The 114,142-nt window shown below is 39.4% G+C and overlaps 2 protein-coding genes across 4 annotated transcripts; both read right to left on the reverse strand.

Annotated features, from left to right (window-relative positions):
• Window positions 1-2,789: 2,789 nt before the first annotated feature.
• Window positions 2,790-37,984, reverse strand: GXYLT1 (glucoside xylosyltransferase 1). 2 transcript variants are annotated; one of them, XM_087767150.1, is made up of 8 exons: window positions 37,691-37,984; window positions 29,007-29,099; window positions 18,366-18,540; window positions 17,246-17,371; window positions 16,143-16,394; window positions 6,727-6,850; window positions 6,245-6,417; window positions 2,790-4,686 (listed from the first exon to the last, which is right to left on the reverse strand). In XM_087767150.1, the coding sequence occupies exons 1-8, from the start codon at window positions 37,906-37,908 to the stop codon at window positions 4,525-4,527; spliced, it is 1,323 nt and encodes a 440-aa protein (XP_087623276.1). In that variant the 5' UTR covers window positions 37,909-37,984; the 3' UTR covers window positions 2,790-4,524. The 2 variants fall into 2 exon arrangements, with proteins under 2 accessions (XP_087623276.1, XP_087623277.1); XM_087767151.1 differs by lacking the exon at window positions 29,007-29,099.
• A 13,585-nt stretch (window positions 37,985-51,569) lies between these two features.
• Window positions 51,570-81,326, reverse strand: YAF2 (YY1 associated factor 2). Of its 2 annotated transcripts, none has more exons than XM_087764713.1 (4): window positions 81,040-81,326; window positions 80,747-80,872; window positions 57,167-57,319; window positions 51,570-54,545 (listed from the first exon to the last, which is right to left on the reverse strand). In XM_087764713.1, exons 1-4 carry the CDS (start codon window positions 81,063-81,065, stop codon window positions 54,308-54,310), a joined length of 543 nt encoding a protein of 180 aa, XP_087620839.1. In that variant the 5' UTR covers window positions 81,066-81,326; the 3' UTR covers window positions 51,570-54,307. The 2 variants fall into 2 exon arrangements, with proteins under 2 accessions (XP_087620839.1, XP_087620840.1); XM_087764714.1 differs by lacking the exon at window positions 81,040-81,326 and adding an exon at window positions 62,787-62,869.
• Between the last annotated feature and the right edge of the window lie 32,816 nt (window positions 81,327-114,142).

The following is a 114,142-nucleotide window of genomic DNA, read 5'->3' on the forward strand; positions in this document are numbered from 1 at the left end:
CTATGTATTAAAATTACCAACTCCTTAACTACACTGAAATCCTGTATATCGTTCTGGTGCCCATATTTTAAGGAAGACTCTGAAAAATTGATGAAGGTAGAAGAAAAAAAGAGCCACAAAACTTGAATGACACATATGTTTTAGTGAGAGAGAGTTCATGAGCTCGATTTGTTTGGCTCACCAGGAAACTGAGAAGTGATTTGATTACAACATCTAAGTACCTCCACGAGGAGAAACTGCAGGATATTAAGGAGCTCTTTACCCTAGTGGTGAGAGGCATGAAAAGAATCAATGGCTGGCAGCTAATGCCAGAGAAATTCAAATGAGACACGAGGCACACACTCATCACCGTGAGAACGATGAGCCATTGCAACAAACTGGCAAAGTGAAGTATTTTCCCTCTTCATGCCTTCAAACCAGGACTGGACATTTCTCTGAAAGGTATGATTTAGCTGGACACAAGTTATGCTTTAGTCAAACAAATTACTGGGTTCAGTACAGAGGTAACAGGGAGAAATTTAATGGCTTGTGATATATGACAGATGAGACTAGATGAACTAACACACACCCCAAGGCTAAACTCTATTAATCGATTTATCGGTGCTTTATGCTGCCATCCATTGCTACAGTATCTGAGCACTTTCATATTAAATCAATAGCAATAGCAAAATACCTCATGGACTTCAAGGAGCTTCTGGAACTTTTGGTTTTAGGAGTAAAACTAATTAGGGAAGGATTTTTGAGATTTTTCTAGAGGTGGTCAGAATAATAATTATATAGTCAGTAAGTGGATATTTTTAAACCTGCTTGATAGTTGAAAATCTTTTAATTTGAAACAGAAACTAGACAACGAAAAAGAACTTAAAACTTTAAAAAATGGAAATTCCAGATATGTCCGCATGTTTGGAGACACCATTATAAACCAGGCAGAAGAAACCAGAAGTCTAGTGTTTTCCTACAGATAAGCTAAAAAAGTAGATGGCTGATTTTACCCCTCAGTTTCACCCCATTTAATCCACCACAAATACCATCACATCCATAAATGTGAGTAAATAAACAGCGGTACTTCATTCCTATTTTCACTCAGAGCACCCAATTAATGCACATATTACATGTTCTGCTTCTAAACACTCCAAGCAGACCCAGATCCTTCCCTCCTCCCACCACTACACTGCAGTTTCTTCCTTTTCCATGCTGTCCAGATGGGAAGTACAATCTGGGAGGAGGGAAAGAAAGACGACTGGCTTCTCAGTCATCCTGTTATGGAAAGTGCCCAGATAGAAGTGTGGAAAGCCTGCATGGTTGGAGTATGTCTAGTATGGCCAGAAACCTGGTACAAATTAACAAAAACGTTGACAGTTCAGTTTTCCAAACAACGTTTTGCCAGGAGTTTATGGCTTGACCAAATTTAGGTCAAAACTAGCAAAGGGCAACTCCATATTGCTTTAAAATCTGTTTAAAATCAGAATAAGGAAAAAGAAAATATTTTTTTCTTCTAAACCTCTTTTCTTAATCTTTCTAAATTTAAATCAAAAGCTTACCAAAACCAATTCAACTGGCATTCAGGTCACCTTCAGTCTAAATTTTGACAAAACTACAAATAACTGGAAAGACATTTTCATAAGGCTTACACAGCCTTATTAACAGGCAGAGGTACAAGTATCATACATAAGGATGTTTTGGTCTCATTAATGGATAGTTGGCCTTTCATACTACCTACAAAGAGAGATAGAATTTCATACAAATGAGATAACACATCTTCAAATAGATCTCTCCTACCATGAAACTGTGATCCCTTTAAACAGAGATAGAATAATGGTACCGTGATGTAGAGACAAATCAAGCATGATAAAAACATATTTATCTTAATTTAACCTGAATGTGCATTTTCTGATGTTTACATTTTTCTATGAAACATTACACTTCCGTTAGCCTTAAACAATTTTGTAATAAATAAATCAGTAAAAATGGTATTTCTTAAGTTCTATAATTTGTCAGGTCCTATTTTGTTGGTTACTTACTATGTCTGCAGAAAAAGCAATGTTTCTAAAACTAGACAGCAATAAAGATTCACAGGCTAGGTGTAAGTTTCTACACTTACATGCATACAACCTCACAAATCAGGTATTGAAATGTTTGCGAGTATAACTGGTTTCTATCACAGTACTTGGTTTTCCAGTCTTCTTACTGTCTCCAAATGTTTTCTAAGTCAGATTTCTTTTTAAAGGTAGGTCATCTTTCTAAATTTAAGACATAGGGATTACAGAACTAAAAATTTATCCAAAACAGACAAATACTCTAGAGAGTTACTTAATGGAAGCTACTAAGCACTTGCTGTTTTTTAAGTTTTCTAAAGTGTTCATGAGTGTTACTTGAAACTGGATAGTTGAGGTGAGCAGTTTAAGTTTATATTAATACAGATTAAACAGAAACTATGGCATAAGGCAGTATATTCTGCTCTTTGTGATATGCTAAGTAAACATCTCTTGAAATAAGCACAAAGTAAGAACTTTCATCCTACAATAAGCTTCAATATTAACCCTTTTTGTCCTAAATCCCCACAAAACCTGAAATTTAAGTGGAAAGGTTGCTGCTAATGTTCATACTCCACTTTTTTTCTAAAATAGCTCATTGGGTTTTAAGCAGTATCTTCACATGCATACAACATACTAAAAATCAATTCAAACCTGAAAGTTCCCGCAAAGACAAACACAAAAAAACAGGCCGAAAGAAAGAATTTTTAAATACAAACACACAGTACAAGTTAAAAAAAAAAAGATGAAGACAAATTGATATAAAAATCAGTATTTATGTAAAAAAATAATGCATTGCATATTGTAAAATCAGTCAATAACAGTATTCACCTTCACACAGATTTCTAGATTTTAAGACTTCAAAAGGTTACATAGCAAGGAAAAGAGACCTTAACTACATACGAGGCAGATTGCTTCCTCGTTTCCATTCCAGAAATTTACACCCTGATCCAGCAGGGATATTAGAAGCAGGATATAAACTCTGCTTACAGTGGAGTGTGTTTTTGTACTGCGAAAGCGTTCGTCCAGTTCACATGGATCTGGGAGTCAGAGCCAGCCTGCCTTTGACAAAGAAACAGCCACAAAAATTAAGCTTCTAAAATAGGGTTGGGATGAAGGTGCAAGTCAGTGAGTGGATCCTCCGTGTTCAACACACAGGAACTTTTCTGGAATCCAAAAACTCACTTTATGAAGACTTCATCTCAGTTAAACAGGTTATCCAAGTTCAAATACACTTTAAAAATACATTTCATACCATGCAAGTTTAAATAATATTTTACTGTAACACTAGAACTCAGCCTTTTTCTTCATGTTTTTCTCTGAAAAAAAGTTTGTATTACATAAACAGAACTTTTTTTCCACTAACTAAAGCAAGCCTAATCCTTACCTGTTGTAAATCACTATCACCCTATTGACAGTAATGCATTCATGTAGTTGAGGATGTGCCCCAGAACTATTTTAAAGCCATGTTATTAAAAAAATATAGTAACAGGATATATTTTCTAAGAAACCCATCTAATATACAGTCTGATGAAGCATCAGAACTCTTATTACAGCTCTTCACTTTCAGGTACTAAATACTCTATAATAATCATCAGGTAATAATTCTTAGTAAGGAAATACAACAGCAAGAGCTTTCCACTGTTGTTTTTTTTTGTTTCCTACTTCCCAAATGCCCTATATAACTGCAAAACCATGTAACTTTTAAAAAGTATTGCAAGACAGATAACTTCAAACTGGCTTTTTTGCTAAAAAAATCCTCAGTTTGCTCTATCTTTTGGCCATGATGGCTCAACGATGTTGAAACAAATGCAGTATATTAAAAAGTCTCCGTATCTACTGACAGAAAACTAGTGTCACATACTAGCTATTAATTTCTCAGAAAATTGTATTTAGAGTGTATAGTATAGTTTACATCTAAGATAAGCAAAACAAGATTGTCAAAACAGTACTTCAACATGTAAGAGATGAACATATAAAGGCACATACAGATTGTCAATGATTATATCACTTTTCTTTGAAAAGAGTATTTTCTGCACTTGTAAACAACTTTGTTCACATAAAGGCTCACACCTTTAAAGTGAGGTTAGTGCTGCTGACTCAATTATTGCTACATTCACAGTTTAAACAGAATTTTAGACAATATATGAGGTACGCTCCCAAATAGAGCCATCTTCATTTCTTCCTTGTTCATTTGATCATTAGATAACTGAATTATGCAGACTAAAACTACTGACCATAGAAGCCAGTAACACCCAAATCATCGGATCCAAGAGAAGCATTAGCAGTGATTAAACTTCAAAAGAGCAAAAGGTCACCTTTGCAGAAAAAAGTTCCTGTTCTTCATTACATGAATATTTTCTTCATTTTTATGTATACTAGTAAACTTTTATCTGGGCACAGTAAGAGCTGATTAGCTCCATATTAGAATTTTTGCATCTTTTGACCAATATGTTGATTCAGTCTCTTGATTTAACAGCTTGGAGAAAAATCACCTTCCCTTTGATCTTCTGGCATACAAGTCTCTTATGCTTTTTGTTAGCTGCTTTATGAACACTTTGTATACTTTTCCACAGTATGTATGCATGGTTTTCCTCAATTCCAGTTCTAGGGGCTGCAACAGGGAATGAACCAGATCATCTCCAAATGAATACTGTAAAGAGGTTAAGAAAAGAAGATTTAAGGTCAATACAGAGTTACTAAAGAGTTCAAAGTTACTAAAGAGTTGTATATAAAAATGCTTTTCAACATTGTATTTGCTCTCTATAGGTTTATTAAATGTTTTCAAGAACTTGGAGAGCTTCTGAATACAATATTTGAAAATCACCTCTAAATTACAGATCTATTCTCTAATGCTTTCAGTAAGGCTAACAAGCAAGATTTAAAAACAAACAAACAAAAAACCCAAACAAAAACCACACATAATCAAACGAACATATCCAGACAGGCAAGGAAGAAATTTAAAATTACCTTATTAAATTAAAAATTTACAGACCTAAAATGATTTCTGGCTATTTGTTTGTTGAACAGTAACTTTCTTAAATGACATGTAACTTTTAAGGAATACAATTCTTATCAAACTATAATGAAACAACGATATGAAAAGTGGTACTACTGAAGTTTCATTAAACTGAATGATGGTCAAGCACATGCTATGTTTAACATGGACATGAAATAAAGAAGTCATTAATTCAACAGTGCAATATTTTTATAAACAAATTATAAGCTAAAACAGCATTTCAAAGTAACATAATTTTGTTCATCTTATTACCACTGAATCAACAGTGTTTTACATACTTTTTCTGACATATTCACAAACCAAATGGGATCATAAATAAAAAGAAATAATTTTTTCTTCTGTTTTTGACAATGCTCAAAGGAAACAAAGAAATAGTATTTTTATGGAAACACATTCACTTTCCCTGCAATGTATTCTCAGACCCCCAAAAGTACTTTTCTTCATTTTTATATCCATATGACAACATGTAATAAAGCACCATTAAAATATACTATTGATTTTTGAAGGTTATACACACACAATAGCCTGCTACATTAAAATGTGCATCAGTGCTAAATTTTACAGCTCTTCAGTGAGTATACTGATGTAGTGATAAATAGTTTATTAGATGACTTATTTGCAGAATGAAAAGAAGTCACTGTGCTTAGTATTTAAAGGAACAGCAACATATTAATACACTGAATCTGTAGAAAAGGTCAAAACAGAGTATAAAAAAAATATTTTCTACAATCCAAATCTAGCTACAATTAGATGTTAAAATGTTGCACTAAATACACACAAACTTTGGGAAGAAGGGGTTTTTTTCATTTTAAAATCTCCAGAAAAATGAAGCTTCTGTTGATCTCCAAATGCGCATGCAAACCATTTACTAGATGTATTTATTAAAGGAATGGGAATAAAGCCTTTTAAATAGGTATTGACAACTACAGGCAATGTTTTAAAATCCTAACCTAGACATAGTCTACATTGTGTTTCAAGAGATGCTCATCACAAAAGGAATACACTGGAATTCTATCCAAGCAGTAAACAGAAAATTGGTGAAACACTTAACATCACTTAAAAGAGAAAAAAATTACTTTGTTGCAATCAAGGTAAGTATAAACAAAACCTACAAAATACATGCAGCACTGTAGATAAAAATACATTAAAAAAACCCCAAACTTTGCACAAGTACAATGCTGAAAACACTTACATTTTTTATTGCTTCATAGACAGCCCTAAAAGTCGGTTGTTTATCATCATGGTAAACACCTCTGTTTCCATGAAGAATAAATATACCTTCTTCTTCAGCTTCCTTACAATTGCTTCCATAGATGCAGTGGTCAGGCCGATAATTCCATTGGCAAGGAAAGACATAAAGACTTTCTGTGCAGAAAAATGAGAACTCTGGATTAAGTAACCAAATTGTTTCAGGAAATACATTAATCTTCTTTTTTTTTCCTTAAGGCTGCTTCATAAATTTCTGTACAGTTGTTTTGAACCCTAATAGCTAATTACACTCTAGCAAGCTCCAATGCTGTTTGTCAAAGTAAACACTTTCAGAAAACAGAAGTAGTGAAAAGTCCCTTGAATACTTCCACTGAAAACTCTGCTAAAAATATTTTCCTGGATTTTTGAACATCATAGAAAAAAATCAACTTTGTCGTGTTAGACTTAGAATCAATGTGGATTTACCTGGATTGTGAAAAAACATAATGTTCAATAGATCCTGATCACCCCATGTTATGTTCAACTTGTACTTCTTCAGCAATGGCATAAGAATTTCTCCCCACTGTAGCCGGACTGGTGTCATATCATTCTATTAAACAAAACAAAGCAAAACAACACACATTCAGGACAATTATACCTATAAAAAAAGGAAATGCCGTATAGAATCGCAGTAATTTGCTTTTCAAAGTTACAAAACTCAAATGTATAGATGATTTCTTCCTTTTAAGCAATTGAGCACATCTAAGGAAAATCGTTATGGACATTTCCAATATGCTTTATTTCTCAATTATTATCTTATAAGGAAAATCATCATATGCATCTCCTACTTCTATTTAACTGCCACGTTAAATTTTCGTCTTCAAGATTTCCCTCAAACATCTTAAAGAGTTCTAAGAAATAGCAAAGTTTTTAATACAGCAGTAGTATCTAACACAAAAACTGCATTTAAGTGATGCGTGCAAGTAGATGGGCACTATTTCAGCCAGCATAGCTTCACCAAGGGCAAGTCCTGCCTGACCAACCTAGTGGCCTTCTATGACGGAGTGACTACATCAGTGGATGAGGGAAGAGCTACAGATGTCATCTATCTGGACTTCTGTAAGGTCTTTGACACGGTCCCCCACAATATCCTCCTCATGGATTTGATGGGTGGACTGTTCAGTGGATAAGGAATTGGCTGGATGGTCACATCCAGAGGGTAGTGGTCAACGGCTCAATGTCCAGATGGAGAACAGTGACGAGTGGTGTCCCTCAGGGATCTGTACTGGTGCCAGTGCTGTTTAATATCTTCATCAATGACATAGCGGGATTGAGTGCACCCTCAGCAAGTTTGCAGATGACACCAAGCTGAGTGGTGCAGTTGACACGCCTGAGGGACGGGATGCCATCCAAAGGGACCTGGACAAGCTGGAGAAATGGGCCTGTGTGAAACTCATGAGGTTCAACAAGGACAAGTGCAAGGTCCTGCACCTCAGTCGGGGCAATTCCCAGTATCAATACAGGCTGGGGGATGAAGGGATTGAGAGCAGCCCTGCCAAGAAGGACTTGGGAGTACTGACAGATGAAAAGCTGGACATGAGCCGGCAATGTGCTCTCACAGCCCAGAAAGCCAACCGTATCCTGGGCTGCATAGAAAGAAGAGTGACCAGCAGGTCGAGGGAGGTGACTCTGCCCCTCTACTCCGCTCTGGTGAGACCCCACCTGCAGTACTGCGTCCAGCTCTGGAGTCCTCAGCACAGGAAGGACATGGACCTGTTGGAGCGGGTCCAGAGGAGGGCCACAAAAATGATCAGAGGGAGGATCAATGGTAACACCTCTGCTACAAGGAAAGGCTGAGAGTTGGGGTTGTTCAGCCTGGGGAAAGCTCCAGGGAGACCTTATTGCAGCCTTTCAGTACTTAAAGGGGGCTTATAAGAAAGATGGGGACAGACTTTTTAGTAGGGCCAATAGCGATAGGACAAGGGGTAATGGTTTTAAACTAAAAGAGGGTAGATTAAGACTAGAGATAAGGAAGGAATTTTTTACAATGAGGGTAGTGAAACACTGGAACAGGTTGCCCAGAGAGGTAGCAAATGCCCCATCCCTGGAAGGACACACTGGATGGGGCTCTGAGCAACCTGATCTAGTTGTAGATGTCCCTGCCAATTGCAGGGGGTATGGACTAGATGACCTTTAAAGGTCCCTTCCATCCCAAAGCATTCTATGATTCTATAAACATCCATACTTCATGCAATTTCTCTGTCTTTATAATATACACAGGTTTTAAAGTTAACTTCAAAAATTCAAAATGGATCAATATAAAATTAATTATTAAATAGTTCCAAATACATATAGCTAAAAAATATTGGCTACAAAGCAGTATACAAAAATACAGAAATCCTTCAAAGGTTTTCAAAGGAATTTTCATTAGTTGAACTATGTTTTTTAGTTACTGAACTTGAACTTCCACAGCAAAGGCACAACTTTTCACTAGCAAAAGGCAGTAAGACTCTAAACCAACAGCTGTTACTTAACTCCCAAATTCTTGACATAGCAAAATCACTTCAAAGGAAAAGGAGAAGTTCTAAAGGTTTGGCTGAGGAGGTGCTACTTGGAATAAGCTGGCCTACGTTGAACTCCACATTACCAAATGGGTTACCATCTGCAGTGTAACAGGTTACATATTCTAAAGCTAATTTCTTATCTTTACACCATATTTAAGCTCAATTAGAACAGAAAAGGAACCAGGCTGCTCACTCTGTACCTTCTACTTCAGTTGGGAGAGTGAGGACAGAATAACAGTAAGTCCCAAAGAGAAAATTCCTGAGCAAGTACAAGATTATAACCTTGGTTCTTTTTAACTAAGTTGTTAAAAAAAAAAAAAAAATTAAATTAGAACTCCAGTATGGTTTGGGATCTGTATACAGAAACAGCATATTAAGAAACAGAAAAGATTACCAGGAGCAAAATATTCAGTTTTAGAATTATAGTATCAAAGACTTTCTTCTCTGAGCTTTCCACTGACAAGCTAGAAAGTGCAAAAATTAGCAGTTCAGTTTTTAGTCTTTCCTCAAATTATTTCAGCCATCAAATATGAAGGGCTCTCAGAATTGAAGACTAAAAAAAGAAATACTATCAGATTTCAGACAAGAATTAATACAAAAAAGATCTATAGCTTATATTATGTAAGAAGCCAAACGGAATATTACAGTCCCTTCTGTCCTAAAAAATTTATGACTATGATTGCTTGCAAGTATTCGATGAGAGCAGGCATAAGAAATGCACAAGAGAATTCTTCTCTAGCAAAAATTATCATTAGGCTCAATGCAATGTGATTAAACAAAAGAAAACACAGGCTTAACACCAAGCTAAAACCTTCCAAAAAGCAGATCAATTGGACTAAATCATGGTGGGTAAAGATTACTCCCTCACCTGAACTTTGCCATCCATAGAATATTGACCTAAATTTTAAATTTAGACTCAGTGCTAAGAATTAAAAACAGAATTGAATTAGCTCACAGATATCAGGATAATCATAACAAGAGAATATACAGTGGGAAATAAAGTTTTAGAGCAGCCCACAGAAGTATTACTTGAAATTCTTAAAGTCATTATTTCTTATAATTTTCATTTAACTTCTATAGTTTTAATAGCAGTGAAATCCAGAGTATATCCCAAGTAGATGCAAAGCAGGTAACAGCATACATCACATTGTCAGATGTCTAGAAGCAATACTACTTGACAAATAGTGCTATCAGATTTAAGAATTGGAAATCGTAATATTTCAATAACCTTTGCATAAATAGAAAAGAGTTATATATTAATTTATTATCACTGATGTATAATGAAACCAATGTAGGAATCAGAGCAAGAGAAACTATTTGAATAGTTATACAACCTCCTTTAAAATTCTACTGTAACTTGTAGTGAGGTCAAACAGCATGAGAAGTAGAATGCTCAAGTTCCATCAAAATTGATGACAGAATTGCTTTTCAAAAGTTACTCAAGTAATTATGAGAAAAATAACTCTATGGTAACTTAAGGATTTCCAGAACATAAACCTCCTCTCCAATATTCAACAAGGTTAAAGAGGTTTAAGAAAAAAAGCCACAATGGCAGTGGGCATTTCTGTGATGCCATCAAACTGATACAGACAGGCTCTTATGAACCCTCAAAATCCCGGGGTTTTTTGAGCAGAAGAAAATGTGTAAGAACAAAATATACATAAGGACATTAAGATATTCTCCTAGATGTTTTTGTTTGTTTGTTTCGATGCTGTGTTTTAATTACTGTGGTCATTACTGATTTCTGGGACAGAAGACTTCTGCCTGGCCAAGGCTGAAGTCAGACTTAAAAGAGCTGCCACATTTAGCCTGTACCAACCTAGTGTTACCTCTCTCTTAATTCTAGTAGGAAAATATAAAGTTGAGGAAAAATACTCAAATCATACAGCAATATCTAAAGAAACTGCAGCTGTATCCCACAAACAGTTGACCAATTTAAATTTCCTTAAATGCCAAATGAGAGCAAGCCCTCTTCCTTCTGGTTACATGACTCTCTCCTGTCCTTGCATTAACAGTGTAGTGCTAAGATGTTTTTGTCAGCTGATTTACTTCACTAACTCAGTAGAAGGATTTCTTTTTTCTACTGTTACCAAATTTAATTGAATCATAGAAGGGACCAACAAACACCAGAGGCTAGGACAAAGTAAACAAGAAAAGCAGGGAAAAGCAGATGGCAAGACATGGGAACCTTCCTTTTAGAAGCAATTAGCTTTTGCACAGGCTCACCGTATTTCTTGGAACTATAGCCTTAAGCAATACTGAATGGTAAAAAGAAAAGTGTACAATGGCTTAGGTCATAGAAACTCTCTGAACTTTGATTTTTTTTTTTTGTCTAAAGCATACCCATGAACCTCTCCTTTGCACATGCTATCTGGAGTCATTTTGTTTGGGGCTTGTTTGATTTTCTAAGCGCTCATTCCTTTCCATGACTGTCCACGTCTCAGGCATCACAGCAACTAAGTTTCTTAATAAATTTGATAAAAGTCATTGTTCTCTATTCACAAAGCCTCACTGGTCTAAGACTTCTTGTTCAAACACCCTATCTGGGGTATTTGCTACATCTCTTCAAGTTTAAAAGTATCTATATCTATATGTATATGAATATAAAAAGCAGTCACCTACCATTACTTCTTCCATGTTTTGCATTCCTATTTTCTAATTGCTGCTTAGGAAAGACAACAGGCAGACATTACCAATTCTAGTCTTATGTACAGTTATGCACTGTTTAATGACCACACTATATTCAATAACATATACGTGCATACATATGTATCTTTATATATGTATACACATGTGTGCATATGTACGTATGTATACATACAGTGCATATATCTGTATCGTATATATACACAAAGTCTCAAAACACACAGGACTATCTTATTTAGATAGGTAGGATCAGGAGTGACAGCTTCCATTAGGCACCATAGATAGCCAAGTAGCTAGGATGCTTGTCCGAAATTAATAGACCTGACAGTCCTGAGAAGATTGAGACTTGAATAAATAAGTGGATAAAAGCAGACTTAATCCTGGAGCAATACATGGAACTACAGGTTTTCTGCTACCCAGATGAGCGCTATAAGCATTTGCTAAAGTCTCCGGTTCTCCTTTTTATTTATTCATCTTCTGGTTCCTCCTGACTCTTACAAATCAATGTGACAACAGAAGAAAGATGCTTAAAGGCCTCAAGCAGCTCACTCTGTAATTTCAGGCTGAAGAAGCTACAACAGACAAAGAACCCGCAGTTTTAAATCCATTGCATTAGAGGAATATCCTGATTCAAAACTTCCACTGTTTACACAAGTGCTCTAGCCACTAAATAGTCATACAAAAAGGTCTACAGGCAGCTTTTTAAAGATATAAAAATTCCCAGAATTTATATATTCCTTGATAAATTTGTTGAGTCTCCTGAAGGAATATAAACAAATTCAGACCTTCCTATAAGACAACGAAGCATTTTCTAGTTCTACTGTATTTGACTGGAATAGTTAATGGGACACGACATGGGACAGTACCTGTAAGGTTCAAAAGCATCTGCAGTGCTGCTGGCAAGGGGTATTAGGACAGTCTCTACCCTTGAATTTGGTTTACCTCTCTTCTGAAGGCTTCAGACTAGTAGCTCCTTTGCCATCAGTAACAAGGGAAGCTATACAATCTCTCAGGCCTACTGTGTATAGTCTCAACTACACTAAACCCTTTTCAAAGCTTTGCTGCAAGACTTGCCATTTTTCATACTGACCAATCATCCTTTTAAGACATTCAAGGAACCTGAAGAAGAAAACAGTCTCTGCAAGTCTCTACGAACAGCAGAGTTTCTGTAACGGAGCTTGTGCATCTTAGGGCCCTGGGATGCTCCGCAAGCTTGTGGGACCACACTCTAGGTACTGAGGGAGCATAAACTAAATGGTTCCCTTGCTGAGTGCTCTCTAAGCCAAGATCTCAATAATCAATATTGTGTAAGAGAAACTAATTTCCTGCTTAGTCATTACCCAGGCTGCACTATCTAGCTATGATATGAGAGGAGAACGATCAAGCACTATCATTCCTAAGTTTCAGGTAACCTAGTAGCTCTCTGATTAGACGTCCTCAAACTGTTCTGACTGGGCTGAGCATGCTACCACAAGCCTGATACTGTAGGACACTTCTCCAGTGTGTCCAATAGGTGAAAGGACTAAGTCAGCAGCATGGGTTAGAAATCATGAGGTAGTCTCCCGTCAGAAACAATTCTGAGCCTTCCAATACCAAAAAGTCTGCAGTGATAAATATGTTGGGCACTGGCAATAAGGTCTAATGCAAAGTCTTAGCAAGCCAGTCACACTGGAGAAAGTATCTGTCCCTCCAAATTCAAAGCTTCAACAAACAACAAATATTACACTTGCCAGAAACAAAGAGAGAGGCAAAACACCTGGATGCTCAGCTAGATACTCAGCATTTTTTATACAAGGGCCTGAAAGATACTGGGGCAAGGTTTTAAATCAAGACGGGTATCCAAAGAGGGCATTTCAAAATGCTTCAGCTGAACCAGAAAATCCATATGTCAAAACACCATGCACTTAAACATTTTATCTGTGTTTCTTGCTCAAGGTAATCAGACTAAGACTCCAGGAAAGATGTATAGGATGATGAAAGTAGGGGGGAAAAAGGTGTAGGAACAGAAGGAAAAAGATTAACTTCATGCAAGAAATAAGTTCTCAGCAACCATGTTAAAAGCTGCACACACACAAACCCCACCACAACAACAAAAAAACTATAAACCCCAGGTATACAGAACACACCATCTTTTTTACTTCGTACTATCAAGCAAGAGTGAAAGAATATTTCTTTATGTGCACCAGTAGTCTCAAATGTTTAAGGAATACCCACGGTGCGCGCACAAGCATTCCTGGACAAGTATGGTGTTCAGAAGACATGCGAAAGCAAGGGCCAGAAGTACATATGCATCAGACATGGAAAGGGAAGTCTAAGTTTGACGTGACAGTAAAGCCCTGGGAAGGATGCCAAAGAATGACGACTAATGATTACAGGCAGCAAATGCTGTATTTCTAACATTTAAAACAACTGAAGTGGAGCAGGGGAATGGGTTAATTGCTTTTATTTTTGTTAACTAAAGCCATCAAAAAGGGTTTTGAATCATGTGCTTTGCTATTGGGAAGCTTTGCTCTGTTTCTGCTTCCCTTTCTCAAATGCCCTTTCATAATTCTAAATATTTAGTATACTTGCACAGGACTGTGTAGCTCACTCCAATCTCAGTTCCTTTCCCTTATTGTATAATGCTAAGCCTGCAACTCATCAAGCAGACTTGCTTAGTACAGTACATAACGCTTTTTCTCAAATTGTTTAGTAAGACAAATGTTTTCAGGACAAGTCAAGATATTTTTTTTTGTTCTGATTCTGATGTTCCTCAGTACAGAAAGAAGTTCAGTGGCCCACTTAGCTACAAACTGTACATCGTGTTAGGTATACTGAACTTTGCCAGCAGGATCATGACAAAAGCATATGGATTTGTGCCTCGCCTTACAGCTGAGGTCTTATAAATCACAGATATTTACCCCCATAATAAAGAGCACTTCCTCCAAGGCTGGTTTTGGTTTAGCAATCTGACATGTTTCATTGCTTAATAAATATACAACATGGCAACAACAGGAATATGTAGCAGATATTTTCAGGACCTTGAAAATATTCCAGCCCTCTAGTACCAAGGGAAAGCAATGATATTCCATTTTGAATTTCAAAATATTCATGAATGATTTCACCTACTTAAATCTGTATAGACAGACTTAAATTTTAAGAAACCACCGGTTTTAGGTGTTAAGGAGAAAGAACTTTATATACTACATAAAACTCTAGAAAACTGTGATTAATTTGAAAGACAATTTTAGTATCCTACATAATTTGTATACATCTGAAAATTTTAATTCCAATTTTAGTAAAAATGCAAAAAGTTTCAAATAGATTGATAACTTAAGTTGTACTGAGAAGCCCAACCAGAATTCTGGCACAGTATGAATAGAAGACCAACCTTATCCCAGAGTTTACTATGCTAAAAATAATTCACTACGCAGAAATGCGCTGTCAGAGGTTAACATACACTCAGGTTTCAGTCCCATATTTTTCTTGTTATACTTTTCAATATTTTCATTTCTCCAGATGCTATAAATCAGGAAAACAAACAAATAACAAAGTAGACAATGCCAGATTCCACTGATATATACAGAGAAGGTTTTTTCTTGGGGAAACTACAGCTATATACTATAGCTACTATAACTTCCTACTTTAGGCATTGGAACAGCCTGTCCAGGGAAGTGGTACAATCACAGTCCCCAGAAGTATTCAAAAAACGTGTGGATGCGGTGCTTAGGGATATGGTTTAGAGGTGGACCAGGTAGGTTAACAGGTTGGGCTCAATGATCTCAGAGGTCCTTTCCAACCTTAGCGATTCTATGATTCTACTTTAACTACAACCGAGATAATCCATTTTCCTTTTTTCTTAAATTCTCTGTATTTCCATAACAAAAATATATAGCAAGAATGTTAAGATGAAAGCTAAATCTTTCTTAAATTGGAAATGGGGGAGAAGTAACATCTACTGCAAGTTTATGTTGCCCCTTTTATGGGCGCACCTTCCAATAGTTTTTGACTGCGTGATTATTTTTCTCTAATCAAACTTCTCTTACACAGAGAAGTACTTTTTCCCCAGCATAATCACATAGCACTGCTGCTGTACTCGTGTTTCAAGTACATAAGAGAAAACTTCCCATCTGTGAAGCAATGACCGTTCCTGCTGCTGCATGCACTGCTTTAGTAAGTACTTTCATGATGAACTTATTTCTCTACAAAAACTGTGACTTCCAAGTAAATCAAAAGATACTTAAGGTGATAATCACCTGGTTACAATGTAAAAGACCAAAATTTGGAAACTGTACAGCTAAAATAACTTACTAAATGTTTTAGCACCACCTCCTGGTCATACTACTACACATTCTTAAAGTTAGTTTACAGTATACATTAACTATTTTCTGGGATCTCTACAGTGAAGAAAAAATATCAGAATATCTACTAACAAATGTAATTTACAGCAGACCATATCAAATCACAGGATCTCTCAGAACTAAGAAAAATTAAAACAATCAAGCACACTTGAAATTCAGGAATTCCAAGTCTTACGGTGAACGGCATTTAAAAAACACAAATTAGATACCATTTTAAACACAGCCTATTTTCAGAGCATTGTTCCAATTACAAGAAAAATATTTTGAAAAATACTGTCCACATGAATTTGAAACAGGATTAGAATTAAAAGATGTAAAATCATAGAAAATGCAATAAAGGCAACACACATACCTTGAAATACTTTCTTCTGATACGTGTCATATTCATTAACATGACTCCAGAATTTATTCCAGTTACTCCATAATAGGGATGTCTAGCAAAGCGATTATACCACCCGATACGAGGCTCTTCGTGTTCCGGTGCCATTGCAGCAATTTGTGTGGAGTTGAACTTTCCCAGAAAGGACCAAATATCATCAACAGGTCTCAAAAACAGAATGTCAGTATCAACATATAGTAGTGAATCCACATTTTTGAGGATTAACTGTGGGGGAAAGAAATCGAAAACCAGACTTCTAAGTTTTATGGAGTTTCTCTTCATAAAACAGAAGTTGCTGCGATTACACAATGAAGTTTAATACATTTTTGTCATATGCAAATAAATTCACTTCAGACTGACAATTTGCAGGCCATAAATTTGTCATCATTCCCTCTTCTCTTATTTTGGAGAAGTTTTGCAGAGTGAAACGGAGGTTTTATATAGAATAGTAATGCAAAGGCACTCAGTCTACATTTTATATCCCAGGGCTCCTCAGGAGTAGGTTGCAGGCCAGGTGAAACGTTACCATAACAGGAGCTCCTACCTTCCTCCTCTTCCCTTGCTTTCCTATGCATCTAATCAAACAAGGGAGAGGGGTAAGGGAGCCCCAGAAGAGACAGTATTTGGGAGATAGCTGCCACTGCTATAATTCACCTAGCCTGAAGTATGATTTCTGAAGTGTCTCAGATGAGCAAAGAAAAGGTTGCACTCTGGCAACTATAGCCCATTTCTTGCTTTATTTTCTCTAGCACTTCTCAGACCCACGCATGCAGGAAACTTTCCAACTAAATGAGGAGATGAGGTGTGATAAATCCTTCTTACCTCTGAGAGGATGACATGACCTGTACCACTCACTGAGGATATTGTGCCATAATGCAGCAAGTGAGAAAAGGACTTTTATTCTATTAGTGCCACAGAAGAAAGTTAAATTCAGAACGTTTTTTAGGATGTCATAAAAGTAACTTTTAGGAGTAGTAGTAGTTCTTAATGTAAAACCGAGCAGAAATTAGATTAACAAGGACAGCTTGATGCTTCATAAACAGACTTCCATATTGTCCTATTAAAGAATAACTTACTGGCAAGAACAGCCTTTGTGAAGCACATGGTTTAAACAATTTCTTCCATTCTGCTGCACTTTCAGTTGGAAATGTTATTGGATATAATGTGTAATTAACTTTTCCTTCATAGGGGAAGTCATCAAGCTATGTGAAAAGAAGAGATCACAAAAATTGGTTCAGTTCGATTCTATTACAAAAAGGAATCAATCCCCCATTCAAATTGATACTTGAACACAACTGCAACACCTCTCTTCCATAACAGAAATGCTTCCTGAACTACAATAATCTGTCAACTATTCAAAATACTTGAACAGAAAGTGGCACCTGCAGGCCACTATGAAGAAAACACATCATATCAGATCATATACAAAAGTAAGGGCAAGTAAAATAAATTAGTGTTTACAAAACATAAATAAAAAACTTTTTCCCCTCTTAACTAGTTTCTACAGGAGAAATACCAATGAAGTCTTTCTCAATTTAAAATAACCTTACCCAATTTTTGCCACAGTTACTGTTCGCATGACATTAGTATATGTATATTAGTATCTGTAACATATTAATGTCATAGTTAGTATGACATTTTAAGCACAAAAATAGTAAAACCCTCCACGGCTATATACTAGTTAGCTTCTAATACTGCTACTCCAGTCATAATGTTATATTTATTAACTGGAATTTACTAAAATTAGACATAACCATATCTACCATTTTCAAAAACTGACACTTCACTTTGTTTAGACAATGTAAGACTGACTCATACCATAAGCACAGGAACAAAAAAGGACAGATCTCTGTTTTCTCTTACAAAACCAACTTTAAATAAGCTCACACACAAGACAACTGGTTTGTGTTCAGAACATCAGGTTTGTCTTTAACAGATTCAAGGTGACAAATCGGGAAGTTTTGGTCTGTCTCTATGAAAAGCTTTGATATCAGCAACCGGCATTTTTCGCAGGGGAAAAAAAAAAAATTCAAAAATCCCCATCCAATATTACAAAAGGCTTGCATATTACCTTATTTTTAGACCCCCGCATTTCTGCCACTACAGCCAACGACTACTACCCAAGAAGCAGAGAAATCGCTATATATTACTCAAATTGTACTACAAATTGATTAAATAAATTATTTGGGTACTTACTATGTCTTTGAAACTCTCATGCAATTGGTCCTCAGCAAAAATATGAAACTGAAGGGGTTTGATGCTGAAAATAATGGCTGATCTCAACATAGTAACAGTCTCCTCCAGTCTTTCACCACAGGCAACCACTGCTAGATGCATTTTCTCAGAAGGATGTGTTTTCATATAATCGTATCTGATACAAAAATATTTTTTCATTTGATGTTATTTCTAGCACAGGCTTAAAGAAAAGCTCTACTATTTACTGCAGCGTGTAATTTAACAAAATATCCTTTATCATATTTAAACCAGCAAAGGATAACTCAAACAGAACATACAAACTACAGCATTACACCTCATATGTAGGCTTACATTTAACCTGAACTATTCTCATATTCACTCCCACCATCCCAGCCTATGAGGGAAAAACAAGGTATGGAAGAGCTATACAGAAACTAAACGAACAAATATTCATTTTCTTAGTAATCTTACTATCCATTACTAGCAAGGAATTCCATCAAAATAGCTATGTTAAGAGAAAGATCACATGAAGTTACATCGAAATGTGAAAGGCTGACAGCACATTAAGTCTATGCATGAGTTCATTTTCTCCTCTTTCCCTGGACTCAGAACAGAGATAGGGAAACATAATAAATATTGAAGAGTTAAACTCTGCAACAAAAGTGATATAACCCCCTACTTTTAAGAAGTTCTCCTAAGAACATTTTTGAGTGATCTAGACGTTTTGTCCATTTTCTGCTCCAGTAAGTCCTTTTGTCAGATGCATGCTTCAGGGCTTCTCCTAAGCACTGGCAAAATGCAAAAAGCTTTCTCCCATCCTTCCATCCTGCAGGAGTACAACTTGGGTTGGAAGCAGGGGAAACTAACAGCTCAAATGGCCTTGTGGGATGTCCTGGTGCTCCCAGTGGTTCTGGAAAATCCCTCAGGTACACTGACCACATGCACTACTCATGTCCTTGGGGCTAAACCACTGCAAGGTGCGGGGGCTGGGAAGTCCTTTCTTCCTGAAGACAGCTGCCCAACAGTTATGGTGTGAAGTGCCTGGTATGTATTATACAGGGTACATTTAAAAGTTGTTTCTTTATTTCAACACAATAGGCTAAAATTATCATCAGGTAAATACCCTTAGTTTGGTGGCAAACACAGTGGGTATACTAAACCTAAGACCACATTCTCCTGGATTTCATATATTAGTCAGAAAAGCTTTCCAAGGTTTTAAACATGTCAACTCAAAGCCAATCTTCAAAACAATATTCTGCACTTGAGCTATATGCATGGACTATGGGAGGAGGGGGGCTAACAGAACTAAGAGGATCTGAAGGTTTAAATTACAAGTTTAATTCCAAGTTACACAGACAAAAAAAAAAAATCTGAAGCTGGAAAAAACATTCCCAAACTAATAACGGTGGATAAATGCTTGGCAAACATACCATCCATTCTTAGTAACTTGCCAAAGAGAGAGACACTTCAAAACAGAAATTAACAGATGTGATTCTTAGCACATAACCTCCACCCAATTTATGTAACTAAAACTTTAGATGCATAAAAGTTTTCCTTTAAATTGACAAAAGATACTATGCAAATATGCCTTTTTTTCTTTAAGGCATGGAAGAGCAACACACATTATTTTGAATTCCATGAGGCAAAATATAAGCAAAGATATCGATGTAAAGCTGCTGAAGTTTAATGCCACAAATAATGGCTGCATCTAAAAAACATTCCGAGTTTTGGAAGACTTTAATGCCCGGGAACTAAAAAACTCCAGCATCCCAGGGATTTAAGAGTAACAAAATTTTAATTAGAACATGCAGTAAGTCTTAAGTCAAGGTCTGAAGCATAATAATGCCCCAAAAATCACATGGGCGAATGACCTCACAGGTAGGATTCAGATCCAAAACAGGATACCTAAATGAAGATGCTGACATACAAGATTGTGTCCAAGTCTCATTAAAGCCAATGGAGATCTGGCTCACCAGATATGGAGTGCAGACAGCAATTCATCTTTCTTACTTTGAAATACCTAGGGCTTGATTCAATTTTTTAACATAGGTATAGTGCCATTTAATAAGCTCTAGAATATCCCACCTGACCTCCAGGTGCCAGTCCAAAAGAACTGGGTGTCTCAAAGATCACGTTGTATCTACTAGTCCTAAGGAGACATCTAGGATACCCAAGTGCTTCTCAATTAACACCAGCTATTTACTTCTCAGCAACTTAATGGCTAGTCACCTGGATCATTCACTACACTTGCAATTTTAATTACTGCTTAAGACCTACTTGACATAGACACCTATATGCAGATGTCTATATTCAGGTGATTTAATTCACAGACTGAAACCTTTTATAAGTCTTGCAGCAAAACCTGAAAAATTAGTTCAGGTTAACAGGAAAAAATATAATAAAATATAATCTTTAAATGTAACTGAGCCATGCCCATTCAGACATTTATACATAAAGCTAATTTAAACATTACACCACATAGTAAGTAGCTAATGTAAAAAACACAAAGCAAGCTGAATGTGATGAAGGTAGCTGAAACCCACAAATAAGTACCTTGCTGCAGTCCGAACAAGCTGCAAGCAGCAGATTAGCCTCATCCCTAATCCAGTGAAAAGGGAATTACAATAATTAAGCCCTGAAGTCACGAGAGCCTACAGTGATATTGCAAGGTCATGTGATAAATAAGGGCACAACCTACACAAAATGCATAGCTGAAAGCCAAGTTCCTGGACTACATGTAACACATGGCTTTCCATGAATAAGGTATGATGAAAATTATGCCCAAGCAACTCTAAAATGCATTGAGATTTAAAGACTGCATTTTTACTATTTCTACATCTAGTGACATCTGCGAATAAAAGAACATCTCAAGCCACACGACAAAAAACAGACTGATCACATTATAATGCTTTTACAGTCGCTTTGTTCGCACAATCTCTGTTCTATGAGTTTCTGACTTCATGAGTTCAATTTTTTAAATCTGTGCCTAAAAATAATTTTTTGAAAAGGCAAAAAAAAATTTAGAAAAAAAACTAGTAACAACTGAATTTCAGCTTGCACAATATGGGGAACAGCTGGACTCAGATCCGTAAATCCACAACACAAAGCTTTATCCCTGAAGCAGATGGAGCAAGAAGCCCTTGGAAAGAACAGGCCACCATTCCCTCTGGGGACTATGGGGATGAGACCTATTAGGTCTCAGAGACATATTACAGCAGCAGAAGTCATGAGTCACAGCCTCCTTTTTAATAATCAGGCCTCAGTGCTGCTCCTCTCCCTACATATACATCTCTCTCCACTCCCAGAGGGCAATCATTGCCTCATCTTCATCCAGGGACACTAACTACTTGCCTCTTGTGCTAATCCTCTGCTGCCAGCATCTTTCATCACTTTTTCCTTCTCCTCCCACTAGCAGCAGCATAAAGTTTAAGTTGTCCAGCAGAGTTTACCAGTGTGAGCTCTGCAGTCTTGCCTTCAATATTAAATGCCCCACTCACAGAGCCAGTTATCTATGCCATGACTTGTCTCACTCCCTTCTTCAATATTATCTTTACATGACTGTGGTCCTTCCCCTAATTCCTTTCAAAATTATCTGCCCTCAACTGCTCTCTATTTCTTCCTGAATTTTCCAGCCTCTGTAACCCTTTTCCCCATCTTTCCTCCACTGCTCTCCACTGCAGTTAGTCATGCAACTACCTCACCAGAAGACTCAGAAAGGAAAACCTTGTTCATTTAGACAGGCCTGGCTCCGGTATGACCTAATGACACAAGATTTTTCAGCAATACAGTTGTTTTTTTTTTATTAGCAGTTCAGTAGCCTTGTTGACCATGAGCAAAATAAAATGTATTTTACAAGAACCGTAACTTGTCTGAACCTGAGCAAGCTCTGGTATCAGAGCAATACCCTTATTGAACCTCAAATCCAGGTTCTGAAAGTGTTAAGACACTTTCAAAAGTGAGGAGATGCTTTCAAAAAAAAAGTTCAGAGGCAACGTGGAAAAAAAAACAAAAATACAAACACAGATTTTTATAGGCACATTTTAATGTGCCTATAAAAATTTAAAGCCTGATGTTTTGGTGTGGGAGAACTTAGTGGAGAAGCTGGAAAAAGCAACAATAGAGTGAAATACAAACTGTATTTTAGTAAGGTTTTTGGATAGACTAACAAGTAAAACTTGACAGTGCTAATTTCTAAACTAAAAAAAAATCTCCAATAATGTGGGGGTCCTATCTCCTGTTGGGAAATAAAAACCACTGGTAAGTAAAATGGAAGAGCAAAGAATGTACCTGCAATCCAATAGAAGATACTGAGCAGGAAGCCATGACAGGATTTGAGTGTTTAGGGACAAATAAGAGAACTTCATGTATCTAAGGATACTAATTACATGAGTGGTAGGGACAGTAAAAATAAATTAAATAAAACACTTGAGAGAGCGCACCACACATACTCCCATGAGTTTAGAAAACACATTTAACACTTTGACACTGTGAGAGCAAAAACATATACTTTAAAACATGCTGCTCAGGTACAAGCCTTGCCCTGAAGTATTTCTGTGTAGACCTTCATTCTGTAATGATTAATTCTGCTGTGGGGTTAATAACCTCTGACAGAGGAACATAGCTGGATACGCTCAATGAATCTGCTACAACAAGATTTTCCAGAGCCTGTCTGTCAAGACACTGCCTTATGTTTAAAGATGTATACGATGGCACACTGTATATTAAATTAGCATTTCTAGGTCAATTAAAATTATGAAGTAATAATTTGGTAGTAAACTACAGAGGTATGTTTTGACGGGTTGTACTCTTTTAGAACCTTCACTGCATCCCAGTTGAACTTCTTGGAAAAAACCAAAACCCAAATTATATCACCACTAAAATAGTAATCAGCTCCACGAAAATCTTAGCTCTGCCCTCTAGACTTGGCACAAGGTACTGCAGCGGGGGGGGGGGGGGGTGTCTCCTGCATACCTTTAAGATAAGGTTCTCCTATTCTTATTCTTATGTACCACATTAAGAGCATAGGTGAGAGGGTACCAAACCCTCAGGAACGCCCAGACAGACATAAGGAATCCTGTATCCAACTCCATCTAATTTGTGATCATTAAGCCTGTCCCAATCCTAGCCTGCTTTACTGAGGTCACCGTGCAACAGCTTCTTCTGCTGCACGCATACGCTGCCGCCTTCCCAGCTCCAAGCCTTCCAGAGCAGCTGCAGCATTACAGCACCTAGTGCGACCTGGGTACCATTCAAAGAACTGCTCTCGGTCAGTGTGACCGAGAGCAATTTTATTTTTCTCCTCTTTTTAAGCCACATTCAAGTATAGTGGCACTGTTATTACGGAAAGCCACGAAGGAACCATGGTCAGCCTTAATTCTGTCTTACAAACTTTGTGCGGTAGAGTTCCTTTTCCCCATCCATTGACGTACTACTAAGAACATGCCTAGGGATCAACAGGAAGCTCCCTGCCCAGCTTCACTTGCGATCAAGCTGTCCTCTCCTATAACTGAAGCAATAAATTGACCTCAGTTGTCCTTTCAAATTTTACTCTGGCCCGTTGAGGAGTTCCCATTTTTAATATAATTGCATGAGTTTTGAACAATGTAAAACTATTTGTCAGTTTCTGAGAAAACTGCCATCATCCTAACTTGCACCACTAGTTTTTATGTACAACCACCACCGTATTACATAATGGCAATATAAGGATGTAAGAATTATTTTGTAGGTTACAAAAACAATTTCAAAAATTATTCTACATCAAAACAAGTTTTCTTACACTGGTTCTGACAGAGCTACAGCCTTGCTTTTCTTTGATCTTTTCTCCATATGGTCTATAACACACGAGGCATGCAATATTCAGCTTCCTAAACAAGGTTGCTTAATAAAGTCTCTCAGTCTTTCCACAACATCATTAAACTAACTTTCCTTGATATTATAACCAAATGGACAAGGTTGCCAGGCTCAGCTGTGCTAAAGTTGTTTACACTTACAAAAAGAACAAACAGAAGCCTACTGCAAATGTATCTTCCTCTTCAGTACAAAAAGCTAACCACATTATCAGTGCAAATATTTTACCCATACAAGTTTTTTGACAATTAGCATGGAAAATGCAAATTATATTTGTTACAATATCCAGGGAAAATATTCTCATATAATCAACCTGTATTATTTCAAACCTGGCACCACAACGTGCCTCAGAAAAACAAATGGTAGATATATAAATAAAATACAGATGGCTTACTTATCACATCCTTTTTTCTTTTAATGCTTTGTGTTTGATCTAAATCAATTGATCATTAAGGAGCCTAACCCCGTAGCCTTTAGTCACCAGAAAAAGAAAAGCAAATAGGCAGAGCGAGAAGGGAACAAAGCCTACACTGATTAAAATGCAACTGTTAAATCATTCCCACACTTATTAGAAGTAGGATCAAGCTAACTACAGAAATTATCTGGATTTGAAAGTGATGAAAATTTGAGTTTTTACTCAGCTTATTAACTTTCTACTACTGCGCTGAATTAAAAATAGGTCATAATCAGAGCTTATTTTGCAAAAGTATGCTAATGATACCAGTGCATATGATGTCCAAATGTCATCTATTCAATTACAAACTCAATTAGTAGATTAGGTTTGAAGTTACAATATATTAGTCATTTAAAAATTGACTGTAAAAGTCCAAAGCCCCATCCTCCAATAAGCTAGCTACTTCGGAGAAGAAGTCCTGTTTTTCAGGTCTCTCACCATTCACCTCAATATATCCACACCACCTCAATATACTCAAAAAGAGGTGAAAGTTGCTTTTTTAATAGGCAACACAAGTTAAAACCCACCTAGAAGCAACATCCAACAACTGAAATCAGGCAGGTTAGGTAGCCATAGTAATGACCCCTAAGAATTTCTTCTTCATCAGTCTCAGTAGGAAATAAGCAGCCATACCAGCTAGATGACACTGAGCACCTTGAAAGGTGTAGTAGAAAATATACACATCATCTAGATCATGCGAAACCTGAGCCTCATGTTATCTTGATCAGCATTTTTTAAATTTTTGATAAAATCTATACCACTGTATGCAAAAGTGATCTCATGCTTCCTCTATCAATGTGAAAGCTAACAAATGTTCTGTACCAAAAGCACAACACAAGATATTTTGTCTCAATAATGTTGATAATCAGAATGGTGATAAAATAACGTGGGGGCAGAATAGCTCCAAAATCCTTCCCACATACAGCATAGGCAATAGATCTTACGCTGATTAACTTAAAGAGATAAGAGCCTTATCCATTATTAGAATCAGAAACTGCTCAGAGCTCATCGATTTCAAATGATGTTGAATTAGCTATAGTATGAGTCTATATATACACACCTCTCTCCAAAAAAAATTTCCAGATTCCTCTACAGGTCTCCAACACTTCTATTGTACTAACTTGAGTCTTACAAGTCCACAGAACATTAGTTGTCACTTCACGCATTATACACTTACAGCTACTCAGAGGAAATGACGTGGCAAGCTGCATTTCAAAAATATCTATGCCAAGTTCTTTCTCTCATGGATAAACAAATCCCTGTGGTTCTGATATCAAGGAAAAAAAGCCAACTGGAATTTCAAGTTAGAAACAGAGAGAAAACAAGCTAAGCTTTTTCAAAGAAAAGACTTAAAAATCCAAAAGCTAAAGGACTACCTTCTGATGTTTGAAAAACTTCACTGGTAAAGGGAAAGGAGACATTCTAACATTGAGATAAATTTTATGAATCTACTATTGGCAAAGAAATTCTGGTTATATGATCTGCTCCTCAGAACAAACTCATTTGGTTTGTTTATTGAAACAGCAAGAACAGAACACCAGAATCTCCATTCACAAACTGATTTATGATCTGGATAAATAGTGTTGTTCTCTTTTTACAGATTAAATCAGGCCAAATAGAAGATTCACGACAAGTCTTATTGCAGTTCAATGACCAGACTCTGCCATTTCTATTAAAAGCAATCTCATTGGAATTCCCATTATTTTGTTGGCCCGTCTATAGGCAGTGGAGCTAGCTATCCTAAGATTTTGATCAGATATGTAACTCTTAGGTTTTTCTCATATCCCTCTCCCTATCCCAGTCTCTTCAGAGTCCAGCTTTATTCTGCACCTCACTACAACAACTACACTTAACAAGAATGCAAAGGCTTAGTCAACCCAGGATCAAATTATTTGGAATAAGATACTATTGTAGAACTCTCACTCCTTTCTATTTCAAAAAATACCCAATTTAGAACCACAACGTTGCCTCTTTACAGAAAAAGTCTTCAGCAGGCTTTATCTTCATGAAGAATATTGAAGTGGCCCTACACATACAATCTCAGAAAACAAGAATGCTAGACTTCATTTGCTGTGGTTAATAAACTTGCATGGAATTAAGTTCATTGCTCTTCCTCCAAAAACCTGACTGCAAACTTAAGAACAACTACCAAGTATCACGTTCGAAGCATAAAATGATAACAAAGTCTAAACCCTTCAGCTTCTCAGTGCACCTAGTACAATGCACATATTTTGGTTAAGAGTTAAACAAAATTATAATTCATATCCAAAGCTGAAACCGAACTGCAACTATCTTCTGTGTCATTCCAGCACATACAAAGAAACGGGGCTTAGGCAGCAGGTTCAGGTGCTGAGCCACTGTAATTGCTTGCTGCTATCCAAAGAGGAAGCACTTTCTCCTCCTCCTCCTCTGCTATCTTCCCCACCTCTTCTCTTACACAAACTCTCTGCACCTCTCTGAAACCAACTGAATGTATTAAACAGAGCAAGAAATAAATAAAGTTTGGGGGAGGCAAGGGGCCCCCCCTCTGAAGTGAGAGCATCTCATTGAGGAATTCAACAAGCACCAAAGTCAGCACAACATATGGGGATTAATTTAATAATAATATATTGATAAAACATTCAAACTCAATCTGAAACAGTTAATCTGAACACCACATCCCCTTCACACATTTAAACAGCTTTTTATCTTTCAGTTTCAAAATGTAGATATTATATTAGGGGGTCACCATGACAATTGTTTCACCAGGAAAGAAACTGCACTCGCCCAGTAATGTCATAATCAATGCATACTTCAACAGCCTTGTCTTCACAGCCACATACGGCATTCTTAATAGAATAATACAAGTTACAGCTTAAGGTATATGCAAAGTAACCGCGTGGGGTTTTTCCGCTTCTAGTTCCGAGGTCCTACGTGCCTTAAGCCTGGCAGAAAATCCAGAAAGGAAGTTTTGTGCTATTTTAGTGCATTACATTGTATTGTGGAGAGTTCATGGCTATCATCACGGTCAATGGGATCAGAAGACAGTGAGACCCTCTCCTCTCTCAGCACTACGCAACCGTTAGACTGGCTCAGATGTTCACGGATGAATGAAGCTTACAATCACATCCTGTCCCTCCACTAAGCGTAGGTTAAGCCCCTACGCCCTCCACCACAACAGCACTGACATTTGGTTTACCCCCCTGTGCTAAACTTCATAAAGCTAAACTCCCAAAAGCTAACCTCTAAGGAGGAAAAAAAAAAAAAAAGTTAATTGAGTCCATTCAGACAGCTAAATCTGCCAAAGGGAAAGTCAGATGAATCCCTGTGGACTGACACACTGGCTACCAAGGGCAGCGAGAAAGACTCAGCAGTCCCAAATTACAGGTGCAGTTCACTAACAGACTAAAAATCAATCTAAGCCATCTCTTTAAGTAACTTCTTGGCAACTGATGAGCTTAAAAAGCACTGACAGCACACAAGGAGAGAGAAAGAGGGGACAGATATAACATCGTACCCACAATCATAATTTTCAAAAGTACATTAAGTCTTGTGAAGCAAAACTTTTTTTTTCCTTTGCTTCCCTAGAAATATTCAAGCTTCAGACTAAGAGGAAGAGATAACCATATTAAAGGATGGTCAGTAAAATTTTAAATATAAGAAAAATTGACTTACAACATTAGTTATATACTGAAGAGAACTATGCAGGTTAGAGAACACCTGTCAAGTAGCTTAAGGCTTCTTCCATTTCTTTTCAAGCTACTTCTGTAATCTGATAGCCTAAAGCATCTGAACAACCACAGCAAAACATTTAAACTTATTGTTAAAGATGCAACTTTAAGGACACAGTCTGTGCTTTAACATACTGTATCTTAAAGCACATTCTAAAATGGTTGTTTCAGTGCTTTTGGATGCAGTACCCTCCTCAAATTCTATAAAACATGTAACTTGAATAAAAAAACTCCAAACTTAACTACTAAGCATATCTGCCAGTTTTTATTGCAAGTTACATCATGGGTATTACTGTGCAGCAAGTTTTATTTATCAAAAATAATTAATTCATCAGTAACTTTTCCGACTATATTCAAATAGACTTTTTACCAATGTTAGCAATTCTGTATTTAATGAAGCAACATAACTGAAAAAATCTACTCTTTGTAATAACACTTGAGTCTACGATTTTAAAAACATAACAGAACAGGAGAAAGCCCAGCTAAAGACAACCATAATATAAGCAGGTGAAATGCATGTGAAGCAATCAGAGTATTTTGCTTTGTCACCTTGCTAAATAGCCAAAAATACTTATCAGCTACACCTATCTGCAATCAAATAATAAAGTACTATTTAATAATAGATCCTACCTAAAAGCAGCTTCCCAAAAGCAGTTCATTCCACAAACATCAGAGGGCAGCATCCAATAGGAATTCCAGAAAGATACAGACAAATCCTTACACCTAACAGGATAAGACAAAAATAACCTATATAAATATTACTGATTTTATGGGAAAGTTAAATGGATAATTTTCTAGCTCAAACATAACTTGAATAGTTAATTACCTGGCAGAAGACTGGCTATGTAATGGAACTTGCATAATACAAAAGAAGAGGTATTAGGTGCCAACCAGGAGGATTCTTTTAAGGAAGAATGGTCCCCATCCCTTAGCCTTTCCTCTCCATATATTTTCAGAGGGAAAAAAACAGAGGGATTTTTGAGGGTCATTCTATGTTCCTGGCTTACTGTAAGTCCATAGGTAATAGAGTGAATGGCAACGCTTACTGCTGGAAAGAACTCCTTCACCTTTGCCATACCTTTGTCTACTTCAAGCAGAGGAGCAAGTAGAATATTCCATTTTCAAAGTTACATTGTCCATTTAAACACAATCCCTATTCATCCATGACTCTATTCTGTACAAACCTGCAAAGCTGATTTTTAACAAAAAACAGGGCTTTGCAGCACCAACGAATTCCATTGTTTCATAACAAAAGGTTCATGCAATACAGAAATAATCACCACATCTGGCAAGTTTTCCTTCTCCATACTAACGACAAGACTAATAATTTATTGACTTGTGCTACACCAACAACTAAAAAAGCAGGTTTTACTAGTCCACCACTACATTTTATGCAACAGTAATATAGGAAATATTTAAAAAGAGTAATAGAAGCGTATTTTCAAAGGTTCTGGTGAGGAAATCAACATCAAGATTTAAAATCTTCAATGAGCAAGTAGAATAGTGCAAAGCAAGGGGTATGCTCTTGAGTGGCCTCCTCTGCTCCCTCTTCCTGCCCTGGCGACACAACGGCAACAGCGTTTTTCCTCCTTTGAAAGTTGGTATCTGTGAATGAAAGACGTGCAAGAAAACCCACACAAAAGCTTGATGATGAAAAGGTATTTAAGGACTACAGCTCAGAACTCTACTGCAAGTTGGCTTTGCAAGTTTGAAATTAATCAGCATCATCTTAGTAGGGTTACCTGGCATCTGTAAAGGCCAATGTTTTGTGAATACCAGATTTAAGAGATTAATGTAGTATCCAAAATGGCAAGCTGTATAATTTCTTCTTTATTCAACACTCGAGAAAAATGACCTGATAAACACACTGTTTCACAAAGCCTCATTAAGCGTTGGGGGGGTGGAGCAGTTCTTTGGTAGAGATCACAGGAAATCCTTGTATCCTGTAGATACATGTGTTTGCAAGAATTAGTCAAGTAATTCTATCTCATGACTTAAGAATGGTCTCCACAAATAAATATCCAGGTACAAGAAAGGATAATGTAGATTGTGACTGGGATATCTGCACTCCTCTGGAGAAGGCAAATGGTATAAAACCACATGTTTTCTCTGCCAGATTCTTTCTTACATTAATCTTTGTGGCTTTTGAAGTTCCTTAAAAACTTCAAGGCATATTAAGACCTTGTGCTTATCTGAAGAACAATCTTTACGGTCTCCACTGTGTACCTTTTTGAAGTAACTGTCTTTCATTACTTTTAGGATAAATTAATAGACTGTCTTTCAAAAACAGTTTTCTGGTTTGGAAGATTATTATTATTACAGGAGATTCCTCTTCCAGCTGTCAAGAGCTGCATTTTCTTAGCTGCCTTGAGCTACTACCTATCCAGACTACCAAGGCAAGAGGCAAACTTGAATTAATGCCTAAGCCATTTCTCTGACACATTAGGCCTTTCCAATATCCCACTTAGCATGATGACAAGGTTGTCAGCCTTGGATTTGATTCATAAACTTAATGTTTGAAGCAAAAATGTTACTAGGATACATATGTTTATAATTTACCTAATGTTAGACTAAGACTTTTTTCCTGCCAACAGAAGTCTCTCTCAACTGACCATATGCTACCATATTCCATAAAGCTTTTGCATACAAAGCATTAATAGACTGGAATCACTGGACAGCATTTTCTTCTTGTTATTCACAATAAGATCATTCAAAATGCCACTCATGAATATTTTTTTTTTACTTGAAATAAAACTTGAGGAAAGCTTAGACTACAAATAAGTGCCACAAGTGCTTTACAAAGCTAGGGAGATGCATTATATCTGTTCATCAAACAGGCACAGTCATTATTACCTGAGTGAGGTTACTAGTCAGACAGGAATAGTCACCTTCAGCATTAGGGAGGGATATTTTGCTCACATCTATTATAGGTTACATGATTAAAGGCCAGTCTCCGCAAACAGAAAGCAGAAAATAATGTCAGGTGAAGGAAACCCAGCAATCTAACCCAGGCACATGGAGCACTCTGACCCAGCCCCACTGCAGGAGAGCAGTCAGCCCATGGGCCAGGCAGAAGATCCACCAGATGAGACAACAGGAGAGGCTCTCCAGACCACCTTACCAACTGCCTACAGGGGTTACTGCCTGCAGCGGTGTGGGGCTCACTGTGGGATCAAGGTGGACTGGGGAGGAATGAGAATGCAAAACCAGAGAGAAAAGGGTCCAGTCACATGTAAAGAGATTGACAGTCAGTATGATTGGCCATGTCGCGTGCCTGATCACCAGACTCATTAAACTCAATTTCTGTTTTCCTGGGTGATGGGGGGCTCCATTCTGTGTGCATGTGTGTGCACTGAAGTCAAAGTACCAGCAAATGAAAAGGTGGCCACAGATCACAGGGGTCCATGAGCCTGCAATGTCAGAAGCTGGAGAGACGTGTGTGCACACAGCATGTGGGTGTGCATGCTGGTGCACATAATCACTAACAAGTATCAAGCCAGGCTAGCCCACAAGTAGAGCAAGAGGCTTGGGAGCCAGGTATCAGACAGGCTGTAAGGCTGGGCGAGACTCTGCAGAGATCAGAGGGTCTGAGCTACTGAAAGAACCTCTCTCTCAACCTAGCCACAAGAGACTAGGGTCTGAGGGATGGCTACTGGAAGGACCAGAAGGTCTAAGCCAGCCATCAGAGAGGCCCTGGGGTTTGAGGGTTGGCTAATGTTAAGGCCATAGGTCTGTACCAGCTATTCGAAAGATCCATTTGCATGAGGCAATCCCCTGGTCAGCTGCCACAAGGCTAAGGCCAATAACTGGAAGGATCCACAGTGTATCATCTGTGCACGTGTGTGCATGTCCAAGAGGGTCCGAGTACCAGCAACTGAAGTGGGGCTGCAAGCCTTGTGGGTTTGCATGCCCAGGCCGGCAACAGGGGAAACCAGAGGATCAGGAGCCAGTTCCTGGATAGACTGAGTGTCTAAGGCCAGTTACTGGAGGGATCCACACTGTATACATTAATATATTTTTCACTAAAAGCCTTTCACCCTGATCAGCCAGAGAAGGGAACAGAATCGGGCCACTTGTGTTGTTTGTGATTGTGCAAGCGCTGTTTTCTCTGCATTGATCTCTGCAGCCAGCCATGTATGTAGGCACTGTGGGCATGTGCGCCCGCTGGGAATAAATGCTCAGCTTTGCTACTGGCTGGACCCAGGGACATGGAGCTGCAGCAGCCTTGCCTCCATCACACTACTGGGTTGCACAACTCCTAACAGCAACCACTGTCAAAAATATAAAAACAATGAAGTAATAAAGTTTTAAAAATCATTGGTATCACAGACAAACATTCTCAAAGATGTTTGTCAGTTCAAGGTATCTCTCCCTTAGGCAACCAGCCTTTTCATAATTACCTTTATCAGGTAATTTAGCTTCAACACCACTGGATAGTAAAAATTTTAGTCTTGCAAACATAGCAGAAGTGTCTACATTGTGACCTGAAAAGAATACTTTTCAGAAATAAAGGACAATTTTAAATTTGCATGCAAAATACACACCAATGCACAAGTCACATTAATGAAGACTGAGGCCCTGTGCTCAGGCAAGTCAAGTTTTAACTATAAGGAATCCCCCAAAAATTAGTGATAAAAAAAAAAGTCCTTTTGTTAAGTGCACTGGTGGGCTTACTACGAATGCAGTTCACAGTTTTCAAGTGTACTTTTCAGACCATGTGGCATCTTTTATACTACTGTAACTTCACAGCAAATTTAATGTCCAAATGGCGAGGGTTGCAGTCATGACTGTTGCCTTCCTGTCAGTATTGCATTGACAACCCAAGTCTGCAAGAATCAACTACCAGAGACAGAGCGGTGTCTCTCCTGCAGCATAACCCACAACGTGCAGCAAAACAGGAAGGCCGCATTTTTTAGTTCCTTCCTGCTCATAATCACAGGAATAAAAATTTGGGAAGATGAGAGATGCTCAATTCAATTCCCAAATGCACTGAGAATTTCTGATTCTTCTGAATAGCTTTTCCTGAACATTGGCAGCATTGTCATAAATTTATTATGACGTATTTTGTCAGAGAAGCAATGGCTGTATTAGGTAAGAGACAGCAGATGTAATGTTAAATGTTTGACACAGGACCAACTTTTTAACTGGAAAAATCTTGATACTGTTTCATTAATTTACAACATTCCTATGTAAAATAACATTTGCTAGTCAACTTACTGCTTGACAAATTCAGCAGATTTTTTTTAAATGAAGTTTCAACTTCAAATTGTTCAATGTTTCATCCTTTCAAATGTTGTACTCAGATTTTGAAATGCTTAGACAATTTCTAGACCAATTTCTTAAGGCACAAGAGTAGCTGAGAGGCATACTGGTGAAACTGCTGGTTAAGTTCTGACACAGATGAAAACAGCTGCGCACAGTGCAAGGAAAGAACAAACTACCTATCTCCTCTCCTGTCTGAGTTTGTGGGTATCCTTCCTACACTTTTCCATGCACTATAATCCACTTAACTCTCCCTTTGCCAGGATAGTTAGAGAGTAAGAGACAGTCGGGTATCAGCGTTACACATAACAGAACAGTATGGCCGGCTGCATGAAAATGCTAAACTCCGGCACAATGGAAAAATGTTTCATTTTAATAGGGTCAAATTCATTGACCTGACTGAATTCACGGAACTGACGACAGACTGATTCCTGCTGTACTCCTCAAACTTGCCATTAGGATAGCACTTTTTTTGGAACGGAATAGAAAGATGACCATTATCTGCCTATTGAAGTAGCAATACTGATAACATTAACTGAAGATTCACTTCTCATAAGCACAGTCTGCTAATTAACTGATCTGAAAGCATGTGGAGAAAGACTGACTTGAAAAGATACTCCATAGACAGCAGATTATCGCACTATTAAATGGCACACGTAGCAAATGTGTGTTTATTCACTCTACTTTTTTTTCATTTTTTTCACAGCCTTCTTCATCCATAAATCATACTAGCAAAGGAAAAAAGGCTGACTACATATACTGGCTTTTGACTGACTTTGTATCTTCTGGAAGTAGACACTTCAATATTTTCTTTTTTCAAGTTCAGATCTATTGTTCTTTAGCTTTTATATATGACAGTACTGAGTATTCATTACCACCTCTCTCACTGGAATGAACAACCAGGAGGACAACTTACTTTCAACGTTAATCTTCCTTCACAGCTAAAACCCAACCTTAAGATTTAGCTAATAAATTCTTGAAATGTTTTTCAGCTATTTATATCAAGTTTCAAGATACAAGCCTTTAGTTTCTAGTCATCTTGTTCCTCAGGCTACTGTAGCCTTTGAAACAAACAACTCCTTACCAAAGTGATTACCCAACAAGCTCCCCTGAATTATTATGTTTATTGGAGGATCTTGCCTCAACCTGTAATTCTAGTTTCAGTATGGTACTTCCTTTTTAATTAAAGATTTTCTACTTAAAAGCATCATCACTATTGCAAAATTCTTCCAGGTGTGGCATGCCTAAGCTTTATTCACAGCTCGCAGTTTTCATGTTTGCATGCTTCTGAAGACTACCAGAAATGTCGACTTCCCCCCTCCATCATAAAGTATGACTGAGCTCTTTCTGCCCTTATGTCATATACTAAACTAGATTATTCAGGCAAAGAAAGCCCGTCTTGGCTAAAGAGAAGAGGAAATCACTGCTGAGTGCGTAAACGCCTTCAGGCAGCAGTAACACTTGCTTTGCCAAACTGTATTTTAAAGCTATCAGTAAAAACAGCTGAAGCAACTCATTCCTGAAAGTTACTATTAACACATATGAAATGTTAAACTTCAGGAAGGATTAGAAGGTTATCTAATTTAGGCTAGGAATAATAAAGGAACACAATTTATAAGGTCATGAACCCTTTAGGATATGACACAATCACAAGATAGTCAGAAGTGGACATAAAAGCCATGTGGCTGTCATGCTCAGTCTCCATTAAAGAAACAGCGGCAGTATAAAAACTGAAAAACACCAATACATTCACCAAGATGTGTGTATCAGTTACACAGGTGAATGTAACACTATTTAATACTTGAGAATAATTGCAACATGCATCTAAAGGAACATTCAGTGGAGCTTTTCTTGACTGCCACAGGACAGATTTTTTCCTTACACAGAAGCCTTTTAGGGACTGTTCTAAGGGACTGACTCGCACCTGGTTTTGCACACAGAGCATATAAAACTTCAATAATTTACAACGGGACAATGTTCATCCTGAGCCTTCAGTTTGACAGCAGTTTATAGGTAAAGAATTCCCACACAGGTGTCAAACAGACACTGATTTTTCAAGGACATATGCCCCCATGAAACTGTATGCACAAGGAATTATTTAAGCACTTAAGACCTTTGGAAAATAACTTTCTCAGTGTGTAAAGCTTTCCCACATTGCAACACAGGGCAGATTTATATCTCATTCCACCTCACTCCAGCAAGCAAGAAGCTTCTTGCACTTCGTTGGGGTTCTCCCCCACCAGTAAAACTACACTTTAGTACAAATACTAAAAAAGAAAAGAGTACAGCTTTTAAAATAAGCTTGGTTCTTCTCTTGTTAACCAGGAGCATGATGCACCTGAAAGTAATTTCAACGTGTTACTACTAATACAAATTATTTAGATATCATCTGTTACAAAAAAAAAAGTTTTCATGTAAATTGCATATTTTCTTCAGTAAAAGAAATATCATGATTTTTCCCCCTCACATTTTATTTAAAACCGATTTATTAAACCAATGAAATCTTACATAAAACTGTTAAAGTTAACTCTTTCATTCCAGTTACCATGTTCTTTAGAACTAGTAGATTTCAACTTCTCACAATGAGTTTTTAATCATGAACTAGAAGTGAAGAACAAGCATCCCCATATTTTTTCAAGTCATAATCTGTATTAATATGAACTAAAGCAAAAGCATGGGGAAAGAGAAAAAAAACATTCTCTGAAGTAGTTACACCAGTCAAAAGCTGGGTTTCACATTTCAGCTGACTCCACCCCTAGCAACTCAGAATGCTGTTTCATGATATTTTAAGATGATTAAGTCAGAGCTTCTGTCATCTTGCCATCCTCCATAACTCCTTTGCACCGACACCAACACTTTCGCAATTACAGGACGAGCCAATTCAGAGCGCTGAGCTGGCCAAACGCTAGATAGTTTTCGGGCAGGTGAGCATGCCAGATCAACCCATTTGCCTGACCAGAGGAGCACAAGCAGTGTAAGGAGCTGGGGGTGCCGGAGTGCGTGCAGCATTGGGAAAGAGGAACAGTCACCAAACCATCAAACTTACGTTGCTTTAAACTGCTGTGGAATCTAAGCAGAGCGAGAGGTAGGCTGGCCGAGAAAGGCCTGATCCTCATTTCTCCTCCAACTTTAGTAACAGATTTCTTGTCACCCCTCTTTTCCTGGCATTCTGGTAGCCACAGGTGAACAGGATCATGAAACTAATCTAAAGGAAAACTAATATTTTTTTCATTCTGTAATCTCACTCACCACTTGACCACACAAAAATTTCTGCTGACAGGAGGCAGGCAACAGAAATATGCAGCTATGCAGAGCACGAGCTGCTCGGATTTACACTACTTTAACTGCGGAACCGAACTTACAGTTCACTGCGAGAAGACAGGCTTTATTAAAGTATCCCATAATAAATATTTTTGCTTAAATAAAGTTATAATTGGTAACCATAAGGCTATCGAGTTTCAGAACTGAGTAACACCCTGAAAGTATCCTAGCTTGGAAGAAGAAAACGCACCCTCCTCGCTTCACCTACCCTACTGAAGAAGGAAGCAGCCTGGTTTTACGGCGGGACGACTGCGGAGCCGCCGGCCGGCTCCCCCGGCAGCCGGCGCGCCCCTTCCCCCGCTTTGAGGCGGCCCCGCCTTGCAGCGCGCAGGCGGAGCGCGGCCAGCACCGCCGCTCCCGCGGCGGCTCCCGCCGGCTGGCCCGCCACGCCACTTCTTAAAGTTTTCTGTCCGTGTTTTTAAGGCTTTTTCAACCCCTGTTCCCCGGTAACCGGCCCGCGGGACGGCGGAGCCGCTCGGGAGGGAGCACGCAGCGACGCCACCCCCCCGGCTCCCTCCCGAGGCGCTTTCCCGGCCCCGCGCCACGGCGGCAGCCTCGCCCCCGCCCCGCCGGCCGGCACCGAGCGGCCGGGGGCGCCCGCGGGGGGCGAGGGCGGGCGCCGAGCCCCGCTCCGCCCGCGGGACTGCGGCCAGCGCGCTCCCGCGCCTCCCCGGCCCTCCCCGCAGGAATGCGGGGGGAACTACCGCCCGCCCGGCCCCCGCGCCCCGTACCTGCCGGCCCCCGCCTCGCCGCGGCCCGCGCTCCCCGCCGCCGCCCGGCCGCCGCCTGCCTGCCGCCGGGCGCCGGGCGCGGCGGGGTCTCGGGCCTGCCGCTGCCGGCCGCCGCCGGGCTCCTGCTCCAGGGAGAGGGCCAGCTGGCTGAAGCCGTAGAGCAGCGAGCAGAGGCCGCAGCCCAGGCAGAGCAGCGCCACCCGCGCCAACCGCCGCATCCTCCCGCGCCGGCCCCGGCAGCGGCGCCAGGCGGCGGCCGGGGCCCAGCCGGCAGCGCGAGCCCAACGGACGCGGCGGCGGCGCCAGCCCCCGCGTGCGAGGGGCGGGGCCGTGCGGGGGCGGGGCCGGGGCGAGCCTGAGGCGCCCGGGGGGAGCCAGGTGCCGCCGGCGGGGCGGGGCGGGGCGGGGCGGGCGGGAGGCCGGGCTGTGCCTCCGGGGGCGGGGCGGTATCGCCCTGGCGGCTACAAATCGCCATTTAATTGCCCCAAACGTGGAAAAAAAAGCTGAAAATTCCTTTTCACTGCTGTAAACAGCCCGGGGGCGAGCAGGGAGCCAGGGGGGGCTCCGCCCGGGCCCGGTCCGCTGGGGAGGGCCCAGGCGAAGCTGCCAGCCTCCACCGGGGCCCCTGTGGTCAGCCGGGTCTTGCCGCCCGCTCAGGCCTCCGGGAAACGCGTCCCTGGGAAGAAAAAGTCGAGAGAAGAAATGTCCCAAGCAGATGCAGCGACCAGTCTTGACAAAGCAGAAGTCCGCAGGCTCAGCGCGCAGGCCCGTGTCGCGCCTTGCCTTCCTTCGTTAAGGGCAAAAGAGGGGCTGAAGCCCCCTGAAAACGACACTTTTTCCCCACACTCAGGGTTTCTGTTGTGGTACCTTCAGCTTCCCTGTGTGAAAGCCTCACACCTGCCTCTTCACCAGGATGTTCCCTCACGTTCGTTAGGCAGCTGGGTTACACAGGCCTCCTTTCTCCTTGTACAGATGCAATCTGAGCGTGCAAATCATTTTGGACTCCAGCCCCCTTCCCTCCTCCGGCCTTGGCATGCAGGCGATGGCCCAGCACCCTGGCCCGGGCAGCAGGTGCCAGCTGGGCGTTGGGCTGGAGAAGCTTGGTGAACCAGGCCTGGAGGATTGGTTTGTGGTCACTAGCAAGCAAGGAGAGGGTTATTTTGGCTCACCAAGCCATGCTTCTGGAGAACAAGAAGTAGGTCTGGGAAGCAGCGCACTGGGGAGATGAAATAAGAGGTGTGCGTCCTGCTAGACAGGGGGAATGCTGGTTGGGCTTCAGCTGAATCAGGTACGGTATCGCATCCCCTCTCTGGCCCAGTCTGCTGAGCAAAGGCAGCCTAACCCACCGTTGCCGGGATAAGTGTTTTAAGTCAGCACTTCTCCCTCAGCTCCTGACACTGGTTTAAAAAAAAAAGACAAATTTGAAATAATTCTGCTTGCTTTTTCGTCCTTACGGTGCATTTGGTTCACATTTTCTCTATAGACTGGACTTCTTTTCTCTATGGACTTTTTTTTTCTCTACAGACTTTTTTAAAACAAGCGATGACATCCCCACTTAATTGCATGAATTCAGGACCCTGTATTTTAAAGAAAAATGCCAATATGATTTACAATAAAGCTTAAAAAAAGGGTTCTATTGTAGATTCTGGGGCCGGAGGGTATATGTCATATGTGAATGCCCACAAAACCTGAGCTGTAGCTTACTGCTGCTCTTGGCTGTGTTTAAAAGAAGGGGGAAAGCAGAATGCCAGCTGGCAACGCTAATAGCTGGAAGAGAAATAATGACAAAATCGTCCTGCCAAAATTGTTCATCACCTCTTCCTCAAAACAAAACTAGAAGTGAGGAAAAAAGGTGGCTCTCGGAAATACTGGATACTCAGCTATGTTTGCAGTGCAGATACCAGGATGATTACTAAGCGGTACAAGCAGGGAAATTGGGACTGCAAAAAGAAGTAGAATCCAAGAGAAGCAAGGAACGAGGGAGGACGAGGAGCAATGATGAGAATTCAGAGCCAATGGTGGCAGGGTGGTGATGGGAGAGTCATAGATGCAAAGGGGGAGGATTTGTAAAGAGGACTCTCTAGAAAGAATTTGCTTAATGAAGTAAGGGAAATTTATGTTTGTGAGATCCATGTGCTGGCATGCACCACAGAAAGAACCAGCTCTGAAAGTGCCACTCAAAGTCTTAGCTGGGCTTTCTGCCCTTCTGATTTCTGTTCCTCCGTGCTTTCTGCCGCAACGGATGAACCCACCGTTCTGCCAGCTTTCCTAAATTTGTGTTTGCGTTCCAAACCTGGCTTATTGCTCTCATTGCAGATCTGCCTGTAGACCTGTGTCATGAATTCACTCACTGTCCCACTTCACAAGCCCTTACATACACTATCAAGTCCAGGTGGCAGGGAATAAGTAACACAGCAATATGAGAGAGTGGAGAGGTACAATGGGGTATTTACTGACAGTGAGCATTAAAGCAAAGACCAGTTAGGCCCTACTGAGGTGCGACACTTGCCTTTTGTATTGAAGAGTGTTCCAGTCAGGGAAAATGGTGTCTGAAGGGTGTTATAGCGGGACCAAGAATGAAAGTGGCAGCTGGGCAGCAGTAATACTTTTATGCTTCAGAAGAAGGAAGTATATTCTTAGATGACAAAAGAAGAAATCAGGAGTGCTAAAAAGAGATGACATAGGGAGAAAAAAATTTTTTTGTATTATCAATCATCCCATTTCCCAAATAGGAATTTACAGGAGTCTATTCATTCAGTGATGTCCAATAATGCCTGAATAATTAATGAGTCAGAAAGCACCTGCAGTGCTCTAAAAATATAACTGTGGCAAGGCCAGAGAGAAAGTAGTATCTTTTGTTAAAGTATCTGATGCGATTGGGGAGAAAAAACCAGGTAAACGTACACACACGCAAGCCTTTTTTCACACTGCAAAATCTGTCAATTTAATCTAATTATCAGTTGGTCTAATAAAAGATAAAATGCTTCTCACTAGAAACCTGGCCTTGTGAATAACAAAGATAAGCAAAAGTGACTGAAATGTCATACCTGTTGTAGCACTGAGAAAAAACACTATTGGACAGTGTCCAATTAGCTAATTCAGATTTTAAAATTCTTTAAAGAGAAATAATTATGTATCTTTATTACTCACCATAAACAGTTAATGAACAATAGATAACATTTTATGCCATAACATTTGCTAGTCTTTAATAAACTTAAAACATGAAGAGGTACAATTCTCTCCATTTATTACCAATTTTAAATCTTGAAATCCTTTTCTTAACTGGAATTTAGTTGCTCTAGCCATGGTAACTTTTGTATCTTTAGGATTCAGTTCTATTTACTATGTCCAGAAAATAGCTGAAATCCAGAAAACTGTAATCTTAGTGAACTATGGACATTAAATAAGCAGGTAGGACAACTGATTTTTTAAAATAATCAGCATCTTATACTTCTGCAAGTGTGTTCAAGAGCCATAAGAGCAGTTACTGTATGCCAGAAAACGAAACCAAAATTCTAACAACTGATTAGATCAAGAGAAAAATCAGATCAACTGGAAAAAAAAAAAGAATTATTCACAATTACGGAAGGGGATTATCTGATGCAACAGAGAGAACAAAGAGAGAAATCAATTTCCACTCCAACTTTCTGCTAATTAAAAAACCCAGTCCTAATCTGATGCATTTGTATCATTCCTTCTGGTTTTGTTCTTTCAGGAAGTTAAACCATTAGTTAAGCTGGCAAAGCAATAAGATTTTGCGCTGACAGATTTGTGTCAATGCTGCCTCGTGTGCAGACCAGTTAAGGGCTTTTCAAAGGCAAAGACACTTGCTTTGATGTTCACCTGCCCTTTCGTACAACCTGCAGTGTCAACACTTTGCTGTGATAGATTGCAAGGTTGGGTAAGCAAGGGGAAACTGCTTTACTACCATGTGTTGTGCATATGGTATCATCAGACTTCTCGGTGCAATGTCCCTTTGCTGCTGGTACCAGACATCATTTTTCTTTCCTTCCCACTCATTTTTAAGACAAAGATTTAGTTTGTTACAACTGTCTTCTGCTCTTATTGTATCTACTCATTAAATCAGCCCTACATCAGCCCCCAATGTTAAAAATGTTAATAAAAATACTCAAAATAAATTTTTATTGATGATCAACGTATTACTGCCTGCCCCCATTTCTTCCCTTTTTAGCTCTCATTCTTTTGCATTGTAGGGTGCATTTAACCTACTTAGACTATAAGCGTGAGCTTACGATATTTTGCAATTACTCTTGGTATCAGCAATATACACACTCGAGGACAATAGTACACAAAATTAAATAAGCTGCATTGTAAGCAGTCTGGGAAGTGGTATGATACTTTGTGGAATTCCTAGTTTCTTCTAATTTGAATCAATTATTTCTTCATCAATAGTACAATTTACTTCAAAATTTATTTAATGTATCCTCTGGGAACAATTATAAGTTGTTAAATAGTAGAGAGTCAAAATATTTGTATTGTTCCTCTTAAGAAAGTTCAACTTCCATGTCCTAAGTGAATAAATATGCATTTATATATGTAGACTTGCACAATTTTTAGTGCTTTACTACATTAAAAAAGCAGACAGAATACTTTCTAGGAGCATAAAGAGAACTGTGTCAAAACCTTTTTTTTTTTCCTGTAGAGATTTCTAAATATGGAGCTCCACAACATCAGTCCAAAGGAGATTCTCAGTGTTGGGCTTTTGTTTCTTTGACTCATCTAAAATTCTCCAAGGACCATGCCTGGCACACGTATTTGTGTTTAAAGTACCCCTGGAAGGAATGAAAGCAAACTTATCTTCTTATGCAAAAATGTACCATGTACAAAACCATAGAAATAAGACAAGCAGGCCTGGCTTTCTGTTTGTTTGTTTATATATAACTATACTCAAGTTTAAAAGTCCTTATCTTGTCCTGCTGTTGTTTGCTACAGCATCAAGTGCTCTGAGTCCTCTGACACCCAGATCAGGGTCTTTAAGTTTCTACAATACAATATCATTTTTTCTTGTAATAGAATAAATATTTACTAACAGTTATCATACACAATAGCAACTTTGTATTGTGGCTTGAAAGTTCGATATTTAAGATTAAGGACATCAACTAATCTGAAATTAATCCTGGAAGGTATTTTCTACCTTTTCCACTTTACAGTAACAGTGCAGACCCTACACAGTGAATTTAATGCTACTTTTAATAAGTATGCTCATCCTAGTTACTTTTCTGAAGACTCTTAGAAGGAATGCATTAGCTCGTGAGATCCTCAGACCACAGACTGAAAACTACTGCTTTTTTTAGTTTATTTTCTTCATGTTTGATGTAAAAATTTTGTACATTTTATGTATTGTTATATATATGTTATTATTTCCAAGTGCAATATTTATGTATTGTTATGTATATGTTATTATGTATTGTTATGTATATGTTATTATTTCCAAGCGCAAAAAGCCTGCACGGCTAGGAGAGTGAAACTGCATCTAGCAAACAGCTAAAATGAAAAAAAAAAAAAAAAAAAAAAAAGGTTAGATGACAACCGCCACCTGCCCTTACAAGAGGAAAGAGGAAACAGAGGTTTAGGAGAGTTGTGGAGAGTTGTCAGGGTCTCTGAGAGCCATTCAGCAATGCAAGCCAGAAGATACACTGCAGGCAGTGAGCCAGGCAGCCGCTTGCCCCTATTTCGAAGCAGCAGCATAACCTGGAATGGAAAAGATGAGAGACGGTCATTCCGTAAGGAGAGGTTTTGGAAAGCAGTCGGTCAGTCAAACCAGGTGAAGAGTTGATTTACTTTGCCAATTTCTAGCAAGCCCACTTGCTATTTTACCTTTTTATTTTGTTTATCTGTACACTGCTTTTGCTCCCTGGTCCTCTTCAAGTAGGGTTTAACAGTGTAAACCGATGTAGAGACATGTCAAGGATAGAGAAAGAAGTCCTAAGGTTCATCTCTCCACATCCTTTTCCCTAGGGGTCGCTTTATTTCCATAATTACTAATTAAAAAAACAGATTAGAGCAGTCAAAAGTGCAAGCTGTTTAAACAATTTGGTGCTTGAATTATCAGGAAGAAGAGGTAAGACATTAATACTTTCTTTTGTACTGACAGCCCCTTTAAAACTGAATAGAACAGCCACATAACAAACGCCCAAGGTACATAACAGGCTTAGGTACCAAGTGTCCTTATACTTGGTCAATAGTCTTAGTCATGTCTGAAGTTCACAGAAGTAATTATGGTGAGCAATCAGCTTAGTGCCGCACCCTGGAGTGTCCAGACATTACACTGATTTATCTGATTTGTCATTAGAATTGTGTCCTCAAACCATTTCACTGCCCAAGTGGCAGCAGAGTCGGTGAGTAGCTGGGATATTGTGTTGCACAGAACTTAGAGCCTGAAACATCTAAGATACCTTCAAGCGCTCCTGGCTCATGATTGCATTAATACATTACTCAGCCTTCCTTCACCCATCCTTTATCTGTAACTTCAGAAAGATATATTTTTTTACTCTTTTATTTTCTTTCAGGTCAAGAAAGGGTAAAATAAAATTGGACACTGTCCTAAGCTATCTCCAGGCACCAGGCACAGAGTGGAATGCTGTGATCTCCCATGGCTGCCAAAACATTTGTATGGAATTTAAGAAATTTGTTTTGATCTTCGGACCCATAATTGTGTAGCAGACTTACCAAACAGTCAACAGAGGAAAGAAAGAAATAGAAGGGTGACAGAAGGGCTTTACAGCTTGCTCTCCTCTTTTGAATTCCTTCTATTCTTCTAAAATAGATGAGTAAGTAGACTAAACTAGACTCCCTTGATTAGTGACAATAGCCCCATTCTGGTATCTGATGCCAATTTAGTCTTGTACAAGTCAGTGTTTCTGCTAGTACCAAGCTTGGTAGTTATGTCAACAGTTTGCTGTCACTTGCTGGCTGCACTTCGGGATCTACACCCAGCACTTACAGGGTGGCATTAAGAGCATTCTGAACCTGAGAATGCATCACATAGTGTCTCCTTGGAGCGAGGATGAGTTTGGGTACTCATGGCCAACGCTTCAGTCACGTGCTACACAACTGGGAAACTCTGTCTGTCTTTACCAAGGAACCAGCTTCTTTCAAGAATGCCTTGTAGGATTTCAGCCTTACACTGCAAAGCAACATAAACAACAATTCAGAGAGAACTGAACATTGGACCTGTACGTAACTTGCAGATAACTTGAGACAACCCACACAGACCATTTTTTTAGAACTTGCTTTAGTAACAAAAAGAGTAGTTGCACATACAATGAGATGAAGCCTTAGACTAAGTTGTCTTCTCAAGATTCTTACCTCGGTTGTTACTTTAATTTGCAAGCGTGGAAACTTGCATGCATGCAAGTTTCTCGCCTGGGAAGCAGTACTCTCAGGAGTATGTCAGCTTCCATCATATGCCAGTAAATTAGCAGAGGCCTCTTGACTTTTTGAGATCAAATTCCCTAAGTCTGCTGTTTTATCCCCAAATTGCCCACTTGTATTTCCTGCACTTTTTCCTAACCAGTACAAATAACACATTCAGAGAACAGTTCTGAGCAATTTAATCATTTTATTTACCATTTTATCATAACGCACCCTAAGCATCACCACTGCCAGTCAAGACAGAACATAGTGCACCAACAACAGTTTTCACCAAAAATACTTTCTTGTCAGATTCTTCACAGGCAAGAACTGTTAATTTATTCCTGGAGAAGGCATTTCAGTACCTGTCACTATTCTGGGCTTCAAACACATCTATTTACACTCATCTAAAATCAACTGTATGTTTACTAAACAATGTGAAATAACTATAGAGTTGTTAATTTTAAAACAACTCCATTATCATTAATGGTGTGGAATTTATTCTGGGAAAAAAAACCCAAACTTTGCACTCTGATTCCTACAGTTTCTTTCTTTCCAGCCCCTTCCCCTCAGCTTTTCCGCCAAGCTTTCAGAATTTGAAATTGTTTAATAACGTCTTTGAATTGAGGTCAGGAAGAGGTCAGTTTAAGGCAGTGTCCTAATGGGTAGTAACCCATACGCTTGGCTCAATGCAATGCATGGACATCTTTATTTAAAGGAGTGCTTCACTGGAATTAAACATAGTTTATCAGACAGAAACTTTGTAGCATCTCATGATGCAAACTGTATTTTCTGACTGCTACAAAGAGACCTCATAAATGTAGGCCAATATATTGGTTATGTTTTTCTTAGTGTACCTTTAGAACTTTTACAACAAAATTGTATGTTAAAAAATTACAACCACACACAATCTTTTGTTCACGGAGATGTTTATTTTTGTCTGCAATGTTTGTAGGGAATACGATTTCACTACAAAAGTGTCTCAGAGAAACTCCATTCAAAGTCTAGGCTTAAGAATGAAGGGAAAATATACTTTCAGCTGTACCAGTCCTGAGCAAAGTTTAAAAAAAAAAAAAAAAAAAAATCCTCTACAGATAGGAAGCAGCACCAATAAAACCAGAGGGCCTCTTACTGATATCTGCTCATGCTTTCTTTTCTGCTTGAGAATTGGTAAAAACTTAGGTAGGAAGAATTCGTTTATTAGAACGTGGACCTAAGATTCACAGTCCCAACCTCTCACCGAATACCATGCATTCTTTTACAGCCAGAGTTCAGGGCCTCAGTTTTACTTTCCATTAAATAGTCAGGACTGCTAACAGCAAGACTGTTGCCCCCACGGCGTAACATTTTCTCTTACTTAAATTGGTAAATAAATATTTATTTAATATACTTCTTTTAATAAATATTTATTTCCTATCAATATCAAGTTCCTGAAAAGTTACATTGTTCTTAGAAGTATAGTACTCATAGCAGTTATAAAACTTCTGATAACATCAGACCTTAAAATAATTCAAGTGGCTTACATTATGTCTCTTGTTCTTTCAGTGAAAGGATTTCAAGCCATTGGTAATACTCAGTACTTAATAGTTGGTTTATCCAGGACATTCATATTCAATCTGACAAAGTAATACTTCTAAGAGTCAGAACAGAAAAGGCACTTACTCATTTTGGGGAAGACACCTGGCAGGTAAGATTTTTATTTTCAAAATAACAAGCCCTTTTTCTGACAATAAAATCCTTAAAAACTACTGTTGGATAAACATAAACCCTATGAATAAAACCAACTTAGGTACCCCTTCCCAAGAAAGGTAATACTGTCCTTGATTTGAGAAACTGAGAAGTGTGAAAGCATCCAGAAATACTCAGAAGTTTTATTCACTTCTGTGATATTCCAGTACGCTATCACAGCTGACTAGAAGAAAAGGTCTCCAAAGAATGTATGTTTTACAAACAGAAAGCCTCAGAAATTTCTGGACTGTTTCTTATTAGGTACTTGTATCAGCAACAAAAATTAAGATTCTAGTGTGTTATAACCAGGAACATCACCTTGGTCACAACTGATAACCTGTGACTCCATCCAGAGGAGTAAATCTTTTATCAAACTTCCTTTCAATTGAACCATTGCCTCAGTGATGCTCTGTATAAGGCACTTAGTAAATTTTAAGAGCATCTGACAGTGTTGGTAGTTTCGAATTGTCTGTGAGGATGCTCTACCAACGCTTCAAGATTCACGGGCTAAGGTGTGGAATAATCACTGAAAACAGCCATACGAACTACTGGCCACAAAACTCTTTTCAGAAGCCACATCTGTTCTAGTCTGGGTTCTTATTACCCTTTCCACATAAAATTATCCTTTTTCTAGTAGTCCAGGAATCAGACCCCTTAAAACTGGGTAGTGTCTACATGTACAAGAGGAATCTATTTTGTTCCTGACTAGCTCTTTAATCAAAACTACTGCCCTTTCAATAAATGACCTGTACCCAAGAGAGAAACATTCATGGTATTTACTATGAAATTCGCATATCTTTAGGCCAAAAGTCACTGAACCAACAGGTATCAAGAATTATAAAGCAAAACGCACCTATAAGAAGTGTGAGGTGCTGCCTACTTCCAATACAGCACACAGAGAAAGGAATACTAAACACACGAAGAAGCCATTATATAGTGGCTTTTCTAGGTATTATTCTGAAAATACGTTTTCTTTGTTCTTTTCCCCCTTTATCCTCTGTCTTTTTGTAGGACTGAGGGTTTTTGAACGTGTTTGACATTTTAGAAACAGAAGCTACTCAGAATTTCTGTAGGTAAGCTGAGAAAGCTCTCAGTATCTGTGCGTGCTCCTCAGATCTCTTTCTCCAGCTGGCACCAAGAGCTCTTTCTTGCACCTTTCAAAAAGCCTCCAGGTACTGCAAGTTACTTGGCAACATTACACCTCCATCAGTTGGAAAGCATTTTGCTTATTTTTTCATGTTTGGAAGCCTCCCAGCAATAGAATCAGACCATTTGCAGAAATGCAGATATGAAGATCAGTAATTGGCATCCCAGAATGCCAGCTAGCTCAGCCAGAATGCTTGAATGGTACAGGATTGGTCTAAGTTTGCTAAGCAAGAATCTGTTCAGTAAGTCAATTATATAGAAACAAAGACAACGGTGACAAAATTGATAGATGACCTCTAAGCTCCACATGCCACTGTTGGTCTTACCGAAACCAAGATACAGTTGAAGAACTGGGAACAGCAATCAAATTCCCCACTTACAAAAGCAGGCGTAATAAATTATTTCAAACTCACTGCATCCACTTACACTACAGATGTACTTTAAACAAAAGAGACAAGAGAGAAGAAGGAATCAGAATGTGTTTCCTTCACAGGTAGCAGTAGTGATATTCAACAAATACATGTAATCTTAAGCAACTTCCCTTGCTGAGATTAATTCATAGCTGAAGGCTGTTAGAGTAAAAGAGGATCAGTCAGATGGCAGATTTTCTTGCTCAGAGATCTGTGCCATCAGGAGCTGGGCTTGGCATCGAAGCATTTTGATTTATTCTGTGCAAAGAAGGATCAGCTGGAAATAGATTATTCATGGATGGTAGTTATATATTAGATGCATATAAATAGCAAATTAGATCTCTGTATTCCCAAACTGGGTATTTAGAAAGTAGAATCGGGCTGACCACTCACTTGTAACTAACAGATGCTAAGCGACCGAATAACTCCATCCTTTTCTAGTGACAAAGTACCTGTGACTGCCTTTGAACCAAACAGAATTTGTAGTTTGTAAAATCTAGTGAGCTTGGGAAGGGGGTAAAGAGCCGGCTTTCATTAGCCATGGTTACATATATATCCTTCTTCTGTATACTTCTGCTTCTTCATACAGAAGAGGAAAATTATGAGCACATGGTGAGCCGGTTATCAAAAAACAGATTAGTACTCTCTTTTCCTCAGTTGTCTTCTCAATAACTCCATTGTAAGTGAGAGCTCCATTGGTCTATGGCCACATTGCTTAAAATCTTAAAGTTTAAGGGAGCTTGTTCACTTTGCAAGCACTTTGATTAAGATCAATATTTATACACAGAGAACAGTGTAATTGAAGATTACACTTTCCCAGGCGGCCTAGATCCTGAAAATGTAGTCGTGAAGGACTTCTTGCTCAGATATTCCTACCTCTGTCACGATATGCCATACTTTCCACAAAATAATTAACATTTTGGAACCATTCTTTAAATTACTGTTACTGGAACAGTATTTTTTCTGGTGGCAGTTTTCTTTTTAAACATATGGGACAAGGAGTGATTAGATAGTGTTACCATTTTGTCTTTTACAAACCCCAGGTGGTACAGCAGTCTCTTGTGATCATGCTTAGTAATACTCATCTGAGCTATTGAATATGCTTTTGCCCTTCATCTTCCATGTTTAACTCTTTAAAAGTATAGCTAAAACTTCCTGTGCACATTACACTGTCTCCTCTTAAAATCCCGTGAGTCAATGGACAGAGCAAGTTCTTTCAGATGTCTTTTATCCATTTCCTATAATAAAAGGGGCAAGACTAGGATCGAAAACATCTCCTGAGGGATTAAGTATTACACAGTGGTGGTTCATTTTAATTAATTTTCACAGATACAGTTAAACAGAAGCTGTAAACAGCCCCTGCATTACTAAGACTCTAGGATCTGAAACTAATTTATTTGTTCACTGCATTTTCTTTCACTGTTTGAATCCAATGGTATAGTTTAGGCGGGGGGGACGACACCTGGACTCCTAGGCCTTGTTCATACACATATCACAACCTTCTTGTGTAATGTCTTAAGAAAGTCACTTAAACATCACTTGCTGTTGGATAATACCATTTACTAGCAAGCGTGCAGCCCATTTACTAGCAAGTGTGCAGCTGTCCATTGCTGTTGCGCCACTTACTCCGTTCGTATCCATCTAGGCAGGAAGGTAAAATAATTTCTGTAAAGCATTGATTTGTAATTAACTTGTGAAGTACTTTTCCGATTTTAATTTAGTAGTTAAATCTTGTTAATTCTTATTAAAACATGGGTTCTTCTTTAGATGTCAAACTAAGCTCAATATCTGATCGTTATCTCAGACAAATCTCTTTAAGTCTCTTTTTAACAAGAGGAGAAAGTTTCTCCTCTTTTTAAAACTTCGACAGTACAAAAGAAAACCAACTGAGCTTCCTCAGTCTGACTGATTTTACTGTATAGCTTTTGCTAGTTTGTGAAGTTACACCCTTTCAACTTGAGACTGCTTTGATGTAAGTCAGGGCATAATTTCAGGTAAGAAAAACCTACGAAACCTCAAACAGCATTTCCAGCACACCCAAATCTTAACATTGACAGAAGTACGCATTTGCAAATTATCATAGCCAAAACCAGCATTGACTTTTTATCTTACCTATCTTATTCCTGAGTAAGCACAGGTCAAATTTACTACAAGTATAGCACTTGCTGCTGCCTTTGGAGAAATTAAATTAAATTGCATTTCTATTTCCGTATAGTTTCTGATATTTGAAAGGAAGCATACCTAGACTCCCCAGTAGGGAGCAGAGGCAAATAAAGGCATGTGACAGAAAAAACCAAGCAGATACAGTTAAAGAACCCTGGATGTCCATAAGAAGTACACAATAGACAGTTCCATGCCAAATCCATCCTGTATAACAAAGTATAATCAATTAGAATAATGTGGGAAACTGTCAGGTTTTTGAGACAGGAAAGAGAAAAATGAAAGAATCTGAGCCATACACTTGTGTCAAGTTCAGAAGACCTGCCTGAACACTACAGTGAACTGGTGGAAACAAATTATAAAAAGTATTCTATCTTACATGGTTACCTAAAAATGTGCTATCTATAACATTAGAAAAAGTGCATAAATTATAAAATTAAAAAAAAAAAATTGAGATTTTACAGTCTATCCCACAGAACATCAACTATCTAGAGAAACATGTAATAGGTTAAAACTTTAGTCATAGTCTTAATTTCAAGACTTTTGATATCAAGAAATTTTAAGTTTTTTAATGTTTCTTTTGTTTGGGTTTTTTTACTATCACTTCTGTTAGAATCGAGATTTTATACGGCATAATTTAACCTGCTACTAAGTAGAACAACTTTTTTTTATCTCCAATATACATACTTAATTTCAGGGAAAAAAAGGATCATAATCTACAACTGGGTATTTGTTCTTTTCCTTATACCACCTATAATTAGTGGCAAATTTAGGAAGATAAGAGACTGAATTATTGTACACTTTATCAATGAACTAATTATACTTTGTTTTTCCCCATTTCTCCCCCCTTTTCCTTTCTGAAACCAGACAATCAATCAGCACATAAAGGAACTCATTTACATGGAACACTATCACAATTGTCTTTGTTGGGTCACCATTTCATGAACAACTCAGGATGTATGGCTGTTAAAGACTGGTGCATATATAGAATTTAACAAATAACAGTTCTTATGCAGAGAGCAGTCACAGAGAAAAATAGCTAATCAAAACACATTACAACATTAAATTTTCACTTTTTATAAATGGAGTAAAGATGCTTTTAAATATATTTACAGTTAGAAAAATGACTTAGGATTACTACAGGTCAAAATTATTTAGAAATCATGAAAGTGAAGTTCATTTAAATTATAACATTATGAACAGAGTCAAATGCCATATTTACTTAGAATTTGTCTACTCTGCTGTCAGTATTATCACATCCCTTTAATCACAAACAGGCAAAAAATTATCTTAACTTTGTTTAATGCCAAAACAGGCATCACTGCAATGTAAACACTGGCAACGTAATAGTTCAGTTAAAACCACCACAGCTCAGTTTTTAGATCCTAGCTGACTTGTGTTGCACCTGTGGTTAGAAATTGCTTTTCTATGTCTTATTCCATAAAGAACAGCGAGACTTTTCTGCATTCTTTTTGATTATAGCCATACTTGTACCACATTTTTGAGATTATTCTCTAGAGACAGTTGAATCATAGCAAGATCCACTCCATCCTCCCTTCCTTCCAAACCAAATGGCTACTTATTTCTGAAGATACAAAGAGACCTCTTGTTGGCAGTGCCAGGTGGTTTATTCACATAAAGTTAAATGAAAATACGTTTCCCATTTAGTGAACTACTGGTAATAGATTATTATTTGTTTGCAAGGAATTCTGAAATGTGTTAGCATTCATTACATTTTAAATTAGAAACACATTTCAGAAAACATCTTGCGATAAGATTTGCTATCATTAAACTGCTTACTTTAAACAGTTTCATCTCTTGTAATCCATTACATCATTATATTCTGCAAATAGTCCCACCTAAAAATAAAATATAAAAAAATAAAGTTGAGAAGCATGTATTTTTCTTTTAAAAACTAGTGTATGTTATTCTGAACACCAGCCCAGCCCCAAAAACATTTAAGAACCTTAAAATGCATTGTTTTACAGATACTAAGATTTGGCCAGGTAACGGCAATGAACAGACATCCTATTTAGTAAGATAAAGCAGAATACATAATAAACAGGTCAGTAGTTATCCATCTGAAATAGCCTATAATTAACATTTGATGTCTAAAAAGTTTAAACAGCAACACCAAGGAATGAGGTATGTATGTTCTCAGATATCACATCAGACTTTCATTTTATGCAACTAACTGTATTTCACAACTAGCATCTTACAAAATAGACCAGTACCATTGTGCCTGTAGAAGTACTGCGTTAAAACCAGAAAAATACATTACTACAAGAAACCACCAAACATCACAATTGTCAGGGGCTACAAAAATCCATTGTTTTAGCTGTTAAGATGACTTATCATATGTTGGTAATAATTTGGGGCTGGATTCACTACCAAGAAGGTCCATCCAACTTTTACATGGGCTTAAAAATATATTTACTTTGAATGAAAAAGAAAAGAATCACAGGAGTGTAAGTGGACTACCTCACTAAAAGTAGCTAAATGGACTTTTGTACTGAACCTGAATCTATAATTTGAAATTTATACATGGATTGTATGTGTGTATCAAAACACTTATTGGTTGTAAACAAAAATGCAAAATCTGTATTCACAAAAATATTTTATTGGTAATTTTACATAATACCAGATGGGATTGTAAATAGTTCTGGTCTGTATCAGTATATTGCTAAGTGCGTAAATGTTGACAGTTTATGCCATAAAGTAGGGTACTGAGTTTTTTAATATGATTTATGACATAATATATTCTAATAGGCCAAATCAAAATTAAAGAAACTGATTCAGGAACAAAAAATTAATAGTACTGTTATTTCCTTATTCTTGTGCAACATCTGATATTCCTGTAATGAAATAAGAAGTGACTATATGACACTAGATAAATTTGGGGCAAGGAAACAGCACTAAGCAAAAATGAGAACTGCACTTCTGTTATTTTTAAAGCTTTTCCAAATTTTCCTATTTCCAAATGTTAGTTTTTGCCAAATGCATAGTCATCTGAGGTTCCATATTTGTTACACAACATAGAATACCAGTGTACAGTGACAATGTAGTACTTTACCTGAATTGTAAGGTTAACCAATCAATGCTTAGAACGTGTTTTCTATTTTGCTTGTAAACATTACAATAAGTGTTTTAAGTGTGAAAAAATATTGGTAAAACCATCAACATAATTCAGTAACAGTAATCTAGTAAAATGTGTCAAACATTGGCAAAAATTCATACAAATGTTTTATTTAATAACATTTTTCCTATTTAACCACACCAAGTACCAGCAGGTGTTTTTAAGAAGATAATTATTATGAAAATTCTGTTGCAGCAATAGTTGATTAAGTTGATCTCTGACTTGCATACATATAACTATGTTTCACAATTCTCAAATAATACATATTTAGGCAGCTTGAACTATGTTATAAAAATTTAAATTCAGTACATGCCAATAGTAGAGACTCCAAGAGTTGTGTTAGAATTCACTAAACTAAAAGTGAAAATGGACTTACCAATAACACTGCATAATGAACATTCAAACCACATTTTCATGGCACCTTTACACATGAAGATTAAAAAGTTCATCTGAAAATGCTTTGTAAGCATTTGTAGATTGCATTTAAATTATTGTTTCTACCACTGCACTTTTTTCTCTTTTTAAAACTGCATAAATTATGTTCCAGTCAACATACCAATTGTGCATGGATAATCTGTCATGAAAATGTGGTAACAGGTGACAGAAGTTATGTATTTGCATGTTTTGAAGAGAAGAGACTAAAGAAACTGGAGGAAAGAAACTTTAATGAGATTCCCCATTCAGTGATGACGCTTCTCCTCTGGGTGAAGATGACCTGGACATTCCCCTCTCTGTGTTGTCAGAGCTGGAACCACTCTGACTGTGTTGATCTGCAGAAGCAGCACTGGAAGCAGGCGGTGACTTAGTTTTCTCCTTAAAGTCTGTAATTATGACTGTCAGATCTCCAACGGTAACTTCCAAGTGCTGAGCGCTACTTCGATCCACATTTTTCAATCTTGGCCTAAATAAAGCAAAGAATCATATTAAAAGCACACACACCATCTTATTATCTTGTCTTCCTCCTACTTTTTAGGAGCTTTGGAGAACATACATGTGTACATAAGACTGCTATGTGCAACATGTAATACACAGGAAAACAACGTACCACAAGTATTTATAGTAGAGTGTTTCCTAGTATGTTTTGCATTAAAATAGCTGAACATAACACATTACCTGCTCCTAAGATTATTTAAAAGTTGACCTTATGAATAATGTAACTGTGCAGCAATATGGATGTGTTGCACATGTGAAGGTTTTTACTTTTAAAAATTAAGTCTTTCTTTATTGTGGCCATAGAAAGTTACAAATTTGATCCAGAGAAGCATCCGTCTCTGCAGCAGCCTTAAGCAGCAATTCTAAGTAGAGAATGATGTTCAATACTGAAGATGTTGGTGTCTGTCTTTTGAATTCAACAGTACAGATAGTGTTAACTTGCAGCAGGTTATTACTTCATTTCAAAACCTCACTAGGACTGCTAGTATACTATTTGAACTGGACTTTGTGTTCACAGTATAACTCTGGTATTCCTGGCATATGCTGTGATTTAAATTATGCACAGAGCTGAGTATTACACAGTGTTGATAGGGTAAGTCTCTTCATCTAATCTTTCAATTGCTTGATTTTGACAACATAGGGACCAGAGAAGAAAACTTTGACTTATATTCTGCCATCATATTTTTGCTAGTGACAAGCATAAATTACTTTCAATTTACTATTATCCTTTGACTACCATGAAAAACTGTCACCAGACAGCTGAATTTATACAATCGGTTATGAACTTAACTGACTCCACAGCTTTCACCAGCTCAAGCTGCAATACAATTAATATGACATCACATGTTAGCAGGTGTGCTAACAGCAAAGCCCTAACCTTTACCCTATCATCTGACTTTCTTTGAAGCAGAATTGGTTCCCAGTCACTTCAGCTGAAACACCTCATGCCTTTCCTCCACTAGAAAAGAGGCTTTGACATCTTGTTCCCCTGAGGCTGAAGTAGCATGACTGAAGAATTTAAAAGAAAACTGAAAATCCGCTGCTCTGTAACATGGGAATGGAGAGAAAAATTCAGCATTATCAACCCGCATACGTGACATGCCTGGAGCTTTTTAATCATATTGAGTGTGTACGCAGATTTTTATGATCGTTTCCAGCAATAACATACAGGTTTTCAGGCAAAGAGAAAAGGATATCCTTTTCCCAAAGGATACTGAAGAAATCTGCTTAAACTAATAAAGCATTCTTAACTTCCTATCCTACCTAGTGACTGAATTCTGTGAAAAATTGAAATGTTTGAAGCATTTAAAAAAAAAAAAAGTAGCCTAGTTATTTCAAATAGCAATTCGTAATGCAAATCTCAATACTGGTATTTCAGTCCAAGATTTTTATTTTAGTTATTTTTTAAATGTTCTCCCTTTTTCCCTACCTCACTTTTGCATTTTTTAATGTACTATTGCAATTCAACCATCACTATTTCAATTTATAATATTTAATTAGCTTAACTGAAACTCACTGTGTTAACTTCAAATACTTCATAACTGAAGTACTTCAGCTGCATAAGGTAAGCTAGTAAATTTGAGTATTAAAAAAAAAGAAAAAAAGAAAAAAAGAAGAAGGAACATCTCATCTTAATCCTGACCATGACTTTCTTAACAACTGTTCTCTCTTGACTCTCAAGTCTCGCCCTGGTTCTGATCCTGATGATCCTATTTCAGGCACAAGAGAAGCATCTGCTACTTCTCTGCATAACTAATCCCAAAGAATCTTCTTTAGCTGGACTACTTTGGAGCACTTCCAAAATAAAAATAAAAAAATAAGTAAATCAATAGTTCCTCCCACGTTTGATTAGACTACATGTCTTGTATACTTCTGAGCTTTTTCGCTTAGCATTCTTGCCACAATAACTTTATGCTTCGACTGTGATGATTTAGGGGTTAAACTTGCTACTTTTGTTTTGCAGTTTGCACCTTCCTTCTACCTGGTCTTACAGCAAGATCAAGGTTTTTACAACTGCTTGTCCATACTGTAATATTTTATGTTCTCAGTTCTAAGAGTCCAAGGTTTCCTTTAGCATGCCAGATGTAGCATGGAGATTTTTATCACTAGGTAATATACATGCCTTATCCTGTCACATTAATTTATACCCTAGTTCAGCCCTTCAGAATTTATTCCAGTTCTGCAAGGACAGCAATAACCACGCTACTTTCCCACTCTTCTGCAGTCTGGTACTGGTTCTCTCTCCCATTATTTTGCATGAAAACTAGTCATGCTGGTCCCCTCTCTTTTCCAGAGATGAGAATCATCCGTTTGCCTATCTACAGTTTTGTATGGTGTGAGAAATACATCTGTAACCCTTTCTCTCTATATTCAGCTGGTCTCCATCTTCTGGTCAAAACTACAAACTGCAGGTGTTCTTCACATTTAACAGGCATCCTAAACCAGTGAAACTTCACACACAAATATTTAGCCTTATTGTTGAAAGAGTTTTCCACAGCACTTACAAAGCAGTAAAATCACAGAGCATTTTCTTATTTTCTTTTTTAAATTATGTTTTACCAATGCCACAAGAGTTTCTAAAATTTTTACCTGGTTTTCTTATGACTGTTCTTTTTGCTTGTTGCTTCCTTTTCACTTTTTTCCTTTTCTACTTTGTCTTTTTTCTCTTTCTTTGATTGTGTAGGGGGCACGAATTGCTGAGGAACCTGCTGTGCAACCAGCTGAGAGACAGGTCGAGGTTTCCTGTGTGCACATATATATAGACACACATAATGCTTAGACTTTACAAGTCTCAAACTCTCTACACTTCAGTTATTAACATTAACAATCACTGTAAAAAGAAATACTGCTGAAACTTATCTTGCTGCTTCATTAAAATAGCATAACAAATTTAAACCCATTACAGTCTTTTGTTTCACTTACTTGCATTATCAACAAATGAGATTTTTTTTTTTTTTTAAAGGATTTAGGGACAAGACTTTGCAATGTCGCCTCTTCTCCCAGTTGTCATATCCAGACAGAGACTTACACAGAGTGAACTCCAAAAGATGAAGCTTCCAGAGGGAATACTTTACCACCCAGCCCCAGCCCCCTCAAATGATGAAGGTGTCTGTTTTGAGTCTACTGCAATACTGAAGTATACAATCCATATCACAAAAAGGAAAAAGCTGACCTTTCAGGTATCAGAGCTAAAGCCACTGTTGGCCTTATAGAGTAAAACTTAAGTGTTTTCAGCTCAAACAAATTCATTGAAAGCAATGACAAATCCTGTTATGTATCATTTTTATCAAGTTGTTCACTGGAAAAAATATACTGCACTAATAATAGTAGGATATAGCTGTCAGAACATATATATCTTAAAAGCTGGCAACAGAAACTTCTGACCACATTCCATCAGTACACGCAGCACAGGTTTCACTTCCAAGTTTCAATCCAAACTAGAAACCAGGGTGAGAAGAGGAACAGCAGGCAAAAGAATTTCAACAGTTTATTATTTTTACATTTTCTGAAATATCATTTTGAAATTGCTTCATTTTTATTTTACTTGGTATTAGGATACCAGGATTCTAAAGTGAAATGAAACATTTCACTCTTTCCAATGCAAGGGTATTTCTTTATTTTGAGATTTTGGAATTAAGAAATTTCAAGTCATGACATATAAAAAGGAAGGTTCTGTGATTCTATTAAGACTTTGAAGATGCAATTTCTTCTCCAAAAGAATGTTTACCCTGCCAAGCTCTTTGGTTTTTTTAGGTGGGTTGTGCTGTTGTTTCTTTTTTTTTTTAAATAGAAAAAGCATAAATTATATGCACTGTGATACTCTGAAAATACAAAGCAGTTATTAAAGCAACAGAACCTATCAGCTCTTACGCGTATTTATTTATCACAACCCACAGGATCACGCTACCAGCACTTCTTCCTTAGGTGAAGTGACAAGTAAAATAACAAAAGCAGAAAATCAAGGCAGCTCCCATTAGCAAGTTATAGTTTCAGTAATGATTGCAATAGTTCACATTACAGAGTGAAAGCCGAGTTACAAGAATCCATAAAGTGTGGGAAAGGCAGTTAATATAGAACAGCTGATATTTCATGAGTCTTCACAGCAAGTTCTTAATGAATTAAAGTAAAAATAAAGACTATTAAAAATGTCAACACAATAGAACTTTGGGGTAAAAACTAGACTACCGCATACCCACTCATGAACTAAGCCCACGCTAACTCATGGAGAGATGAAGATCAGCAACAGATCACTTAGTGAAAACTACCCAGCCTGTATCAACTGGCAAATAAATGACTACGTGCTTTTCAGGAGAGCATTGCAACTAGGACCTTGGAAAAGTAGAGTCCAAAATCACTGAAATGACTCAATGGACTACAATTGTTTACATTAACAGGCTACATAGGACATTTTTAAGAAAACTTGCCTCAGAACTGTTTCAACCATTTGTCACAGTAGTTCATAACAAAGCAAGAAGAGCCAAGGTGTAACTGATGCACAAGCTTATCATTTCAGGTGAAAAACACTTGTGATATATGAACAAAACTGATCATCTGCCTTGAATTGAAGATTGCTCCAGGAGGCAGGGATACAGGGAGTTAATATTCCTAGTGATGGCCAAGTGACATTCCCATCATTACTACATAGTGACCTGAGAGAATAAACTGACATGTTATGAAGTAAGACAGTAGTGAACTTCTTGACACAGAATTAATTATTGCCCAGGGCTGTGGACAACACCATGATCATGGAAACTTGTTAAAAAGGGGTAGAGAAGGAAAAAAAATTCTGAGCCAACTATTTTAGGAATTGTCAATTTGCAATAATTTTAATTCCTGAGGGCAAACTAGATAATTTCTAGTAGAGTACAGCTGGGAAATTAAGCTTAGTTCTAAGTCCTAGGTTTAGAACTTCTTTTTCTAGTAACATAAAACAAACGAGACTGACAAAAGAGATCTTTGCCACAAGGAACAGAAGTCAGTTAAGACAAAAAAAACACCAAGAAATCATGTTTGGGAAGATGCACTAAAAATGAATCAAGAGGTTCTATGTGGTTTTGCTGTGACAAGGAATTCCACTCAGTTATTTTATTCCTCCCAATTAAACACCGATCTTTTTGTTGTCAATTATTTCTATAGCTGTCTATCAGTTATATCTATGTTCCAAAATTTATTATCTGCTTTGTCACTTCTGGATTTCTTAAATGATGCATTCAGTGTTTTCATATTAAAAAATTGAGGAAAAAACCCATAAACTGACATCTCTCAACACTGAGAGTGTCTTTCAAGCATTCAATTTTTTTTTTTCCAGGTACTCAAAAGGGGCTACAGAACTGCAATCAAGTACTTTGCAAGCCATGCAGGCTTCAGGAGATAACTTTACCACTCATGAAGCTTTAACCTGATAGAATCGTTCATGATTTAATAGTAGCTGAACCATGTCATTCAAGCATGAAGGAATTCATACAGAGAAGGCTTTCTCACAGAGAAGATAAACGTTAAGAAAAACTATTCCTGTAACAGGAAATTGATTTTGATGATTTGCCAAAATATGACATTTTAAATTACTGGTTTTCAAAACCAGTTAGCTAAAGATGCCTTGTAATAGGCTGCTACAGATTAAGTAGATACAGAAAATGTTAACACCGCTTTTTATTTCATCAATATATTTATGGTAATTTGCTTTTTGAGCATATTCAAAAGCACCTGAGCTAACTGGTGTTTAGAAAGAAGCTCTACAAACTTCTGCATTATGATTACAAGCATTTTTGCCTCTACCACTGGAAGTGACTTTACAACTGAACAATCCAGAACTACAGAGATGCTAATAAATACAATACATATTGCTTAGTCAGCCCCTCAAAACTTTGCATTTTTGTCTAATAATTTCACGTCAATCATTTTAAGTGGAACACTAGCCAAGAGAGGCATACACTATTAGAAAAGATAAGAATTATAAATTCTTTCCAACAGAGGTGAACTTTATGGTTTAGGCCCTAAGCACTGCAGCTACCAGATTTACTGAGCTTCTGAGAGATCACTAAACATCACAGCTCCGAATATTATGCCCCTCCTTCTCTGTCACTTAGTTTTCCTTTTCAGCCAGTGTTATCTTTCTTCTAAGTTAATATCAGCCACACTTCTACCTACATTTCTATTCCAACCTCATCCATTATGGTTTTATCAGTTATCTAATTCCAATGTTGCTTTCAAGGTCCTGTGTACAAATACTCACACACTGTGTAATCTCCTTTAAAAAATAAGGAAAACTAACATTTTTGGTTTTTTAAAAAGCCAACAGACAGTAATACAAACATTCAAAGATATACCTTTTGTCTTCCCTAAAATTCCCATTAACACTAAACAACAAGGATGTCATCATTTTAACTCTATTCTTCTCGTGGCAGGATGCAACTACATTTTATCTTACACGATTTGATCTAGCTGCTGGTTTAGAGGGTATATTTACAGAGGCTGTAGAGAATCGTCTATTTAGGTTTTGTGTGCATAAACTCATTCAACACTGATGTTCTCAAAAGGAACAAATACTTAATACTGAGAAGGGTGGACTAGTTTTCATTGTTGGCATTCTTTAAAAAAAAAAAAAAAAAAGCTTTATAGCATAGCAATTTACATGCCTAGTAATGAAAATACTTATTCAAGAATACACGCAGTGCACTAGACCAAATGATATCTGGAACTTTTGCCCCGAGTCGTTTCCCTCTCCTAGAGCTCAACACAATACCTTCCTGCTCATAAGTCATTTTGGACGCCTCACAGCAGTACGTGCTTCCTTAATTTCCCTCACCTGGTATTCACCAATAATCTATGCAAAAAGAATTTTGACCAATTGGTGATGTGGTGAATAACTTGGTCTCATTATAACAAAGCTGGTCCATTTTGAAAACAGAAATAAACAAAAATAAAATCTATGTACAATATTAATAATCAACACATGCCGCAGAAGTACAGTAAACTCTCAGTTGCCCGAGTTGTGCATCAAACATGCAGACAACCAAACTGACTTAATGCTGAAGCATCTTGGGGTCTGGCTGAATTTATTTAATTTATACAGAGCACAACTACATTTGTACAGTGCTGCTTCGACAGCCATCACGAGTCCATAACGCAGTCTAATGTCTCCTGCACTACTTGGAATATAAGCTCAAATTCTGACACATCTGAGTTACTTATCTGTCAAACCAGCTCTAGGGTCCATCCGCTACATTCTGGGGACAAAGAGCATGGTGTGGACAACCGTGACAGTTTTCTCATGAGCCAACCCCAAATCTACCTACATCTCAAGTGAGTCCTGTGTCAGCATGATGCACCCCTGCGTGCAAGGTTTGGAGGAGATTTATCCGTTTGGTGCTGCATATCCTAACACGCAGGGCCAGCCAAGTAAGACTGCCAAGCAGCACAGTGCAGCCAAGCAAATAAGATTGCTGAGAAGCACAGTGCAGAGACATCAACAGTCTAACAGAGCAACCAACACCTTAGATTTGATTCAGTGTGAGCCACGCTGGACTTGGACTGGTCCACACAGAACCAGTATCCATATCCTCCCAGTATCCACAGATCTCAGAACATATCCTATGCTTTTCTATATGGAAAGCTAGATGCTGTAATTAAATCTCAGTGCTGAATATATACACCTTTTCAACCTGTTGTCGGAAAAGTGTATTGTCATCTATAATGTGCAGTTTACACAGTTCAGATATTCTGAAGAATAGGAGACATACTCAAAGGCATGCTCTTTCTTGAAGCTAAGTCTCCTCTGCTTTATATATTTTACTACTGCAAAAGCATTAAAATTATGATTTCCCAATCTTAACAGAACAGGTCTAAATTAAGAAAATGCTGTCACCTCAATCAAGCTGAAAGATGCTCTTCAACAGGTGACCTGGATCCAGAATAATACCTGCCAAGCAGAGCTTCCATTCTAATATGATCCTTTCCTTCCCTTTCCTCTTCTCAAGTCCATCCACCCCCGGCTTCAATTCAGACAAAAAGCCCTTGCTGGATGCTTATCCTGTCTGGAGTGGCAAATTACTGATTTTGTAAAGCAAGTGCCACATGCAACATACCTAAAAACTTTTAGAATACCACATGTTAAGCCAGATATTTAAGTCTGCTATTGAGCTCTGGTCACTTTACTTGCCACACTTTTCCTCCAATAACTAGAGCAATATTCTAGTCCAGTTTTACTTACCCATCAATGAGCTGATACAATACTGTTTTCAAATTCATCTTGCTCCCTGGTTTCCTATGAAATTATACACATCTTGCCCAATCCTAGAAATCAGGAAGAAATTACCTGTGAAACACTATTCCTACAGAAGGTTGTTATGTTGTAGCTGCCCAATATGGTATTGATCGATTTTCGGTTCACGGACTCAAGTTTCTCTTCCAGATACTAAGAAGCTACCTTTTGAATGACAGAAGGATTCAATGAAACAGGCAAGATGTTCATGCTATCAAACAGAAGAGGTAACTGTTATATACCAGGAATCATTTATTCATCAGAACAGTTCGAGCTTTCAGGCTGATCAGCAATATGTTATCTCCTGTCATATTTTCATTCCCAAAAAAGACCAGCTCCTGAGCAAAACAAAGTCTGTGGTATTTCTTCAAAATTCTTCACCTGATTTTATGTAGAATCTCTACACGATATCCCATACATTCCACAATTGCAACTTTGCACACAAATTTTTTCCTTTACTCCATTGTAAGAGATCAGCACCTCTTAAAAAAAAAAAAAAAGGTTTCAAGAGACTTAAAGAGGTTTTATTCAAAGGCACCCCTAATCCTTAAGCAGTACCATTTATCTAAACTTCTCTTCCCTACAGGGAGACATTGACCTTTTGTTCAAGACAGCAGCTTCATCCCTCAAGAAAGAAAGGTTAGAAGTATCTGGAACAGAAACCTCACTGATTTTGTCTTGCCCTTGGTTACAGAATGCTTTCCTCAAAAATGAAAAATCCACGTTATTCTCTAAATACAAAGTATTGTTTGCTTTCATGTGATTCAGGAGGACTGAATAAATGCTTCCGAGTTAGTGGAAGTTCCCAAATCTTCTACTCTACTTCATGTTGCTTTAAGGCCCTCACCATACAGGACTCAAGTAATGAGTCCAGCATGGTTTTTTTGAACATCAGCTTCATTCACACTTCTGCAATCTGTTCTGTCCCACCAGCAAGGCATGACAGAATCCATTCTTTGGAAACCAGCAATCTAGTCAATCAGTGACCTGAATTTCACTCTCCAGGGTTTTTCAAGAATTATCAAAATCGCTATTGCCAAAAGGCATTAGAAGCAGTAACTAATCCATTCATACAAGTCGTCTTTGGTCAAACTTGCGAAGCTGATTGCTAAAGAATAAGGTCAGTACAAAATAAAGAAATGCTTTGGCCTTTACAAACTCCACACACAGGGTTTTTTTATGATGTCTCCTTGGGAAAATCTTGGGAGTTTATTCCAAAAGCTGCATTACAAACACAGTGTATGCTGATGCACTATGGATTAAACCCAGAACACTTGTCACAGTTCTGACTAAGGTAGTAGAAACTCTAAAATCAAAGTCAGGCATTCCCAATTAACTATCTTCAGGCAAGGCATAAGAGAACAAGATCAGTCAGCTTCTAGGAAGAAGTACCTAGAAGTAATCACTAGGCATCAGAGAAAGTCAGCTGCTCAAATCACTGCAAGTTTTCCTATATCCTACCTTCTTCTTTGTTTACTACTTATGAAGGACAACTGCTTAAAAAGCAACCCTCCCAAAATCGTGCATTTCTGACAGTCACAAAGAAATATGACTACTACAATATCGTCATGACAATGCCTCCACTTTCTATCTGATTAATACCCCTTTGATTTTTCCTTCTATCTTATTCTACCTTATCTTATATACAAACTTATGCAACTTCTACTTTAAGTTTCACTTTAAGTTATGCTGAAATTCAGCTGGTTTCTATTTGGATAGCTAGAAATTTTTGTTCAAGCACTCATCTGAACTTTAATTACAAAAGCTTTTCTTTCATTTACCTAAAATTACACTGCTTGCTTCTTCCTTTGACTTCCATATAAAATGTGTCCCATGGATCTATAGAAATATAAATAAAGTACCACGGATAAGCTGATATGCAGTAACCAACTGTGCACTCTTAAGCCACTGTAAATGCTCAGTAACTTCGGACAGAAAACGACTTTACTGCAGGCAGTTCTGACAACGAGGTGATGCGCAGGAACGTATTATAGTACTGTAACAATTGAAACAGCATTAAAGTCTTCAGACACTTTTCAGAATTACTGCCAAATGCAAGGAAAGCATTTAACGCATTCTTCTCAAATTCAAAACCGGCACCTTCCCCACAGGTTGACCTTCCAGTCAAGTAATCATATGATACTTCAGAGATTAAACACTCTTCCAATGTTTTTCACAAACCCACCATGTCCACTAGTATTCATACTTAAAATCTTCTTGATTTTGTCCAAAATGATACACTTTTCTATACTATATAGTATATATGTATAGGGATAGTACTTTAAACATCTGGGTTTTTTATGGTATTCAACCATGCTAGAAGATTCAGACACATCAAATATAGGTTTACACTGCCTAGACTGATAAAACTCTTGGCTACCTGAAAACAGCATACAACTTACAGTAATATATACCATGCCATAAAAACACTGTTACCATGACACAACTAATTTCTACTTTAATTGTACCTTGTCATCTTCCCTCCAACCCACCTCTTCTCGGGGTGTGTAGGGCGGTCTATCTCCTTTTTGAAATGCAAGCTTTTAGAAGCCACTATCAAAGTCTTTGGTAACTTCGGTTACTCTGCACCAAATGTAAAGTTACTCACTTCATAGCAAACCTACAATAGTTGTGTGTATTTTGTTCATCTAGAAGTTACCATAGATTTACATCGTTATGAAAAAAAAAAAAAAGGTATTCCTCTCTCTCTCTAGTGCCTCTCTAGGGGCAGGCCACTCAGGAGGACTACAAGGATGTTGTGAGGTTATGCTGCAGGGAGAAGATTAGAAGGGCCGAAGCCCAGCTGCAACTTAATCTGGCCACTGCTATAAAAGATAACAAAAAACGTTTTTACAAATACATGAGCAACAAAAGGAGGGCTAAGGAGAATCTCCATCCTTTACTGGATGTGGGGGGAAACATAGTGACAGAGGACAACGAAAACACTGAAGTACTTAATTCCTTCTTTGCCTCAGTCTTTCATAGTCAGATTGTTCTTTCTCAGGGTACCCAGCCCCCTGAGCTGGAAGACAGGGATGGGGAGCAGAATGAAGCCCCCATAATCCAAGGGGAAATGGTTAACAACCTGCTACACCACATAGACACACAGAAGGCTATAGGGCCGGATGGGATCCACCCAAGGGTACTGAGGGAGCTGGAAGAAGTGCTCACCAAGCTACTTTCCACCATTTATCAGCAGTCCTGGCTAACCAGGGAGGTCCCAGTTGACTGGAGGTTAGCAAATGTGACGCCCATCTACAAGAAGGGCCAGAAGGAGGATCTAGGGAACTACAGGCCTGTCAGCCTGACCTTGGTGCCAGGGCAGGTTATGGAGCAGATCATCCTGAGTGCCATCATGAAACACATACGGGACAACCAGGGGATCAGGCCCAGTCAGCATGGGTTTATGAAAGGCAGGTCCTGCTTGACTAACCTGATCTCCTTCTATGACAAGGTGACCCACTTAGTGGCTTAGTGGCTGTGGCTATTGTCTACCTGGACTTTAGTAAAGCCTTTGACACTGTTTCCCACAGCATTCTCCTGGAGAAACTGGCTGCTCATAGCTTGGATGGGCGTACTCTTCGCTAGGTAAAAAACTGGCTGGATGGCCAGGCCCAAAGAGCAGTGGTGAATGGAGTTAAATCCAGTTGGAGACTGGTCACAAGTGGTGTTCACCAGGGCTCAGTACTGGGGCCAGTTCTGTTTAATATCTTTACCAATGACCTGGATGAGGGGATCGAGTGCACCCTCAGTAAGTTTGCAGACACCAAGTCGGGTGGGAGTGTTGATCTCCTGGAGGGTAGGAAGGCCCTGCAGAGGGACCTGGACAAGCTGGATTGTTGGGCCAGGTCCAACTGTATGAGATTCAACAAGGCTCAGTGCTGGGGTCCTGCACTTGGGTCACAACAACCCCATGCAACGCTACAGGCATGGGGAAAAGTGGCTGGAGAGCTGCCCGGTGGAAAAGAACCTGGGGGTGTTGGTTGACAGCTACCTGAACATGAGCCAGCAGTGTGTCCAGGTGGCCAGGAAGGCCAATAGCATCCTGGCTTGTATCAGGAATAGTGTGGCCAGCAGGACTAAGGAAGCGATCGTCCCACCTGTACTCAGCACTGGTGAGGCCACACCTTGAGTACTGTGTTCAGTTTTGGGCCCCTCATACAAGAAGGACATGGAGGTGCTGGAGCGTGTCCAAAGAAGGGCAACGAAGTTGGTGAAGGGTCTAGAGCACAAGTCTTATGAGGAGAGGCTGAGGGAGCTGGGGTTGTTTAGCCTGGAGAAAAGGAGGCTGAGGGAAGACCTTATTGCTCTCTACAACTACCTGAAAGGAGGTTGTAGTGAGGTGGGGGTCAGTCTCTTCTCCCAAGTACCAAGCAATAGGACGAGAGGAAATGGCCTCAAGTCGAGCAAGGGGAGGTTTAGGTTGGATATTAGGAAAAACTTCTTCACTGAAAGGGTTGTGAGGCACTGGAACAGGCTGCCCAGGGAAGTGGTTGAGTCACCACCCCTGGAGATATTTAAAAGAAGGGTAGATGTGGTGCTCGAGGACATGGTTTAGTGGTGGACTTGGCAGTGCTAGGTTAAAGGTTGGACTTGATGATCTTAAAGGTCTTTTCCAACCTAAATGATTCTATGATTCTATAAATACCACTTGACTGCATAATTTCACAAAGCTCTTAAAAGTAAAGACTCTCATACATTGGCTAGTCTAAAATGCTGCAAAACTACATTAAAAACAATTGAAACAGTTTATAAAACACTTCCACGAGTGTTTTCAGAATGCATTTGCAAGACAGCATGAGACTTGATGTATCAGCCCACTGAGAAAAACCAGGCATGCGCATTGCAAAGAGCGTGCACCTAATAAGCCTGAAGACCACCCTGCTCAACATTTCTCAGAACTGCCAGCAAAACCAAAAAGACAATCTCCTGTAAAGCTAATATTAGAGTAAGTACTTGTTTGTTTTTTCTTAAATAATTCATCTCCTTGAGCAAGCAAGAAAACTCTAACATTGTATTGTTTATTCCACTTTAAGTAACTCAATTAACAATATACCATTGTGAACTAAACAAAACTATTGGAAGAAATACCTTTAGGTTTAACCAAACCCTAATAAAAATCTTGTTTTGCTGATGTTTGTATCACACATGTCTTTTAAAAGTCTAAACAGAATAGAGTTAAGTGCATTAAAATCTTGTTGAGAACAAATTCAAATCATTAAAATCCTACTCTGTTCTTTCATTACTAGACTGGGTCATTTCCCAATACAAATGTACAGGCTTTAAATATCTTATAATTTATTTGAAGATCATTTTCCACTCACGTCTATCCTAAATATTAATGTCTCAAGAAGCTAATAGAAATCTGATATCCACAGTAATACTCTAATCTCCATTTTTCTAGTTCACAGTCATTACTGAAATCTCAAGAAAAGCTTATCTTTGCATACTTTCTACTTAATCATCATATTCTTGCTAGTCCCTACTCAAATCTCCTTCACCACATGTCCTCATTTCTCTAACTACTAAGGTCCACATTCTCAAATATATCTTAACACAGTAATTAAAGCAATTAATTTAAAAATAAGAAGTTTTTCCTAATCTCCAAAGCAAGTAGAGGCATACAGGGAGTCAGCTGGAAAGAGCCATGATTTTACAGTAAACAGCTTTTTAAACAAACAGACAAAAAAAAATAGGAAAAAGTAGTTTTAGATAGAAGATTTTCTAAGTGAAAGACTACTCCTGTAACACATATTATTAGGAAAATATCTTCACTTAGGTATGAATATTTTGGGCAATTCTTATGGCAGTTATTTCAGTAACTTTTACAGGGTGCAGCTATAGTTAAATACTGTAGCAATATTATAGTATGATATGCTTCCTTTGCATTTTCAAAAAGACATTAATTATGCAAAGTCCTAACTGTAACTTTGTAATAAAGCTTAGACAGCTTTTTACTCTGAAGATCACAGGATAGGTTACAACCAGCAGCTTTGGAATGTGACTTTTTCATGATTGACTGATGATGTAGATTTAGACGCCAGAAGGTCTAAACAGCTCCAGAATGAAATACATATCTATATATATATTTCAGAATTCAGTTTCTGTAACAATCCAGTACTTTGAAGTCGAAGCTACTAGGAAGTAAATAAACTTTCCTCCCATCAATTCTTTTTAATACAATTACATCCCTCATACACTGATAACAAGTTACTTTACAAATACCAAGTAATTAACATTTCCACTTCCTTGGGCACACTTTCTCTCTTTTTCAGAAGTCTTTCTGCAAAACAGGTTACAGTAACGCCAGTGATTCTTGCACCTATGCCCCTTCCAGAGTCTCTTTACCCTCCCACTCTAACTGGCTTTAATAACAGCAAATGTAAGCAACTTCACCTAAACAGAGGGAAAAATTAGACATATACACAACTACCCCAGTCTTCCTTGTTTTGAGCTGATCTCTGCCTGCAAAGAGCTTAACTTCAGAGATTTTTTTTTTTTTTTTAAGGACTAGAAATCCATGAAAAATGTTGGAAGGCCAAGGCCCGTATTTATACAGACATTGCAATAGTGTTGACAGCTTTAAATAAAATAAAAAGAACCAAATTTAATTTAGCATCATAATCTTGTTATTATGGCTTACAAATGCACAGGTGAAGAACTTCCTAACAGTCAAGAAATTACTTAAGTTACTTAAGTTCCTTATAATATAGAAAGAAATCAATAGAACAGAGATACACATACATGCATTAAGTCATTGCAGTAACTGTCCTCATGTAATAATGCAGACAGTCAACAGTCAATTTGACACATAGTGAATGGTAGAATCTTATTAAACTTCAAGTGAGAAGGCAAAAGTTTAAGTCTTACATTTTAGGCCATTCATTCCAGTTTATGCACAAATCCGTATTGTTAGGGTGTAAGTACGTGCAATCTGGCTGTACAGAAGCAACGAAAAAAATTCCCTATCTTTCCCCTATCAATTTCCCTATCTTTTTTACTGATCTTTCTTCATGCCTCAAGAAGACAATGAATTTTTCAAGTGCTAGTTTGACAGTAAACATTTAAAGCATGAAATATTTTTCAAACTTTGACAGTGGAGGACTATTTTTGTTAAAATCCAAACAGTCATTCCCAAATAATTAGAGAGAATTGTCATGCATTTCTACACACAAAACACACACCAGCTTTTAATATATCCTTCCACATACTTGCAGATTAGTAGCTACAATATTTTGAGACTTTATTTCCTTCCATCAGGAAATTTTTCAACTAACTTAACATTCTATTTTTTCTAGGTTTGATACATAAGCAAAATTTACTTTTTTAATCACATTTACTTTTTAATGGACTATCACATCTACTCCACAAGCTCTTTGTGCAGCACCTTGTGCAACAAGAGCTTCTAGGTTCCGCCAAAATACCAAGGAAACAACATTCCAGAACAAAGGAAACTGCTTTTTCAACTTCACTGAAAACCCAGCATAAACATTTATTCTATTGCCATTGCTGATTTTTGTGATCAAGTGCAAACAGACCACAACTCACCTCCTAATACGAAAAAGGGGGAAAAAAGGGGGGGGCGAAAGGGGAAAAAGGATTTGTTTCTGCATAGGCAGATCAGTGATATTATCTAAAGCAAGCAGGAAATCATCAGGAACACTGTGTATACTATGTAGTATTGCAAACACTGTGTTCAATTAGATCTTGCAAACTGTGGTCTACACTGAAGCTATCAGTTCACGTAATGACACTACTCCTGATTTTTAGCAGTTGAAGTCACATTATGAAAAGCAAAAAAAAATTTCCTATTACCAGTTTTTGTAATGCAAGTACAATAGTTGCTAGCAATTAAATTAAATCACTAGCAGGAGAAGCAGTCTTTGGATTCTGACACAGATCAGCTCACCCTCCCTCAGTCATCAGTACTCTATTAAGCTATTCATAGAATAAAAACTATAAGATTAACCTACGTTTAGCTTGCCGTGTCACATGAATATGCTCATGCTAATCACCACACAAAGCCATCTTGTGAGTAACTAGTCTTTATTTCTACATTGAAGCAGTTCATGATTAAATGCATCTTCAACATCGATAATTTATGTTGTTATCCAAAATTATTTTTTCTCATTACCATCACTTCCGTCATATCCTAGAGTGTTAACAGTACATTACACTGCCTCTGCAAATAATACAACTGAATAATTATGCCAGTGCAAACAATGGAGCTAGTGGTCTGTATGGGAAAACATAATATAGATCCATATGCATATTGCAGAGTAACAAGGCAATTTCTACACATCCTATCTGTATTTGAATTCTAACTTTCAGCCAGCTCTGATTTCCAGTGCTTTCATATTCCTAGCTGTTTTACAGCATGAATCATTTACTTGGAATTCATCCATTCAGTGCATTTCTAGCAATTCTGTCTTTCAATAAAAGCTGATTCAATTAGAATAGACTTACAAGACCCATATGGTTTTATCAGTCACTGTATAAATGTGCAGAAAACTACCCCTTGAGGCAGTGTCCCTATTTAATCATTCCCTTAAAGGGAATGCCCTATTTTCCAGATGACATTTAACAGATGAGGCCAGCAAGTCTCCTGAAGACAACTGGTACACTGCACAACAGCCTGCCCTCAGAAGAAATATCCATATCGGAGCCTTTAGAAAGCCCAAATTCATCTTCACGGACAGTTTTTAAAGCAGCCATCAAATACTACTTTTCCAACAACCAGTTTTACGGCTTCAACCTCTCGCACACTGTTGTTAGAAATTCTTCCCCATATGCCACAAACTGTGGTTCACCGAAGCTCGGCATAAGTGACAGCTATATTGAAAATATCCTGTTTGAGAAACATAGGGGTATCAACCAATTTGTGTTTCCTAGATGTCAATGTGCTACCCATGAGCAGGGGTCAGGAAGCTCTATTTCCTTAACAACATCCCCTGGGGAGGCAGTATTTGGGAGTCTGCAGAGAAGGCAGCAGTTACAGTCTTTTAGACCCCTAGATCCTTGGGATTCATGGGGAAGTGACCTCTCCCAACTTCCAATCCCACAAAGGATTGGATCCTCCAGGCTGCTCCTCTGTCCCCTTCCTGCAGAAACTGTGATGCTTCTTGCACCTATGCAAAAAAAACACACGCAAAACATGAGGTTCATACTGATGCAGCAGCACAGTTATTGTTGCACAAAACAAGGTGAGTACTTGGCACAGCCAGTTTTGTGACCAAACAGGAAGAAGCTTGCTTCTGCATTGCGAGTGTGATCTTCCCAGAAGGTTGCAGCATTCTAGAAATTTCATCCATTCAGAGCCAGCCCCACAAAGGTGTCCACCTTAAGTAGGGGAAAAGACTACACACTTGCCCTGAAAAAATCAAGTCTCCATAATGCTCTTCAGGAAAGATGTATATTCATAGAATAAGATGCCACATAATCATCAGCCCTCATCTTTTCTTTTTCCCTTCTTATTCAATTACAGAACTTCTAGTTCATGACCCTAATCACAGAATTCAACGATATCTGTAAGAAACAACTTTCCTTTCCCTGAATGTGTCAAACCAACATTTTTCAGCTTTTAGAGTTAGGAACTCTATTTTTAAAATAAATTTTAACCCCCCACTCATTCACACATTTTTTTCTACTAAGCACTGTCATTTGAACTGTGCAGTTCAGATAAAGTATTATGGAAAGCATTATGGAAAAGTTTAAAGATAAGTCCCAAACTTCCAGTAAGTTAGAATGGGAAAATTCTCAGTTTTCATTTCCTCTCCCCCCTCAACTCCTAAGAAAACAAGAAAAAACTTGTAGCAGACCTCAAGGTTATATCTTGTAGTCTTCAATCTGACTTCTGATGGAAAGTTTGCCAGCCGAAAGCCTACCAACAACATTCTGCAGCTGAACTCTCCAAGTTCAAGCCTGCTCTACATCAACGTACCACATACCAGTGGAATGCACTTCAGAGAGAACAGACAATCCTCAGGATCTCTCTGTCCTACTTAAACCAGGATAAGCTACTGCATGAAAGCGTAGCAAATGAACACTTAATATTTTGTTCCACTAGCCTACTTTGAAAGTATTTTGTAGCTGACTGTATCAGGCAACAAGACAAGACATCATTTGATACTGTGAGAAAATTTTCTGCAAAGCATACTGTCCTAACCTGACTTTCAAGATGAAAAGTACAGACACTTGTATCAAGTTTTAAACAGGAAGAGGCATAGCGGGCTGTCACAACAGTGAAGGAAAAAACGTTATAAAAAGTCATGGGCCAGAAAATGCAACTTCTCATGACTCTACAGGCGATACAAGAGCTTTCTTCTTACCAGCTAGACTTCTCCTTTAACATACTCAATCTTACTGTAGGTGTTTATTCAAATCCCAGTAGCTTTTAGACTAGGACAGCCAATTCTTTTCCCTACAAAAGACACAGTGAGCAAGAATACCACTGGTGGCACTAAAAACAAAGATGCCATTTCCACTTAAAAAAAAAAAAAAAAAAAAAGGCTACACACATTGAAACACACACTACTTATGCCCCAAAGGAAAGTACTTAATCATGGAAATAGAAAGAAAGAAGTATATCCATTATCAAACATGGAAAGAAAGTAAATACCAGATGGCATAAAGGCTTTTTTGCTTCAGTCTCCACACAGAAGTTTAATTCTATGTAACCAAATTAAACAAGGGGATACGAGTACAAGTTAGAATAAGAAACAGACCAGGCTACTGAATGTTACATATGGCAGTCAACAGCATCTAATGACATTCACCCTTGGAAACATATTGTTTAGAGAACTACAGGAAGATGGAAGAAGTCATCAAGTACTGCAGAAAAGAAAAAGAAAAAAAAGAAAAGAAAAGAGAAATCACAAGATGGGTAAATAAAAACGCAGGAAGTAGTAGATGACTCAGCCTAACTCAAATTTCAGAAAGGTACTAGAACGGAATTATTTAACAATTGGGAGCATTAAAGGATAATGCCAATAGGCTTGACACAGTCTAGTTTCTCTCTTTAATGGACTAATTGTCCTAGTGACTAGGAGAAAAGCAATACACATCCCAAGTCTTGGGACACAATCAAAAATAGATTCTCCCACTCAAGCTAGACTATGATTGGGACAAAGTTGTACAGAATGAAGTTCAAAATTAGGGTCTGTTTGTTTGTTTTTAATAGTTCTCAACCACCAGCTGTAGATGTAGGATAGCATTTACAGTGAGGTTCTACAGGTATAATATTTAATATTCTTAATCATGCTTTGGACAAAGTAATAAGGAATAGAACAAGCAAACAGCACCAAGCTGAAAGGTGGTGAGAACTACCTGCCAAGTCCATGCTGAGTTAAGATGACTCAAAAATCAAAACGATGAAATTCAAGAAAGACAGAATAAAGCACCACAGCCACCACAACTGCATAAAAAAAGACCTACTTAAGTAACAATGGGACACAAAAGGACACCAGACTGTACTGGATCAAGTAGATCGCAAGGCACAGAGAAGCCTATATCACAACACTATTGCACAAAAGGTCTTAGCCTGGTACCAAATGAAACAGTTTTTGTTTTGTTCTGAGCAGATTGCATTAAAAAAGGTAAGGGGGGGGAAAAAAAAAAAGCAAGCCCAAGCTATAACAGACATCAAGAAAGAGTTACAGAAAAAAAAACCAAACAAACATCAAACCAAAAATACCAATCTCATGCTTAAAAAAAAAAAAAAAGCACATTTTTTCAGGAGCTGCTTAGCGTAATGGATTAAAATATCTGTCAGGTTCAAAACTACAAAGATTTAGCAACAGAATTAACCTTAAAACAAAACAAAACAAAAAAAACAAACAGGAAACCCCCCAAACCAACTACTTATATAGTCTTTCTAAAAATATAAGCTTTATCTTCCTTTAATTGGCTGCCCATTGCATTCGCTATTGCCCATACAAGCTACACCTATCAACAGCATCCAACGGAGCCATCCCAATCAATAAAAATGACTTCATTGTTTTATATGGAAAACCAAAACCTCATTCAAGTTGATGTGTACAAAATCCTTAAGTTTCACTATATTTTTTAGGGAAAATAATTCCTAAATAAATTCATAAATAATTCCAAAGGTTACTTTTAAAAATTCTTTTTAAAAATAAGACTGGAAGTCCAGAATGACTAGATTATCTGATGGCTATGTACAGAGCAAAAGAGAGCTATTTATTCATGCTCCTCTTCATAATTTAATATTTAAACTAAAACATAAAATTTGTAATACAGAGCTTGGTAAAGTACGGATTATATATGACTTTTCCACTCACTTCATTCCTGCAAATATTTCCTTCCCCAAACTACCACAAGTAATGAACAGCTCTTCAGTCTGTTAAGCTTGATTGTGTCATGTATTTGTAAAGTCAGCATGACAGGCGGTTCTTCCTCTTTTTCTCCCTCACAACCTTCTCCCTGACACACACGCATGCGCATGTGTGCACACAGAGGCTGCACACTGCAAGGCAGAAGAGAGAGTCCTTAACAAGCTGTTGTAAACCAGACATGTTAAACCAGATATACAAGAGAAGTACCAACACTCTGTCCTGAGCAGTACTGCATTTCAACAGAAATACAAATACCAGATTTGGTTAAATGTAACTGATTTGTGCTTATAAACATCCAGATGGTACATGACTAAACAAATTGCACATATTTCCTGAAGAAAAATGACCTTGATATCCAAGTTAAAAAATGAAACATTTTATTTATGCTTCTCAAAGCATAAAACAAACTCATGACAGCTTCAAGTAGAGACCTGTATCTCGTATTTAGGAGATTGTCAGACATGCTTATAAAATACATGCACATATTGAATGGCCACACTCTCAGGCACAATCAAGGAGCACAGACCAAATACCAAGCAAATATACAAAGACGGCATCCCAGTTCCTTATACCTCAGACTCTTCTGTCTGGTATGATTTAAAGTTGGCTTTTCATACCTTAGGCTGGGAGAAAAGGAACGATTCAGTAATGGAGATCAATAGAGCACAGGACACGGAAGCCATGCCCCTGTTCAGCTGGTTATGTATGTCTCTACTTCAGCAGTACAGGATGTTAAGAGGCATACATCCCAAATCTACAGAAATTCATCCTGACTTGAGATAACTTTCTCATTCTGGCTACAAAATTCGGGGGATATTTTATGTAAATTATACTGAATATAGCAGCTTGCCTAACATGTATATCAGAGAGAAATAAAAAAAACACAAAAACAAAAACCTAACACCCACCCCCCCCCAAACTTCACACTTGTACTTATCTCCTTATTCTCTCTCCTTCTTTCCCTCTGCCAAAAGAAAAATACTTTGGGCTTGAATAGTGTGCACTAAGGCTCACAGATTCATAGGTAAGATTAAGTTTTTACTGAATTCAAAGCAAGCAATAAAAGTGGTTCTAAAAAATAAAATGAAATACAACCATAAGAAGCATAAAGTAGTTAAATCTTTGTACAACAATCCTTCTCCTATTATTAGCTAAGAGAATACTGTTAGTGAAAACACCTTTGGAATGCTGCCCTTTTTCCTAATTTAAAAATCACAGAATGCTATCGGCTCTGGAAAGGGTAAACTGATCACATACCCCTGCCCCCCTTTTTTCCTTTATTTACACAGCAGAGTATCACACCAAGCATTTCGAAGTTTAAAAAGCCAGATTTGCAATTCCTCCTGTAGCTCTCACTACACTCCCCTGGATGCTCATCCTTCATACTGAATGGGGAAACGGTTTGTCATAGCACGGAAAAAAGAATGGGACCCTGCAACTACAGACCAGACCGCAATACTCATGCATAAAAACCACATTAAGAAAAGCAAAGTGACAGGTAATTTTAAATCTGGATGCTGTCACTAACTGAATAACACGAGCGTTAATATGATCTGAGGAAGATGGAGCAGAGAGGTGATGGAGCAGTAACACAGGCTCCTAGAAGTAGCAAACCTACATCTGTTTAGAGAGAATGCTAGTCCTCTTGTGTATTTCTTCCCAGCAACACTGGAACTCTGACTCTTCAGCTTTACAAAGTGTCTACATTACGATGACTAACCATGTTAGCTAGCAAGAAAAAAAACCAAAAAAACAACAAAACAAACACCTACTGAAGGACATACAAACTAGGAGCAAATACTTGCTGCAGCAAGGTTTGTCCAAGGATCCAGCCCAGTTCTTGAAGGTTAACCAGTATTGGTGTACACCTGATTCAGATAGTGCCATGTGGGCAAAAGGAAAGAAAAAAAAAGAAATGGTAGTGTGCCCATGGAGGCAACTTCCTTTTGGCAAAGCAGTGAGAGTCAGACCAAGCTCAGCAACCCCACTATAACCGCCCCAGGAGCTAAATAATTCCCTTCCAAGTTTTCAGCATAATATCATTGCCACTGTTGCTTTTACAGTGATGCTGGGCTGGGCTCTTTCAGTGTTCTAGCCATTACTTTACTTTTCTGTACAACACAAGTGACAAGAGGGGGAATGATGGTTTTCAAGTGTTTACGTCTCAGCAAAACTTAAACAATTTAATGGGGCAAGGAAATCAAACCACTTATTTAGCCTAAGGACTCTTCCTCTTGCCAAACTTCAATGGGTTTTGCAAACAATAGAGCTTCTCAAAGAGATTATACAAATTCTTTATAATGGAAACTATTAGGCAACCTAAATATAGAATTTGTTACCAGTTCCCTCTATAACACAGTATGTTAGGGTTCTATTCAGTATTCCTTACTCATGCTTCTAATGAACTTCAGCAGGAGATTTGTCCAAGTAAGGAATGATTATTACAGCCCTAGGTTCCTTAGATTTATACAACATCTTCCATCTAGAAAGATTTCAAAATGTTTTAAAGGTCACATATAGAAAATTACTATATTCAGTACAGCCTCCTATCAAGAGGAACATAGTAATTTCTCAGTACCCAAGCAACAATACAGAATAATTTAGGTTAGAAAGTAAATAAGAAAGCCATGTCTACAGGGACAATTTAGATCCTCAGTGAGGTTACCAAATTAAAGTCTGGCAACGGTTCTGCAGTAAAAGGTACAGGGATTTCCAACTGGCAGATAAGATCTTAGTTTTACATCTGACTCATGGCACATCTAACTGGCACCACGCTGGGGCACTCCTTTAGTACTAACCCAAAGAAACAACTGCCACCTTGGGAATCAGCGACACCACTTCCTGCAGCATCCAGGATTTCTGTTGGACATCTCCCATCCAAGAACAGCCCAGTTTAACCGTTCAGGGTGATACTGCCATGGGCAAAGTTAACTTAACTCCATGATCCAATCTGCTTTGAAAATTCACTCCAGAAGTATATTAAAATATAATCAAGAAGACATAAGAATTATTTCCACTAATCGTAACATCCACCAGTTGTTAAAGATCACAATCCATGTCTAGCCTCTGGCATAAAAGATAATTCTTTCAGGGAGAGAAGAAATTCAACAGTGAAAACACCCACAAACCTTACCCCACACCTGAAAATATTTCTGTAAAGTTAATCGTACATGATTAGTATAAAGAATACAAATGTTTTAGTCAACTTTGCACCTAATTTCCAGTGGTCTTCAAAACCACTAAACTTGACTATGATTGCCTGTTTTTCCATCTGCAAATCTGGTCACATTTAGTGAATTTTAACATGCTGGAGCAGACATTAAACCGTCCACCACAAAGAAACAGATTTCTCTGAACTGAAAAAACAGTGCTTTACAGTATCTTATAGACAAAGCTCTCATCAGTAAAAAAAACACAGTAGAAATTTTGAAGTAAGAACCACTGCACACTAAGAACCATGCTGAGGCATCAACTTAACCTAACATTAAGCTTCAAAATGGAAGACATTTAAAAAAAAAAAAAAGCATTCACAGTGTCATCAAAACGCCATAGTATTGTTATTCTGACCAACATTGATGAGAAACATTTTGTTGCAATTTTTGTATAGGCAGTACCAGCAAATGTTTTAACAAGCCCTCTTGGACTCCAGCTCCCACAAAAAAAAAAAGAAAAAAATCCACCCAAATGGCCTTTTGAGTCTCTCTGGCATCCTAATGATTCTCTCCATAGACACAAAGGTCTACTTACTAGCTCAACTCTAATTTCAGAATTGGGGCCTAAAACTGGCTGGCCTAAAACCTCAACCTGTATTTATCTCATGCCATGTGTAAATCCTGGACTTTGCAAACATGTGAAAATGCAACCCATTTAAACCTTATGGGAAAAAGAAACCCATAAACCTACTCAGCTACACATTGTTTCAGAGTCTAAGTAGAGAAACAAAAATCAATGTATCAACTAAAGCTCTGCATACCAGATCACTGTGGGGAGGGGAAACAAAAAAAAAACCAACCCAAAAGAAGACATTTCGTTGCTAAAGTATTAAAAAACTATGAAATATTCAAGTGGGGAAAAAAAAAGGCAATGATAATATTGGTTTCTCAGGACTGTTTATTTTTTTCCACACTCTTTTTTTGTTGTGGGTTTTGTTTTTTGGGTTTGTTTTTTTTTTTTTTTAAGTTTTAGTGCTTATATGAAACTGAATTTCCAATGCAACAAAACATAATTTTAAACTGACTTTGCCTGTCAAACTGACTGGAGGTTAAAGAGGCTTTATTAATGCTGTTTTAAAGATTTTTGCATTATTTCAGCAGTATTATTTTGCTGAATATTACCAATCTGTACGCATCTATCTGTGATATAAACACAATGCCATTGTTATAACTGGAAAGCACACGATATGTGACAGATGCAGTTCCTCTCGGCGCATTTACCTCACTGATTTCCTAAGTTAAAAAAAAAAAAAAAAGAAATTGAAGAAATCAACTAGCATTCAAAACTGAAGTTATGAGGAGTCCTTTCAACATTCACTCTGGTTTTCAGAAGTCTAGGAAATCAACTCCAGAAATAAAGGTGAATCTTTTTTGTCAAGTAATTGGAGCCAACCTTGCACTCAATTTCAAACGTGTAACATTTGTTGCAAGTCATATTCAGCACTGCTTTGAACGACATCTAGAATGTAATTGCTGCTTTTGATAACATTGCAACTTTTATTGCCACTTAAACTTCTCTCGCTGACGGGATTAAACCATAGGTATGATAACCATAACAAAGGATTCTTTAGCAATATTCTCTTCGGTTAGCATGCAATGGCTACAAGTGCACTCCTGTTGGTTTTATAAAAAACTTCCATTCCCTAAGCACGCAGGTTTAGGCCACGATACTGGAAAACACTAGCAGACACAGGAACCAGGTAATCCACTGCACGCTTTGATGGGTTCACAGAGACAAGGTCCTCCTGGGAAGTCAGGGATACACAGGGCGGCACTTCCATACGGCGCAATTCAGCTAATCAACAATTCCTCCCTAAACAGCGAAGGGTTATTATCCACCCCTACAGCCCTGGAAACCTGCATGGCAATGCTCTGTGGTGAAAAGCGAATTAAAAAAATAATAATTAAAAAAAAAGGGGGGGTTATTTAGGAGGCAAAGTTAAACTCGTACAGAAAAAAGAGTTTAAAAAAAAATAAAATTAAATTAAAGGGTGAGTGTCTTAGCAGGCACACCCCAGGGGATGGCTCTTCGTCCTGCGAGGGGCACGGCCTCTCCGGGGTTTAGGCTGTGCAGGCAATTATGCCCTTCCTGGTATTTATTATTTCTGTTTCCACACACGCCGCTCCTCGGCTTGGGTCACGTTCACCAGGGAGCCCCCGGCCGGGGGGGGGGGGGGGGGGGGGGGGCGCGGATCTCCCCGGGCCGGGGCTCCCCGGTGAACGTGACCTGGTTCCTGTCACAGCCGCCCTCCCTCACACCCCGGGGTGGCGGGAGGCCGCCCAACGGCTCCCCCGCCGCCGCCTCCCGCCCCCGCTTCCCCCTCAGCCGCCGCCGCCGACCCACCGTGTGGAGGTGCCCTTCCTCACGTCGCACATCATGCACTTGAAGGCCTCAGCGCTGTTGCGGAAGGTGCAGACGCTGCAGTCCCAGTAGCCCTCGTCCGAGGAGGGTTTCGGCTGCCGCTTCGGCCTGCGGAGACACACGCGCGCCAGGGGCAACACCGGGCGCGACGCCCTCACGCCGCCGCCTCCCCCCCGGGGGCGCCCCGCCGGCCGCCATCGCCGCCGGCTCCGCGCACCCGGCCGCCGCGGAGAGGGCCCGGGGAAAGGAGGCGCCGCCGCCGCCGCTGCCCCTACCTGGTCGGGCTCTTCTTGTCTCCCATGCCGGCTCCAGTCGCGTCCCCGGCCCGGCCCCGGCGCGGCCCTTTGTGTGTTTGTCAATAAGGAGGAGCGCGGGGGGTCTCCGGGCTCTAACGGGGACCCGGAGAGGAGGAGCCGCCGCCGCAACCTCCAGCTGTCGGGGAAACTCCTGCCGCTGCCCCCTCCTCCCTCACGTGTCCCCCCGCCGCCAACCAGCGGCCGCCCGCAGGCCGCGGCGCCCGGCGGGCCGCGCACGGCGGCAGGTTCGCAACCGCCGGCGGCTCGGGCGCTGCGAGCCGGGCGGCGGCGGAGCCGGGGCGCCGCGGGGGCTGCTGGGGGCGGCGGGAGGGGCGGGGCGGGGCGGGGCGGGGGGAGCCGCGGCGTGGCGGCGGGCCCGCCGCTGAGGGGGGGCGGCGCGGGGGCGGGAGGGGTCCGACGCCGAGGGGCGGCCTCGGCGGCGGTCGGCGTGCGGGCGCCCTGCGGCCGTTGTCCCGCCGGGGAGCGGGGCCGGGCCGGGCCGGCGGGCATGGCGGCCTCCCGCCCGCCGCCGCGGCGCCGGGGTAGGCCGGGCGGGCCAAGGGGCCGGGGGTGGGAGTTGCGCGGGGCCCGGCGGGGAGGAGCTGCCCCGCGGCTCCGCGCCCGGGCGGAGACGGCGGCCGGGGCCCTTTCGGAGGCCGCGGCCGAAGCAGGCCGCGGGGAGCCGGCGGCCCCGCTGCGCAGCCCTGGGCCGGAGCGGCCCGGGCGGTGGGGGCCGGGGAGCCGCGGAGCCGGCGGAGGGGCTGTCCCCGGCGGGGAGGCGTGAGGCGGCGCCGGGCAGAACGGGCTGACCGGGGGTACGGGTGATTCAAACTGGCCTGCAGGGCTCTGCCCTGGACAACTGCTTTTCTGTTATCGCCCGGTATTGCTTGCAGTAGCGTCTCGATTGCCTTGTTCTCCTTCCCAAAGAAATTGCTCCGGGCCGTGCTTTACAGTAAGAAACAGGGAAAGAACCAGGAAGAAAAAAAAGCTGAAAAAAATAAACACGAGGTTCTGCTTGGAAACCTTGGTCTAAACCAGCCCGCTAGCCTGAGGCAGCTGGCCAGCGTGATGGGTACCGGTACAAAAGCAGGAGAGAGCGGCGTTACCTGGTACCCCTGTGCAGCGCAGCGCTTTTGCGCTTAAAAGCTTGCAAGTACAACGTGGTTCGTGTGCAGCGTAGCAACGTTAAACAAAACACTGGTGACTATAATCTCTGTTATCTTAGTTGCACAGGAGCCCCAGTCACGGGCTAGGATGCCATTTTGCAAGATGCTGTACAAACAGAACAAAGAGCACATGTCCTAAGTACATAACAAAAGACGGCAGTTAGACGCAGGTAGATGGCAGAGTGCAAGCAGACAATGAGGTGATATTGGTCAGCGTTGTAGTGCTCAAAGCTATTTTTGCTGCATTGTCTTTGTCAAGAAATGACGGGATTTTGAGAACAAAATATGCCCGAGGGGAGCTTTACCCAAGTGTGGGAAAAAGCATAACCGAAGATGTAGACGTCTTTGAAAATTGAGCAAGTAGACAATGGGGAAACTTTCTGATTCTGAAGGCAAAGTTGTCAAAAAGAATTTAAGCTAGAAATACTGGGATATACCGAAGAAAAGGAAAATGTAGGTGAAGTGTTTGATGTTGTCTTAGGGAAGCAATGAAAGACCCATTAGTTAGGATGTTACGTTTATGTAAAGTACTAATACTTTTAAAAGATTCACAGTTTTCTGCATCTCTCTAGCAATCCTGTATAGCAGCAATTTGAAGCTTGTGTGCTATTTCCTACATGTGGTTGGCCATTTATCCTAATTTACTTCTGCATTCACATCCTGCTTCCAATATTGTAATTTTCCCTGCCCTGTTTTTTTTCCATATTTGCCTTGCCTCTTTCTTTCTTCCTCTATTGCAATTTCTTTCTTTCTTCTCTTTTTATGCTTCTCATAGAGCCTTCTGCAAATTATTAATAAAATGTGTGGATCGCACATCTGAGGATGGGCCATGCCAGGCACAGACAGCTGGCCTGGGTTCGTTTGTATTTAGTTAGACACCTCCATGACACCTGGGTGCCCAGACCCAACCCCCATCAGGGAGGAACAAGCTCCTGCTGAATGTGATTGATCTGATGCTGAGAGGCATATGAAGTTATCATCTATGGGGACCATTTCTCTCCATTGATTATAAAGAGAGCTTTGCACCAGTAGTCCAGAACCGGACATCTACCCTTTAAAATTACAGAATTATGTCAGGTGACTCACCTGTGCTTGAACCTCACGCTACGTAGAAACCTCTAGACAGGAAGCAGTGGAGAAACCTGTCTCCTTGTGCCCTTTTCCACAGTGCGCTCCCTCTGCTGTATAAAGAAACATATTCATTCCCCACTTTGAGAAAGCAATTGTTTTGAAGCAACCTCTTTCTCTTGACCTTTCCTCTGTTGCAGCCTAGTTTTTCCATACCAATTATGAGAAACAAAACAGAACTCCCACTGATGGTTACAAAACGCCGGGATATATTGTAATCCCACAGGAGCCATTCTTGGAGAGAATCAGCAGGGGGAATCACAACTGCCAGCCACAAATGTTATCCCTAACAGTCGAGTGATCTTTCTGGTGGTCGTGTTCCAGACCTCCTGCTGCATGGCCATCACCCAAACCACTGCGCTTAAAGATCGCAATGTTTTCCCAGCAGCGCTGGGCCTGTTTCCCACTGAACTCCCAACTAATCCTTATCTTGGGAACTGAAAGGTGATTTGGATGGTGCATTCAAAAGTTGAAGTGGATGGGTTATAATGCCTTCCATGTGGTGTCACCCATGGTGCCCATGGGTCTGTCCAAGGATGGGTCTCATTCTTGGGTAACACTGAAGAGGCAAGAAAGGCCATTTTCCTCACACCTTGTTCTGCCCTCAAAGAGGAGCACAAGAGAACGCCAGCGAAAGCACTGAGCCATCCCATGTCATCTCTGCAACTGAAATGGTGGTAGTTTGTCATAGGACCGAGGGCGAGGAGCATGCAGGATTCAATCCACAAGAGGTTATGAAGAAAGCCAGACTAAGCAACTCGAAGCAAATCCTGAACTTAGTCCAGTAACAGGACATTACCCTAGGATGTACAAAACTGTACCACATCGCTGACGAGTCTGGGTGAGGGAACCCATGTTCCTTGGAGAACTGCATTTCTTTCTTCTCTGAAAAGTACTGACTTTAGTCCATTTATGGAATCACGTTTCGTTTCTAAAATAGACTATTTGAGCAAAGGATTCTGTTTTCAGGAAAGCATCTTTTAGCAGCCATGCAGGAAAGCACATGGAAGAGGTGGCCCTAATAGTCAAATGCTTAATCAAGAGATTTAGGAAGACTTTGCTACAAACTGACAAAGTTGGGAATTCCATAGCCAGACATTTTGTCATCCAGTGATACCCATGTGAAGCCAGAAAACTCATTGATCTTCTGCTAAATATTTGTATGGCACGTGACCTAGATAGTTTGAATGACAAAATTGATGGCATCGGTATTAGCAGTCTTTAAAAAAATAGTTCAGGGAAAGAAGGGGGATAAATGAACCTTCATTTTGAATTTCCTTAGTTTTAAGTTTGATTTCGTCTGGAAGTACAGTTGTTCCGGAATAGTTATTTGCACCCTGTTTTAATTCAGCTGAGCTAAAGTAAACACATCTTTAAGACAGAAGGGATGGGCAATATATTTGTCTCTTTGTACATCACGCATTCACTCTCTAGCTAGTGTTTGGTCTCTTATTATCTTAAAATTGACGTTTTTTATAGCATTGTACTAGGGAAATGCTCACGGTATGATTATGATATTGAATATGATGTTATGCTGATAGCTTTGTGGAAGTTAAAGATCTAATAATATTTTCAATATCTTATGGACTAAATGTTCTGGCATGCATGACTTGTCAGTTAAAAGTTTATTCATATTAAAGAGGATGTGAAAGCAATTTCTGAGTATCTTTTTGTGTGAAAATTCTTGCTGCAGAGAAAATTACAGTTGTTCCTGAAGAAAGTGTTCACATATGAGGTTATTTAAAAATAGGCTGTTGCTGCGTGTGTAAATCCATATGAAGACTTGCCATGTAGTCAATACTTGAACCATTGTTGCGCACATCAAACCTATGCCAGTTGCTGCATTACCAGCATCTTGAGCAATTAAGTAATCACTTCATCACTGCTTGAGTTTAAAAAACTCTCCATAAAGACGATTATCATTATATTGTAGATAAACCTCCTTTTAATCCCTATTTATAAAAAGGAAAACTACGCAAGTATAAAATTGCACTGGAACAAATGCAAGTTATTCCGGCACAGTATATCTGTTTTGCTTGGGCTGCACTGATATAATAAAATCAACAGTATTGAATCAATTACTGGGAATTTGCCTGGTGAGTTTTTTTTAACATGCTTGATATAATGAGGCCTGAATCAAGTCTGGGCTTCCATATGCTACTGCACTGCAAAAAAAAAAAAAAAAAATCAGAGCTTTTGAAAAGTGAAAGGTACTTGCAGACCCTATAATAAAGGCAAGTAAGATTGGTGACAGGGAGAACTGCTCCTCCAGTGTGTGTTTGCTCAGCCTGGGGGTCAGCCCAAGCTATCAAAAAAGTATCAGCGGCTCCTGGCAGTCCACACTTCTCTTATTAGTGTGTGGAGGCAGGAGAGTGAAATTCTGCTTTAGAAAGGGCTGGGGCAGAGAGGGACCACGTCTAGAGTACGTCATAACATCAGGGAGCCTAAAGCATGTTTTAAAAGAGTTTGCGCTTACTTGCGTGTACAAGCCTGACCGAAACACATATAATTTTGAGGGAACTACTGCACTCGTGAGACTGTGTTCATCACCATATCCTTCAGGTTTCACACAGTTAGAATGGCCCTGACATCAGCAGGGATATGCTGTCATGAACCTGGAGTAACATGGTGGTGAATAAGTCCAGGAGTCTTTCTAGGGCCATAATTTGACTGTATGCTTGTGAGAATTTGGCTCCAAACACAAGACAAAGAGTATTGTACACGGAACACTGGCAGGTTATAGTGCGGCAGCAGTGTATAGTTGTCTCTGTTAGTGATCATTAGATCAAGAAAAATTCTACCATAGTGGTTATTTTTTATGTTTGCCCTCTGTGTACTGCAATGAAATCATCAAACCACTTAATTTCAGATGCTTGGTAATTATCAAATAATTATTTCAGTTACTGCCTACTTCTCATTTACTCTACTGGTTTGGGCCCAGCCTTTGTCTTTGCAGATTTTGTAGTGAATTTAAAAGGTGACAAATGTTCAGCTCCATAGTCTCTGCAAGTCCTCTACTTTGTCACAGAAAACTCTTAAAGTAGAAGTTTCCGTACTTTTTCTATTCAGCCTCTCTCGGAGGCAATCCAAGCTGTGAAGGATCACTGCTAGGAATAAAAGAACATTCTCAACACTCATTAAATATTTCTGGTCCTTTTGCTGAGGTTCGCAGGCATGGTGGTGCACATGACAGTCTTTTATACTGAAGATAATAATTCATTTCAGATAAGTCACTAAAGATGTTAATAAATAATACCGATACTTAATTCTTTTATCACACCTCTCACAGGAGAGGTGTGCTAAAAACAGCCTGTGAATGCTAGACTGAAGGTGTGCCACGCGACGGCTTCAGACACCGGAAAGGTGTTTACGCAAACTATGTCTGAGGATAGTTTGAGGAGCCAGTGCAAGTTTCCGTCCCAACAAATGGTGAAAGATTGGCTTCTCCAGGGCAAATGGTTCAAAGTGGTAAAGCTGGGGTCTTGCTTTGAACCATCTCTAAAGGGAGTGGCGGGAGACAAGGCTCACTAGCCCCTGTGAATTTGGGTCTCTGGGGTTCAAGGAACTGGAGTGAAGACGCCATTACCTACTATTTAAATGTGGGGCTAAATTGTTCTTTGGCTGCTCCCGCCAGGGTGAATTGAGGTAGTGTCCAATACATCCTCTGCCAAGGGGGATTCGTTCGGGCAAAGCCAGAGCCCCCTGAGGAGGAATGGGTATGCATTGCAGAGGCTCCTTTAAACAGAAACAATCTCTGTCTTCAGCTGCAAGTTCTTGCTGACATCAGCATAAGATCTAGCTGGTTACAGGGGTGAACACATGCATACCTTGATTAGCAAGCCAAGCTCCCTCAGGGCTATAGGAGAGGAAAAAAATAGCCCACTCTCAATGCTATCTGTTCAGGTCTGCTCCCTGATTTCATCATCTGCCTTTATCCCTCCCACTTTGCTCCCTCTGTCCCTCTCTGCTATTTGTCATTATCCTGGTTGGTTTTTTCCCCTTCTCCTCTTTATGTGTTCCTTCACCCTCCTTCCTGTTTTCTTTTCCTCCTTGTCTTTATATCTGAGATTTATCTTTCTAGCTGGTCTTCTGTACTGCTAATTCTGCCTGCTCTATCCTCCAAGTTCCCTTTCTGTCATATCTCACTCTTCTCTTGCTTGCTTTTTGCCTTCACTGATGCTTTCTCTTTTAGGATTTGTTTTAAAGCGTTAAAATCTGGCCAGAGGTTGAGTTTCCTATTTTTGTGTCGTGCAGGTGGCAGGCTTCCAGTGGAAATAGCGCCAAAGGAAGAACAGCAGCCCAGAGGAGATTTTACACTTTACAGCAATATTTAAAGCATTCTGAATCTGATTAGGGCTATGGCTGAAAGTCACACAGCTTCCTGGTCCTACACAGCATTTTTTAAAAGCTGTCAGAGCAAAAAATGAAATACTGGAACTAAAGCCCCTAAGCAAGTTCCAGCTCCAGTTCACTACTCCAACATAGTGTCAGTCAGCACACAAACACCTACTGCAACGGCTGGATTCACAAGTGCCATAAGCCACCTTTGGACAAAAAGTGCCAGGCAATTTTTCTCACTGTAAATCTCTTTTATAAATTCCTCCAGATTTACTTTGTGATCAGAATTTGACTTACAGGCATTATCTCTGACAAATTAAGGGGAAAGGGTGAATGTGTAGCACTGTGGCATCAGGAGGAAAAAAGGATATTGCAGATATACTGCTTTTTTTAGATGTCATAGGAGTAGTGAATGAACAAACCAACATTCTGTCAGAAAAAAACATACAAAGATGATGAGTCCTTAAGAAGAATGCCTTGTCTGTGTATAATAAAAAGCATATTTCACTGCTCATAGCTATATATACACACGTACACACGTACACACGTACACACGTACACACACAGAGACATGCGTACATAAATATTCAAAAGAGTTGCAAATTTGTCTTAAAAGGTATTCCATATCAGCTCACTACATTTTCATTATAAAATAGTGTGAGGTAAGAGATTTCCATACGAAACCTCTCGAATCCCCTTTTCCCAATTTCCATGCTATTCTAGGTAAGGAAGAGAAAGATGGATTTAATAAAGGTGCAGCTTGTAGGAGTGCTGGTAAGAGATCTCACTTTTTTTTTTTTTTGGCTTGGAATCACTGGCTTTGTCTCAGTTTGGCAGAAGATTATATCCTTCATGACATAATCCATGTCAGTATCCTCTGCCTCCAGTCCCAGTGTTACACTTTCCATTTTTCCCTTTTTTCCCCCTCCTTTTAATTAAATGAATATAAAATATAGCGAACAACAAAAATGAACGAAAAAAGCACAGGGATCAGATTCAGCTAATGGAATACATCACTCTGTTGGTTCAGAATCAAGGCCAGGCAAGGAAGCCTCTCCCCTGAGGAGAAGACAATTTCCTTGCCACTGTGTTAAGGTTATTGCAATGCCAACATCCCTAAACACCACACACTGCATCTTACCACCCCTTCGTCTCTCTCCCCATCCTTTAGGCTGGACTTGTATTGCTGCCAAGTGCAGGGCTGGACTGTGTAGAGACTCAATATTTGCTAGAAGCTCTTTACAGAGCTTCTTTTTCAAAATAAATACATAAATGAGAGAGAGAAAGAGTAATGAAGTTCTTTAATTAATGTGGAGTGTACCCTCAGGCCTTGCCTGTAGGTTCAGAGCACTGTCTGTAGCGAGCCCATTGCACTGACAGGTGGTCTGGGGCTGGGAGAAGCAGGAATCTCCCAGAGGAACCTGTCAGTCAACATGGATCGGTGTTGATTCCTCCTGTTAGGTAATTGCTCAAGTAGAAGACTCTCCAAATCGTTCAGGATTCAAGAAGAACTGTTCAAATCAAAGACTATCTAATCTTGCAGCGCTGCTATTTTTAAGATGATTTAAACCTTAAAAAAAAAGTACCCTGGAAAAAAATATTGCAATCATCAAGATGATCGTCACAGATCACCATCACTGGAAATTGAACATTGAGGTCAGACAACTTCTTTACGAAGCAGCTGCACCGCACAGTCTCACTGGTGTCTAGCCTGCAAATGGCCAGGGAGGCTGTACGGCTAACGCTGCGAAGGCACACCGCTGATGCAAAAGCTCTGCTCTCAAGCTAAACTGCTGCTCTCTGGCTGCTAAAAAGGAAAAGGAAATGTAGTGACACAAAAGGGAGTTAGAAAAATGACAAATTTTGCTACTTAATTCTGCGTTGGAGTTACCATCATCTGTAGCCATTATGTACATTTGACTAACCCTCAGAATGCTCTCTTACAGCCTTACAAAGAAATCTTCAAAGAAACCCTGGGATCAAGGTAGTGTAAGCACAAGCTTTAAGTCAGCTTTGTGTGACAGCTTCTGATTTATGCTTTCCAACAGACCCACAGATCTCTGCCTCAGTTTGTTAGTTGCCACTTGCAAAATACATATGGGCATGCAGTGACTTAATATACCTCTCCCAGAAGAATAAAGTCTTTATACATACTCTATTAAATTAGATGGTTCGGAGAAGAATTAAATTTTCCTGAAGACTGGATTTATGAAAAGACTCTCTAGAAGCTTCTATTTTTAATTAATGGCAAATTCTGTAGCATTCTAGACAACTTTAATGTCCAAATTTGTCCTCACAAAGTCTATTTAACTACTACCATTTTCATATAAACATTGATAAATACTGCTAAGAATGAAGTGTTGAATGTCTTTTTTATGATACCAGTAGAACATACAGTAAAGGCTTTACCATTTCCCTTATCCTTGGGGAAGTACTTAAGCAGATAAAGTAATTAATAATGTGAGTTCCTAGCTTGTGTAGTAACAAAAGAATATTTGTTAGCTGTACATGTAAGATTTCAAATAAATTCAGTAGTTCTATCTGTAGTTCAATTCTTTGAAAGAAAAAAAATCCTGTAATTGGGTTTATTTGTTGAAAAAAAGCTATTTCACAGTTAAGAAGGGAGACATGTAGCAGAAACTCTTTAGCCACATCTCTCAATAATGTGCAGTAAAATGAGCTAGATACTCTGGTTGGGTTAACCAACGTACCTTTATGCAAGCTGTTTGACCTGTACACTTAACTCCAGATAAGAATCTGTCCCTGTGTAACTAGAAGATAAACTGTGTAGCAGACATAGGAAAAAAGCATCTCAACAAGACAGTGGCAGGAAATGATTGATTGACTTTGTGTTCGTTTGGTAACCTCAGGAGGTCAAATACAAGAGAGGTCGTAGAGCTTCTAAGTCTAAAAAATGCACATATTCTAAAAGAGCTGTGTTCTCTCTTCTTAGGAGTTTGCCTGGGACACTAGCCAGAATAGCACTGCAATAACACCTGACAGATAAAATTAAAGCATGAATCATAATCTCTCTGGTCTGCCAAACTGAGCTTTATTCATGTTGTACCTTTAAGATAGATTACAGTTTATAATTTGATGGCATGTCCAAAAGGTAACTACACCTTAATTTCAAACAGTGTTGTGGGAAGGTCATGTATTTGCGCTGGGGTACAGACTTGGGTTTGTGTGATGAGAATTGAGTGAAGTGAGTTCAAAATCATAATGGTTCCTATTGTTTAAATTTAAATGAAATACCAGCTGGACACTTGCCAGGGTAAGATATCATTCTGACAGAGCAGAACACTCAAGTATATCAAGTGAGCTCTTTGGATTAGTCTAAAAGAATAAAGGGCATCGTAACATTCTTACAAGGCAGGGGAAATGTGGAATGCTTCAAAAACAGGCATTCAAAATAGCATTGGTAATAAATTATTTAAATGGAATTTGGAATATGGAATTCTTGATGTTTGAAACCTTTTTCTTAGACATGAGGAAGAAGGCAGGCAGCCTAGACCTGGAAGAAAGCCTATTACAGGGTAGAAGGGTATTATTTTCATTAATGCTAGCATTATTGATAGGCTAATCTTCCAAACCAAATCTACTTAATCTATAATCTTTGAAGCTATAGAATTGGTTGGGTACCACAGTAAGTATCATCCTTCCAATTTTCATTTTAGATGCTGCAGCAATCAAACGATGATATAGCTTCAAAGACTAATGCAACATAGTTTGAAATTCAGTTTATCATGCTTGTAACGGACCAGCCACTGGGATTTTTTAGTTGGCTTGACTGGGACAAGGGATGGACGTACAGAAGTCTTCAATCATCAGATTACCTTGATATGCATGCCTAACCGGTCATCTGAATATAGGGTTAGGTAAACTGAACACTTTGTAATTGACAGCAAACTGCCTGCTTTATCAACACCAATAGAAAAGACTAATGCAATCTAAGTTTTTTTCTCTGTGCCTAGATATGCCACAGATTTGTATCTCTTAACAAGTGTTGTAATCTATAGATCAAAGGATAAAATAGTATAGAAATAAACCAGGCTATTCAATTTATAATTCAAAGCATTCTTAGATTTGAGATATCAACTTACAAAAGTAAAATAGCCAGCAGACATCTGTGCAAGAATACATATTTACTTTTAGTCTCTTTGGTAGTGTTCGTTCAGGACCTGACATTCAGTTCATCAGTTGCAGATATGACCGAATCTGTTAAAAAGGGACCTAGATTTTGATGCAAGTAACCATCACTAGATGCAGTTCATACCTTTTCTGGGAGTACTTTCAGTTGAATTCATGATACACATTCTCAATATCAACTCCAATTTAGCATTGATCTTTGGCTGAGAATTTCTTTAAAAGGTTTTTATGTATGAACTTTTAAGAAGAAAACCCAGGGAGAAACCCAAAAAGAAGACACAAGAACGGTAGCATAATATCTGCCATAAACTAAAGATATATATGAAGAATCTTGGCTCAGCTGAAAACGTTATCTGAAGTTTTTGAGACAGGTTCATCAACAGGCTCAAGTTGCTTTGTGCTGCTACATGGCAATGCAAAGCAAACAAAATATAGTCATAAGCTAGGCCAGGTCTACAGCTGCTTTGCATTACTGGGGGAACTAACACCAGCCAAAGAGACCTTATAAGCCTGATCATTAATTGACTAGCAGTCAGGCACAGAGAGCTTTTACAGGAGTGACATTGGGGACCGGGTGGTAATTGTGCGCGCTGTCAGGGAGAGCTATTAACAGATGAGGCCGGTGTCCCCAACTGATTTTGCCCAATTAAACTGAATCATGCAAATCAGTAAGTGAGGAAGGATGACGTTTGGCTTTGTTATCTCCGGTGTTATACATCGAGGTATAGATCTGCGCCTGTTTATTGCCTACAGTTTCTACACCAGCAGTTTCTGTACCAGTCATTAATAACATACTGTCAATATATGTCCTCCAGCTGAAGCCTACCTGTGAGATTTCAGGAACTTTAGGGAAAGTTTGAATGCTGCTGTGTTTTCGCATTATTGAACAGAGATGTGGGATAAAAGACTGGAAAATGGCAAATTTCTAAAGTGACTGTTGGGGTCTTTTTTTGTTTTAATTTTTCAGTTAAAAATGAATTGAAACATTTTATCTGTAAATTGCCACAAAAAGTGCTATATCCAAAGCATAGGTGATGCATCCTATGAAATCCATATCCTAGGTGATGCATCCTATGAAATCCATATCCTAGGTGATGCATTCTACAATCTTACAAAAGGATCTTGAACTTTGATGTGTACAAAGCAAAGAAGTTTTGAGTATCAAACCATTCACTCAGATCCCTATAAGAAGACACATACCACAAACACACCAGTACTCTATGTTCCTTACAGTACATTCAAGGTCTGGAAATGCTACCAAAAAAAAAATCACCTATGGTGATGATATTACAGATTATATAAGCTTTCTTTGATGTTCAGAAGGTGTGGAAAGGGTTGGCATAGTAGGCATAGTCAGGATGATCTCTCACAGCATGCTGCCACTTCAGTTTGAAGTCCTCAGTAAAGAGCTTGGAAGAATTATTTCTGGCCAGTCCAATCACAGTGTCTTAGATGTGCTGATGAATGGTGTTGCTATACAAAACCTCCAAGTTCAGAAGCAACCTTGAAATGTCTGTTTCCAGTGCTATCAAAGATGGGACGTATTGTAAAGCTAATGTTACCCATATAAAGACGAACAGCAGGAACGTCAGTGATAATATGAGTGTGCTGCAGCTGTACCTGGACAGTGGGAAAGCCAGGGAGTTAAAAGCAAGAGACACTCAGTTCCAGAAGATGGTCTGGGTGAAATTTTTCTTTTATTGTCTGCTGTTTTATTTCATTTTTAATTGGCGAGGAAGAGGGGTCATATTCTGATACCAGGAGTCTTCCAAAAGTCAAGAAATGTCATATACAAAGTAAGTCAGTGTAGTTTTTTTATTTTCTTGGAAAAACTATCAGCTACTACATTGCTTTATTAGATACACATTTATTTTAAGAAGCAACTGAACGTTATACAGAGGGTAACAAACTATGTAATATCTAGGTTTTTTTTTTTCTATTGCACATGAAATATTTTGCACAGGCAAATGTGACTGCACAGTCACTTTCTTTGTGTTTGAAATCAAACAGAGATGGGAAGAGTCAGAGCATTTGTAAAAACTAGAGATACACCATGTTTTTCAGCTGTATTAGGATAACTACATTTCTGTATTGGGGAAAAAAAAAACATTCCACAGCTGGAAAGCCCAGATACATTACTCCAGGATACCAGTAACCTCTGCAAATGTTTGCACTGAGGCCCCCATAGAAAGATTAAATTATGTTTTCAGAAAAAGTTATTGCTACTAGCTTTTATGTGTCCAGTAACTTGCAGTTGTTGTAGCCTCTTGATGCTTCCAGCAAATGAGCCAAGTTAGATAAGTTCTTAGAGCTTTTTGTTTTTTTTCAGAGGCTGCCCTTGCAACACCTAAATCCCCAGAATCATGGCAATATTCTCCTTTACTCCAGCCTGGCTTCCCGCTGAACTAGCAGCTGAGCACTGGAGCTTAGTATTCAATACTCCTCTAATGTCCCAGCTCAGGAACCTTCTTTTGGTAGTTAACAGGGTCAACTTCACTGCCAGAATTGATTCACAGACTTTATTTCAAGATGGCACTATGTGTTTACACTGAAATAAACAGTGGGCACAAGTTCTTTCTTGTTTCAGCCTGCTTCCAGGTTGTTTACATGTGTTCCTAACTCAACCTCGGACTAAGATTTTGAGTTCTTGTCTGTCTGTCACTGCAAATCTTCAGTGACTCTGCTTTAATCCAAGCATTCACTCTGGATTTTGAAGAGGTTTAAATGGATGCAGACTCTTCAGTTTTATCTTGTTAGGGTTTTTTCCCTTTCTTTTCCACCTGGGAAATAAAATAAGCAGATGGAATCTCAAGTCTTTTGAGAACAACCTCAGGGAAGAAGTTTTCCGTGGGTGTGCAAAAACAAGCTAGAGGACAATTTGTAATTTATTGCTGCACTGCTGAGTCTGAAGTAATTATGTCACTTCTGAGCAGTCTGAGAAGGCTGGGTGAAAGCACACATTAACATGGGAATGTTACTAGAAAAAAGTGTGGTGTCAAACTGGCTAGTTCCCACAAAAATTGCTGATGTGGAAATAACAGAAGAATTGTTATTTTTCTGGATGATGTTAAATATGTATGGATTAAGTTGTATTAAAAATAAATAAATTTACAGCTGGTCTAGTTAGAAACCTGTGTTAATGGATGTGAATACAACATTAAGAATGATTTGTTTATTGCCAGCCAAAGTATTCTGACATAATTATAGCACTCCATGGTCTTTCTTAATGGATAGTGTTAATTTTGGAGTCTATCTGGGTTTGCAGAAATTACTCACTGTATTAATAGGTGCCAGCTGTGAGATAAGCCACTGACAGCTTCTTAAAAATACTGTTGTTCTTTCACACTGAGTTCATGTAAAGCTAATCATTGCAGTTTTGCATTTGTTGCTGAAAGCTAAAAAGAAAACTGCCACTTCACTTTACTATTGTAAATATTTCACTGATGAAGTATAAAATATTCTCCAGCTTGCTCTTTTTCTATGCCGGAAGAAATAATCATTTCTAAATAACCATTCTTTTCTGCTACATTTGTTCAAGGGAAAAAAAAACCATACAGTAAGGTGTCTTTTACTGATTCTGCAGCCTCACAGGGAATTTCTCCTGGAACTTTTTTACATGTAAAATCACCTGAGGAAAAATTCTAATGCCAGTACTTCTGAAGAGCAAAAGGTGACTGATCTTGCAGTTTCACAAGCTAATTTTAGGCTGCATCCCCAGGGAGCGCTCGCCTTCTCTGCCCAGGGGTCCGTCCCTGCCTCCCCCCCCCGCCTTGGCCGCCGTACGGACAGAGCAGGGCATGGTGAGCTGGATCAGCTTGCCAGGCTGACTGTAACCGCTCTGCTGGTTTTTCTGCAGAGTTCATTTTCTCTGCTCTGATCTGTGAGCTAGTCCGGCTCAGCCCACAGCTGTTTGATTGGAAGCAGCGGGAGCTTGTAACCAGAGGCAAGGAGGAGAGAGCTGGGCTGCTCATTCTAGGCTGTGGCGAGTCAGGCTTCATTGCACACATCACCAGTCAGCAATATAAAAATAGGTAACCTGAGCAATAAGGTTGCACTGAAAATCACTCAAAAAAGAAATTGTCCTAGCGTCAAAAAGGACATGAATCTGACCTGTGATCAAAAGACAGAAAAGCCTCCGAACAGGCAACTTACTGGGAAGGAAAAAGCTCTTTGTAGATTATCACTTATTTAACAGCAGACATGTAAGTGGTACTTCACAGATAAAGCACTTTATTCCTGGCACTCACAGTCTAAACATACATTGCAAGACGGAGGCACAGAGACCAGCCTACATCACTGCATTGCAGTCCTGAAGGATCAGGCCCTATATTAAATAATTAAACATGAGAGTGGGAGAACTGACCCAGACAGTGGCTAGACACATCTACATTCACTTACAAGAATAAAACTGTACTATCTTACGGCTTGCTGAAGCGAGAAGCTAAGGCCCTGCTTTCCCAGGGTTAATCCTGGCCATGTGGCCCCACCTTTTCCCATTTTCTTGCCTCTGGCACTGTCTGACCCCTGGGTGAGCTGGGTCAGCTCACTAAACTAGCTTTCTGCTAGCTCAGCCAGAGGATCTGACAAACTGTAGGGCCATGTGAGCAGTAACATGAAAGCAGAAAGATTGGCAGAGTGGAAACCATCCTCCTGGTGGCAGCCAGGCATCCGATTGTCTCAGCTACAATGGGAACCCTCCGAACAGTGCTCCAAAGTACTAATTATTTGCATTTGGTGTATAGCACTGGTGGCAGCAAATCTGTAGCTGGTTATTTTTCACTTTAAAAAATCATAGGATCACAGGATAATTCATGTTGGAAGGGGTCTCAGGAGGTCTCTAGTCCAACTTCAGCTCAAAGCAGGATCAGCTTTCAAGTCAGGCTGGGTTGCTCAGGGCTTTGTCCTTGCCTTGAAATATCATTCTCTTTCTTGGAGAAGTTGCACACTTTATGTAAAATCTGTGATATTTTCCAGGGAAATTGCCTTTCCTCTGTCACAAAAACATCTGCGTAGCTTTAGCAGAGAACAAAACTATAAAAAACTATCATTGTGATTCTCCTGTTTGGGCTGCTCAGGTGTAGGCAGAAGTCCACTCTGGAAATGCCTCTGTGCAAACAGCACACTGGCACACTCATAACCTTCTCTGTCGGGAGGCACCATTTCTTAGGGTCCACTGAGAGAGTTATGGACTCCACCCTGGGACCCGTGACTTTCCCCTAGCCATTTCAGTCTGAATAAGGGATGTAAGCGAAGCCTCCTGCTCACCCTGTTTAACCTTGTCGTGGTTTAACCCCAGCCAGCAACTATGCACCACACAGCCGCTCGCTCACTGCCCCCCTAGTGGGGTGGGGGAGAGAATTGGAAGGGTGAAAGTCAGAAAACTCCTGGGTTGAGATAAGAACAGTTTAATAATTGAAGTAAAATGAAATAGAATGGTAGTAGTAGTAGTAGTAGTAGTAGTAATAATAATAATAATAATATAATACAATAATAATATACAAAGCAAGTGATACACGACACAATTGCTCACCACCCACTGACTGATGCCCAGCCCGTTCCCAAGCAGTGATCGCTTCCCCCCCAGCCAACTCGCCCCAGTTATATACTGAGCATGACGCCACACGGTATGGAGTAGCCCTGTGGCCAGTCTGGGTCAGCTGTCCTGGCTGTGCCCCCTCCCAGCTTCTTGTGTGCCGGGCAGAGCATGGGAAGCAGAAAAGTCCTTGACTGGTGTAAGCACTACTTAGCAACAACTAAAACATCAGTGTGTTATCAACATTATTCTCATACTAAATCCAAAACACAGCACTATACCAGCTACTAAGAAGAAAATTAACTCTATCCCAGCTGAAACCAGGACAAACCTGGAGCGATTTCATTCAGACCTTGGAGGTGGACGGCAGGCTCAGCCGGCAGGTACCAGGGCACAGAAGTTTTTCTTGGGGAAGGGGCAGGTCACTATGAACCTGCAGGGAAGATAACTCTTCGCCCTAGCACAGCTAGATCTGGAAAAGGGCATCTGTCCATAGCCTGCGACACACATGACACAGTTGTATTTTCTTCTTTAAAATAAACTTAAGATTTTTTGTAAAAAAGAGGCAAGGAAGCTACTTAAGGAGAACGTTCTGTGGGTAGCAAAGTCAGCTACCCAAAAGTTAGAAGATGCCAGCTGACTATACGACCTTGACTTGGTCCCCTGTGCAAAGTGGATTATGCAGTATCAGCACGTGTTGTTCCTCCATGGGATCTCTGTCTGGTTCAGTGCAGAATACAGATGAAAAAGGAGTAATAAGGGGATCTTAAACTTGCCACTTTCTAACGTTCAAAAGCTTCACCTTGGACCTTATATTCCGATTAATATTCCTGTAATGTAGAGGGTTACATGCAGTATGCATGATGTGTGTAGAAACACCTGTATATACTTTGGATCAGGTTCTCACCTGAAAGAAAAGTAAAAATGCCTTTACAAAGACTGAAAGATAAAATGATTAATGATGAGATTTTATTTTATCTCCTTTTACAATTCATGTTAACTTTGGACTTACAAGGTCATGTTAAACAATTTATATAGGAAATAGTAAATCAGCTTATCATAGCAAATGTAAAACAAATATGACCGAGTTTGGATGTGACTGTGAACAGTCACATGGGGAGACACATGGGGAGAAAATCCAGGCAGCTGCTTCCAAGTAACCATTAATCCTCCCAAAGGCAAACAGACAAGAGAATGGCCTAAGGCCTCTAACAGCCAGACCTCGTGCATTTCAGGAGAAGCAACACTGAGGAAGCTGGGATGAGGCAGAAAGCTGAGAGGAGAGCTCACGTACAGTGGCACCATTTGGTACTAATGATGCCTTTTTAAAAACTCTCTTAATTCCTTTAGTTGTTTTTTTATTTTCCTTTTTTTTTTCCCTCCTTCCGGAGTCTGAAGGAAATTCCAGAAGACAATATGTACATAACATCAGCCACATTAAGAATTTTAGATGTTCAGGAATCAGACCTATTTTCAGGTAAAATTTCTTATCCTCCTGTGATTCTTGTGAAGGGCCAAGAAATCCGTAGAATGGGCTTAAAGATGGGAAATCTCTGCCATTTACTGAGTTCAGCAGCCCTGTTGTCTGTCCCTCTGGCCCTTTACTGCTTTGTGTTGCCTTTGTGGATGAGATACAGGGACCTGATATATTGGCTTTTATTTGGTTCTCTAATTCCTATTAAGAAAATGGGGGAATTATAACATGTTGGTAGCAACCCACATTGGATGAAAAAGTACAGTGGGAAGGTGAACAGGAGGTTTCCCATTGATTTGGTGTGATCAAGATTTACACCACTGTTTTTTAAAAAGACATCCATTTCTAAATGTCCATACAATAAAAGGGCCAAAAGGTGCCTGCATTTAATCAGAAAGATACACAAAAAAGAAACATTGTAAAATATGAAACCCCTTCTGACATAAATAAGATGTCTTTAAAGATACTATTTGAATTCAAATCAAGTGTTGGTCAATTAAGAGCATTAACTGGGGACACCGTCATCGTAACTGGCATAAGCATTCATCCATGGAGATAGCCTGGAGGGGTGGTGATCAATTATTCAGCAAGGCATTTTATGCTGCCTCCACCTTTCATAGCACATCATCTGCTAGATTGTAATCAGCAACAAATATCTGAACAGCAGCAAATGAGACAACAATACTTCTTGGCTGAAGCTAAGTGAGATTTTAATTTCCTCAGTAAAAACTCTCCTCACTCACTAGGTTGTGGGAGATGCATGAGTCCGGCTCCTTCTCTTCTCCAAAAAGAGCTGAGATGGTGGTTTCCCATTCTCCAAATATCCCATATTCAAACCCCTCAGAATTCTGCCTCTTCCATCACATTTATTGTCACCTCCTCCTCCCCCAGATCTTTGCTGTTGGTCCAGCAGCATATTGATAGAGAACAGCTCTCCCTGTGTGCTTTTCCAGTTTTGAAGTTACCTAAGACTGCAGTCAGAAACGTTGCTCTGGCTAAAGCTGATGGAGGTAAAGAGGTCACTGCCCCACACACTCATCAGTTTCTTCCCCATCCTCTCCATCTACCTCCACCTCAGTTCTCTTGGGTCAGCCCAAAGCAAACTATCCCCCCCAAAACCTGTTCATTTTCTGTTGGATCAGGGGAGCTGATTCACCCTGAAGTTGCATAATCCCTCAATGTGATGCATGGAAGAGAACAGGGACACATGTGGGAGTGGGGACATGAAGACTAGAAAGACTGCCATCTTTGGTGGCAGCCCACAGTTGTACCAGATTAAGTGCAATGTGAACCACTCTCAGAGAAGAACATGTTGACCACAATCTCTCTACTGGAGAAAAGACAACATTATAAGGTAACATAAGCTACTTCCCACTTCTTTTGGCTTTTTTAGTTTGGCTTTCATTGGCTTGCCCCTCTCAGGAGCTGGAGTCACAGCTTATGCACTTCAGAAATTAGATACATGTAAAAATTCCTTCAAACTAAGTTATTTTTTCTTGAACTATCACTAACACATGCCTGGATAAATCCATGCAGGACTCTTTCCATACTCATTCTCTCACTTTCTAAGTTATTTATACTTCACGCCCTTGCCTTTTAGCACCAGGTAGGCTCTACATATTTTTTATGTGTAGCAAATAGCTTTTTTTGCCTCATAACAGGAAAAACATACCAGAGGTCATTATAAAACAATTACTATCATTAATCCTATTCTTGCTTGGGAGCTGCGTTGTGTTTCTGTTGCTCCAGGGCATCCATCTCTTAGAAGTGCATATTCAGCGTTTTCCCCCTTGTATTTTCTGTTGTCATGATTAATATCAGGTATGGAGTAGGATACATGGGTGAAACTGCAGTATCTCTTCATCTTTTTCTCTCTCCCAGGAGGTTAGGGATAAGAGCAACATGACTTGGGAGGCAGCATTTCAGTTGATCTTCCTGTGGGCAATTATTGTATCTGCATTGTCTAGATGCATTTGCTTAGCATCTTGAAAAGGCCTGGCTGATTCTAAACAGAGGTCAATATTTAGTAAAAAAATATTTTCTACCATGAAATTAAAAGGAACTGGTGATGCTGGGTAGCTCTGTAACAAGTAAACTCTGCAGTTCTTACTTTTGAGTTAATCAGACCTAAACCTAAACCTAAATAATCAGACCTGTTAGGTACCTAAACTATGTTCTGGGTGGAATTAAACACATAACTAAAAGAAGTAATTAATAAGAAAACATCTTGGTCACAAAGTTGCCTCAGTATGCCTAGTTCTCTCCAAATAACAGTCACCTAATTTCCAGTAGCACTTAAGTAAAATCTGTACAATCATTGAAAGCTGGCAAAGGATGGACAGCTAGGTTTGTTCTACATCCATTCATTGCCGAAACACTTTCTGATGGTAATAAACAGCTCTGGGTTTGTGTGAGATGTGTGAATGTGTCTGCCATCACTTTAAAAATTGTGTTTATGCCTGTTCAGTAGGAAAGGTTTTGGGAGAGAGAGAGCAAGCAAAAACTAAATGCTGAGAAGTAGTCTCCCAACCACCAAGGGGTGGGGATGTGACATGGTCTTGATCAAAGCTTCTGAGGTGGGATGGGCCAGCATCTCTGCTGCAGAAAGGTCAGGGCACAGGATAACTGAGAAGACTGGACAGCCCTGCTGGAAAACCCTGCTGCTTGGCAATGTGCCCAGAAAATAAGACTTGCCATGAAAAGGAAGCAAAGCACCCACCAAGGAGGTTGTCCCTCATTTCATGCCCCTGTTAGCCTGGGACCTTCTCAAAGGTACCTGGGAACTAAGGAAGTCCTGTTTATCCACTGTCCCCCATCACCATTCTCACAATACTCCAAGCAGTGTAGATGGATGCCCATCTTCAGAGGAGGGGAAGTGGCTCCTACGGAAGGGAGGCTTGGGACTGTACCACCAAACCCCTGCTGTACTCGGGAACTGCACACCCCTCCACACCAACTGCAGTCAAGTCCATTTGGGTACAAAGAAGACATCCCCCAGCACTGGACCGTATATTGGTATTCTTAGACTTTTTATAGGCCCTCTGCAAAGCCTTGGTTAGATGCTCCACTGGTCCAAGTGTTTTTGATACCTCTCCTTAAGCATACACGAGGCAATGGCACTGTATTCCTTATCCCTGGCCATTTTGCCAGTGAGGGACTGCTGCCCAGCAGCTCCTCTCCAGAGCCCCAGCAAGTCTCTTCCCGGATCCATGTCGGATCAGAGCCAATAAGACTGAAAACAAATGACATTTCTATGGCCTTTGATGGGCTCTACATGGGTGACAGTGCCACTGATGGCTACTATAGCAGTGGAGACCTCTGGTGTAAGGCCAGGTCCGAGGTAAAGGCTGTAGAGACCGAGCTGCAGTACCTGCAGGAAAAGGAAGGACAGGGCTGAGAATGGGTGCTTTGAGGAATCATCTTTGCTCTTGGGCAAAACAGTTATAAGTGGGCAAAGAACTGACCAAGAAAAGACTTGAGGATAGATGTGGGAGGTCCACTAAAGCCCTAGTGAGAAAAGAAAATATGTCATAATACCTGTCAGCAAAGACCCCTTTTGGGAACACTTCACCTTTTGGAGTTACTTTATACCCTATCAGTATTTTGTATTATGTAACTGCAATACTGCGTTCAGTTTTGGGCCCCTCACTACAAGAAAGACACTGAGGTGCTGGAGTGCATCCAAAGAAGGGTAACAAAGTCTAGAGCAGAAGTCTTATGAGGAGCGGCTGAAGGAGCTGGGGTTGTTTAGTCTGGAGAAAAGGAGGCTGATGGGAGACCTTATTGTTCTCTAAAACTACCTGAAAGGAGGTTGTAGCGAGGTGGGGGTCGGTCTCTTCTCCTGAGTACCAAGCGATAGGACAAGAGGAAATGGCCTCAAGTTGAGGCAGGGGAGGTTTAGGTTGGATATTAGGAAAAATTTCTTCACTGAAAGGGTAGTCAGGCACTGGCACAGGCTGCCCAGGGAAGTGGTTGAGTCCCCATCCTTGGAGGTATTTAAAAGACGTGTAGCTGTGGTGCTTAGGGTCATGGTTTAGTGGTGGACTTGGCAGTGCTAGGTTAGCAGTTGGACTTGATGATCTTAAAGGTCTTTTCCAACCTAAATTATTCTATGATTCTATTAATATTTTGATCGGGTGCAAGGCATTCAAAAGTCAGGCTTCGTGCTTTGCCAGGCTATGATCCACAGCCCTTCAGCCCACGGCGCTATCACATCTGGTAGTACGGAGCAGGACTCAGGGACAGCGGGTGGACCCACAGCTCTACCTCACCGCTCTGTAAACCGCTGTTCGATTTTCTTTCCTGTATCTTCTACAAGAAACTGTAAAGCACTGTCGTGAAAGGGGATTATTAAATAAATAAAAGCTGGCAATGAACAGCCTCCTCTTAAGCAGGAAACTGTGTGTCATCGAGCTTCTCGCTTATGTCAGGGAAGAGAGGAGTGAAGGAGAGGTGATAATGACAGGGGCTGCCTCCAGGGAGGGAGGTGGAGACAGCATTGGAGGGGGTGGAGAGCTCAGATTGTGGTGAGGGGAGAAAAGGAATACAGTACAGTCAAATGAATACGGTGGAAATAGATAAAGGTCAAGCAAAAGAAGAATTTATTATAAGTGAAACAAAGCAGAACCACCAAAACCTTCAGAGCTATAAAAATGAGGAAAGAAGAAAAAGTATGAAAACATTATCATCAAAATTCCTAAAATAGGCACATGTTAGCACACTCGGAGAGGGGAAAAAATTACAGGGAGGCTTCGATCTTGTCTGTCTCTTTCTCTAATCTAGCCAGCAGTGTGCCCACGTTCCCATGCAACGTGACTGTAATTATAAGCTGTGATCTATCAAAGCAGGACCTGGAAATTTTCATCTTATTGCCCTGCAAACATACAGGGAAGGCTGCAAAACTGTTAAAGCGTTGACTCTTCTAATCTAACCACATTGCTATTTAGCACCATGATTCTATACATAATGAGAGTGGCTGGGTTTCCAGAGAGTAGGGCTTGATAGTATCACACAATTAGACAAGAAATCTAATGAACATGACCAACACCTCACCCAGGTTTACTGTCTCTTGGCATCTAATGGAAATTACTTGCAGCTGCCTCTTTAAATGACGATCCCACACAAGGCTCTCTTTTCAATTAACAAAAATTCTTGAAGTGTAAGAACACATTTAAAGAGCCCTTTTTTTCAGTTTTGTCACTTATTTGTGCTCAAGAGTCTGCTTCTCATTTTTTCCCCCACATGCTGATAAATGCCATGCTGACAGACTGAAGGGGTTGAACTCAAATGAGCCCTGTAATTCACCTTTGGCATTTACTACATTGGCAATGGATATCTCACCCTACCACTTCACCAGAGCAGCAGCCTCCTGCTGTAAAGGAGTATAAACCTAGACAAAGATAGGATTGCCCTCAATCTAAGAACACTGAAGTATTTTATAAATGAGGTATTTGACTTTGTTAGTGATGGGAGGTTATTGATACTTAGAGGAGCATCACAGCTAGAGGCATAACGGAGCTTGTTGGGGGCTGTGGGAAATACAGTCTATGGCCCCAGGCTTCAACATAGCGTTGAAAGACAGAGGACAGTTATTAGCTTTGAAGATGTTATAACTTGCCTCCAAGGAAAAGAGAGTCTTGTTTTGCTAGACGGGGACTTTGAAGATAAAAAAAAAAAACCACAACAAAATGCAAACCGCAAAACAAGCAGCCCCCCTCGCCAGAACAAAAAAAAAAAAAAAAATACCCCACCCCACCCAGCTTTAATGGATGTCTTCCTGAAATATAAAGCGTCTGTGAACCAAACATTACCAAACCTACCATTCTCTGGGAAAGAGATACAGAATCTACTGAAAGCTTAGATCAGCCAGGAAAAAATGGTCAGGTGTGTGAAACCAGATTTAGGAGTTTCAGCCCCATTTTTATCCAGAAAGCTTTTATTAAAATATTCTGCCTTGGAGATGCGCTTAGTTACCGATCATCTTGCCATTGTCCCCACAGGACAAAGACACGTAAGCCTTGAGCACAGGTCAGTTCAGCTGGTGAAATCGCTGTGATAAGCAGAGGGCAGAAGCCCATGCCAGCGTGGAAGAACCACAGGGAGAAGCAAGGGCTGAGCAGAAGGTGCTCACAGAGGTCATCGGAGGTAACTGATTAGCTCAGGAACAGCCAGGAAGGGAAGAACTATTCTTATGCCCATTCAATATTCAGCAGGATCAGATGAAAAGCCAAGACAGCTGGTGTCCTACGTGATGCTCGTTATTCACAAGTTTTACAAGCATATTTTCTATTCCACCATCCAAGGTTTTAAAGAGAGTATTGAACAGTATCACATTCGTGACAGATCACTGCAGAACCCCACTCAGTACATCTCATCAGTTTGTCTGTGAACTACCGAGAGCAGTTTTCCCCAAAAATATTCACTCAGGTTACAGTAATAGCATTTAGACCATGTTGTTACTATGTCACAATATCACAAATCTTAATGAAGTCAAGATAAACGATGCCTACCACCTCCCTTTTACACGTAAAATCTGTACCCTTGTACAGAAAGACATCAGATTGATTACAGTCCATATTGATTTTTACTTCTCACCCCTTTGCTCAATAATTTTGTTCCAGGATTTTTTTTAACCATAGGTCTAAAATTCCTCAGCTCCCATTTTTTAAAACCAGAATCTGAGTGTATACTTGTAAATTCAAATTCTCAAAGACAATTCCTAAAATTGCCTTGGGTCTCTAGGTACTCTGGGAGGCCCAGCCATTTTAACAACATCTAACTAATCTAAGCATTCCCTACCCCTTTCTTTCCCAGTGCAGCTTGCAGTCTTATAGATGGTTGCCAGCATTAGAGTTGACTTTATTAGTGGGGGCTGTTTCCACCAGGGCTGAAACACATCTGACTTTTCAGCTGCTGCACCAACAACTCCTCCTCATTGAAGGGTGGATCAACTTGCTCCCTGGTTTCACCCTTCCTATGAACATACTCCTCTTTTCTTGTTATTTGTACAACACTCATTGCTGTTTCTTGCTTGATTGGCTGATCTTTTGATTTCACCTCTGTATCCGCTACAGCCTGGGGGAGGAGTGGCTGGAGAGCTGTCTGGCGGAAAAGGACCTGGGGTTGTTGGCTGACAGCCGCCTGAACAGGAGCCAGCAGTGTGCTCAGGTGGCAAAGAGGGCCAATGGCATCCTGGCCTGTATCAAGAATAGTGTGGCCAGCAGGACCAGGGAGGTGATAGTGCCCCTGTACTCGGCACTGGTGAGGCCGCACCTCGAGTACTGTGTTCAGTTTTGGGCCCCTCACTACAAGAAGGACATGGAGGTGCTGGAGCGTGTCCAAAGAAGGGCAACGAAGGTGGTGAAGGGTCTAGAGCACAAGTCTTATGAGGAGCGGTGGAGGGAGCTGGGGTTGTTTAGCCTGGAGAAGAGGAGGCTGAGGGGAGACCTGATTGCTCTCTACAACTACCTGAAAGGAGGTTGTAGCGAGGTGGGGGTCGGTCTCTTCTCCCTAGTAACGAGTGATAGAACGAGAGGAAACGGCCTCAAGCTGCGCCAGGGGAGGTTTAGGTTGGATATTAGGAAAAACTTCTTCACCGAGAGGGTGGTCAAGCATTGGAACAGGCTGCCCAGGGAAGTGGTTGAGTCTCCATCCCTGGAGGTATTTAAAGAACGGATAGATACGGTGCTTGAAGACATGGTATAGATGGACTTGGCAGTGATGGGTTAACGGTTGGACTTGCTGATCTTAAGGGTCTTTTTTAACCTTGACGATTCTATGACTCTATGATTCTATGATCCTTGCGCTAATAACACTTAGCAAACTGACCTATGTTCCCCTTTTCTTTTTCTGTTTTAACACTGTTGAAGAGTTCATGGTTTAGTTAAGTTGGGCTCTTATTTCACTCCTTATTTTATTCCACTTTGGGGTAGTTTGCAGTAATGTCTTTATCACAGCTTCTTTAAGGAATTGCCTTTTTTGCTTTTGACTGTTTCCCATGAGCTCTGAGTTTTCATCTCTTACTGCTTCAGTTCTGTTGTGAGACTTTTGAAAATTAATGGGATCAATAGTACTTTTACTAAGTGAAACTTGACTCACTGCCTCTGGATCAGAAAAACAGGTTGGGAAACCAGTAAGAGTGAACAATCAGTTGTGAGGGATTTCTCCTCAGCAAGGTGGCTGGTTTACTTCATATGACTTTCCTGTTTCTTAACAAACTATTCATGCCATGTAAGTGATAGCAGCCTACTGAGGCTCCTCCGAGCCTCGCGGTTCCCTCCTGTGATTCTTTGAGTTGAAATGCAGTTTCCCTAAACCAGCATTCAGATGTAGTGGTACTAAAATTTCAACATTTGGGAACAGCCTGAATATGGAACTATAGAAATATGAATCAAAATATGGAATAACCATCTGCTGGTTGGCTTATTCTTATTAAAAGGGACAAACAGCTAACTTTTATTTCTAAATGAATTAACATATAATAAATGAACTGAATAAGCTTAAGACAGTATCTTTGAAATCATATAAAAATATTACAAAGATTCCCCATCACACTGTTTTCTATTTTAGAAATAAAGATATGATTCTAAAGTGAGTATTTTCTGCCAAACATCAGCAGATTTCCACAGTGAACTCTTAAACCGTTGAAAAGGAGGGGGAAAAGAAGAAAGAAAAAAAAATGGAACAGCTAATAAACCTTTTAAGATAACAACAGCAAAAAATACTGCCTATCATAATACTGTGGCACAAAATACATCTTTTAAAACCAGTTATCAATGAATAATGCACTTAGCACTCAGACTGGAGGCGTGTATGAAATGCATACTTTTCTCCAAAGGAATATGTTCAGACACTTGAAATATAGTTTGTTGGCCTCCCTCATCAGCTGAAGCCTAAGTATGATGCATCTGTCATCGAACATGGCAGCAAACATTAGCCTGTGTGATTCATTGCTGGTTTTGCTATAATTCAGTTAATGATGACCATATATATTTTAATCATCTCAGTGAATTCAATTTAACTCGTTCATATTATGTCAAGGAACTGCAACAATTATATTGCAAGAAGAGAGAGAAACAGAGATGGCAGAGGAAAGTTTCCAGGCAGCAAATTTTGGAATTAATTTCTTGTTCCTTATTCATTATTAATACAAGTAATTTTAGAACAAACCATAGGATGAACTTTTATTATTAGTTGCTCACTTCAGCTTGCTAGGGTTGTGTCCATTTTTTGACATTTTATATTTTTCTGATCAATTAAAAATTAAAAAATACATGGGCTATGCCCTCACATTATTAGCAGTTTACTGAACGAAAAAGAACCTGATTGAGTAAAGTCTCCTTCAGCTGTAAACCTAGGCCCTTATTTAGGTATTAAATTAACTCAATGATAAGAGGAAAATCAATTGGACAGAATAACTAAATGAATGGTATAGCTGCAAAGCAACTTTTTTTTAAAAAAAGCACCTTGCAGGTAAAGTATGGTTACAATGAGACACCATGAGGCTGATCTGCAGATTGGATATCAACACATAAAAACCACAGAACAGAAATCTCTCCATCTGAGAGAGTCAAATCTAGGCCGGAAACCTTCATCATAGGCAGAAGAACAAACGGCAAGTTATGAATGAGGAAAAAACCCTCAGCAGAAATCATATCAGTGGTGAAGTGAATTGAGATAGGAGGACTTTGTCATCCAGACAGTTGGAAAAACTGGAGAAAGCTCTGGACAATAACAATCCCATGGGGATGGACAGGAGAGCAGGGAAGTGAGCTTAAGAGACACTGGTTTTCAGAAGCATCATTAGGTCTTTGTTGTTTATTGGCTAAAGAGCTCTTGAACAATAACTGGTGACACAAAGGATAGATTGCGAAGTCATTCGTGGCTTTATTTTTCAAAAAAAGGTGAGCCACATCCACCTTTGCCGTACTGCTGTGAAGTTTAGCACCTGAGAAAATCAGATAACTGAGGTCAGAGTTGCATGTGAAAAACAAACCTTCACTGCAATATGCAAAATCACTCATTTCCTATAAAAGCCCTCTTTAAATAGAGGACAATTAATGTTACAGATGATTGTGTGTGTTGGTTTTTAGTTGACCTTTTTTACTCCCTTTTGACCCTTATTCTGATGCTGGTCTCTGCTCTACCAATATTCTCAGTCTCCCCTGCCAGTTTTTTTTTTTTCTACTGCTGAAGCTCTCCCTCCTCTCCTCCCAAGTGTAATACAACCTCTTAATTTCCACAAAGCCACTGTGCTGTCTGCATCCAAGCTTCTCATGTCAGAATCTGTAACACCTATGTAAAAAATAGTTTACAATAAATAGTTCTGCTAACAGACAGGTGTCATTGTTCCCCAGGAGAAGCCAGTTAAAGCATGAAGATAACTTAACGTGAAGATGTAGCAAGTCCCATTTGCACTAATATAATCCATGCAGTGCTTTTGTTATACTTCTGAAACAGTCCCATGACTGAAATCAAATCTTTGCAGTTAGAATTTACAACTATGTACTTGAGACTGCCACATAAATTTAATCCTCATAAATTCTGATCTAAAGTACTGCTAAGAGGGGAATCTGTAGAAAGAAACCTAAAAATATACAGTCATTCTGGATGGACATTTGGCCTACCCATTTCTCTGCCCTGCCTGCCTCCTTCCCTCCTCCTCTGGCTCCCAGCCCCTAGGAGCAGTGAAGTTGCATCCAGAGAATGCTGCTGTAGTAAGTACTGATTGCCCTGTCCTCAAAGGAGCAGAGTCATCTGTGTGCAGTGCTCCTACCACATTCACATCAAGGGAGCTCAGTGCCTTCCCATCAACCAGGTTGCCATTCCAAAGGTTTAAGTAATGATTGCACTCATATGAAATCCTAAGGAAGAACATCACACCAAATTTGCAGTAAGTTGGCAGGAGTAATAATAACATATTGTAGCTTGTACTCTTTCAATATTTAGCAGGCATACAACATGTGTGCAATATAGTACAAAATCCGCCAGCCTAGCACAAATAACAGAAGAGTGAAAAAAAGGTAAAATTTTGCAAGGGCTACTTTGTCCTGAACTCAAATACTCCATTGTGGGTTTGACCTAAATTGTGGAGCAAATGGAGAGAATTCTGGACATTCTCCAGCAGCTTCAACTAAATTAAATATGAACATGAATAATGCCCTGGGGCCCTGCATTCTCTGGGATGCCACAGGCATGGGACTCGCAGAGAATCCACCCTTGCTGCAGAACTGTGTTCCAGGTTTTAATTAACTGAGTTTCCTCTGTTAAGCTTTTCCTGTGAAAGCCTCCCACAGTAAAAACACTTCTTAAAATGTTATGCTGCAGCAGATGAAAATAAATCTAGCTGTTGAATTTTCAAAAACTTTCTTCGAAAGAACATAATTTCAAGGACTACAATCACTCATTCCAGATACATGGTTCATGAACTCAAAACCATCATATCCAAGTACTGCATGTTCTCATCTTTCCTAACTGCCATATGCTACTAAGTCATTTCATTTTATATGTACCCTCATGGCTCCAGGCTTCATGGGCAGATGGCTCTTTGCCACCTAATCAAATTCACACATCAAGGGCATCCCAAGTGAGGTCCTTTGTAGAACTGTATCCTCCTTTAGTTCCTCTTCTTTCCTTGAACATCTGCACTTCAGTACAAACTTGTACTACCAAAAGGTTCATAATTTTCAGATATAAGACACTCATTCTTCAATTAAGCACAACATAGTACAAGCAGTTCTATCCCATTCACTCTAAAAATACAACTTGGTGCCTTAGAACTTCACAGCATACCCACACAGTCCTTAATATCCCTTTTGGTTCTATTTTGGGTCTCTCCTTCTTCCACAGCCACGTCTGTTCATTGGGCAGAACGTGTCTACATCCTCTGCTGCCACATACGCAGTTAACAATAATGCATCTTTTCTCCTGCAACCAAGTGAGTTTTTGCTGTACCGCACCAAGCTTGATGCAGTATCGAAATTTGCATGACTTCTAATTTTCTTTAACTGCATACTGATAAAACTGAATTTTCATGGATCAGCTCATCTTAACATAGGCTTCTGGCTGTTGCCTTTGATGGACTCACAATCTCAGAGTTGCCTTTGATTCTCTAGAGCATCTTCTCGTATTGGTTCTCGTATTAGTAACTGTGGTATTTCTTCAAGCCACTGTGACCTACATTGCCTCACTGGATTGGTTAGATTTTTCACACATGCTTTTATCACATTTTACTGCCACAGTTTCTGTAACTCTTCACTTGCTGTGTTACCTATCACATCCATTAAATACTTGTATAAGCACACATCTCATCTGTCTGAATGCACAGCAGGGTCAGAGTTAGCCTGGCACTGACGAAACAGTATTTCACCAACCCGTACAGTTCTTCAACTTAAAAAATATTGCTTTCTTTTACATACAGAATCTCCTTAGCCTATCCCTTCTAGGATACTTTTTACAGACACCAGGATAGATACAATAAACGAGGTCATCTACGTTGAGAGTGACTTCACTTTACACCTTTTTCTCTAAAGAAGGAACAGTGTAGTAATTTTTAATATTGCCATCAACAGCTACAGAAAAAACTCACCCTGTTAAGATCCGTAAGATAAACAAAGCTGTTTAGTATGAACATTTTAAGGACACCTAAAAACAGTTTTGTAATCTATACTAAAAAGAAGCAATCAGCTATCCAACACCACTTATTTTAAGATAACACATATAGAATAGTGTTATTTGAAATATTTTATAGCAGAGCAACAGTGCAATTATGATGCTATATATTATCATACTGACACTGCAGATGCCAAATAGAAAAGAAAGTGGAAACGAAGAGGTCTCTATACTAGTGACTTCTAAACGTTCATAGTAGCACTTAATAAATCCCATTTTTAAATATCACGTTTTACATCTAGCTTTTCTAAGCAGTTTGACATTTTGTGCCTCAGAAGACTACAACCAAAACAGCATGCACAGCTCATCTCCCCATGCTACAATAAGTCACCTCTGCAGATTAAAAAAGGGCTATCCCAAAGAACATGGTGACCCAGAAGCCAAAGATAAAGTGTTTACAATTTGTTCCAGATATCACCTATTTAGCTACACATAGTTCTTTATATTTACAGCCCCTTCTATTGCTCTGCTGAGAGTAGTAACCTGAATATGCCAAGAACATAGTGGGAGCCTGCTAAACATGGACTAAATTTACTCCAGTGTCTCATAGCTGCAGTGGTTTAACAAGTGCTGCACAGGCACAGTATGAGTAACACCATTTCTAATCAGTTAAGCTAATCATCCTTATCCCCCTTCCACAGCCCCTTTGTCCCCAAGGACAGATAAAAGTCATCTTCTTTTGAGACACTACTCGGTTAGCCATTTCAATAGACGAGAGGTCCCATGACCCAGAATGCATTATTTTGACAATTTTCAAGCTGTTTTGAAAATACAAAAGACAAAATCTAATAAGTGGATGTTTGCAGAAAGATCCAAATTCTCACATTATTTAAAAAAAATAAAAATCTGTCTGCCATTTAATGTCATTTTCTCTATAATCAGAGACCATTATATATACTCCAAAACTAGCATTTGGCTTGCTAGCCTAAGGTAGGTCCTCAAAGTACTAAAAAAAAAACAAAACCAAACCAACACAGAAAACCCCACCCACAAACCCCTGTGGTTCTTCTAACAATAACAGGAAGGTGTTCTACAAGGTGGTTTTTATTCTTCTCTCTTTTGATAACATGGCTACATAGCCTCATCTGTCTGGCCCAGAGCCATGCAGCCACCAAAGCTGTTTTCTGCTTCCTGAGCTGGTGCTTTAAGATACCAAACTCTTACAAAAGCGCCACTCTTGCTCAAGGTTTGAAAACTAATTGGCCTGATCTAAATTAGGAGCTTAGTTAACACTGCCTAGCTTCTCAGCACTGATCAGACTCAGGTGGAAACCTGAAGCCATGCTGCTCGGAGTAGGTGAGGTTGGGCACGAACAGGAGCAAATCCCTTGGCGTTCAAAGATCAAAAAGGGACTTATCTGACAAGTTTTGGCCTTTTTCCAGAATGAGGCGGCTGCATCAGGGGGTGCTGCAGACAACTATTTTGGATTTAAGCAAGCAGAACAGGTACTCATGCTATCTAACTTAATGGTTATCTAATGCTAGTGTTTGGAATTTCTCACCTAGAGATGCTTCATTATCTTGCCAACAAAGAATAGAAACTTCGGATTATTCAGGAGACCAAACTGCAAAAATCCTACTCCTCCAAAGTCCCTCCAAGTCCTGTGTTAGGCACTAGGTGCTTTCTTCTTTACCCTGACTCTAAGCCAAAACCTCTATGTGCTGCTAATCAACAGAAGTTCAAACAGTTAAGAAAACTGTTAAAGGAAGATGATTTAAGGTATGGAATTCTAGATGCCAATTCTGCACAGACACAGGCTCATTTTTATCTGTTTCTTTTCCAATGTCACCTGCCTCAAGTGACTTTATGCTTGGAACAAAAGAGCATGGAGGAACACCACTGGGTCAGTTGTAATAGTCTGGACCGAGCTACTGCTTCATGCTGACAAAAGCAAATCCTACAGGGAAAGCAGTGCGGCAGAAGCAGCAGAGTAGAAAGATATATCAACATGCTTCAGCTACTGGAACTCTTGAAAAAGTACTGTATTAGGTCAGAACAAAGGTCAGTTTTGTTTTTATTGTTTCTGACAAGACACCAGTAGCAAATATGAAACAGTAAACTGTATAAGAATAAAACATTCCTAGACAGTTAAAATGCCTGTATATTTTACAGTTAGAGGTAGCCAGTAATTTAGGATATTTCTGAGTGGAGACTCTATTTAAACTAACATTTTTAAATATCACGTTCCACATATAAGTCTAATCCTTTTGACCCTATGACCCTGAAAAAAGTCTCATAGCAGTGAGTTCCACTACTACATTACATAGTGTAATGAAATAAAAGTTTGAAACTTGCTGCCTGATCACTTCATTGAAATCTTAATTCTTATAAGCTATCAAACATTCCCAAATCAAACTCATGGACAATGTGAAACCAGTCCTCTGTCACATTTTAGTTTTCTTTCTTTTTTTAAGAACATCACATAAGCATTGAACATCACATTGGAGATGACAACGAACCCTGATTTTAAGTAATGGCATAATATTTTTGTTTGTTTTGCTCTCCATTTCTTTTGGTTTTTTACTGCCATTGAGCCCTATCCTAGCATCTGCAGAGAAGCATGCTGGCAGCAAGATTTTCTTCCTTAGCAGAGTTTAGAACTCCTCAGTCTTCACTATTATGCAC

The sequence above is a fragment of the Nipponia nippon genome, unplaced genomic scaffold (assembly GCF_047370975.1).
Source record: "Nipponia nippon isolate SJK-2023a ecotype South Korea unplaced genomic scaffold, ASM4737097v1 scaffold_3, whole genome shotgun sequence".
NCBI lineage: Eukaryota > Metazoa > Chordata > Aves > Pelecaniformes > Threskiornithidae > Nipponia > Nipponia nippon.

What these genes read in the sequence shown, in the direction of transcription:
- GXYLT1 (XM_087767150.1), bottom strand. Translation starts at nt 37,908, where the DNA reads ATGCGGCGGTTGGCGCGGGTGGCGCTGCTCTGCCTGGGCTGCGGCCTC. An exon ending in ATGAGAGTTTCAAAGACATA is followed by an intron (nt 17,372 to 18,365) that starts GTAAGTACCCAA and finishes CTTTTCACATAG; the next exon opens with CTTGATGACTTCCCCTATGA. An exon ending in TCTATGAAGCAATAAAAAAT is followed by an intron (nt 4,687 to 6,244) that starts GTAAGTGTTTTC and finishes ACCTCTTTACAG; the next exon opens with TATTCATTTGGAGATGATCT.
- YAF2 (XM_087764713.1), bottom strand. Translation starts at nt 81,065, where the DNA reads ATGGGAGACAAGAAGAGCCCGACCAG. An exon ending in GACAAGAAGAGCCCGACCAG is followed by an intron (nt 80,873 to 81,039) that starts GTAGGGGCAGCG and finishes GTGTCTCCGCAG; the next exon opens with GCCGAAGCGGCAGCCGAAAC. An exon ending in AACAGTCATAAGAAAACCAG is followed by an intron (nt 54,546 to 57,166) that starts GTAAAAATTTTA and finishes TGCTTTATTTAG; the next exon opens with GCCAAGATTGAAAAATGTGG.